Source organism: Cornus florida, unplaced genomic scaffold (genome assembly GCF_030987335.1).
Source record: "Cornus florida cultivar Cherokee Brave unplaced genomic scaffold, ASM3098733v1 CherokeeBrave_3.0.0_Hap2_Chr06, whole genome shotgun sequence".
NCBI lineage: Eukaryota > Viridiplantae > Streptophyta > Magnoliopsida > Cornales > Cornaceae > Cornus > Cornus florida.
In genome coordinates, this window is record NW_026775576.1 from 84,202,597 (window position 1) to 84,327,057 (window position 124,461).

The 124,461-nt window shown below is 33.9% G+C and overlaps 10 protein-coding genes across 11 annotated transcripts; 3 read left to right on the plus strand and 7 right to left on the minus strand.

The window, feature by feature from the left end:
- Positions 1–15,080: 15,080 nt before the first annotated feature.
- Positions 15,081–16,559, minus strand: LOC132314469 (putative cyclin-D6-1). The gene is made up of 6 exons (XM_059813334.1): positions 16,401–16,559; positions 16,217–16,303; positions 15,943–16,035; positions 15,613–15,796; positions 15,377–15,507; positions 15,081–15,221 (listed from the first exon to the last, which is right to left on the minus strand). The coding sequence occupies exons 1-6, from the start codon at positions 16,557–16,559 to the stop codon at positions 15,081–15,083; spliced, it is 795 nt and encodes a 264-aa protein (XP_059669317.1).
- Positions 16,560–17,946: 1,387 nt separating this feature from the next.
- Positions 17,947–21,685, minus strand: LOC132312458 (uncharacterized). Its single transcript, XM_059810835.1, has 6 exons — positions 21,498–21,685; positions 21,167–21,233; positions 19,679–19,786; positions 19,498–19,596; positions 18,447–18,572; positions 17,947–18,270 (listed from the first exon to the last, which is right to left on the minus strand). Exons 1-6 carry the CDS (start codon positions 21,525–21,527, stop codon positions 18,125–18,127), a joined length of 576 nt encoding a protein of 191 aa, XP_059666818.1. The 5' UTR covers positions 21,528–21,685; the 3' UTR covers positions 17,947–18,124.
- Positions 21,686–23,406: 1,721 nt separating this feature from the next.
- LOC132312459 (ribosome biogenesis protein NOP53-like) lies at positions 23,407–29,538 on the minus strand. The gene is made up of 12 exons (XM_059810836.1): positions 29,249–29,538; positions 28,209–28,381; positions 28,070–28,118; positions 27,950–27,975; positions 27,612–27,692; positions 27,426–27,536; positions 27,188–27,279; positions 25,079–25,198; positions 24,876–24,998; positions 24,495–24,561; positions 24,290–24,369; positions 23,407–23,673 (listed from the first exon to the last, which is right to left on the minus strand). The coding sequence occupies exons 1-12, from the start codon at positions 29,415–29,417 to the stop codon at positions 23,667–23,669; spliced, it is 1,098 nt and encodes a 365-aa protein (XP_059666819.1). The 5' UTR covers positions 29,418–29,538; the 3' UTR covers positions 23,407–23,666.
- A 15,238-nt stretch (positions 29,539–44,776) lies between these two features.
- LOC132314981 (uncharacterized) lies at positions 44,777–48,142 on the plus strand. The gene is made up of 4 exons (XM_059813741.1): positions 44,777–45,104; positions 45,661–46,042; positions 47,133–47,205; positions 47,711–48,142. Exons 1-4 carry the CDS (start codon positions 44,810–44,812, stop codon positions 47,855–47,857), a joined length of 897 nt encoding a protein of 298 aa, XP_059669724.1. The 5' UTR covers positions 44,777–44,809; the 3' UTR covers positions 47,858–48,142.
- Positions 48,143–55,752: 7,610 nt separating this feature from the next.
- Positions 55,753–61,404, plus strand: LOC132312460 (protein NRT1/ PTR FAMILY 5.1). The gene is made up of 4 exons (XM_059810837.1): positions 55,753–55,932; positions 56,355–56,572; positions 57,327–57,883; positions 60,430–61,404. The coding sequence occupies exons 1-4, from the start codon at positions 55,830–55,832 to the stop codon at positions 61,286–61,288; spliced, it is 1,737 nt and encodes a 578-aa protein (XP_059666820.1). The 5' UTR covers positions 55,753–55,829; the 3' UTR covers positions 61,289–61,404.
- Positions 61,405–65,493: 4,089 nt separating this feature from the next.
- On the minus strand, positions 65,494–66,036 carry LOC132314470 (uncharacterized). Its single transcript, XM_059813335.1, has one exon. It carries the CDS (start codon positions 66,034–66,036, stop codon positions 65,494–65,496), a length of 543 nt encoding a protein of 180 aa, XP_059669318.1.
- A 10,745-nt stretch (positions 66,037–76,781) lies between these two features.
- Positions 76,782–81,220, plus strand: LOC132312463 (CBL-interacting protein kinase 18-like). The gene is made up of 2 exons (XM_059810840.1): positions 76,782–76,936; positions 79,287–81,220. The coding sequence occupies exon 2, from the start codon at positions 79,623–79,625 to the stop codon at positions 80,964–80,966; it is 1,344 nt and encodes a 447-aa protein (XP_059666823.1). The 5' UTR covers positions 76,782–76,936; positions 79,287–79,622; the 3' UTR covers positions 80,967–81,220.
- A 1,599-nt stretch (positions 81,221–82,819) lies between these two features.
- On the minus strand, positions 82,820–90,131 carry LOC132312461 (mini-chromosome maintenance complex-binding protein-like). Of its 2 annotated transcripts, none has more exons than XM_059810839.1 (14): positions 88,805–90,131; positions 88,077–88,190; positions 87,872–87,979; positions 87,507–87,638; positions 87,115–87,159; positions 86,373–86,492; positions 86,108–86,266; positions 85,280–85,354; positions 85,040–85,153; positions 84,654–84,856; positions 84,400–84,535; positions 83,909–84,136; positions 83,224–83,298; positions 82,820–83,155 (listed from the first exon to the last, which is right to left on the minus strand). In XM_059810839.1, the coding sequence occupies exons 1-14, from the start codon at positions 88,970–88,972 to the stop codon at positions 83,114–83,116; spliced, it is 1,719 nt and encodes a 572-aa protein (XP_059666822.1). In that variant the 5' UTR covers positions 88,973–90,131; the 3' UTR covers positions 82,820–83,113. The 2 variants fall into 2 exon arrangements, with proteins under 2 accessions (XP_059666822.1, XP_059666821.1); XM_059810838.1 differs by having other exon boundaries at positions 82,821–83,155; positions 83,231–83,298.
- Positions 90,132–93,810: 3,679 nt separating this feature from the next.
- Positions 93,811–94,656, minus strand: LOC132312465 (uncharacterized). The gene is made up of 3 exons (XM_059810842.1): positions 94,312–94,656; positions 94,113–94,176; positions 93,811–94,008 (listed from the first exon to the last, which is right to left on the minus strand). Exons 1-3 carry the CDS (start codon positions 94,612–94,614, stop codon positions 93,839–93,841), a joined length of 537 nt encoding a protein of 178 aa, XP_059666825.1. The 5' UTR covers positions 94,615–94,656; the 3' UTR covers positions 93,811–93,838.
- A 658-nt stretch (positions 94,657–95,314) lies between these two features.
- LOC132312464 (potassium transporter 2-like) lies at positions 95,315–102,816 on the minus strand. The gene is made up of 9 exons (XM_059810841.1): positions 102,351–102,816; positions 101,735–101,969; positions 101,410–101,655; positions 101,266–101,319; positions 99,838–100,098; positions 98,605–98,657; positions 98,362–98,479; positions 97,006–97,260; positions 95,315–96,614 (listed from the first exon to the last, which is right to left on the minus strand). Exons 1-9 carry the CDS (start codon positions 102,387–102,389, stop codon positions 95,509–95,511), a joined length of 2,367 nt encoding a protein of 788 aa, XP_059666824.1. The 5' UTR covers positions 102,390–102,816; the 3' UTR covers positions 95,315–95,508.
- Between the last annotated feature and the right edge of the window lie 21,645 nt (positions 102,817–124,461).

The window sequence follows — 124,461 nt, forward strand, 5'->3', positions numbered from 1 at the left end:
GCCCGAATTCAGCCCGAGATTTTTCGGATTGGGTTTCTTTCACCAACAAATCGGGTTGGCTTTGGGTTAACACATTTCAAGTTGGGCTTATTTTCGGGTTGCTCTCGGGTTAGAACATGGTCAACTTGAGTCTAACCCGAAATCTTATTTTGTTTTTATAAGATTTTAATTGTAAATAATACACACGTGAAGAAATTCAAATAGAAAAATTGTCTATGTACATGTTTTTTTGCCTTTGCAATACTATTGTCAAAATTTTCTTCAAACTAAATTCAATCAAGTTTAAGGATATATATATATATATGTATATATATATATAATACCCTTTTAAAATCATGTGTGTTGATTAAAAAGGAACTTTATGGAGAAAAAAACTCAAAAATAAAATTTTCTTTGTGATACTAATTATATATAAAAAAAAAAAAAAAAAGTCATGCCTAGCATTACTCAATAATTATTTTCCTTTTTTCCCCCCTAAATTTGAACTTGGTGTCATAGTGTCAAGTGGTAATGACAACTAACATTCTCTCATGTGTGCGCTTCATGGAATGGATCATGGATCTCTGCTCCATATTAATTGTGCACGTCCAAAAATTTGACTCACTGCCACCTTATTGTTAAGTCATTTGAGGTTATTTTTAATCATATACTTTTTATATATTTATATACTATCTCTATATTATATTAGATGTTCACCTCGAAAACTCAAAATGAGTGAAAAATACACAACTAAACTAGAAATGAACAACAAACCAAAACATAAAGGAAGGGAGGGAGAGACTGGCAGATTTCCTGGCTGACTATACTATCACAGCTGATTGGGGAATTTCTGGAGGCCTCCTCAACTACATAACCAAGCATCAAAAAGATTGATGCTTCTCGGTATGACACTTCATGCATCATAAAAAAAATCATCAACATTCATGCATTAATGCAACTATCGTCAACATTTTAAACTTTGGTGTCGACAATAAGGTTAAGTTGTAGGGAAATTGGGATTACATAGACCACTGATCTGAAATTTCTTGTTCATATGAGAATAATCCATCAAACATTACTTCTCAAACAATGCAATACACATTGAAAACTATTGTATGGCCATAAATAAATAAAGAAAATAAAATAACATATTAAATAGTCATGCAACTTAAATCTTTATCAATATCAATATCAATATTAAATTTGCAACAGTGTATAAAACTCATAATGTTAATTAGCAATCATACATAGTGAAATCCACCACACTCCCTCCTAAAAATCCAATTTAATCGCAATATTTTAAGCAACCTAACTAAGAGTCACATTTAATTTCTAATTAAGATAAACAAGAAGAAGCCTTAATGAGCCCAAATCATCCATTTATGCATTACCCGAGAATAGTCCAAAATTGTACAGAGTACCGAGAATTTTCTAGCATTGTAGATCATTATTTGGAGTATTTTAGAACCCAGTTCTAATATTCCTTACCATAGACACTTTTACATATCTCAATCATTCTTTATAAGGCCATGGTCTATATAAAAAGATGGGAGTTGATTTGCCATCCATTCTAAGGCCTTGGACACTTATGGTTATTGATACAAATATGATATAATTTCATAGGAAGACTGCCAAAAGTAGGTCAGACACATTCACGTGTTCACAAATTCACCAAAATATGTTGGTTAGTCCAATTCCAACAAAAATTCAAAAATGTTCAACAAGAATATATAAAAGTCATGTTTCATACCTCAAATGCTTGCGATTTCTTGCTGCTCTCTTGGCTGTCCATGCCGAGCCCTCAAGTTTTGCAGCTGAAATTTGTCCAAAAACAACAAATAATTATAAACCAAAATAAAATAACGGACATTTAACTTACAATCTTCCAATGGGATGGATTTTTCAATCTGGATTCTCCTCTTACATTTTCTATCATCATCAACCACTCCAAGATGGAGATTTAAGTGCTTACAGTCAAGCAACTCAAACTTGTTGGAAATTTGGATTGCTTCGGCTGCTCAACCTCCAACCTTAGTAACATTTAGGCAAATAAATACAAAATATAAAAACATAAATAATATATAAATCATCAACAATCATATTATCAACATTATTAGTCGTAATCACTAAAGTCAACGTTGACATTAACATCCTCAAAACGTTGACATTAACATCATCATCTAGAATCGTCATTTAGAATCACGTAATCCTTTTGCATAGATATACATTTGATTAAGATAAATTGAAAAGAAATTTCATATCATAATTAGTAATTTTAAAACCAACATCTACTACAACGGTAAGGGAATTTATATAATTCAATTAACTAGGCAAAAAAAAAAAAAAAAAAAAACCTATTTTTCCCTGCTCCACCCATTCCCATCAACTCTCTTCGTTCAAAAAAGAGACCTACATTATTAGGACAAAAGAGAAAAAAAATTAAATGCGTTAATAAACTTGTAAAACATATATTTTGAAATTAAAAACTAAAATTCCAAGTCTTTAATTCCCATTAATAAATTGTTCGAGCATCATATCATAACAATATTATATATATGTATGTAGAAACAAAAACAAAAACAAAAAAATTAGTATGTAAAACGTGAATATATAAACGTAATCAATAGCTAAAAATGCCAATTAAAATTTTAGAAAAGTAAAGAGTTTGTTACCTGATGACTGAGGATACATGTTTGTTGAACCTTGTTCTTGCTAAATGTTAAGACCCGATGCTAACCCTAAAAATAAGAAACACTCAAGTTGTAAGGATAAGGTTTCACAATCTCACTCATAACAATTAAAACTCCACCATCTAAGTACTATCATGTATCAACCCAACCCAACCCAACTATGCTTTCAGTCAAAATGTTGGACACCTATCCGTAAAAAGAGGTGTGATTACAGATAAGTGTGATTAATCCAATAACAAAGTACAATGTGATTACAAATAAGTGTGATTAATCCAATAACAAAGTACAATGCATCAGTTTTGGAATAATTTTCAAAATTAACAAATCAATATATTGATATTCTACATTCTAATAACAAAATAAAATCAAAAACCAAAATTTGAAAATAAAAATTTGATAGAAATATTGAATATATCCTTCGTGCATTACACAGATTGTATTTCTATGTGAAACAAAACATCCAAGATTTTTCAATGGGGTGGGCTAAATCAAAATATATCAACCAAAATCAATTGTTGTTTAATTCAATTTTAGTTAACTAACAATGTTTCTTTAGACAATTGATTGATTAAGGCATAGAAAATCCTATTTGGGTAATTAATAAATAAAATTACCAATTTATTTCTAAACAATTCACCACTCAATACCCTGTCTCTTCTTTTGACCAATTTACTGATCCTATTTGAGAATCTACTAGTGGAAGCAGAGTGTGAGGTGGTTCATGGCAAGCCCCTTCCAACACTATGGAATTCACTCAAAAGCATGCTTTTTGTAAGTATTTTAATTTTCAAGACATAACTTTAGAGCTTTACCTACCCTATATTAAGTACTTTTGCTTGTCAGATTCTTTTGCTTTTTTTTTCATGCCCAGATTCAAATTTTCTTGTAGACATAATTGACCAAAAAAATATATATATAGAAATAGAAGTTATAGAAATAAAAATATATATATTTATTTTGCTGAAATAAAATGTAGATTATTGTGATTACCTCAAAATTCAATGCAAATTTTGCTACTTTATATTGTAATATATATATATATATATATATATATATATATATATATAATCATAAAAATTTCACCAAATAGGATTTAGTTTGCAAAACAAGAATTACAGACCTTGATTAATTCATTTAGAAAAAAAAATTTAAAAAAAACCCATATATACAAGTTAGCAGTTGCAGAGAGGGAGGGGGGCAAGCTTGAGAGTTGAGAGACAGCGGCTGAAGCTTGCAAACGGCGAACCCGAACTGGAACAGTGGGCGATGGAAACTGAAAGATATGGGTTTCGATTTTTTGAACAATCTGAAATGATATGCTGATACGGGTTTTGAACTTTTGATTCTTGCAGACAGATAGATAAACTGAAATATATGGGTTTTGAACTTCTAACTCTTGTAGATTTTGTAGTTTGCAGTTGCGGGGGCGAGGAAGGGGGGGCAAGTTCAGAGTTGAGAACGAGAGTAAAGATGGAGGCAATTGAAGAGGTTGAAATGATTTGCCCTAAAAGTAAGTCAGACGGTTGAAAATGGCTATCTGTGTGCTTTACAGGAACAACATCGAACGGTTAAAGATCTGTTTGGTTGTATTTTCTTAATTGGTGTGGACGGTTAGGATTGACTCTGGAGGTTATGAGTCGGATCGTGAGGCTTGAATGTTCAATTCTTATTGGTCCAAAATGTTACCACTGTTTATATGCCATTATGGTGCTTTTGCGAAGTTAAAACCATGATTGAGTAGGATTTGTTATTTCCTTAAAATGTCCTTTACTTAGCAATAAATTACAATAGACTGAATAACATTAAAGTGATTGGATTGTTGTACTCTGAGAGTACCTTATCATTTCTTCTCTAACCACTTATCTTTAAAATTCTTGTGTAAAAAATATATGTATATATATATACACATATTTGTGACCATGAAAAAGTAAATTAAAGGTACTAACGGGTTAGGGGTTCAAGTCTCGGAAGAGATAAATGCGTGTGAAAGTACCCACTAAAAAAATAATAATAAATTAATTAATTAAAAATTATTTTTTATATATTTCTTCTATTTTATTTTATTATTTTGGAAAATGAAAAAAAAAATTGTGAAACTAATACACTACTAAAAAGACGTTTATTTCTATTATTTGTAGGCATGTCAACAGGGATATACAGTTAAAGAAAAGGGGAATCACTCTATTTATGTTTGTCTTGATCTCGTGGTCACATTCAAGAGATGATTTTCTTTTCTTTTCTTTTTTAAATATAGAAAATCATAAATAGATTCATGACAATTGTTCTGGAAAAGAAATGCATACATAAAAATATAGAAGATCTAACAATTAATTTTATCCATAAGTTCACGTAACTATGTAATTTGAAATTTAAAATAACATGATAACTACTAAGGACTCTAATAGCATATGTTTCTATATTAAATTGTTACTGAATTTGGAACAAACAGTAGTTTTGGCTCTACAAATTCACCCTACTCGAATCCTTATTAATAAACTTGAATTGGTCTTCCAGATTCATTAAGACGGGTGAAATAATATTTCTAATTGTGATTTGCAAACTCAAATTAGTCTTTACTACTAACTAGAGGATCTAATAACACAAATAAAATCACATAACTAATTGCATGTTTCCACTAATTTGGATGCCAGGTGTGATTCATCTCGACAGTGCAACATAATATATCACAATGCAGTATGTTACATCATAAACGCAACATTCATGAATCGTTTACTCTTGAAGTATTTATTGAAAAATGGAGAATTAGTTTTTTTAGACGATAAGAGAATCGAGAACACTTCCCATGGTGCGTGAATTACTCTTTAACTTACTTAGAGTCGGCCTTAGCCCATAGCTATAGACCCAAGTTACCAACAACTTTTGAAGCCTTCAGAAGCAAAATTATGGTTTGGAAGAAACCCCAAAACCATAGAACAGATATACAACACATTTAGATTAAATATACAATGTATTTTATTTTGTTGTAACACCATTAAATCAATAATTTAAAGTTGTACATAAGCATTGTCTTGTCCATTTAAAATTACTACATTTACCTATTTTAATCTATTGCACTGTCAAGTGAGACAAGACCAAAATTGCAAAGAAATAAAATGACAGGTATACAAAAGTCGGGAGAGTTTGAGAGTTGATAATTTTTTTTTCGTTGAACGACTACTAGGTCCACGTGATGGATGGCTATTTTTGACATTTCGACAGCCTAAGGCGGTCAATATTGATGCAAATAGTAATGCTATACTTCCAAGAAAACTGAAATAGTGGAAAGAAGTCGAAAATACCAACAACATACACTAGTTGACTGTATTGTAAACCAATTTAAGATGGAATATATATATATATATATATATATATATATATATATATTTCGGCATGCAATATGTTGATTAGCAAGTCAACTAATAGATTGGTTTTTCAATATTTCTATGAATTGTAAAAGAGAAAAGATAAATTACATATTAATCTTTCATGGTCATAGCTTGGGCGGTCCTGGCCTAAGGCAACCAAGGCGGTCGTCTAGAGCCTCAACATTTAGAGAGCCTCAAATTTTTAAGCCCATGAGTGATAGGCCCAAAAAAAAAAACACATAGGCCCTTCCCATGAGTGATAGGCCCCAAAAAAAAAAAAAAAAAACCTTAGGTCCTTCCCATGAGTGATAGGCCCAAAAAAAAAAAAAAATTAGGTTCCTTCGATTAAACGAATTTACACTCTTGTTAGCCTATTCAAAATTGGGGCCCTTAAAAACTTGGTGATTAAATTCGATTTTTTTTTTTTTTCGTGATTAAATTTGAAATTGAATATGATCCTTTACTACTTTATGTGTATATTAGTGTGTATTTTAGTAATTAACTATTAAATTAAAAACGGTTCTTTACTAATTTTATGTGTTAATATCTATGTACCTCAGTAATTATTTGAAATTGAATATAATCCTTTATTATTGGGGGTAGATAATATATTTTTGATATAAATTTGAATAAATATAAATCAGTTCTATATTACTTATATAATTGATTTGATATAAAGGGAAAATGCTTGTGTTTAAGTTTGAAGTCATTTGAAGTTGATAAGAACTCCGTCAAGACAAAATTTTACATTTTTTCTTAGAAATTTAAAATGGGTTTGAAAGTTCTAAACATGATCCATTCAAAAACTTGAAAATCTTTATAAAGTTTAAATTAACGTAATATCATTTTAACTCTTTAGCTCATTTATCGCATAGGGAGTGAACTAAGCATTTGTTAAGAAAATATATATTTTTTACTTTATTATGAAGGATGACAGATGTAAGATTTGAGAGAAACTAATAGATGGTATTTTGTTTTTGTGTTTTCAACATTAATATATTTTATGTGATTATCTTCTCATTTTAATAAAAATTTCTCACTCTTTTAAATTTTTTAAGTGTGTGAATGCTTGTGTGTAAAGGGTCTTATATTTAAATATGCCTAGGACCTCTCAAGATTTTGTCAGTCTTAGAGTCGGCCCTGATCATAGATATAAGACTTCTTCTTCTTCTTCTTCTTTTTCTTCTTCTTTTTTTTTTTTTTTTATCAAATAATTATACCAACTTTTTAGTCGCACATTATTTGTTTTATGAGATTTTTCATAACTTACCTTAATCATTCCATTTCTTCTCATTGTTGATCCTAAATTATAATATTTATACATATAGTTTTATAAACAATTTTCAATTGTCTCAAAGGTTAAAAAAAAAATTTGCCAAAATGATTAGGACACACACTCCCTGCACACACTTTTGTCTTATTTCAAAAAAATTCTTTTTATTAATTGTTCATTTTCTAAAAGCCCTTATCCTTCTTCTTTTACCACACACTCCCTATATATAAATATATATCTATATATATAGAGAGAGAGAGTAGTGTTCAATTACTTTGGTGAGCAGAGAATAGTATGCTCACTTTTAATTGTATATTTAATGGTAATAAAAGATTTAAGAGTACAACTTTATTGAAGGAAATAAAATCCATCTATAGTACTAGTTAGTATGCCCTCTTTCATTTTTTCCCCTCGCGTCTATGATGTTCAGAGTCTAAATCAAGAAGAACAATTTGGGGACTGATTTTTCTTAGACCGACTTAATGCATATTGCTTTCTTATATTCTCCTTTCGGTTTTAATAGATTGTGGAATCAGTAGTTATGTGCATCTATGCAGAAATTTTGATCCTTATTCTGGATGTTTGTAAGCATGGTTTTATGTAATGATTTAAATAAATAAAAAAATTTGTGGAATCAGTAGAAGAGCTTGCTCAGATTATGAAGGACCCATCAACCCGATTGACCACTTTCTAGGATTTCCTTAAGGATTGAATGTGACTAATTGAATTTATGGCTCCAAACAAGGCACTATTGTTGACACAATAGACTACATCATTTATAAGGTGCATCATCAGTTGAGGAGGGTTTAAAATACCTGTAAAAGGTCTTTCTACACTTTCTTTCTCTTTCCCTTCCTAGGAGCTTCCCGTTTTTATCTTTGGATCACAAAACATAATTAATCATAGCTGGTCGAAAAATCAGAGTTGATCAAAAATATAAAATTTAAGAAAAATAATCATATATGTGAGGGAAAGAAAATTAATAAAAATGTGGCAGACTAACTAATAATAAAAAGAGCTTTAAGCCATGAATATCTAATTATTTTGTTGAAAGGATGAACCAGTGGCTTCCCATCAATTTTGATTTTCTTAAATTTTATATTTTCAATTAATTACGATTTTTCCAATCAACTGTGATCATGATCAATCGTGTTTTGTGGGGGCAAAGCTCTTTTATGATGAGGAACCTTGATTTTTTTTTATTTTCTAAGGTTTCCTTTCCTTCAATAAAGTTGTTCCCTTTTGTCTTTTCATTCCAATTATATTTAATGATAATAAAAAGATTCAATAGTGTCCTAAATTATTACAAATAAAGTATATTCGTCCGATTAAATCCAACAGTTACAATTAATCACCAGAGAGCAATTAAACATTACTCTGTGTATATATATATACACACACACAAAAGCCAAATATAAAGCTTAGAGATCTAGTGCTCTAGTTGATACCTGATCAAAGAGCTGCGAGAGAGATCTAGAGAGAAGAAGGTAACTTCAAGGTGAGAATATCAAGCCCAATATGCTTTAAAAAAAATATATACTAAAAAATACAACTGCAGTAAAATATATTTAGAAATTGAATAAATTACACTGACACCCCTGAAATTTCAGCCAATACCACTTAGCGGATGGTGAATGGATTTTTTTACATTGACACCCCTGAAGTTTCAACAATGTGCATTGACACCCTTCCAAATTTATAAAATCATATAAAATTATATTTTTACCCTTTGACTTGTCAACAACTCCATTTAAATTATAAAATTACAAATTTAATCTCTTAACTAAATTTAAAGGACCAAACTAACCTCTTCATCTATTCTACACATAGATATAGTTTATATATAACAATACTTATACCACCATAACATAAAAAGAAAAAAGAAAAATAATTTTTTTTTTTTTTTTAAATAGCGAGATAGCTGTACACCACCATAACCACCACCACCACCATACCCAAACACCACAGAAGAGAAAAAAATTGAAAACAACCATGGCCAACCCATACTTTTGCATCCCAAACACCACCTCTATCTCCACCACACCAAGACAACAACACTGTCATCACACCAAGATAACATCACCAACATACCCAGATACTATCATAACCACCACCACCAATGCAATAGAAAAAAAAAAAAATTTGAAACACCCTGATAACTTAGACATCACAATAACCACTACAATCATACCTAAACAACACCACAACAACCACCACCAAAGTAGAAAAAAAAAAAAAAAAAAAAAAAAAAAAAAAAAAAAAAAAAAAAACCCAGCCATGTTTAAGATCGGAAAAGAGAGAGGGAGTGTCAATGGTTAGGTACTAAAATGAAAAGAAAAAAAAAAAAGGGTTAGAGATTAGGGTAGAGAAATAGGTTCAGTGATTAGGTAGTTTCGTCAATTAACAAGGGTGGCATTTTATAAATTAAATAATCAAAAGCAAATATGACATTTGAAACCATAAGGGTGTCGTTTAAAAAATTGTTGACTCGTATTTAAGTGACATTGACTGAAACTTCAGGGGGTGTCAATGCAATTTACCCTTAGAAATTTAAAAAGTAATCGAATTCCACAATTAAGGTGACGCTATCAACGGTTCCACTCTTCTTTGCAGTATCATCATAAAACCAAGTTGGCATATTTTGGTGCCCCATAAAATGTGACAAACGGCTTGTTTCAGTAAATTCTAATTTTCTCAGTATGGTTTCACCCCAATCCACTTGATGACACGACGAGTATTCTAATCTGAAATACTTAAACAGCATCCGTCACCATCTTAAAATCATGTACCCTTTCCATTTTTCCTAACCTTGATCACTTTGGCACCAGTTTCCGCGGTGACAAGGGCAGGGTCCAAAGTTCCCTTTTGGAACGTGTAGGGCTTGACACTATTTTGTTACCAACTCTTAACTTGATCTTTATTAGCGGGGATTGATTAGAACAATGTCATATCGGAGATTGACAATGAAAATGATGAGAAAAATGGTCATCATAACAGCCTCAATGGCGGAGATTGTCATTTTTCCGGCCATTATATATTTTGTTTTGGGCTATGGTGAGTACTCTCTATTTTTCTTTTTTAATATGAATCTCTAAAATGAATGGAGGATCTATACATACATATGAGAAAATGAGTGTTCATAGACCATTTAGGTACTTTTTCGGTAGCAACAACTACGTTTTAATATAAAATGCCCTCCATGAAGGCATAAACAACAAAATTGCCATTCCTCCAAGCCTAAAAGAGTAATGGGCCATGCATGGTTCTAATAATGATGTTGCATAAGTTAATGTTCGAGTGTGGGGTTAGTCTTTGAGGCTTGGGTTACTAGATTCTAGTTCGTTTTGGCCGAACGCCCTTCATGTATTCTTCTCCTTTTTATACAATTTGGTTTATCTTTCGAAAATAATAATAATAATAAAAACTCTAAATTAATTAAAACAATGGGTTTACCAGAGATTAATGGCTCAAGGATTACTGAATTGAGCTTAAAGTACAACTCGATCACTACAAATAATACTTCCAAGTGTGTGTATGTTGGAATGTCAAACTCGACTTGATTAAAAAAAATTATTTATTGAATTAGATATTTAGATACATGAATCTAGAGATCTCTATTCTTAAATTTAGAAAGAGACTAGTGGAAGATTCTAGAATGGTAAAATCTAGATTAATAAAAAAAATAAATGTATAAAAAATTATGTAAATTAAAGTCATAATATAAAAGATATTTTAGATGAATCTTCTAAAGAAATGACCTTAGTCATAGATTGAAATGAATCCTAGTCCTTCAATGTCAAGAAGATGCCTATATAAAGGGGCCGAGTCATAGATGCCAATATGAAGGGTCCGAGTCATAGATTGAAGTAGGTTAATGAAGAAGTAAAAAGAAATGAGTAAACATAGAAAAGGACCCCAATACGAAAATACAATGGGGTTTGAGTCGACACTCATGTAGCAATACAAATAACCATTTTGCTTGCCTAGCACGAAGGATTAAGTGATGCATTATTCAACTAAAAATAAAAAAATAAGTGATGCAACTCACGTGACAACGAGAGTGCTCAGCGAAAAGACATGCGAATAAAAGTGTTGAAATTGATCGACACGTCTCACGTGGCGGCAGATCCGTACATACAGTTGCCAAAATCAACTGTTGTTCAACGACTAATATATAAGAATATCTAAAATATAGTAGTGTTTTTTTTTTTTCTAAAGATTAAACAACTGATATATATGAGAAGAAAATTTTGCTTCTGAAAAAAATATATATATATAGATGAGAAGAAAATATATTTTGGGCCTTAGGCCATTACATGCCCAAGAAGAGGGACAACAAGAGGGAGCAAGAGAGAAGCCCAATCTAGAAGAGAAACTCATAACCGCAATTAACAGCTTAATTGGCCGTTAATGGTGGGTATTAGTGAATACATCCGGTTTTGAGCCCTAACCAATTGAAGTCCGACACTTCAATGATCATCAATCCGGTGGTCTTGGTGAATCAAGTGTATCTATTCTTATCAGTTTAATAATTTTTTTTTTTTAATAAACCAAAAGTATTTCATTTTCATGCAAAATACATCAAATCATATCTTATGTCTAGTAAAGTATGATGTAAGAGTGTATATAAATAAGGGAAAATTATATATAAATGGAGTCAAAGTTTCATATTTATTTAGAGGCTGAGTCAAAGTTCCATATTTCTCTAAAATGGATTGCTGAGGTGGCACATGGTTTTTTACTGTTTAGAAATTGTGGTGCCTAAAATACCCTTCCGCGGAGGTACTACTTTTTCTTCGAAGATACTACTTTTTTGAACTGAAGGTACTACTTTTTGGCGTCCAGGTACCATGTTTTTTAAACACCCGTGAAGGTACTACTTTTTCTCCGAAGGTACTACTTTTTTGAACGGAAGGTATTACTTTTTTGTTAGGAAATGGCATTTTAGGCACCACAATTTTCTAAACAGTAAAAAATCATGTGTCACCTCAGCAATCCAATTTAGAGAAATATGAAATTTTGACTCAGTCTCTAAGTAAATATGGAACTTTGACTCCATTTATATATAATTTTCCCTATAAATAACGCCAAAAAAAATTTGTTCGTAAAAAAGATAATACAAAAATTGAATGAATCTTTTCATGTAGTATATATTAAAGTTGATACAAAATTTTTTACTGTATAATTCTCATACTATCCTTTTTTAAACATTAAGTGTGTGTATTGATATTGTGCTTGAATACATATGATCGATTATAAAGAGCATGAAAAATGGAGTGTACCTCATTGAAACTTTTTGATACAACAAAAAATTCTACAGTGAAACATTGGCCAAAAGAGTTCATACTTCCTTTTTCCAACTTGGAGGAACTGTGCATACCTTCTCTGTACGCCAAATGCGCATTTGAGGGTTCATTCGAAGATTGTACTTTCTGCATCGCTTAAACACTTGTCGGAGGTCGTTGACATGGCTGATTGGCTGTTTAGACTTGACAACCAAATCATCGACGTAGTCTTCTAGATTATGATACAGCATGTCATGGAAGATGGCGGTCATCGGTCTTTGGTAGGTGGCTGTTGCATTTTTCTAGTCGAAAGGCATCACAGTGTAATGGAAATTACCAAGAGGGCTGCGAAATGCCATCTTTTCTGCGTCAGTGTCAGCCATGCGTATCTGATTGTAGCCACTGTAGCCGTTCATAAAGGAAAACATCTTGTGACTGGCCTTGCCATCGACCAATGTGTCAATGATAGGCAAGGGGAAGTCATCTTTGGAGCATGCCTTGTTGAGGTCGCAAAAATCGATACACATTCTTATTTGGCCATTCTTTTTCTTGACTGGGACAATGTTGGCCAACCAAGTAAAAGTTGATCTTGTGTTCTATGTTTTGATGATTGTGTAAAAATGTTGATGAACTCAAAATGCTGCTCTCTAGTACTGTGTATATGAGCTTCTAATTTCCCTATTCGTTCGTTCTTTTATTTTTCTAGATTAGCTGCTCAAAATGTTCCTTCCTCAGTATTGGAAGAAACATTTCAAGAAGAGATAATTAGAGAATTTACTCTTTAAAAGAAACGACTGCTTCGTTGAAGTCATGAAGGTCAAATTTTCGTCTTTGCATCCCCTTGGTGTTAAAATTATGAGCCTGAGGGTTGGAAATGCAATTGTGCTCCTTCCTTTTGTAGACCGTAAGCAACATTACCATTTTACAGAGCGTTCACATTACAGATTAAGAATGTTGCTCTCATTTATTTCCCTTCAATCTATGTTGGACACTACTTTGAGAAATTAACAAAAACCCATTGTTCCATCAGTAATAAGTTTTATGTTCAACATGTTTGTTTTGATGACAAATGTTGCTTTCTGTCACTAATTTTTACTTTTGGTGAGTACGTACTTGTGTTTCTTTTTTTTTTTTTTTTTCTCTCCTTTTCCTTCCATTTGACACACATGTTCAATAGGGACTTCCTAACTTGATAACTCAAACTACTTGACTTATTCTTGAAGTAGATATGAACAATTTAACGTGACAGGTTGAGTCTGAAAATTTTATAACCAAACAAAAATCTCCATCTAACTTGAGTATATAGTTTGATCTTTTTCTTCCTTTTTTATTATTTTTGTTTGTTAATTTGTTATATATATATATATATATATATATATATATATATATATATATCGTTTTCGGTAACACTATATATATATTAATATATACTCCCTTGGTCTCGAATTAAATGTCTTGCATTTTTCAATAGATAGATCAGCATATTTTAGCTTTCGCTTTCTAAAAACATTAATATTTTAATATTTTTAAAATTTTTAATAAATTTTATTTTTTAACTTTTTGGCTATATCATAAAAAAAAATTTAAACAATACAATACGAATTTAAAAATAAATATATATATAATTATTTTTTAAAAAAATTTATGTTTTTTTTGCCAATATAACTGTTAAGACACTTTTTGGGTCAACCAAACACTATAATGTTAATATGAATATTTTAAAAACATAAAGTTTTTTTTAAAAAAAAGCACTTTTCTCTTCTTTTTTTTTTTTTTGGCATTTTTTTGTCCAAAAATGCCTTTAAGGCACTGCTTTTTAAGGCATTGTTTTTTAGACCAAAAGAAAAAAAAAAAAAAAAGACCAAAAGAAACCAAAAATATGTTTTTTTAGCTTTTTTTCAGGCAAGAATGTCCTTAGGAACAATATTATGAACTAAAACACTGTTCTAGACTAGAATTAAAACAAAACATATGTGAGCCCGCATGACTGGCCCACTGCTCGCTAAAAGGGTCGCATGGCTGGACTGGAGCTGCTCTTAATGAATGACAAATTAGTAGGTAAAAACCCTCCCCGTTCATAAAGGGAGTGTGGGACCCCCACAAGTTGGGTGAGACAGAGAAGCTAGTACAGAGACTACCATCATCACCAAATACTTTTACCATTTCATTCCTCAGATGTGGATTCTTAAAGTCCCATTAATTTTGCATTTCTTATTCATGACCACCTTAATTAATTCAATGTTGAAACATGAACATATTAAACAGATGTGCAAAATTTCACTTCTTAAGGTATCAAAACATATCTCAAGGATTTTATGTATGAATTATGAATCACTTAAGAAGGTGGAATTACAAAACTTTCAAATAAGTTGCAAAAAATTATCCACTTACTAACATTTTTGCCATCTAAGACCAGCATATATTGTTCTGAGTCGTCCATTAGAGCTATATATATATGCTGATTCAATCAGTGTCACAAATATTACATTCATTTTCTGTCCTTTCGAATTTCAGCTTCAATCTTCTTCCTAACTTTCTGTACTCCCACCTCTATTGCTGCTGACCTCCAAGGACCAAGAGGTTGCAGCAATTCTAGCATTATCGTGTCGATGCAGTGTCTCACTTCATCCTAAAACCACATTAACCAAGAAAAAAGGGAAATAAGTACAAATAATTTTCTCACAACCCAAAAATGATAAGCATTAGCATAAATACATAAATAAATTTTAAATTTAAAAAAAAAATGAAATGATAAATATTTTCTATTACATATTGATTAATTACCTTGTCAACAAATGGAGAATTTGCAACAGCCTCCTTGAACTCCTCATACCTTGCTGGAAACATCTCCTTGGAAGCAACCACAAGAGCTGCTGCTGCAACCACTGATGCCAAGTACTCCGAAACCCTAATTTCTGTTAAATTATACATTTAGAGAAACGAATTAATTAAGCTAATTGTATGAACATTCACAACTCAGTGAATATCAAGACAAAAGTACTACTAATTAATTTAATTACCCCTTTGGGAAATCATTATGATCCGAATGGCTGCAACTTTGAGATCAAGATTCATTTGTGCATTATTCAAGTTGAAGTTCAGAACAAAGAATTCCAGGAAGCATAACGCTGTTATTGGTCGCGTTTTCCCTTCTAACACACCCATAATTTGATCTTCTACATTCTTCACAATTTTGTTCTTGGACTGTTTAATCATCAAATGAAATTCTTTCAAAAAAAAATTGCATAATGTAGCTCACACACACACACACAAACACACACACACACACAAACACACACACAGACACACACACACAAACACACACATAGAGAAAGAATGAGAGTTATTACTGGAAGTGCATTTGTGGAAGAGCAAGAGCTTGTCATCTTGACAGCAAGTTTGAAGCAGCTTCTAGCAGATAGGTCTATGTCAAGACCTTTCAACTGCAAAGTCAAGATTAATGTGTCAAATATGTACATGAACTTGATTAGTGTTCTTGTCACCGAATTAATTAAGTTTAATACAACTTAAACATTAAATTAAGCCAAATATCAAATACGAGTATCTAAATTGATGAAGAAAAGAAACAGAACTAAAAAAATAAATTCTGATCATGAAGTTTACGTTCAATGGCGGTTGCCTTGAAATGTATCGATCAAAGTGATTCATCGCGATGAAGGACACGAACGGATCATCAATTTTACGCGAATTCTGTAAACAATTGAATACAACAAAGATTGGAAATTTATAATTTTGACATGAAAAAACAGAGAATTTGATGACTGAAAAGGGAATTTTGATCTCTTACACTGATGATGTTATCGTATACTTGTTTTCTTTCTGTGGTGTTGAATCTTTTGGAGTAACCCTTAGCTGGCATGTAGTCTGGTTGATCTAGGAAGAGCGTTACATAGTCGTCGTAGTATTCTTCACTAGTTCCGAGTGGATTCATAGGATCAAACTCCATTTTCTTCTTCGATCTGCTTGAAGGGAAATTGATACTACTGTATGTTTGGGGAGAGAGAAAGTGAAAAGAAAACGAAGAGACTGCTCTGCATGGGCTCTGCTTTCAAGGGAACGATTTGGGTTCCAGAGTCTCTTAGGCGGTTGGATTCTGTTAGTTAGTACGGGTTATAATGAACAATGAAGCGAGGCCAAGGTAGGATCGAGTGCGATGGTGCCTATCATACGGCTAAATCGAAAGTCTTTTCTTGAATTCTCTGGTTCCCATGAATTCACAAGGAAAAAAAAAGAATTTGCAGATAAATTTGATAATATAAATTAGAAAATATATTCATCTGTTGTACAAGTATTTATAAATAAAAACTCTAACAACGTGAAAGAAACCCGCAAAGAAATGGCCCAAAAACAAACTTTCTCTAAAAATAAAGAATACATAATTACTAAAAACAGCTAAATACCAAAAAGAAAAGTAATTCAAACCCGTTTAGTCTTCTGACGAAAATTCCAAAATATTCAAAATTGGAAAAATACAATTCCCGACCCTAATTATTTGAATTCGGCCAAAGGGTGCCCCACCTCGGATTCGTTTTGGATAAAACCAGGGGCGGAGCCGGTGTATATTTCTTCTCTTTTTTACTCTTTAAATTTGTTTAATTTAAAAAAAAGTCAAATTTTCCTTTTTGAATCAAACTCCAATTTTTTTTTCCTTTCAAAATTCTCTCATTTTTCTTTCCTTTTTAAATTTTTTGTTAGCTATTTATCTTTCTTAAATAACTCATTGATTGACATATTATTTTGAGTAATTGTTCTTCTTTGTCTCTCGATTTATAGAATCTATATTTATTGTAGTGATTATTTATTTATTTATTTATTTTTACAGAATTTAATTTCTGACTCTCCCCTGTATAAAACTGAGTTCTTTCCGAGTCAAAAATAGATTAATCATCCGAAATAAACTGATCACGTTGGCTTTTTCATTTCATTTTCATGTTTTAAAAATTGGATTCCGCGAGTGTTGTGTGTTCAAGCCATGCCATGAAAAAAAAAAAAAAAAAACAAAAAACAAAAAGAAAATTTGAATTCCAATTTCTAAAAAATTTTGTGGATTTTAATCTACCATTTTATCTCCCGTTGTTTTGAAATTCTTGATCAATTTCAATGATGTTAAAAGTTTTGATTGTTTGGAAAATTAATAAATAAAAATTAATTGACTCCGACACTCATAAATAAAAAATGCAGTGTAGATAGTGTTTTTTTTTTTTTTTTTTTTTTTTTTTTTTTTGGGGTCAATAGTTCCTTTGAGAAAAGGGAATCCGAAGGTAATTCGTCCTTTGTTACCATGAAGTGTGTCAATATCATACAATTTTTTATTTTTTATTTTGCGCTTGGAATTAAAACCTCAAACATGCATTTGATTAGTTCAGATACTTCAATAATTATTTCATTCATGAGAAAAGCATATGACATTGATAGAACGCCAAAAGGCGCACAAGTTAAACAACCCGCAGCCCTTTCCATAACAAGTGTATCTCAATTTTCAACCCCCGCGGTTTCCATCTGACTGACATATTAAGATGGAATATCGTATCTTAGATCTTGGAATCTCTTAATCAAGCTCAGTTTATATTTCTCAACTTCTGTGTCCCCCGACGAATCTGGGGTAGATTGGATAACTGAGATTGCTCCGGCATGATGCAGAGCTCCCACAGCTTCATCTGTACCAACGGCGAGCAACAAACATCATAACCATCACACTAATGAAATAAGCTAGAGAATATAAATATATATAATTATATATATTAGCACCACATTTGGTGTTTGGCAGCACCAAATAGGCGCCTGTCTTGGATTTGAAATTGGAAAAAATTTAGCACAATTTTTGAATACTGACCAGAGGGCGACAAGGCAGCAAGAGCTTTCAAAGCTTCCCTCCGCGTGCGGTCATCCTTAGCAGCCCCCAGCATATTTAGAAGTTCTTGAGCCCCACCTATCTCCACTATCTTCATTCTTCTTTCATCTATCAATCAAAAGGAAAGCAAAACTACCCTGTCAGATGTAGAAAGTGTAGTCCACAAACTTCATCTCTGCATGGTGCCTATTAGTTTCTTTGGTGCTAGCAATTAGCAGCTTAAGACCGGTAACCTAGAGGCTCAAACATCAAAAGAAAAGAAAACTATATATTATATTACCCAGAAAGCTTTACTCAAAAATCCACCCATGTTTAGTGCCCATTAATTTCTTTGGCTGCGATTCAATAGCTTAAGATTTGTAACCTAGAGGTTCGACAATTTGAAACATTAACCAGTGGTGTGAAGATCAAATAGTATCTTGCTTATCGTATACTCCATCTCATAAATAAAATACATCCATCCCAGCAGTAAAAGGGCAAAGGCCTGGGAGAAACGAAAATCGTCATAGTTGCATTAAAGAACAATAAAATCTTGCAATGTTTTGTGGCTCAGTTAAACACAAAGTTAGCATTAATTTTTAAACATTATAGTTCAATAGACAGAACACGCAGTAACTAATTTACACACTCAATTCAGGTATGATCAAAGAGAGAATGGAGAATCTCATCTGAAACCAACCGATTGTGGTACTTTAGTCTTCAATTCACTAAATCGACACATTACAGACACATCATCCACGAGTGAATATAGATTGCAGTAGCATGTGCATGACTCTATTTTCTGAGGTTCTATCATAACACTCAATCTTACATAACCAAAAAATAATAATTTTAATAGGAAAGTCCAATTGGCTAACATAAGCATATAGACAAACATCTTTCATTTCCAAGTATTTTGCCACACACGCATTAGACTGACATCATTGCATTAGCAAGTGTTTTGACAAACATTAATGGAAGTAAAGAGCTTGTTCAGTTAAGTGTGATGAAAAATAGTTCTCAAGTTTGAAGAAGAATTATAGATTGAAGTTACCGTCTCTTGCAAAACGCGCTAATCTAGATGCTCCCATCCTTTTAAACAAGGGATCCTTGACTTGAAGAAGTGACACTGACTGTTGCAACAAATTGTCACCTGGAAATATCAATTATCCAAATCTCGTCAACCTCGAAGCTGTGCTTTCAAACAACACAAAGTAGTAGATTGATAGGCATACCCATGTATGGAAAGAACTGGTAAGCAACAACTGATGCAGTCCCAGCAAACAATAGTTTCAGTAGCCATCCTATTTTTCTTTCAGCCTCCTTTTCCATGGCAAGCTCATCTAGAAACCAGTAAGTTTTACATGAATAAATTGTCAGCAGCAGCAGCAAATAAAGACAATTATCTTCCCAGAAAAATGTCTAAAGAAAAAAGTACAAAATTGATTATCCTTTTTTCTTTTGGGAGGGGGGTGGGGTGGGGAAAACCATTAACACTTTGCCAAAATATTCAGTGGCCATGCCAAAATATTCAGTGGCTAGTTCATAACAATCTACGTTGAGCATTCTAACGTTAAAATTAACACCACATGCGAAGACATGCCAACTGAACATGTAGCTGCTGAACTAAATAGCAAAAAGGATGCTAGAGAATACAACAATTAAAAAATTAAGTCAAGTAATGCAACTGATGATAACATACACATGTCATGCTGGACCAAAACACTACCCACATTGAATCCAACGTAAATTAAAGAGCAGACTCGTCTTTACTTCGTGCTATCCAGGATTAAAAGAAAATAAGGACAAGATATCATTTATACCTGTAAGAGGAGTTCAAACACATTGTTCTTCTTAAGAAATTGAACTTGAGATTCAGCAAAAAAAAAAATTGAAATGAGAACAACAAAATAGACAACTCAAAACTAAAGAGAGAAACCCTTGCCGGGGGAAAAAAAATCTTGAGAAAATCTTGAGAAAGAGAAACATTTTTTTAGTCTATGTTAGTAGCAGTATGAAGCTGCAACTTGCTTGTCCTAAAAAATGAAATCCAAAGCTCAAGGAGAGGTTCAAAGACATTTATATATATTTGAGGTGACCCTAAAAACCTCAAGAAGAGGTTTGATAAAACAAAGGGACCTCAAACTGACAATTCAATTATTGGAACAAATTGTTCCCTACTAATACCTCAGTTCATGTGTTTAAGTTCCTGCATCTCCTCTTTGTTTTGACATGGAAATTGCTAGATGGCACTTAAAAGTGCTGAAGGTTGTACACCGAACCTTCTAAAAAAAAATCTCTCTCTCCCCCCTCTGAAACTTCCCTCCATTTCCCTATCGCCAACCGGACTGTCAGGTGTGAGAATGCAGATTGAGAGCAATCATTTTTTTGTGAAATTAGTGCCAATTGTCAGATTTATCCAATTTTACCCCTGATAGCACCCTTGATAAAAGGAAATCACATTAGATAATGACCTTATGCCACTTATAGTTAACAAAGATTTTCATTGTTGTGGAAATTCATACATTTCATTAACACACAAGTAAAACAACAAATTTCTGATATTTTATAATCCTTCTTCCCCTAAGAGGAAGGTGTAACCCAAAAATGGTTCAAAGTTCAAGCTCTAATGAAGACGCCCAAACATGAATTTCCAAGGGGTGATGACTAAAATTAGAGAAAAATAAACTAAATTAGCAATTAATAAGGGAAAATGGGTTGACCTCTTCCAGAGTATGATGAACAGAAATTGCGAGATCGCACATTCCCTGGTTTGCTTTTTAACAAATACTGCAATTAGAACACCATAAACACAACTAAGCAAAGATCAACCTCACTCAAATCATACAACGAATAACTTAAAAATAAAATGAAAAGAGGAACAAATCAAAGAAACATCTAAATCGAAGCAACTCGAATTATCACAACACACACATGAACCCCCAAATGTACACAGATAGATGTGTGTGTAGAAATTCGAAGAAAATTAGGGTTTAAAGAACTCGATTAAAGAACTATGACTGAGGAAATTGACGGCGGCGAAGGAGAGCTTACAGTACTGAGTTGCGCTGCTAACGTACGCATGGCGAGAATGGAGAGCTTTGAAATGATGCTATGCTGTTATCGATCGAATTCGACCAGAGACCTCATCGTACTCAGAGACAAATAACGGGCTGACGGGTATCCGGGTGGGGAGGCGAAGAGACAAATATGGGTAATAGGGTCCGGATTCTCTCCGCTAATGGGTGTACGGGCAAACGATAATATTTTAATAGAAAATAAGAGAGGAAGAAGACAAAAAAAAATAATAATGAAATTATCAAAGATTAATTTTAAAAAATTAAATATAATAGACAGGGCGAAGAGAGCCGGGCAAACAAAAGATAAATCACCTTGAATGGCCTCAAGAGACCAATGCAGGTCGCCACATTTATAGGACAATGCCCATTGACTAATTTTATGGGAAACACCATTACAGTGGCGAGGGATCTAACTTAAGGAACAGCAAAAATGCGAAGAGCAGATAAGCCGGATTTCATCCATGACCATAGCTGATATGTGGGAAGAAGGGGAATTGCGCATCACATTCAAACAATCACCCTCAACAATGCAAAAATCATATTCCCAAAAGGATAAAAAATGGAAGCTTTCTTTAACAACCAAAGCTTCTGCTACTTCCGGAGATGAAACCCCTGTAATGAAAAAGATGCCACACCTATCGGCCGACCTCCATCATCTCTGAGAATGAGACCACCCCCAACCTCTTTAGAGCTGCTACAAAAGGCCGTAGCAAAATTAAGTTTAATCTTTCCAGTAAGGGGGAGCACACCAACTTTGAGATCTAGAAATAGAAACCATTGATGGTTGAAGACGCCCATCAAATCATTCCTGCCCTTCCAAATTTGCCAACAAATAAAAACACTAGGCTGAAATGCTTGCCTGAATGAGGAAGAGACTTCCAGCTTGCAGACAATGAGTACCAAAGATGATTCCATGATTTTAAATTTGAATTAAAAAAATCCAATCTGAGAGGGCTAAGCTTCCAGACAATTTGGGAAGATGGGCACAGAAAGATGAGATGTGAACAGCTAATGAAATATTTGTCATTTATGTAAATGAACATTTAGACATTCTACGTGAACTGAAGTCTTTCCTCGGTATATACCGTCTAATTTTTTACTCATTATTTATAAAAGTGTTGATGGAATGGCCATATAATGTTTTTAATAAATTTTCAAAATCTTGAGATACTTCTGCATGCATACATTGAAGAATTCTAGTACAATTTGGCATATTGTACATTTCTTTAGAAACAAACAGACTTCTCTGCTCTCCCTCTTTGCTTTCCTAGGAGGGTTTAATATTAAGAATCTTACGCATGTAATAAATAAAAATCTTCTTTTAAATATATACTACAACATTGGACTTCGCCAAAATCCATTTTTTGTTAAAATATTTTTTGGAATCAATATCGATTATCCTTTAACACAACTTTGATTGCACATTTAATTTCACTGGTAAGAACGTCAGAAGATATATCTTAATATTCCTTTGTTTGGCCGGGGAAAAAAAATGCATTTGCATTTTTACAATAAATTTCTTTTAGATTTGTTAGTTGGAGATTTAGAGAGTAGTTCATGTCTTTAAGATGTAACATAGTTTTTTTATTTTATTAAAAGATTAGAATTTCATCCATTACTTTTTATCTGATGTATTTTGTGATAACAATCAAATTTATAAAATTGAGTGTCATTTTATCTTCCAACAAAAATTTCTAAATATATGTCAATAAAGAGTGTCATGACGTAAATTTTTTTACAAACATCAATAATGCAACAGCTTCAACCATCCATTCACGACTGCTTAACTACAAAACTTCGAAGACATAACATACTATTTACTGAAACCTAATACTATATCCAAGAAGATATCAACCAAAACTGCTTCAGAAATCAGTAATACATGAGCTAAAGACATGTTACTGTTATATAAATAAAACTCATGGCAACAAAATTTATCCATTCGTCTCTCACTTACATCAGGCAAAATTGCATTCAAGAAAACGGAAATTATACATCAATTAATTATCACGAACAACCGGTAAATCCTTAGCACCGGCAGGAACTCTACATTCAACCTGTACCTAGTTCATTGCTGTCCTGTAAAAGCAACCCCAAACTCTCCCACTCACTGAAAACTAGGCATAACGGATGCAAGCATTCCCTATTTCCTGTATAATCCATAACCCATTAGAATTGGTAAATCCATGCAACACAAGATGCAGTTACAAACATGTAAATAAAGGAAAAGGCTTCTCTCTCTTTTTTTATGATTCCTACAAAATCTTCTATCACTCCATTGATTGACACATCCGATGTAGAAAATCGAAACAGATTAGTTACTATATGCCATATTCATTCATTGCATAAGCATGGTTCAATAAGCCAGTGGATAACAACCCACACCACACAACAATGTTTTGTCAGAAGTGAGATTGCCTTCACTGCTTCAAATACTATAGAGAGATAACAGCGCAGTTTCTTCTTAAATGGGTCTACTATGTGAGACATCATAAGAGACGAAGTGTACTTTGAAAATGGTATTTAATTATTTTTATTTTCTTTTTCTTTAAAAAAAAAAAAAAAAAGAAAGAAAACAAAAGAGATTGCAGATCTAGGACAGTATGCGGTCATTAACATTCCATGGAATGAAATCCTTTGAATCCATGGCATTTTTTAGACTATAGTGTTCTAAATTGCAACAACTCATAAAATAACATTTAACATTTTACAGTAGTATACAGGTGGGCAACAAAGAGACGAAGAGAAAAAAGTGTTTATACAGACCTGCCACTCTTAGCCGTTGGGACAATTAATCCTCTCTTCTCTAGGCTCTTGTATCGATCTCTTGCAAGAGTGCAACAACCCTTCATGCAATAAGATATATTAATTTAATAAAAAATATATATTCAAATTCTTCAGTTCAAAATATAAATTGTAAACCATACGTAATTGTTGATTCAAGAAAAAATGAGATGGCAAAAAGGCAAACCTTCAGCTTACGAAGGGAACCAGTAATCTCTTCAGATAATAGGACTTGACGAGGAGCAGGCTCGAATCTGAAATGATCATTACAAGTCATTTCTGTTGTGCTAAATGTTTTTAAACATAGTAGTTTTTTTATTTAAAAAAATTCATCGATTTTGGTCCAAATAATATGAGATCATCAAAAGTTCCAATGTAAAGTTTGGAACTGACATTTTAAATCTGAAAGTGGTTTTTCTTTTTCTTTCTTTTATAATGTCAATATGTAGAGTTCCATTCACTAATTAAATTCCACGATGAAGCTACCCATACCCAATCCACAATAAATTATAGAAAATGAATAAATAAGTTTAAAATATTGTATCTTTATCAAATAGAACCGCCATACTTGTGCTTCCCCAAGCGTGGTGGACGAGATTTTAATCCCTCTTGTTTAGCAACAATGCGACGGAGATGTTTTCTCTGCTTCTCCTCATCCTCTCTGGCAATTTCTTGGATTATATCTGGTAAGCTGCGGCAAAGGGATTAACATCAGCGATACAAATTATGTAACTACAAGGAACATTGATTGAAGCATTTACATCAGCTTACCAGTCAATTTCTTTTGAAAGTTCTTCCACTTGTTTTGCCTCTGCTTCTGTTCTGATCTGTTCCTTGCGTCTAGCCCTCTTGTTCTGCTTGACTCGTGTAACCCTTTTAGTTGTATAGGTCCTGCAAATTATCATTTAGTGTTGAAAATCATGAGAAAAGTGTTGAGCAAAATTGCATATCATCAATTGCATCAACAGACTAATGTATTACACATCATAGTAGCATTCATTAGATAGAGAACTGAAATGGGTTTATGAAGTCATTAAACCTCACAAATATTAAATTTTCGTAATACCAGGTTCCAAAAACTATTTATCGTAATTAATATTTAGGAGAAGATCTAGCGCAAATAATATTATTGATAATAACGACAATACCAGGTACTATATTTTACAATAATAACCACAGACTGGGACCAGTTCCACTTCTGGTAATGTTATTGGTAATAATAACAACTAAAATTTCATAGTTTCAGAAAATAACCAGACTGGAATGACACCTGAAATTAGAGACTACATTGAACTGAGATGGCCGACCCCAAGTCACACAATCCGCTCAAATTATTGGATGCTCCATCGCTCCACAGGCGGACCAAAGTCTTTGAGAGCAGAAGTGCCTTGATTCATGCGCTCACTCTTTTGAATTCATGAAATGATATTTTGTAATCTGCAATTAAATACTGGTACTTTACAAGCTTCCACGTGTATGTGTAACATGTAAACTGCAAGCTGCTACATGCTACTCTGCCCACATGTACGAGAATATTCACAGCTTTGCGAACTAACACCACCAGAACTCATGACCACTTTAAAGTACCAACAACACTCTGACCAGTGTGCCATTCACACCTTTGTAGATGATGCACTAAATTTTTTATTTAACAAACATTTGATTACATTTAAGCACAGTGTTTATTTGGGCATACATTACGTATATATGCTCTTCACTGATTGCAAATAAATTGATCATATACTTAATTGAATAACCGTGTGCACCCAGGGATAGTAGGATTTTTCGGTAATTTCAGTGGGGGAAATTCTAAAATTTTAGGAGCATATATTACTAAAAATGAAAAATCAATGGGATACAATAAGAAGAGGAAAAATTCAGTGGGGGCAATTGCCCCCACTTAGGTGTGAATAGATACGTCCCTGCGTGCACCTACAACATCACAACATCAGATGCTCCCGCCCTAAGAAAAAATCAGAACTTGATCCTATACTGCTCTCGCCCAGCTCTGTGTTGCTTAGGGCTGGGCTGAACCAGACCTCCAGCAAAATATAGCCCAAGCTCAGCACAAAGAAACAATTAAAACCTAGCCCAGCCTGGCCTAGCCATCTGCAAGCCATGTAAACTAAAGAATGCAACTAAATGACCACCAAAAAACCCATTTGCTGGGTGCTTCTTTTTGACTTCTTGTTTCAGGTGTTATATTTTAAAACCTCAGAACAAAAGGAGACAGCTTTTTTATTTTAGAACCTTTAACTTTTTCTTAACATTTCACCATCAGAAGTTCTTGTGCAACATAGTGCACTCAACCCTGGTACTCCTATAATTTTGATATATATATATCCATGTAGAAGGAATGAATAAGATGACATACAGCTTGAGCCCTTCTCCACCTCGAAAACCTACATGAAGAATAGAACCATAAGAGAATAGATGGCCTTACCTGCAGGCCAACACGACTATTCCCATGTTAGACATGCAGTAGATAAGAATAAATATCCAGCCAAAGATTTGGAACTCCCCTCAAATAGAACATTCTAAAAGTATCATTAGTAGCAACGTACTTGAACCCTCAAGTGTTAGTAAAATGGTAACATAACTGAATTTTTAATAAATTACAACTGGCATTAGTTTAAAATCAACATTTTGTAACTAAATTAATAAAAATAAACTGAGAAAAACAACACACACAACTGTCCCGTCATGATGCACACATTCCACACATCAAAACAGTACCCCAATCAAGAAAACTTCTCCAGTTAGCAAGAGAGATAATGCATGTTCAAAGCTTAGATCTTTAGGATCAAAAATCAAGTAGGAGAATAAGAAAAAGCAAAGTCATTCAATTGCAGTGCTAGTAGCCAATGAAATGAAGCAGACCTCTTCTCAGATTCAGTATCTCCATTCTCTTCCAGTTTTTCCACATGTGGATCATCATTATCACTCCCACCATCCGCTTCAAGGAAATACATCTGCAAAAAAATAGTTGCTTGTTATTGTAAAATTATTATTGATGTACTCCGTATATAATTTGGGCTGAAGAAAAGCATCAATACATATATATAGGGTGCATTTCCCAGAAAAATGATAGAAGAATGAAAAAAAAAAGGGTACTCACATCTTCTTCATCAATAACTTCTCCAGGGACAGTTAATGGAACTGGCTGAGGTCCCAATTCATTTCGATAGATTTTCTGCATTTCATCTGCAACAGCACATGCCAACGAATCCTGGATTGACAGAATAGATTAAATAGTGGATTTTACATATATAGGCAAAAATCGAAATATAAATATCAAGCTAACCTGATGACTCTCGAACGACGGATTGAATGAACATCCAGGAGGCTCAACTTCTACAGCAGGAATAATTGATGGCTTGAATTTCTATCAATATCATCAACAATAAATCACAGTTGGTAAAAAGATATCAGCATAATCTGTAAACTGCATCAAACAGATTGGTTCCATGTTCGCAAAAGAGAAAAATCAGGTCCAATATGCATCAAATTTTGAAAATTTTGATGTTCATGAATGGACTATAGCTGCATACTGTGGCATCATTCTTCAGCACTGTTGCAACAGAATACATGACATAGGATAGTCAAGAAGCAATAAGATTTGAACTTAAATAACGGCCATACCTTTTTTATTTTATCATTGTCTTCACCTGCAAGAATATAAAGGAATGCTTATGTAATGCGTGATAGATTACATAAAACTAAAAATATATATATCGTGAGTGTAATGAACATGGAAGAAACCTTTGTCATCCCATATGTCAGCCATGCCAGAATCCAAGACACCATCATCCTGAGGTATTCCAAAGGGGGAAACAAATCAGAACCACTACATTGGTGATTCAATATTTTAATTGCAAATTTTTAAAAGTACGTTACCAACCTCGGAACAATCTTGAACAGCATCTTTTGCTTTCTGAACTTCTTTACGTTTTTTATGGGATTTCCTCTGCGACGAAGATGGGACTGCTTCAACAAAGGAGTTCCTTTGCAGCACACTGTCACAACGTAGTATTTTTTCTCTGTGTTTTTCAATCTTTCGCTTCACCGAAAGATCTGAATAGGCAAAAATAAATAAGTTACAGTCAACTCACCAAGAGAGAAGTCTAGAAACACAACTGAGTTGAGAGATAGAGAAAAATAGTAACAATTAACTCTATAGCCACAACACAATTAGTCTATAAGAGGAACAGAAATTAGCACATGCTTGAAAGCAGAAGGAAGGTTGCTGACGTCCACAAAGCTTATTGAAACAGATTCTTCTAATTAAAACAGTGGCAGATCATCTCTTCCAAAAGGCTACAAAGTCCTCTCATCCTAAAGGAAGAGTACCACTAAAGCTCAATTTTCAGTTTGAAATCCATTTTGCCCCAAACAAATATCAAACTTGAAGTACTCAATGACAAAATTCAGTGTTTGTAACCACAGTCTGCCACCAATATGCAAAAAAGTGCAATTTTATCAGATACCTCTCATCAAGGTACTTCAAAGATATAAACTTGCAAACCCAAACCAGCTATATCACAATTCAAAACCTTAACAATCAGTTTAATAAACGAAAATAACTCAATAATTGTTATTTCTAATAAAAAATTAAAAAATAATAATAATCGAAAATTAGAGAGAAGGTTGTATGTCTTTATTCCTTTTTACTTGTTTTTCCAACATTTTCTAAGTAAACAAATGCAAGCATGTATTATTAAACTTGCTAACCCAAACCAGCTACATCACAATTCAAAACCTTATCAATCTGGTTCATAAGCGAAAAGAATAATTCTTATGTTTAACAAGAACTGATCGAAAATTAGAGAGAGGGTTGTTGTCTTTGTTCCTTTTTACATGTTTTTCCGACATTATTTCTGAGCAACCAAACGCGAGCATGTATAATTAAATAGTTGCAGAAAGTAAGAAAGAGGAAATTACCTCTGGATTTGTCGAGGTAGAAGAGGTCGTCACTGGGAAGGTGAGTGAGTGAACCGCCGGAGAGTGCGTCTTTGGTTGACTTCTCGAAGTAGTCATCAATGTCTTCTGTGCTTATATTCGCCCTCCAAGCCTTCTTTCCCTTCCTTGAGCTCTTCGCCTTTTTTCCCATGTCTCTCTAATCCCTCTCTCTCTCTCTATATGTATATATAGATATAGATATCTTTGCTTTGTTCAACGACACCACTGTCCTCTTCTTTCTGTTTCTGGGTCGACTGTTGCTAATCGGGAAAGAGCAGTGAACCCTAAATCGGCACGTGCGTACTTAATTCGTGACCGTGAGTCGGTGAATGGATCGAATCCTGATTCCCAAAGTCCGATAGTCCGGATCCGACCGTGATGAAATTATTCAGGGTGGTAAATCAAGTTTTTTTTTTTTTCTTTTAAAATAATAATAAAATTGTAATGAATATATGTATATGTGCATGTATATGTATATATATATATATATATATATATATATATATAGTAATATTATGAGACAACTGAAAATGCAAAGTTTTTAGAAAGAGAGAGAGAGAGATAGACGGAAAGTGAATGAGTATAACAGATAGAAAAAGAGACCTTTTTCTTTTTCACTATCTCATTTCACTATACATGAAGCCTATTTATAGGCATATACTGAGGCTTCTCACGTAAGCCAACAAAAACAATCTTACTCCGTATGCCAACAGGAAAGTCTGATGCCTTTAGGAATTCGTGGATCCCACTTATTGATATACATAACACTCCCCCTTGGGGTCCACAAAATTACACTAAGAATATGCCTCGTCAAAACCTTACTAAGGAAAACCCAGTGAAATAAAACCTTAGCGAAGGGAAAAGAGTACAGTATTATTGTGTATCTAAAAATAGTATTGCATAGATTAAAAAACTGCCTCATTAAAACCTTGCCAGGAAAACCCAGTGGGACAAAACCTGGACGAAGGAAAAAGAGTAGAGTATGCCAATACCTTCTCAATCAATTGCTTCCCCTTATTAGATCAACCCTGAAGATCCTTTAGTTGACGCATTCCAATGTTGTGCACCAGCTTCTGGAATGTTGTAGTTGGAAGCATTTTAGTGAATAGATCTGCTAGATTTTCACATGAACGAATCTTTTGAATATCAATATCACCCTTTTTTCTGGAACTCATGTGCATAAAAGAATTTTGGAGAGATGTGCTTGGTCCTGTCATTTTTAATATACCCTTCTTTCATCTGTGCAATGCATGCCGCATTATCTTCATATAATACTGTTAGGCTATCTTTTATTGATGAGAAAACACATGTTGTTCGAATATGTTAAATCATTGATCTCAACCAAATGCATTCCCTGTTTGCCTCATGAATTGCGAGTATCTTAGAATGATTTAAAGAAGTTGCAATCATTGTCTGCTTCATTGATCGCCATGATGTAGCAATGCCGCCACAGGTAAACACATATCCTGTTTGTGCATAAGCTTTATGTGGGTCAAAGAGATAGGCGGCATTTGCATATCCAATTAATGGAGAATTTAGTGCCTTCGAATAAAACAAGCCCATATCAGTTGTACCACGAAGATATCGCAATATGTGTTTGATTCCATTCCAATGTCTGCGAGTTAGTGCAGAACAGTATCGTGCTAATAAATTGACTTAAAAAATTATATCAGGTCTTGTGCAATTTGTAAGATACAAAAGAGCACCAATCGTACTAAAATAGGGCACTTCAGGATCAAGGAGTTCTTCATCATCCTCTCGAGGACGAAAAGGATCTTTCTTGATGTCAAGTGATCGGACAACCATTGGAGAGCTCAATGGATAGGCTTTATCCATATGAAAACGTTTCAGAATCTTTTCTGTATATGTTGATTGATGGATTAGAATACCGCTCGAAAAATATTCAACCTGCAGCCCAAGGCAGAATTTTGTATTTCCGAGATCCTTCATTTCGAATTCTTTCTTTAAATAAGTGGTCGTCTTTTCGATCTCGTCCAATGTTCCCACAAGATTCAGATCATCAACATATACTGCAACAATAACAAAACCAGATTCTGATTTGTTAATAAAAATACATGGACAAATATGACTGTTCACATACCCTTCTTTGAGCAAGTAATCGCTAAATCCATACAATCCAGATTGTTTCAATCCATACAAGGATCGTTGTAATTTTATCGAGTACATATTATATGGTTTTGTTTCAGGCATTTTAAATCCTCCTGGAATTTTCATATAAATATCACTATCTAGTGATCCATATAAATATGTTGTAACCACGTTCATTAGATGCATATGCAATCTTTCTGTGACTGCTAAATGTATTATGAATCTAAAAGTAGGTGCATCAATCACAGGAGAGTATATTTCCTCATAATCAATACCAGGTCTCTGTGAGAAACCTTGAGCTATTAGTCGAGCTTTGTATCTCACAATTTCATTTTTCTCATTACGTTTTCGCACAAACACCCATTTGTACCCAACATGATTAACACCCTCAGATGTCTGGACTACTGGTCCAAATATTTCACGTTTAGCTAACGAATTTAGCTCTGCTCGTATTGCTTCTTTCCATTTTGGCCAATCATTTCTTCGTCGATGTTCTTCAACGTTTTGAGGTTCTGGATCCTTATTATCAATATCAAGAGCAACAAGATATGAGAATATGTTGTCGACAACAATTTCATTTCCATTCCATGTCGTTTCATAATTTAGTGAAATCTCATCATTTTCAAGTACCTTTACCTTATCAAGGGCATGCGACTCATCAAGGGCCATATCATCATCTGTTGCCTTTGCTTCATCAATATTTATTATTTCATCATGTTTAGGTACCTGAGACTCATCAAGAGCCTCTGCCTTATCAAAGGTTATTGTTTCAGATTGATCAATAATATCTGTTGCTCCTTTTATGGCCTCTTCAGGAGTGCCCGCTTTTCTTTGTGATTTCTTCTTACGAGGAGTGATATCTTTTGCGTCAACTGGTCTGCCACGCTTCAGGCACGTTTTAGATGCATTTGCTGCATTACTGACAGAAGGTCCCTCAGGGACAGTAATTCGTGCTGGCACATTTGCAGCTGGTATATGTGATTTTATCAATTTCTTTGTATCAGTAAATGTATCAGGTAATTGATTTGCAACACTTTGCAAGTGAATGATCCTCCGAACTTCTCGTTCACATTGGTTTGTTCGAGGATTAAAATGAGACAATTCCAGGGCATTCCAAGTAAGATCACGTTGCTGCTGTGCCTTTTCTCCCCCTAATGGTGGAAAAACAGTCTCATCAAAATGACAGTCAGCAAATCGTGCTTTAAAGACATCACTTGTCAGAGGTTTAAGATATCTAATAATAGAAGGAAAATCAAAACCAACATAAATTCCAAGTTTACGTTGAGGACCCATTTTAGTGCGTTGGGGTGGTGCAATTGGAACATATACAGCACAACCTAAAACTCGTATGTGGGAGATATTTGGTTGTTGACCAAAAACAAGTTCCAATGATGAGTACTTATGATAAGCAGTTGGTCGTATACAAACTAATGATGCATGCAATATGGCATGACCCCAGGCAGAAACAGGTAATTTTGTTTGCATAAGCAAATGATGACCAATTAACTGAAGTCTTTTAATAAAAGACTCAGCCATACCATTTTAAGTATGAGTGTGTGCAACAGGGTGTTCAACATTAATTCCAACTGACATGCAATAATCATCAAAAGCTTGAAAAGAAAATTCAGCGGCATTATCAAGACGGATTGTCTTAATTGGGTAATCAGGAAAGTGTGCCCGTAATTTGATGATTTGAGTAAGGAGTCTAGCAAATGCAACATTACGAGTAGAAAGCAGACAAACATGTGACCATCTTGTTGAGACATCAATTAAGACTATAAAATAGCGAAATAGTCCACAGGGTGAATGAATTGGCCCACATATATCCTCGTGAATTCATTGTAAAAATGGGGGAGACTCAACAATGACTTTTGAAGGGGATGGTCTGATAATCAACTTACCTTGTGAGCAGGCGGTGTATAGATGATTATTTGGTAAGATGATTTTTTGATCTTTTAGTGGGTGTCTATGTGAATTTTCAATAATTCGACACATCATTGTACTCCCTAGGTGACCAAGTCGATCATGCCAAAGCATAAAAAGTTTTGGGTCACAAGAATTTTTATGGATCACAGCATTTAACTCAATTGTTCTAATGCTTGTATAGTATAACCCAAAAGAGAAAAAAGGGAGTTTTTAAAATATCAGCTTCTTGCCTAAGGTAATGGAAGTAATGTAGAGATATTCCACATTTCTTTCATTTGTGGTCTCAATATGATACCCATTACGATGCAAGTCTTTAAAACTCAACAGATTTATCCGAGATCTTGTAGAATATAAGGCATCATTGATTTGTAATCTTGTTCCAAGTGGTAAAATGATGTTGGCTCGTCTAGAGTCTTCAATCAAGTGGGTGGGACCTGATATGGTACTAACACTGGCGTCTGACAGAATTAAGTGGGAAAAATATTTTTGATCTCGAAGGATTGTATGTGTTGTTCCACTATCTGCAAGACATATGTCTTCTCCATTTATATTGGAACTAGTCAGATCCATTCCTATTCATGCAAATTTTTTTATCAGAAAAGAAACTTTTATAACAAAATAAACTTTAATACAAACTAGAGGATAAAAACTTTAATACAAGGAAAATAAAAACATAGTAGACAGAATATGAAAAGAAAATAAGATTAATTGGTGTAAACATTTCCATCACCAATCAGGAAGTTTATCCTTTCATCACGGTCCTCAAAAAAAAATCTGATACATCCAGATTTGTGATGTTAACTGGCTCATCATGATTAATGAAATTCATTTCCAGATTTGTGGTGTCAACTGACTCATCATAATCAAGGAAATTAATTTCCTTTTGTTTTCCCTTTTCTTTCATTGAGGCTTGGTAAAGTTCAGCCAGATGCTTAGGTGTACGACAAATACTTTGCCAATGCCCTATTATGCCACACCGATAACAAGTATTATCGTGTGCCTTGGAAGGTTGAGCCACATCCTTCCCTTTTTCCTGTTTCATTTCATGATGATTTCTCCTTTGAGGATATGGTGTGGATCTCTGATTGCGAAAATGTGAGGATTGATATCCTTCACGATAATAAGAATGATTTCTACCACGACCATATTCATTATTGTGGTAGTTATTTTTACCACGACCATATTCATTTCTACCACCACGACCACGTTCGCGTCCACGTCCACGACTACGGGATGAGGCAACATATGTTTCAGGGATCGGTGTCGATCCAGTTGGACGAGACTGGTGGTTTCTCAACAAAAGCTCATTATTTTGCTCTGCTACAAGCAAACATGATATCAGCTCTGAATATTTTTTAAATCTACGCTCGCGATATTGTTGTTGCCAGAGTACATTCGAGGCGTGAAATGTGGTGAATGTTTTTTCTAGCAAAAGTTTATCAGTAACAGTATCACCACATAATTTCAATATAGAGCTGATTTTGAATAGAGCAGAGTTATATTCAGCCACAGTTTTAAATTATTGCAACCTCAGTTGCAGCCAATCAGCCCTGGCCTTTGGGAGGTTGACTGTTTTTTGATGATCATATCTTTCTTTTAAATTATTCCACAAACAAAGTGGATCTCTTTCAATGAGGTATTCAGTTTTTAGTTCCTCACTAATATGGCGCCGGAGGAAAATCATGGACTTTGTTTTATCTTGCAATGATGCATCATTATTTTCTTTAATTGTGTCTCCAAGGCTTATGGCATCCAAATGGATCTGAGCATCCAGAATCCATAATAAATAAATTTTGCCAGAAATATCCAGAGCCACGAATTCCAGCTTTGTCAGATTTGACATTTTCAAAATAACTAGATGTGACAACAATATAAAAATATAATTTAGCATAATATATAAATAAAATGGCATTGAATGAAATAATAACATAATATAAATTATTTAAATAACAAAGATGGTAAATCCAGCCATAGTAAATAAATTATGAAACAATAAAGGCGGTAAAACCAGCCATAAAACATTAAATAATAAAGGTGGTAAGACCGACCATAATTAGTGGATCAGTAAATAATAAAGGTTGTAGAACTGACCATAGTGTAAGCACATATATTATTTAAGTGAACAAATTTATTTTATGAACAATAATCTATAATTACAATTTTCTTACCCTTTGGAATCAGAAATACTATTTTCTTTAATAAAGCAAACCAACCCAACAATCTATCAGAACTAATATCACAAAATAGATATATAGTTGGGATAAAAAGAGGGAGAGAAAGCTTTTTCTTCAAATCTGAGATGGATGGAGCTCGTGCTGATAACGTGTAATGAATATATGTGTATGTGTATGTATATATATATATATATAGTAATATTATGAGACAACTGAAAATGCAAAGTTTTCACAGAGAGAGAGAGAGACGGAAAGACAGAGAGAGAATGAGTATCACAGCTAGAGAGAGAGAGACCATTTTCTTTTTCACTATCTCATTTCACTATACATGAAGCCTATTTATAGGCATATACTGATGCTTCTCATGTAAGCCAATAAAAACAATCTTACTCCATACGCCAACAGGAAAGTCTGATGCCTTTAGGAATTCATGGACCCCACTTATTGATATACATAACAAAAATTGAGAAGTACTGAAGTTGAAACCAGTGTTAGTAATTCACTAATTTGAGAGTTGGAAGTCTTGAAGTGGTTTATTTAACCGTAAGGTCCAGGTCTATTTAACTGTAAGGTCCATAACATTTGTGTAGGTAATGTTAATTGTAACTTTGCGGCTGGACCAACTCGTTTACTCGGTGAATAACTCTAATGTTGAATTAAACACTAAGTGAGAGTCTAATTATAATACTAATTACAATACTAAGTATAATATGTGCTCAAAAACTTAGGTTATTGGATAATAATCATTGTATTACATACACATCCATATATACTCCATTCTTTTTATTGGGATTCGCTCTGAGATGAGCCCCTCTAATACTAAACAATTACATTTCTTGTTCAATTTTTATGATATGAACTCTATGACACTAAACCACTTCATTCCTTGTTTGCCTCTGTTTAAAATAAAATTTTATTTTTTATTGGGCCACGTGGCTATTTGCATTATATGTTAATATTCAATTGAATAATGCTACAACGGGAGCGTTTTCATAGCAGTACCTACGAGCTCTCCTCTTACAGTCATAGGATAAGGATTTTATTAAGATTCGCAAAATGCCAACAAACTTCGTTTACGCACAACTCTCTCTTATTCTGCGCTCACTATTCCTCTCTTCCTCTACTCACAATCCTTCCTTCTCCCACCTTCTTCGTCCTTTCAATTCTCATCTTGTCGAAACAGTTTCTTCCCGGCTTTGACCTCTCCAACTCCACGGGACCCTCTGCATTCTCTCCGACCAGAACTTCAATATCTCCTCCATCATCACCGTCCCTATTAAAGTCCTACGAGAGTATCAAATTTCACACTATGAACGCCGGCGAGAAGAACTTATCATCAGTGGAAAGAAATCCCAAATGCCTCTCCTCTCTCTTCCTCCGATGAGACCAACCCCAGCACTCAGTTAGCCTACCTTATTAGGGACTTGTGCAGGTGCCAAATTCGTACCAAATTAGTCTGAGAAGGAATAACTTTGGTGTTGAAGAACAATTAAGACAAGATAGAGTTAAGCAGCCTTGGTTTTTCCAATCTTTTCAGTCTGAACATGGCTTAAGAAAATCATTGGATTTGGTTTGTGTGGATTTTTCTTCTTCTTTGTTTGTGTGAGGATTGGTTTATTACTCTGGTTCTTAAAATCCATTACAATCTATTAAGGTGAATATTTCACTGAACTTCTGAGTCAATCATATCGGTATGGCAACATGCTTGTGGGTGATTTCCTTGTTGTCTTTGATAGGTTTTAGAGAGAGTTTAATGGATAGAGGGAGAAATAATGGTAGACGTTGGCTTTTGGATCTGGGTATGTGAGCAGAGGAAGAGGGATAGTGAGCGCAGAGGAAGATAGAGAGTTGTGCACAAACGGCGTTTGTTTGCCTTTTGCGAATCTCAATAAAAACCTTATCTTACGGCTGTAAGAGGAGAGCTCGTGGGTACTGCTCTGAGAGCGCAATTACTCTATTCAATTTATGACTATATGACCGAAGCTAAGAAGGCTCATAATGCAATAAGAATTGTAGCGATATTTTAATAAGTAATGATTGATCATGTAGATAATAATTTATTGGTTTATGCAACACTTATCTTTGGAACACATGGTAATGAAATAAGAATTATGGTGGTAGTTTAGTAAATAATGATTGATCATGTAGATAATAATTTACTGGTATATGCAAGACTTATCTTTGGAACACATGGTATAAGCTGATTGGAGAGATATAATATATTTATTATATATTCTTCAAAAGAGGAGTTGCAGTTGAGTTTTTCCTACGTAGAGACAAAACTTTGGATAAATTTCAGACAAGTTTGAATTCAAACAAAGAGTTTGAATTCAAAAGGGATGTAACTGTTTTCAACCGCTGATGGACTCTTCTATAAATAACGTTGGATGGCTCTGTGCAAAAGATCCCCGACCATAACAAGATTTCATTCTCTGCAATTTAGTTAGTCATTTCATACTTAGTCTTTCATTTACATTATACTTCCTTTCTTAGGAGTAGTTTTGTTATAATCCAATTCTTGTACTTGTATCACTTGTGTAAGAATTTCACTTATGAAATAAAATGGACGCTAGTACTAAAATGTTCCCTCCATTGTTATTTTATAAGTTTATTTGGTATTGATGAACACTTGTGCAGTTATTGTTGCTCCTTTCATCCAATTCCAACCCTTGTTTTATTTTATTTTGTCAAAAGTCCTCTTAATTGAGGCGTTGAATAACCTGAAGGAAGGGGTCATCCTTGCCTTCCAACAATCGCCTAATTTACTAAGAACCGATTTCATATTCGGTCAACACTAATGATAATTTGGCTATCCAACCCCTTGAGTCAAATGACTCTGGCACGCCCCTAAAAAAAACAGCTGAACAATTTGGCACGCTCGGTGAGACACCAGAAGTGTCTATATTCAACGTTTATCTATGGCATTTACTCGGTCTCAGTCGCATAATTTTCCTGAGAAACAACCCCAACAGTCTCAACATCAGGAACAAGAAGCTGAAATCAAAGTGAATCAACAGCCAAGTAATCAGGTGTTGGCTGAGAATGTTAGCAACTTAATGCAACGGATAAAAATTACTAGCAGTACCTTTCATGGAGCACTAAATTACATTGGCTAATTTGAATGAATCTTTGACCGTCCTATCAATAAAGTTTGATTAACATCTTATGGTACGGTCGAATACTATATATACTTTGTTGCATGCACAACAACAAGTTCCAGCACTTGTTGGGGTTCAACAGAATTACTACTTACAATAGCGGCAAAGGTTTCAATCCTCTCTGCAGCCGTTGCATGGACAGTATCAACCCCAGGCTCATCAACCGCAGGCTAATCAGCTTCAACATTAGATACCAGTGGAGTATCAACCAATCGGAGGGGCCAATCAGAATGTGAATTGGCGACCACTTAATTCGATTTATCAACACCAATCGTAGGTATGTCAGCCCAAGGGGCGAGATAATTTAAATGGTGGTTTTTATTTTCTAGCGCCTCAGCCTCAGGTGCCGAACATGCCCTAGCTTCAGGCACCTTATATGCATCAGCCTCAAGTACAACAGTCAAATCATCAACCCCTTAAAGTTGATAGAGATCAATTGGCTAATTTTATTTAAGAAACTTATAGACCAGCCCTAAGAAGAGTTGGTCGCCTTACATATAGGAAGCTATAAAGTTCTCGATTTCGTTACCTTTTCGGGAGAAGAACTCCACTTCGACCATAGAACATATTGGTCGGTTTATCATTCAATGTAGTGAGGCTGGAACAAATGAATTCTTAAAATTAAGGCTATTTACTAATTCCCTTATAGGGATCGCATTTTCTTAGTATATAAGTTTACCGGCAAATTTGGTATATACTTGGCAACAATTAGAAGAAATGTTTCATACCCAATTTTATAAGACCGAACCAGATGTGTCGATGGCTGACTTATCTAGGCTGTCCCAAATGCCTGGAGAGATGGCTGAAGCCTTTATTGGTAGGTTTAAAAGGGCGAGACATAAATGCCAAGTAGCCCTTCCAAAAACTGAATATGTGAGTCTAGCCTTGAATGGTTTAGACTTTGAATTACGAAAGAAATTTGAGGGAATGCAATTTTGAGGCTTATTTCAACTAGCCTTTAGTGCTGCAATATATGAAAAGGTCCTAAAAGAAGAACAAGATAGAAGGACTGCCTCTAGGGGTACCTATTATAGAGACCCAAACTATGAAATTCATATGACAGAGGCGTCGAATAATAATTATGTCAAAGATCCTACTTATGAGATTCATTTGATAAAGGTTGAAATTGGCACTGAAGTTGACACTGCAGAATTGATAAGTATCAAGCTTTACATATGTCAAGCGTTGAAAAAGCCTCTGGAAAGGGTTAATGGTCTTCAGGTGTCGAATTCAATAACCAAAAGAATACCAAAAGAGGCTGAAAAATAATATAATTTTGAACCAAGACTTACTTGGCCTTGGGGGGCAACTCGTTCAGCCTAAGAAGTCCCAAGAGGCTTAAAGAATTTTCGTTCGATCCTGGAGGACAAATTGGAATTTCCACCACTTGGGGTACCAAAGAATAATCGATTAGTTAGATCGATTAAAATTACGGGTTGTGGATTGATAGCCAAATGTGTAAGTTTTGGCTGAAATTGTCAATTATGTAGTGCTAGAATTGGATATTAACTAGACGCTGAAAACAATTAAGCTTACACAATTAAGTTTTGCATATAAACCACTTATTTGTTGCTTTGGTGGTGATGTGTTATCAGCCCCTTAATCGGTTAAGTGCTCAAAATGATCTTATGATGAATATGTCGTAGCCAGAAAGTGGATGGAAGAATGCCAACAAACAAAGTAGAGAAAAGCTGATGGCACCAAGGTGCTGATCGAAAAAAACGGTCGAAGGACTGTCAAAAGATAAGGGGTTGATTAGCATCGTGAAGAGCCGAATAAAGAGCAATTGATCACTATTTAAATTGTGATCCATCATATTAGCTCTTTAAAATTTTGGTCTACCCTCATTTCAAAGAACTGGGGGGGCATTGTTTGCACCCTAAAATAAAATTTTATTCTTTATTAGGCCACTATGTGACAGAAACTAAGAAGCCTCATAATGCAATAAAAATTATGGTGGTAATTTAGTAAATAATGATTGATCATGTGAACAATAATTTATTGGTATATGCAAGATTTATCTTTAGAACACATGGTATAAGCTAATTGGAGAGATATAATTTATTTATTATATATTCTTCAAAAGAGGAGTTGCAGTTGAGTTTTTCCACGTAGAGACAAAACTTTGGATAAGTTTTAGACAAGTTTGAATTCAAACAAAGAGTTTAAATTCAAAAGGGGTGCAACTGTTTTCAACCATTGATGGACTCTTCTATAATTAACGCTGGATGGCTCTGTGCAAAAGGTCCCCGACCACAACAAGATTTCATTCTTTGCAATTTAGTTAGTCATTTAATACTTAGTCTTTCATTTACATTGTACTTCTTTTTTTAGGAGTAGTTATGTTATAATCCAATTATTGTACTTGTATCACTTGTGTAAGAATTTCACTTATGAAATAAGATGGATGCTAGTACTTAAGTGTTCCATCCATTGTTATTTTATAAGTTTATTTGGGACTGATGACCACTTGTGTAGTTAGCGTTACTCCCTTCATCTAATTCCAACACATATTTTAATTTATTTTGTCAAAAGTCGTCTTAATTGAGGCGTTGAAGAACTTGAAGGAAGGAGTTATCATTGCCTTTCAACAATCGCCTGATTCACTAAGGGCTTACAAGAAGTCCTTATTTGCACAATTTTAAAACTATAAGGGTGGCTTGTGTTTTTAAAAAATATAGAAGAACCACTTTTGGCCACCAACATACAATTTGAGAAAGAAAAAAAAAAAAAAAAAAAAAAATTGCTTTTACATGCATTTAGGCACAAATTTGTTGTAGTTATACAAATACATATATATATCTATATATACACACACACACATGTACACTATTTAGGCATATACTTTTTAAATGAATTTATCAAAAAAGATACCTCTAAACATGTCCAGATCAATCTTATAACATGAATTCCTTTGTTTCTCTCTTTTTCTTAGTTTGCTGGCAGAATACACGCGTAAAACCCAATTATTATATCAAAATTCATTTTTTATATTAAAATCATATTCAATATATCCGCTACAAGGAGAGAGTATATTTTAATGAAAAAACTTACAGTCGGATCAATCTCATGAGTTCCTGATTTTATATTAATATTTACAACTTTTGAGATTGTTCAAAATTGGGTGATTAATAAGGAGATTGTTGAGAAAGGCACTTAGTAGCATTACCATTTTCTAATTTTATTTTAGTGCTATTTAAGTCTCTATTTTATTCTTATCTTATTTTTAATTTCAGTTTTATTAAATTAAGTTTAATATGAATTAAGAAAAAATAAATGCCAGTAAAAACAAAGTTTGAATATGTGTGATTTTTGAATTGATAACAAAAAAAATTCGTTGAAATACTTTTAAAAATAAAAAATTTATTATCAAAATTACAATCACCTAAATTAATCATAAATCAAAAATTTATTATCAAAATCACAATCACCTAAATTAATCATCCATTTATTGACGGAATTAACAAAGAAAGAGCTAAGCTCTTAACGGAATTAAGAGCAAAAGTAAAGAAAGAGATATATGTTCTGTTCTGCTCATTTTGAACTATAACTGTTTCAAATAGACGTCATATAATATCTAAGTGATGTAATTTTTCGTTATTAATAATATATGAACCGAAAAAGAAAAAAATGTAGAAAATATTCAAAAAGAAAAACATTATTTTGATGGGCTACTTTCGCAATACACTTCATAGACATTCGAGTTGATACCCTTGAATTGATTCCAAATGAAATCACCAATGGCTATTTATAGCAGTGGTTCATGCCAAATCTTGTCCCAGTATATTTTTTTACACAAATTCAAAATCTTTTAGATAATACTTCTTCTACATACATTGAAAAATTGTGGTACAATTTGGCATATTCTACAATTCTTTAAAAAAAGACTTTCAAAACAAAAAGTTAGGGGTGTAATATTAAGAATCTCATTGAATATACATGATTATATTATCAAATCCACTGTTTATTTGTTAGTGTATTTTCTTATTTGACCTCCAAATTATATTATTAATGTTTTCGTGAATAAAGGCAATTGTCATAAAAGGATGATAAAATGATTTTTTTGATCCAGAAGGAAGTTCCATTGAAATTTGTACCATTTAATACAACATCGGTAGTGATTAGTGACTAAAACCACATGTAACAGAGAGTCTCAACTCTCAAGTGGATATTTGGTACATACACCCCAGAGAGAGAGGGAAAAAAAAAAAACACTTAATTAACTCCTAATAAAAATTAGGTTGGTAATACAACCATTAAATATCAAGGTACATATATGTAGAGACAGAGCTCTCATTGTTTAGCCATGGTTGTGGTGTTTGGACTCGCAGCATTCTCTCCTTGCTTCTCATAGTAGTTATACACTGCGGCGCCAGACAACACTGCCAGTGTCAAGGCTTGTGCATGCATCCTTTCAACAAAAAAAAGTTTCACACATTCATAATGTCATAGACTTATATATATATATATATATATATATATGTATGTATGTATGTATGTAAATTCACACACAGTTACACAAGTATAGATATGAAGTCTAACCTAGCATGTATGAGTCTAAGACTTGGCTTAAGGGGAGATTTTGCGCGCGAATAGGCCAGTGATGCTCCAATTGCCGATGCCCAAAGTGTTCCTGCAAATACCCATCATATAATTAACACACACACACACACACACACACACACAAAAAGAGAATGTGAAGACTGACCAATGCTTGTGAGCTTGTGTTCTGAAACCCAAGATTGCAATGCCTCCATATTTCCGTTTTCCTTCTTCTCTCAAATATATATATATATATATATATATATATATATATGTAGCCAGAAAAACTAGACTTGATTGTAAGGATTGAATGAAGTGGTGGTTGAAGTGGAAAGCAAGATCAGGTATTGGTATATATAGAGTTCCAATTTAGTACTATAGATGCTTGGATAGCCCATTGGTTTGTTTCACTTTTTGCTGAACCCACCAAAATATAAGTGATGAAACCACTGGCTTCACTTGCCCAGTTTAGTGCACCAATTGAAAGGTAGTCCACGTTATTTGTGCTAGCTGTTGGTTTTGATCTTTGACAGTTACAGAGACATTTAGAGTGTCTCTAATTATTATATCACATGCATGTACAACATGTGGAATCCTTTAAATAACAGTGATCGTAACACATTATTTATGCTAATTAGGATTTAGGACACTCTTTTCTATGCCTTAGATTAGTGGTTTACTACCCCCCTTTTTTTTTTTTTTAAGTGACAAGATACCCTTTAAATATGTTTTTAATACTAACTTTTGGGAAACAATGATAAAGTGATATATAATAGTTAATTTCATCTTAACTTTTGGGAAATAATGATAAAGTAATATATAATAGTTAATTTCATCTGAAAATTTGGGATTGAATCTTTACACATTAAAACACTAATTATGATTTTAAAGGAAATTTGAATAAGTTTAATTAAAAATTTTCATTTTCTTTCAAAAATTTAATCTTTATACATTAAAACGAAAAAGTATTTATAACATAATTATTAATTGCTTCAAGTTTCATTGATCGTAAATTTGTGCTTCTAAGTTTGTAAATCATTTGAGATTTCAAAACGATGAGTGGGTTAGAAAGCACTAATACTTCAATTATAGGTGTTGTAAAAATATCAGACATGCAGACACATGTAACGTGTTGTACATGACGAGAAGTGTTCTAAAATTTATTTTATTTTTCTTTCTTAAACACAACTACAACTAGGACACGTGGCTTAGGCATGAACACTTTTAAAACATGGTAGGGGTGGTTTTGTAATTATCATTTTAGAAGAATGAAATTCAATACATAAATTAATTAAAAAATAATATAAATTTTTAGAAACAAAATAGTAAGGATCTACCTCTAACCTTTAAATTCGTGATTTCATTCAATATTGTGTTTGTGTCGTGTTGTACTCTGTCAAGCCAATGTGAGTAAAGAGTAGGTTGATTCTTCATGGGCCAGGTTTGGGTTGGGCTTTGGGCCTCGTGAATAATCCACAGTCTAGTCCAGATCCTCCGTCTGTTCTCGGATTCCAAATTCACCGATTTCCCGCCAAACCAGGACCTAGCTTCTTCCACATTCCCGCCCTCTATCTCTACAATTTCTGTACTTTCTATCTCTCTCTTGGATTCGGAGTCCTCTGAAATGGAAAGCAATGGAAGCTGAGAGAAGCAGAGCAGTGAAGAGAAAACCCTTATCAGATCGAACCAATCTCAATCCCACCACCTTTCGCGACCACTCGTCTTCCCTCTTTGTCAAACCCCCAAAATCAAATCCAATTACGAAGTCAAAACCGAAAAATAAACCAAATCCGAAACCCTACAATCCATCAACCAATGGACCTGACAACAGTTCCTCCAAATCCTTCACGAGCGGCGGATCATCCAACAACGACAGAAACAATACAGCCAACCCTAGAACCATCCGAAAACCCCACTCTTCAGTCCCTGGTAAACTTTCTCTCTCTAAATATATATGTGTGTGTGTGTTTTTGTGGTTTGCTTCAACTGTTTCGGACAATTTAAGAAATAGATCCATTGACTTGATTTTGAATTTGGAAACACTAGGGTTTGTGGTTTTGTTCTGTTTATTGAACATCAATGGCTATCATTTTGGTAATTGTCTTTGAAAATGTCACTTGTTATCAAGAGTTACTGCTTTTTTCCGTAATTAGTTTTGAATTGTATGATTTTTCATCCCCTCGGATTTGTTCATACTGTTCTATTGTTTCTAGTTGGTTGTCATCTTTATCTATTTGTTGTTCATGGTTCAATTCGGAATTAATGAAGAAGCTATGTTAAATTGTAGTATATGAATTTGAATTGTTAAATTTGTGAGATTAAAGGTTATGTGATTTTCAATTGATTTGTGATGTATGATTCTTTTTTGAGTCCTATTGTACACTGTTTTTGGGACTAACACACCCACCCACACACACACATGTATATATGTTATTTTTCGTTTTGGAAGGTTATAAGAACAGTGAGATGTTTGAGTCTCTTGTAGTTTGCAGTGAAAGAGAGACAGCAAAGAAAACGAAGAATAAAGGAAAGGCGATTGCAGTCTCTTCTAATTGCCATCTTGAAAGATCGAAGGATAAAGGAAAGGCGGTTGCTGTGCCTTTTGGTTGCACTACTTTGGAGAGAACAAATGATAAAAAGAAAGAAGTTGCTGTTACTTGTGCTTGTCCACCTCTGGAGAAGACAGAGGATATAGGAAAGGCAATTGCTATGCATTCTAGTTGCTCTCCTCTGGAGAAATCAAAAGATAAAGGGAAGGCAGTTGCTATGTCCTTTGTCTGCCTTAATATAGAAAACATGGGGAATGAAGGGAAATCAATCGATGCACGCTTTAGTTGCCCTCCTTTGCAGACAACCAGGAACATTAGGTAACACTCTCTCTCTCATTCACACACACATGCACATTTTTCATTTGGTACATATTAGTATTGGCCCTTGGTAGATTTGTTTCAGTAGATATGTGTTTCTGCTTGTTCCTGTTTCTGTACAATTAATAGTGTGATATTTATGTATATCCAACTTGTTACAATGATACGCTTAAGTGTTAAAATTCAAATCTTAAATTGTGATGAAAGTTGGATCAAATAAAAGAAAAAGGAGAAGAAGAAAGAAGTGGCAGAAATCTATGTCTGAATTAAACTGATTTTCTCACATTTCTTTTATGTTCACCTAAATGGAACACATTGAAGTTACACATAATAACTTTATCTTTACCATATAATATTTGAACTGATCTATGTCTGAATTGAACTGATTTCACCTAAATGGAACACATTGAAGTGACATATAATAACTTGATTTTACTGTAGGATACATTGATCCATTGTGCTTTTGTTACCCTGCAGTTGAGCTCTCTCTCTCATTTGTGATGGTGCTATCCTTCTGTTATTGGGGCATGCTATTGATATGTATGATGAGGGTTTTCGGAAAAGTGTCCTATGACTATATATATTCATAAATATGTAATCAGTGTCTAATGGGATGTTGAATTTTCACAGAAAATAGATGGTCAGCTTTGACTAATGGAATTGTGGCAGATGAAGTCTTTTTTGAACTCTGTTAGCATGTTTGGCTAATGAGTAGCCAGTTAAAAGCTTGAAACCTTGTGAGAATTTTATTTATCTGAATTGTATATATAAAATGTTCATACCTAATAATATTATTTTGTGAATAATTTGATTTTTAATTGCTGGAAATGATGCGGAAGGTCTCTAAATTTATCAGTAGTACAGCATGTAATACTTGAACAATAAGTTTTTTTTGTTTATTCAGGATTTATGGTTTTATATACTATCATTGTACTCGTGTCTTCTGTACACATTATTGATATATTGACAGGTTTCTTACATATAATTAGTAGTTCAGGTCTAAAAGTGACTATTATTGTAATGCGTTGTTCTTTTAACATGTTTACCACTTTTACTGATAATGTCTTGTGTTTCCCTGGTCTTCCCATAGGGAGGAATTAAACAAATCTGATGATATTGGTCTATACAAATCATTCACAGTTCCTCGTCCAAAGCATAAAAAGGTTTGTTAAGCAGTTATCTGGTCCTGCATTGTTATTTTGGACATGCATTCAAAATTTACTTTTCTCTTGGACTTTGGAACTCTTAATTATGATTGCCTACTATACTTGCACTCTCTTCAAATTCTGTTGTGGAGGTATCTTGTGCAGTTTGTATATTACTATTTCTTGACCCATGTGATTCCCTGCTCATATCTGAACTGCAACGAGTGAAAGTTATATATTATTGCATGAAACAGATTAGCTGTGTGCAAGAGGCAGGGTGCTATGTTTGTCAAATAAAAGGCGGTTTTCCACAAGCGTCTGTGATTTATTGTCTGATTGAGAATTATATTTAATGATTAAGATGGTGCTTTCTTATTGTATAGACAATGTTACAGCGTTGTTTGCCCATGGTATATGCCATATACTTGTTCAACCCTTATATGCATTCTCTGTGATCCAGAATGCATTGCTTTTATATTCCATCGTTGGTGGTTTAGTTAGTTTTTTAAATCGGTTTTTGCAGAAGAGGTATTGCTTATTGCCAGAGCAAGATATTTCAGAACATGCCGCTCCACAAGATTTTATTGAGCAGCAGAGAGCTTACTTTAAAGAGATTGATGAATTTGAGCTGCCGGAGGAAGAGGTATCATGTGACGAGTTGGACAAGTAGTGTTGCATGTAGGATATAGAGGACACTTAACTGTATACTTAGAATGAAATACTTCACGAAATCTTGTGTTACTAGTATTTCCACCACATATGTGCCAATTTGAGTCCTTGGTAATCCTTTCCCAAGTATGTTCCACTTTGGTGCAATAATATCCATGTTGGATTGTCTTCTTGAAATAACAAAGAATAGAAATGATCTGTTGTGGAGATCATGGTATTGACTGCATTTTCAGACTCTGGATTGATGTCAATGTCAAATGGATAATCTGATATTCTAATTTAGTTTCACGCATTAATTCATTATTGAATGTGCCGAGTCTACTGTACCCTTTTACTCAATTTGCTTGCTACTGATAACTTGCTTTTGCTCCTGCTGTTTAACTAAATGACAACCGTATTATATATTGTCTTAATTTTTCATTCAGTTGTGGCAGATTCTGCTTATTGCTTGGGACTTAATGGAGCGGATGACTCTGTTTGCTCAGTAGTCTAAGTTAATGCCATAAAAACTTGCTTTCCTCCCAGAATTTTGAAATAAGACGGCGACACTCTTTGGAACTCAACCTTATATATTATATATAATGATGCAATTTTCCAATTTCTAATAATTAATAACTTTTTTATTGAAAAAAAAAAAAAAAAAAAACCTATAAATCTCTCTTTCAGTCGCTTCCTGCAAGAAAACTATAAATCTCTCCGAGTCGGTTCCTTGAAAGGTACTTGGCCTGAATGAAGAAGACACTTTTCAATTGAAAACATCTCAAAACATGATTGTGAAAGTATGTTTAGAGGTTCAGTGAATACTATTAGAGAGCATTTAGTATGTGTTAATTCAATGCTGAACCAACCTAGGTGGCAACTTTTCTGGATCACAATCATAGTGGGAATGCTTTGTGAAATAGCATATGAATGAATGGTCTTTTCTGAATGAACACGGCCCCATTTTGAACCACAACTTTTTGTCACCAATAGAAGGAGACAAACCAAAACGGTATAGTATCAAGCTTGGAACAACCACCATATTGTGGCCTCAAAGCTGGCAACTTGAAATTTGAATCATATATGCGAAGCCATTGGTGCACTTGTCGTGCTACTGCAGCCACGTACTCTCGGTTGACTCCTTCATTAACTCCATTTTCGTCTAGGCATGCAAGTTGTAGACTCCATTATCGAGCATGCAGCTCTTAGGCTACATCAACTGTGCCGTTGGTTTGACTACAGCAAACGTCTGTGCCCTTTCATGGTGTGGTGGGGATGGCATTGTCTCCAGACGTTGGCGTGACAGCTCCATGTTTAGGTTTATATAGGGTTTGGATCATTTTCGTTAGATTTTTAAGCCAAGTTACGTCTCTACCCACGTAAACCATCTCCATTAGTCAAACGTCAAATTTTCTTCTGCAAACTATCCAATGCTACAAAAAGATGCTTTTTCTTCACCGATGACACACACATGCATTCTTAAAAACAAAAAGATAAGAAAACAAAAAGTTCCACCCTATTTTCTTCTTGCTCTGGTCCCCCATTTGCAATGGCCAACCAACTTGGGCAACTATTATATCACACTCGGCTTCTGCAACTATTACAGATAATTCTTCAACTATTATACAAATGGGGACAAAAGCAAGAGCAATGAACCACCACTAAAATATACAGAGCCATGTGTTAATTGAAAAGTTTTACCATCTCTAATTCAAATGAAACTATTAGCCTCTTTTTCCTCTTCTTTTGGGTACAAAATAATCATAATTCCCATATTGAAAATCATGATTAATTCCCTTTCCCATACACATTTAGTCAACCAGCATTGCTGTAAAATTGACAGATAATGAAAATATGAAGATAAGTTAAACCCATAGTGTGATTTTCTCATTGGAAAATATCATCACCAAAACTATTAAGATGGCTTTTGAAGACTTGCAAGTTGCAAGTGGACATGTTGAATTCTCTGTTCATATGGCGAAAGTCCCCTCCCGTTGTCTGGACGATAGTGGTGCCGACCTTCTAACACGTACAGCCTCCATGCACCGGACAATTATGGGGAAAAAAATTTCTGACGCAGAAACGTGTATCTAGAGAAAGGAATATTCCATGGGGCCTTTCCATAATGGAATTAATAGCTTTTAATGTACCTGATAGCTTAGCAATCAATTTGTTGGTTGTTATTTCTTTGGGGACTATCCATCTTTAATGAGTATTTAGAGAACTTCCAAGGGCAAGTGGAGGCCTTCGTAATAACTAGTAGCTTTCAATCTCTCTCTACATTTGCACAATTTAGAAGGCAGAAATTATACCTAGGTTCCGGGCCTAGTCTATTGTGTGGTAAGTTGGGTTGCTGTTGCTGACACCATTGCCCTCCATGGCATGCAACACAGTTCAGCATTCAGAATTCATTTATGAGATATATTCACAAGGGAAAGATGATTCTCTCATGTGCGGAGCGGTATCTTTGAGTGTCCTGTTCATCAAAACAGAAGCTTATAGGTATGAATTCTGACACAGGAGAAGATTCGGATCCATGTTTATAGGTATGAATTCCGACAAAGGAGAAGATCGGGATCCATTCACATGGATATAGGATTGTTGAGAATCAAAAAGTCCCCTTCGCATCAAAATTTAGAGCGATTTTCTAGTTCATCTGTTTTTAATTTAAACTTCCTCTTTTCTTTAAGAAAAATTTGAAGTTTTGAGGTAGGTTTAGATTTCCACATTCTATTTGATATTATTAATAAAATAAACTATTCACACACATTATCCTCAAACTTGCGACCTCATTTGTATATATCATATGAGGTGGGCCAAGCGGGGGGTGTCCGCCCCCACCAAACTTTTTTTATTTATACTACAAACTATATATATTTTTAAATTTTAAAAATGGCCCCACTAAACTTTTTTTATTTACACTATGAACTTTATTTTTTATTAAAATTAAAAAAATGCCCCCCCCCTCTATTTTTGAAAATATCCCACTATATATTTTTGCTCCTATTGATATTTTTAAATCTTAAAGAAAGTAAAGTAGCAGTCTTTCACTCTCTCTTTTTGTCCCTCCCTACTGTCCCATGCACATTCACTGTAATCGTCTATCTCGTATTCTCTCTGACATCTGTCACTCACCAAGGATATTTTTTACTATGAACATTATAAACAATCGATAATGGACTAATGGCCAAGTGGTATAAGCTTCTTACTTCTCAAAAAGAGGTCAGGGTTCAAGTCTTGAAGAGACAAGTTTGTATAAGTACCAACTAGGAAAAAAGAAATTAAAAAAAATCGATTGTTTTGAACTTTTTTTTATTTATACTACAAACTATATATATATTTTTAATTTTAAAAAATGGCCCCACTAAACTTTTTTTATTTACACTATGAACTTTTTTTTTTTTTTTTTGTTAAAATTAAAAAAATGCCCCCACTCTATTTTTGAAAATATCCCACTATATATTTTTGCCCCCTCCCCTTGAGTAAATTTTTTTGATTCCGTCACTGCAAGTCACTGCAAACGTATGTATGGATTGAAGTATATTTTCAATCTTGTGTCATGTTGGACAGGCAAGCAAAGATCTTAGAGCATGGCCAATAGCGATTAGTGACAAATAGTTTTGGGCGTTAGTTGAAAATAATGAGCTTCGAATGGTTTCTATCATGAGTTAGGACAAAATTTCCCAATCGACACAGTTTCACAGTGGGGGTGTATTATGGTGACATTGGCATTTGGTTGACCTAATTGAATTCTTTCTTCTTGTGAAATTGAAAAAAGATGAGCATCTACCGTTAAATGGATGCTGATTCGACCATATCTTAGCTAGCCCTAGCCTTCCACAACTAATTTGCCCAATAGGGACCTTTGGTCCATTGTGTGGCTAATAATTCAAGATACTTTGGGTTGTTTTATAGTGCACGAACTCTTTCAAAACCTGGTGATATTGATATAGATGTATTAGACAAGTTAATTATTACTATTATTTAATAATAATACAGACTCTTATAATCTCTTACATTATTTTCTTTCTATTACATTAGTGCTTGAAAACAATTAAAATTTCACATTAAATGCGTCTCACGATGTTGGAAGCTAATAAATACGGACACCGACATTGGTCGGATACACTAACTCGACTAATATAAATATTAATTTTTATTTATATATTTATAATAATTATAAAAAATAATAATTTTTTTCAAATAAATAAAATTATAAACACGACTATTAAATACCGAATACATGTCATGTTCAGAGTGTTCACACTTTATCCGATTCAGACATGGCACGGTCGTTGAGATTCCCATATTTAAAGAGTACCCTACAAAGTTAAAAAATAAAAAATAAAAAAGAAAAAAAAAAGGAGGAATATTGGTAGTTGATAAAAATTCAACACTTAGAGAAAGTTGCAAATAGAGGGTACACGTGTCAAGTGCATGTTTAAGTTTTGTTTGTGCACGTGAGCGGAAGCATGCCTTTTAGTCAAATTACTATGAAGGACAGTAGAGACGTTCTGGAAACCTTTCACAAATGGGGAGAATCAATACCCCTTGCTCTAATTGGTCCTATATCAACTTTTTGGGACAACGGTCAAACTCGAACACCCTCGCCCACGTTGGTCACATGCAAAGGCTCAAATGTGCCTCATTTGTGCCAACCCAATTGACCCACCAAACAGTAAAGATTTGGGTCCCTAGAGTTCAGTTCAGCCCATCAGCTTGACGTGGGATTACTCTATTGCCCCTCCCATTAATTAGCTTATCAAAGTTTTACAATACCTCCACTTCCTTGTATAATAAACGATTGGATGCATCCCTTACATTGTGCAATCCTTTGTGTGAGGAGTAGGGTAAATACTAGTTGTGATCGTGTGGGAAGAAGTTGCTAGGTGAAAAGGTCTTACTTGACTTGTAACTTTGAGAACAATTGAAAATATAAAATTGTACAAAAAAATTCTGTTTAGTTCAGTTTTCTGGAAATTGTTTTATGAAAACTCAGTTATAAAAAAGTTTGTTTTTAGAGTTAAAAACTAAGCAAGTCCAAAATATCTTATTAGATGATCAGAACCAAAATTTGAAAATATAGAGGAGGTGTACAAGTTCTCCTTTCTTTGCAGTTGTCTGACTATTAAGGATGTTTATTTGACTTGTGAATCTGATCCAATCTGTATAGATTGAAATGATTTTTTATCCCATTGGATTAGTGGCAAATTCATAAAAAAGAAATCCCTAAGGATTAAATCGATTTATGAATAATGTTATCAATATCTCCGATGTGATCTAATATGTTAATAATATATACAAATATTATATATATAATATGTTTTAGGGTTAACTGCAAAAAATCCTCCTAAATTATTATCCTTTTGCAAATAATCCCCCTGAACTAAAAACCGCCCCCCTGAACTATTGATTCGTTGCAATTAAGGACAAATCCATCACAAAAGACTATTTTACCCTTTTTCATTAAAAATTTCACTTCTTATTAGATTATTTTTATTAGTTTTCCCTTATATAAATATTAATTATTCTATTTACCTTAATTTTATTTTTAGTATCAATTTAACATAAAAATGAAAATAAATAAATAAATAGATTTGTATCTACCATTTTCTAAATTGATTAACTTATTATTAAAACTTTATTATTTATAATAAAACATATCACAACCAATTTAAACATTTTTATGATAAAAAAATATCATCTTTTTCATACAATATATTGATGAAAAATTAATAAAATACTTTTGAAAAAAATACCTTATTTTCATGTAATATATTCATTAAAAATTAAAATTTTAATTAATTTTTTAAAAAATATTTCTACTAAATTTTTTATTTAAATAAATAATTAAAAAATTAAAGGTCAATTTAATGGAAAATATCTCATCAAATTATATGATTTTTTTTTTCATAATTTATTTAGATAAGAAAAATATATTGAATGTAATTCAATAAGAAGAGACATTATAGTCATTTAATGAAATATAGTATAGTCTTTGAAGTATGTTGTAACAAAATAAGATAATTTAGGAAGTTTTATGCACAAAATATAGTTGAAGGGGGTTATTTGTAAATTCAAATATAATTTAGGAGGTTTTTTTGCACTTTACCTTATATTTTATAACCCTATTTCTAAGCCCCCACCCCATTTAATATATACAAATATAATAAGTTTTTTATTCAATTTTATATTTATATTAAATTAATTATAAATTATAATGAGGTATGACTTAAGTCAAATAAAAGTGAGAGCCAAAATAGCAAAATTTAAGCCACACAACGAGAACAGAGTAGCATAGAGAAGAGAAGAATCATGTAATTTAACTTTTGACCATTGTCTTGGTTAATGCATGACAACTCATCTCTTCCGCAGTGGTTAAGAGAAAAAAATATTTATTGGATGGTAGAGAAAAAGCCCAAATTGTAGAACCAATCAGATGGACTTAGATTAAAGCTTCTCAGGAATTGGATGGGATTCAATTTTCATAGGGATTGGATTGGTTTAAGATCCGGTCACCATTCCGATACGACCTAGATATCATGACGAGCATAATAACCTTTACCTGCATAAACATTGCTGTCCAATGTCCATTCCTGCATTCCCACACAGACCCTACTTTTGGCAAACAATTATTGCCCACATTTTTCACAATTGTGAAAAAAATGCCTTTCACATTATTAATAAGGCCATATTTCTTTTTAAATTTCTTGGATAAGCTTAACACTCTGCTCTCTATGGAGGAGAGTCAGTGCAATGTTAGGTACATCATGAGCTCATGGACTAATTCTAAACACAACACAAAGTTTCTCTTCTACCCTGTATATATATGGCTGTATGTATGGTCAGTAATTTTTCTTCACTAATTTTTTCTGCTCCCTTGACTATTGTTCCCTTACCAGTTACCACCTGATTGGTTGCTCGGAAAATTAATAGAAAAGATTAAAAAAAGAAGTGAATTTTCTGTTTCATGTTCTATTTAGTTATATGCTATTTTTCTTGAATGTGAGATTATTTATAGCAAACTTTTGTTCTAATACTAACACAACATTGATCATATTGGGTACTCACTGTTTCTAAAGTGCTAATAAGGTGCTTGATATGGTGCCAGACTGAAACTCAACACTGTGGTTGCTTGCTCATCTAGATACATTACACCATTGATGGTTCCCTCTGTTATATTTACAAAATGGTATATATATATATATATATATATATATATATTTATATATTGGTCGTAGAAGAATTGGGTACTCGCTATTACTTGTGATTTGCCTTTTTAAAGTGCTAATAAGGTGCTTGATATGGTGCCAGACTGAAACTCAATATAGTGCTTGCTTGCTAATAAGCTTTCTTGCTCATTTCACGCACTAGTAAATCATTTGGATACTTGTTTTTTCTCTATTTATTTAGTAGTTGTTGTTAAAGCAATAGGGATTCCCTTTGCCATGTGACATGGTGAATTATATCATTCAATCTATGTCATGCCTATGTACCAGGGTACTGCTGGCAGGGGAAGACCGAAAACTTACCTAAACTATTTATTTATTTATTTATTTTTTTAATACGGAGTATTATTTTACACAAGTGACTACTTTCACACTCGAAGCTGTGACCCTATGTTTGTCAATCCGAGTTTTTATGGAAAAGTGTACATTAGGTGTGGGAAGTGTGTATTTAGGTGTGAAAATCACTAATCCTTCCATAGGCACATTAGGGAAGTCATGACTTTAAGCTTGACTTAACCTGCCACTACTCATGAATTTTATGCGGCAAGGTTAAGTGGTGTTGCTTTACTGCGTGTTTATACCAATTAAAGGTTTCTAAATTTTGGATGTGGACTCTAATTACAACTTGTACCGGCTGTTCCGGTAAGCCAGTGACTGCATTGCCCACTTATATATACTTAAGGTTGCAGCCTTTCCTCCAATGAGCTACCTTCTTCTTTTATCCTCATCTCTCTCTAAACCATCAACCTCTCAGTATTTTCTATAATGGAGGCCAAAGATTACACCCAAGATGGCACTGTCGATCTTCATGGACAACCCGTCCTCTCCTCCAAAACCGGCACATGGAAGGCTTGCGCTTTTCTTGTTGGTATGCATATATCTTTCCTAGCTATCAACTTTGTTCTTTGGTTCTCACTCATCACAAAATAACAAAGAGTTTCAGACTTCAATCTAAAGTTCATAATTGAGTTTAATATATAATTTTTTCCTTTCTTGAATTCCTCAGGCTTTGAAAAATTCATGGTTTTTTGCCTTGTGAGCTTTTCAAAGTAAACACTATTCAAAGAAGAATGAATTATATATATACTTGGAGATTGAAACTCATGGATAAATTTATCAAGAAGACACATATAGCAAGTCTTTGAGAGGGTTCTGTAGGAAGAAGTATCATTATAGAAAAAGGTTTCCTAACATGTTTCACATCAATCTTTTATGAAGTTGATAATAGTATTTTACAAAATGTACTAACATGAAATGGCTTTATCTTTTCTTTGTTTTACAAATTTGCAGGCTATGAGGCGTTTGAGAGGATGGCCTTCTATGGAGTAGCTTCCAATTTAGTGGTTTACTTGACAACACAGCTTCATGAAGACACTGTTTCATCGGTGAGGAATGTGAATAACTGGTCAGGATCCGTGTGGTTAACGCCAATTCTTGGTGCCTTTATAGCAGATTCTTACGTGGGTCGATTCTGGACATTCACAGTATCATCTCTCATTTATGTGATGGTAAGTTGCAATATCTCCATTTAAATTTATTTGTTTCATCTGTATGATAATCATGTTTTACTAGTGACATCAAAGTGAACGTTTCATATGGTTAGGTCTAAGTAATATTATAACCTCTACTCCCAAACAAACTACACCACCTGGTTGGCCTATATTTCAGCTCACCTACTATAAAAGGCCAATAAATCTTATTATTTTGCTTCGTGGGACCAATGAATGACCAGTTTCACTGCATGCAAATGATCTGTAACGAGGTTATCCACATGCTTATGAGTTGTGTTGGCGTTGGAGTAATTTTGATTTTTTTCAAATTTAAATATGCAGACGGTTCTCTCTTTTAATGCTGAAATTGATTGAAAATGAGATTCGTTTGATTGAAAATGACTTGTTTTGTACTCATCAATGCAAACATCAATTAAGTAGACAGTACTATTGAATCCAAGATAGATGAAACATGGATATTATTGATGATAAAAGGTTGGTTTATTTCTGCTGGTGAATTTTTTTATTGGACAAAATTTTTCTTGGGAAAATATTTTCCAAGAGAACTTTCTAAGAAAAACAAATTTTAGGTAATAACATATCTTTCCAAAGATTGACATAGTTACATTTTTTTCTTCATGTGAGTGTAGGGTCACCAATTTTCCTTGTTATTCCAATAATATGACTGAAATATGTAGTACCGACCGGCCCTAGCTAAATTTTCTTTCAATGATTTTCTAAGAAACCAATTCATTTAAAATCATCTCAACAGGGAATGGTGCTGCTGACAATGGCAGTTTCAATTAAATTCTTGAAGCCATCTTGTTCAAATGGAATCTGTAGCAAGGCCTCTACTTCACAAGTTGCATTCTTCTATTCATCTCTATACATCATAGCAGTTGGGGCTGGTGGGACAAAGCCCAACATTTCCACTTTTGGTGCAGACCAATTTGATGATTTCAACCCACATGAGAAAAAGCTAAAGGTCTCTTTCTTCAATTGGTGGATGTTCAGCTCCTTCATAGGAGCATTGGTCGCCACGCTTGGCCTTGTCTACATCCAAGAGAACTTGGGTTGGGGACTAGGGTATGGTATACCTACAGCTGGTATTCTACTCTCCCTAATCATCTTCTATATTGGTACCCCAATGTACAGGCACAAAGTTAGAAAATCCAAAAGCCCTGCTGGGGACCTTCTTCGAGTTCCTATCGCTGCATTCGCCAATAGAAGGCTCGAGCTCCCTAGCCACCCATCTGAGCTTCAAGAGTTTGAGGCACAACATTACACTAACAGCGGAAAACGCCAGGTCCATCACACCCCTGTTTTTAGGTAAGCTTCACTGCCATTACTACTTTTACATCCAGGTTTTTGTTTAATTTGTTCTTTTTCATATTTGTTTTTTCAAAATAAAGTAGGGTTACCAATTAAATTGATCTAAGCTCCAACTATTGAAATAGCAGGAGTTTGGATTCAGCTGACAGTTCACAAAACCACTTGTGTGAGCTTGTGTATCAACTTAATGCAAAATCCAGTACTATATCTAACATAATCAACACACACACACACACACACACACACACACACACGTGTATATCTAATTAATTTGGAGTCATGGACCTTATGGTCATAGGAGCATTGAAAGATTCCCATGTCCTTTAATTCAAATACCTTGGTGCAAAAGCAAATTGTGAGGTAGGAAACCTCCCAATTCATATGCATACATAAGTAAGAATCTGCATCATCAATCTCAAGGACACAATCCAAAGAAAGATTCCATTGTCCTTGATTTTAAATGTCTTGGTGCAAAGCAGGTGGCCTGGTAGGGGACCTCACAATTCATGAGCATAACTAGGAAATCTCCTGTGCCATGGCCAAGTTAGTGCCTTCTATTATTTTCGTTAGCCTTTCGTTTATTAATTATCTGCCATGTGCACTGCTCAAAGTGCTCCCTTTTAATCTTCTTCAATGAATTGTCAGTCCAAGTTGCTTGAATTATATCACAATGGAATGGTGTGCCCCACCACACTCTCATGACCAAACCTACCTACATGCAACACACATTGTGGCTTGAATTATATCAAGGTACAAAATCAACCATTAATAAGAGGGTCCCCCTCGGAAATTAGAGCGATAACAATAATTAATAGTACTACCATAAAGGATCAGTCTAGGAATCCACCCATTGGTTTCCATTTAGTTTCATTGGTTAATTGATAACTAAGCAACAGATGCATCCAATTTGCCCCATTGGACATTTGCAAAGGTGGCCTTTTAAGTGTGCCAGCTAGGACAAGCGGCATAGTCCACGTTGAGGGTAATACTAAGGGGAGAGAAAGACCACAATTAACGTGAGTAGAGTTAGTAAGGAAAGATATGATAGCATGTGGATTGACTGAGGCCATGGGCTTAAATAGAGCGGAATGAAAACATAGAATTCATGTAGCCAACTCCAAATAGTTGGGAAAAAGGCTTGGTTGCCTCACTTAGGGGCTTGAAGCCTTGTCCTTCCCTTTGTGGAGGTGGAGGTCATACTTCCTAGGCCAAAGGGCCTGGGGCCTGGTAGTGGTAGAGAGAATTCTCCTGTCGGTTTAATTTGAACACTTTGCCAGTTTAGTGATACAACTACTTAAGTTAATCTCTATATAACTTTTCCAATAGCACTCTGCCTTAAATCTTAAGCCTGATAAAAGAGGGTTTAATCCTAAAGTTGGTCACATAAGCTGATTTGAACACTGAAGTTACAAAGTTATTACTAATAGTAATATATATGCTCAAGTTATAACTTCAACACTGTCTAATATTAATATATATGCTCAAGTTATAAAGTCTTTAGTAGCACTCTCTGTAACTACTTTAACCACAATGGAGGTTTCAATCCTATGTCTCACAAATATTAATTTTAGTGCTTTACCTTCTTTTATTATCAACACGCAAGTTACATAGTCTCTAGTAGCTTGAGTTACAATCCATCCAATGGCACTTTCACCAAAAATGAGAAAAGGTTTTAATTCTAAAGTCCATCATTAATATAAATTTCAAAAACTTAATTTTTTGATGATGTGAATATTTTAGTTATACACTCTCTAATTGTAGCTAGCCTTAACTAGGGGGGAAAAAAAATGTAGCTAACCTTTTAAAGTAGTCAGGGTGTTCATATGAATTAGTTGGTCCGTTTTATCCATCACCCTGAATTTATTTTACTGCAGTGGGTAATCTCAGCGAATCCGACGTTCTGAACTTCTAGTGTCATCCACAGTCCATATGTTGCACTGAGGATGGAAATGGTAGAAATGTAATTAGAAGCAGAAACAATCTTTTAACCAATATTTGGTCCCCATGTAGATGGATTATAAATGGACCACTTCTAGCTCAATCGTTACGCCTCAGCACATGCAAACAACATTCTGATTCAATAGAAGATATCGTTCTCTATCTGTCCCCATCTTCTTGAATTCGCCCACGGAGATCTGAATCATCTGATTGATTAGTTTGTTAGAGGTGGAACCCACAAATTTTACATTTATGTATGTTTAATGGTCCATTGAAAATGGTTGGAACATGGACCCCCTTCTGATTGCAACATACGGGATCTTACACATGCAAACTATATTTGGCATTTGCATGAATAGATATATACGACTTTCAATTGGGAATTCTTCAGTAGACTTATTGATTAAGAGAAATGCAAGTGAAACTCATCCCATCCAACGGTTGACAAATAATCAAATCCTACTACGTCGGTAGCATTTCTTGGCTCATTAAACCAGCTCACTACAATATGAATAGTTGGATTCAGTATATCCTTTGGTAGAAAAATGTGAGGGTATTTCAGTCGTAGAAAGTGAATGATCGAATTACATTAATTCTTTCCACAGGTTCTTGGACAAGGCTGCAATCAAAGAAGCCTCAAGGTCAAGGCCTCCCTGCACAGTGACTCAAGTGGAAGGAGCCAAGCTTGTTTTGGGGATGCTTACAATATGGATGGTGACTTTAATCCCTAGCACCATTTGGGCTCAAATCAACACTTTATTTGTCAAACAAGGCACCACCTTGGATAGACACATGGGTTCCAACTTCCAAATCCCGGCAGCATCCCTAGGAAGCTTTGTAACCCTCTCCATGCTACTCTCTGTGCCAATGTATGACCGCTACTTCGTGCCACTCATGCGTCAGAGGACCGGAAACCCTAGGGGGATCACACTGCTTCAGAGGCTTGGCATTGGATTTGTGATCCAAATCATAGCCATTGCAATTGCTTATGCTGTGGAAGTTAGGAGGATGCATGTCATAAGAGTGCACCACATAGTAGGACCTAAACAAGTTGTCCCCATGAATATATTTTGGCTATTGCCTCAGTATGTTCTACTAGGGGTGGCTGATGTGTTCAATGCCATTGGATTGCTGGAGTTCTTCTATGACCAGTCCCCAGAAGACATGCAAAGCCTTGGGACGACGTTTTTCACCAGCGGGATCGGTGTTGGCAACTTCTTGAATAGCTTTCTAGTGACAATGGTGGATAAACTTACAGCAAGGAATGATGGGAAGAGTTGGATTGGGAACAACTTGAATGACTCTCACTTGGATTACTACTATGGGTTCCTTTTGGCCATATCTACTCTCAACCTAGGGGCCTTTTGGTGGGCATCAAGTAAATATATGTACAAGAGGGAGTCCACTGAAGTGAAGGAGGTTTGTGTTCAAATGGAGGCCAAAACCTTGGATCATCTCCTTTAGGGTTACAAGTATGAAAACTATGAAGGGTTGTAGACCATATTATGTAAGCAAATCATGTAATATTGACTTAAGACTTTTGATGTTTTTAGCTGCAAGTTTGGTCGGTTTAGGGTGCATATTAACTCTCTCTAGTAAGTATATGTTACTATGTGTTAAAATTATATGTTAATGTTCGTTGTTGCGGTTAAAAAAAAAAAAAAAACAGGTCAAGGGCTCTTTAGGTGGAATTGAGGGATTATTAGATTACTAATTTTAAAAGAGACATTACTCGGTTTTGGTCCCGTTACACCAGAACCGGATCAGAATTAATTGAACTCTTTTTTAAACCTACAAAATTAAAAAATTAAACCATCTTTAACTACTATTGTTTTTGCAGTCAAGCTAGCTTGGAATTAAGCTGACATACTACAAGTCAGAGGTTCAAATCACCCTAAACACACCTGGCCTCTGAATAGATATATATATGTGTGTGTGTGTGTGTTTGCGCGCGCGCTAATTAATGAGATAATTGTCATATCAGGAAAATATTACATCTTGTTCTCATCATCATATGGATTGAAATGGGCCCACAAGTTGAGTAGACACTGTATGCTAATTAATGAGATATTGTCATATCTCACCAGAAAATAAAAACTCGGATCTTGAGCATTCTCATCATATGGGCTTGAAATGGGTCCACAAGTTCATATTTGTCCATTCAAATGTCCCATCCGGCTATTTCTATTTTGTAGTAATTTCTTCTAGGGGTGGCAATTCGTATTGACGTGTCATGTTTGTGTCGACACAATTACGACACTGATACGATTAGGGTTGACACGAATACGACACGATTATTAATCGTATCTAAGACCCTTGACACGAACACGACACAATTATTATACGTGTAACACGACACGACACGCATAACCTGTTTAATAAATGAGTCAAGACTTAACACGACACGAAAAGACACATTTAAGTCATTTTCGACACGAATACTACATATTTTGCCAAATAGCTCATTTTTGACACGAACACGACACGTTTATCTGACACGTTTAGTTAATCGGGTTAATCGTATCATAATCGTGTTTATAGGGTCAAACACGAACACGACACGTTTAGTTAGTGGGTCAATCCGTATCGACACGATTATGACACGAACACGATTAGCCCAAATCCTAACCCGCTTATCTCGTATCGTGTTCGTGTCGTGTTAGTGTGTCGTGTCAAATATTATCACTCCTAATTTCTTCTATCCAGTAGGACACAAAATTTAAAGATAGATGGGCTTTTATTCTCTCTCACTGGAGACTGAAGTGTACAGTAGTTTATCACATTGGAGATAAATTTTACTACAACCCACTAACATATTGCAAACCAAACTATTTTCGGTCCAAAATACCCTCTTCTTCGCCAATAAGCCAAAAAATGCTACTCATTTACTCAAAAGCTTAAGTTGTTGAGTAGTGCGGCATATTCATCCATTTTCGATGTGGGACAAATGACCCTTGTTACATTCTCCCCTACCCAAGCTTGCAACGCCCTCGTTGTGGCTCAGGCCACCCTTCCTACCAGGATTGCAAACCCAGACACCCTCCGGGCAGGGCACTTGGCGTGACACCAGATCAAGGATTGAGTTTGGCTCTGATACTAATTATAACAGGTGGGCACTTACCTATTTACTCAAAATATTAAATTATTGGGTAGTGCTGCATACCCACCCATTTATACCCAATCACTTTTCCATTCGGATCTGATGTGGGACAAATGACATTTGTTACAGATTCTTATGTTGGTGCTAAGAGGGTGTAAATACCTGTTTCTCGTCAATCCAGGAATAGTCAAAAGAGGTCTGGGAATATATCATTAAGTAATTATGAGGAATGCAAAAAGGTGGAAGAAGGGAAAGAAAACCAGTCTAGTGAGAGAATTGGAGCAATGGTAGGGAAGAAGCTGCCGTCAGTTCTTACCCGCCTTTTTCGTCACTGCCTCCTTTTTATAACCCTAGGTCATTCAGGTGGTACATTGTTAGGCCTCCGTCTTGAGAACGGATCAGGGTCATGCCCTTTTTGGGTCATGTTGCCCTAATTCTTATATTTCTGGATCAAATGCCAAGTGTACCTTTCCTGTTGAATGATCCAAAAATGGCAGGCTGTAAAGGCAATTGTACTATTCCAGCTATCTTTTGCTCTTATCCTCAAACTGGGCCTTACCTTAGTGGGCAAGACATCGCTGATTTTCCATCCTCCATTCCAAAATCCCTTCTACATCCTAATGTCGCTTGAAGAGCCCTACCATAACTCTTTGTTGCTCGAATCGAGGTTCAAAGCCCATCAATCGATGGTTTGTGGCTATATCGGATCGAGGTTCAAGGCTCGTCGATCGACAATTTGTGAAGAGGTCGAATGGAGGTTCGAGGCCCGTCAATCGACAAATTGTGAAGATGTCGGATCGAGGTTCAAGGCCCGTCGATTGACAATTTGTGAAGAGATCGGATCAAGGTTCAGGGCCCATCGATCGACAGTTTGTGAAGAGGTCGGATCGAGGTTCAAGGCCTGTCGATTGACAGTTGTGTGGGGGTCGGCTCGAGGTTCAAGGCCCATCGATTGACAATTTATAAAAAGATCGAATCGAGGTTACAAGGCTCGTCGACCGTCTGTGGAGAGGTCGGATAAGGGTTCAAGGCCCATCGACCGACTGTGAAGAGGTCGGCTCGTGGTTTAAGGCCCAAGGCCCAAGGACCATCGACCAAATGTTAGGCCAAAGTTTTGAGACCCGATGGTCGACTATCACTTGCCTTGCTGAGGTGGACTTTGTCAAAGTGTTGACTGTTTGACTTGACCCTTGGTGTCGTGGCTGAACCACATCTACAGAGGGTTCAGCTTTGTACTTAAATTTGTGTTCGTGATGGTCAATTCACTGTCGATGGTTAGTCGGCAGAGCTTACTACGATGGATTTCTTGGCTACACGAGCCAACATCTTAGGCCTAATAGGAGGCTAATGGATTTATATCCCTTGATGCATTGAATAAGATCAGTTTATTAGGTCCGAATAGTATTGTCCTTAAAAAATAATATGCCTTGGACAATCATTCACACCTAATATGTATGTGAGAATGGTTATAGTGTGAATCTTTCATCCAATGATGGAAGGTCCCCACACAACCCATCGGCATGTCTCCTCCTTAACATTTCTTCTTCTTCTTCTTCTTCTTCTTCTTCTTCTTTTTTCTTTTTTTTTTTCTTTTATTTTTTCTTTCCGGGAAGTCTCCTCCATAACATTTCACTGAAAAGATCGTGCCCAAAAAAAAAAAACTGGGTATGTAAGTTTGGTGAATGAAATAACTAGGGCAACAGGTAATGGAGAAATTGAAGATGGTGTCTGGTCATATTCATTTCTGCCACAATAAATTGAATAACATTCCTTATTGGACATTATTCCCTTTTTCTGTATTTTTTTCCTTGCTTGTCATATGGCCTCATGAATTTGATCCATTTCACTCAATTCATGGTTAAGTACAGCTAATACTTCTTGTCTAAGTGGGCATGTGAAATTGCAGTTGTCATCTCAAGATTAGGTTTCTATTAGCTACACATCCAATCTGCAATCAAATTTATAATAAGTTATCTATACTCGTATCATACATTCATCTTACCATGCACATGAATATTGATATATATATATATATATATAATTGTGATATTGACTCCAAATGGACCACAAATATTACAAAAGTAGATATCATGGATTTGATTCCAACTAGCTAGCATGGGTTGTTAGCATACATTATATGCATGTTCCTTGGTTTTGGCAGCCCACTGCCAATACAAAGCATATTCACAATCACACCCTCAAAACTAGAATTTAATATGCTTATGCTATGTTTGGTCATATGGTGAATTAAAATTGGAAATAATTTAATTTAATTTAATTTTAAAAGTAAAATTGGAGAAAAATTAGTTTAAACTTAAACTAAATTTTAATTCAATTTTCTCAAATTCTAATTTCAATACATCAATTCTATGCAACCTAAAATAACATTAAAAATATATATACACATTATCGAGAGGAAATAAAAATCTTTAAGCTCAGCCCATCAATAACAAATTAGGATTTTATATTATTATCATTTTATGGCAAATATTCACTCATAGCATACGATATATCTATGGCAATGTGTTCTTCACATTTACTGGTGGCCTCCAAGCTTTCTGGAAATTAGTTAAATTCCGTGTCTAGAACCAAAGCACAAAGTTAAAGTAGACGATCCAGTGGCCTCCTGATCATCATCATTGCCATCTATCCCGAATTGGATGGTTGATCTTGAACGCGATAAAAAGCTGCAGCTGCGACGTCTGTTATGTTCGTCATATGAATTCGTCAGAGTAGATGGTGAGTAACATGATGACGAGGACACGGAAGTCGACGACATGAGTAGTGGTGGCAACACTAGATGTTTTTTCTTGGGAAAAATCTTGGGAAAGATGGTGCGAAGAAAATTGGACTTTGAAGGACACTTCTTGATCAGCTTGGAAGCGAAGTGATAGGAAGGTGGAGGAGGGAGAGGAGGGAGAGAAGTGGAATAATCAGAATTTAGTGTAGGGTGTTTAGGGGTACCTGGCTGTGACTCCCACTTGAATGGTACTGAACTAGGGTTTCCTCCATAGTATAGCACTCTGAAAGATGACTCTGCCTTGTTGGACCTTTCCTTCTTCTTGATCTGGAGGAACTTTGGTGGAAGCTCATGGCCATGACCATTGTGCATTTTGTGGTGGCTAGCTAGCTATGGAGCTTCTTGAGTGTGTGTCTGTGTGTGTGTTAATTTATGGTTCTATTATGTGCACGTTGAAGGCTTCAAATATATAGTACATTAATAAATGGTTTCAGGATACGATCAAGATAGTACTAACCTCCAAATTTTGCATCCATATTAATTTAAAGATTTACTTGTCAAAACATAAATAAAAAATATGATTAAAAGTTCATCTGGGATTGCTTTTCAACAACTTAAAAGAGTTTTTAATTTTGAAAAATTGTATTTAGATAAGTTTGGTGATGAAAAAAAAAAAAAAAACACATGTTTATTATGGGTAATATAGTCAAAATAGTAATATATAAAATGTTTTTACTATAAAAAGGATTTTTTAAAATGAATCACCAAATGGCTAACATACTTTTTACTTATACAATTTTATAACAACTTTATTGATAAAAACACTTTATCATTACAACAACAATACCAAACGGGCACTAAGTACCATGTTTACTTATGAATTTTTTGTATGAATCTAGACCGTTGATGGCTAAATTAATTTCATAGATTTCTTATAGGGTAATTCATGCTATTAGAGCATCTGTAGCAGTATGTTAAAAGACCATTTTGTATTAATATTTTTTATCTTCAATAGTATGTTAAGATACATTGACACTTCAGTAATGTATAAAATTGTTGTGTATTTTCTACAGCACTTTAACACGGTCACATGAGCATATTTTCTCTCTCCGTGGTCTTGGGCATGACACGTGATTAGTTGTTATTGACACATATATTTTTACACAAAAAATATAAAATAATGGTTGGAGTTAAAATAATTAGTCCAATTTTTTTTCGTACAAATCTACTATGATACATCAGATTTATACAAAAAAAAATAATAAATAATAAATAAATAGACAACTATTGGAGATGCTATGAGAGGTTGCCCTCTTGATAATAATCATAAATTTTCATTATTAGCCATTCATATAGAGAGACATTGAGATCGAAAGTTTATGATGATTAAATAATGCAAATTTAAACTAAATATTTAGTATTTACCAACAGGCTAGTGGCTTAGTTATATCAGTCTCTTACTTTCTAAAAGAAAGTCAGGGGTCTTCAAGTCTCAAAAGAAATAAGTGTGTGTGAGTACCAACTAGGAAAAAAAAAATTATTTAGTATTTTTACGTAGAGTTCACATGATATATCGCATTAATCTCATTTTGGTTAAGTATTTTAAATTTTTTTAAAAAAATAAATAATAATAATAATAATAAAATAAAATTTTATTATAACTTTTCTTAATCAATCTTGCAACTAATAAAGAAAATTCACATCCCTTGCCAAGTAAATCAGATCTCTTGATACCATATATATTACTCTTTTTTTAGAACTTTTGATAAAGAAAAACAATTGAGAAAATAAAGGAAAGTGGTCAGCGGTGAGCATATATGTAAATAATGGAATATTAATTAAATTAAATCAATGAGAAAGGGTTGTGGTCCCGTGTCTCATTGAAAAGCTGTTTCCCTACAGTGTCTAAAAAATGATGACATTTCCATTTCTAGACCATCATTTTACCTCGTCAAAATATAGGATCATAAATTCCACCAATTATCACCATCATTATGTACACCAACCAATATATATATATATATATTTTTTAAACTGCTTTGACTTGATAACCAATAATCTTTTTATTAATTATTATTTTTCCTTATAATCTATTTTTATGCAATTTTATTGTTACATTTCTAGTGACTTAAAATTTTAGATTAATTCCTTAATATTATACTTGTATCAAAATATATATAGTCATGCAATAATTATAATTGTTGCAAGTATTTGGCCAATCAAATGATGGGAGTCTATCAAATTAAATAAAGATATACTAGTAAGTAATTAAATTATACTCTGTCATTATTTGATTGTGTGAACATTAAATTTGGTACCTCTTTTTGAAAAGGACCTACCATCTTGGAATTTATTGGTGAACTTTGTGATTAAATGAGGAGGGAATCAACTGTCCTTCCAACCACCCCACCAATTCCTATGCTCTAATAAATAATGAGAGGTCCACAAATTTATACCCTCTAAATCAATTAATAGTATTATTTACAAAATTACTTCAAACAAAAGGTTTCATCCTTCATAGATAAGAAAATTGCTTGACATCAATGTAGTGATAATATTAGGGGGAGGAGAAATGGACTCATGCCTATTGATTTTTTGACTTTATACCATTGTTTGGTTAGCTTATAATGTAACGATTTCATGAATTAAAATAGTTGTAGAATTTTCAATTTGAACCAAGAATCGAACAATTCATAAGAAACCAATGTATTTGAATTTGGCTTCTCGTTTGGAGAGAATTCTGTACTTTACCGTGGTAAGGATGGATGATCCAAATTTATATTAAATTGTAACGTCCACATCAAATCTAATCAGATGTATTACTTACCCTAAGCTTTAGGGCATGCCAGCTAACCTAATGTTCAAATACTATGAAATTAATGCATTGGTTCGAATAGTTTTATCAAATGATTTGATTGTAAACATTCGGAACTAAGAGTATAAGAATACATATTCAAACATAGACCACATATCCATTGTGTGGTAATAGTGGCGGTACATGACTGCTCATTAAATTCCCTATGGAATATTAGAAGACTACATTTATTAAGAGCAATTTGTACTTTATATAACACTGAGATGATAATAGGACTATTTGATGCTTCCCCTAGTAATTAGAATATTTTAAATCTTATGTGGCTCTATATCAACAAATTTGGTTTGGTTTTTGTTAAAAAAAATATACAACTTTTGTTTTCTAGATAGCAACAAACCTAAAATTATGGCTGTGACGACTGAAGACCTGTTGGCGCAGAGTATTAGTCACGATTTGGGCACTTAAGACACCTTAAAGACTGTATTTTACTTGCACGAAAATAGAAAGCAAATAAAATAAAATAAAAAATCACAAAATTTATTTCATGTTTAAATAAACTTAAAACTAAAATTTCTCAAATATAATCAAAAAATTAAAAAAACAAAAAAACATATTTTCTTTTCTCCCTTTATCCTCCATGGTGATGAGATTTTTTTTCGTAATTGATACTTACACAGTCACTGGTCACATCCCCCACCTCACGAAAATTGTTTACCCAAATATTTGAATGTGAGACCTGCTGCTTCACGAAACCATATTGACATATTATAATGAATGGGAAATGATAACATATGTTGTATATGATATTGATGTCTTTAGCTGTATAACATTATGCATTGTTATCGCGAATTCGAGATTGAATGAATATTAGGTCTAGCTCACAAAGAGGGTTAAGATTTTTGGGCTATCAGGTTGCACAAAGCAGTATTCCAGGGCTCATCAGCCAGCTGACAAGGCATGTTAGATGGCTGACCAACCATTTTGTGGCATTCCAGTGAGCTGAGGCCTAAGAAAGCTTGTTTCGGCCAACCGAACCTCTTCATCAGCCGACCGACCCTCCTTCATCAGCCGGCTGAACCTCAACATCAGTCAGCTGATGAGCCACTGTAGCAAAGTCCCAAGAGCTTGCAACTTTGAGGATCGTTTCGGCTGACTAACCATCTCAGTCAGTCGGCCGACCAAGGGCCATCAGCCGATTGACCCTCTCTCTTTGACCAGTGTTTTGACTCTCTCCTCTTGGGCTGTGATTTTGAAATGTTTTAAGCCCTGTAATAAATTGAATACCACACATGAGCATGGGAAACGATCATTGTACCCTCATTGATTTCAGGTTCGGGTAGAGACTCGGTCAATGATTTGGACCCATGGGTTCGGGTTGTTACAATTAGGGGGAGGAGAAATGGACTCATGCCTATTGATTTTTTGACTTTATACCATTGTTTGGTTAGCTTATAATGTAATGATTTCATGAATTAAAATAATTGTAGAATTTTCGATTTGGACCAAGAATCGAACAATTCATAAGAAACCAATGTATTTGGATTTGGTTTCTCGTTTGGAAAGAATTCTGTACTTTACTGTAATAAAGATGGATGATCCAAATTTATATTACGTCTACATCTAATCTAATCAGATGTATTACTTACCCTAAGCTTTAGGGCATGCCAGCTAACCTAATGCTCAAATACTATGAAATTAATGCATTGGTTCGAATAGTTTTATCAAATGATTTGATTGTAATAGTATAAGAATACATATTCAAACAGAGACCACATATCCATTGTGTGGTAATTGTGGTGGTACATGACTGCTCATTAAATTCCCTATGGTAATTGAGTTGGCAAGCGATTACGGTGTGAGTATCCAAAGAAAATAGTTTAAAAAGTTATTATTAACAACTCATTTACAAGACTACATTTATTAAGAGCAATATGTACTTTATATAGCTCTGAGATGATAATAGGACCATTTGATGCCTCCCCTAGTAATTAGAATATTTTAAATCTTATGTGGCTCAATATCAACAACTTTGGTTTGGTTTTTGTTAAAAAAAATATACAACTTTGGTTTTCTAGATAGCAACAAACCTAAAATTATGGCTGTGAAGACTGAAGTCCTGTTGGCGCAGAGTATTAGTCACGATTGGGGCATTTAAGACACCTTAAAGACTCTATTTTACTTGCACGAAAATGGAAATAAAATAAAATAAAATAAAAAATCACAAAATTTATTTCATGTTTAAATAAACTTAAAACTAAAATTTCTCAAATATAATAAAAAAATTAAAAAAACAGAAAACATATTTTCTTTTCTCCCTTTATCCTCCATGGTGATGAGATTTTTTTTTCGCAGTTGATGCTCACACGGTCACTGGTCACTGGTCACACTCTCACCTCACGGAAATTATTTACCCAAATATTTGAATGTGAGACCTGATTCTTTGTGAAGTCATAACGATATTTTAAAAGGTTGAAATGCAGGTCTAGGGCACACCATTTAGATTTGGGCCAAAGCCCACTTTCTTTGAATGGGAGAGACCAACAAATAGCATGTCAATAAGGCCCAAGATTTTTAGAGCCTATGATCAATATTGTGCGACCCAACAACGATACTAACTAAACTATTATAAGTTTTCACACACAGAAATTAGTTTTTTCCGTGGGAGTTGAGATTAGAAGAAGTTGCCACACCTAAAATAGAAATAAAATTAGAAGAATATTTATTTATTTTTACATGTGTCTTTTTGGAAATTTTATTTTATTTGTATTTTTTATACTCCAATTTTGGAATTTATAAACATGCCTCCACACAACTCTTAAAAATATTTAAAAAGACCTTAAGAAAAACTTCTAAAATTAAAAAAGCCTCTTGTTTTCTAACTCAAATTTTTTAGAATCAAAATTCAAAAAGCCTCTTTTACCATATTATTATAATGGTGGCCCTCTCTCAATTAAATTCTTGGCCCTGCTATTACTTCAAAACCGCTGAATTATGTGACATTTCACACCTTCTTGAGAAAAAAAAGTTCTCTATCTTTGTAAAAAGATATATCCAATGCCGTTGTTTTTTTTAAAAACCACAAATTTTTAGTTTTTACAGGTCTGGAACTATTTCAGTCAATTACAACTTGACACGTAAGTAAATGTGTTAACTTTATTTAAATTTTTAATTACATATTATGTTGTGATTGACTGAAATCATATAATAATTTTTCAATTTTATAACCCAAAAAGAATAATTTATTTACAATATATATATATATATAGTGTGTTTATACAAAATATTCTGCCCAATGCGCAACCATAATTTTTGTTTTACAATTACACATTTCCGTGTCTGAACTCTGAAGGCAAACATGCACCTTACATGCATGCAGACAGCGACTTCAGAGTTCAGAACACATTGTACCATCTTTTATTCCTTTCACACACTTGCACAAACACACTTTGACCACACATTTTATAATTGCAATTTTTTTATTTCTTTTTTCTTTTCATTTGTGGGTGGACTGATCCCAGGACCCCCCAGCGGTCCCCCAATGTCGTGTGTTTGTTTCTATTCATTTTTTTTTTTTTTTAGTTGGTGTTGGAGCTCACCTGGGTGGGACCCACCTCAACTTATAAATCAAAAATATTATCGACGGTTCTACACCTCAGTAACAATTTCAATCAAGATTTATAATGGCGATGAACAAGTTTGAACCTGAGACATGAACGCTCTCAAATCGTTACTTTATCAATTTGTTCAAGCCCTCTGGGGCTTTCCATTCTCTCTTTTTCCTTCTTTTCCTCCCTTTTTTTATTGTATAGTTTTGGACGTTACATATGTGTGGGAATGATGATGAATATTAATGTGCTACTATTTCAAATACAAACTTAAATAAATAATAAAATTTCTGATAGTCCTCGTATTTTTCGACCCTCTAAATAATGTTGGTCTTATATATTAATTAACCTTTTGAGTAAGATCCTTCCGATCTAACAACAATATCAAAGTCATATATTCCCATGAACTCGAGGATCCCCTAGCCGGCTGAAAGGTCGTTGGCGCTTTATTAGCTGAAGAGCCATTGTTGAGTGCCAAGTTGAGTGTTAGATCTCTTGTTAATTAATTTACAACTTTGCCATATATTTAAAGGAGTTCTCTACCGGACAAAATGCAGCATTGATGTGATGGGGTTTATATGTCTCAACTTTCTTACTTTATTGGTTTTGATTTGTTTTTTTGTAGATGGTGTTGTTCACCAACCGTTTTTTTAAAATTTTGGTGGGCATGTTTGTCTCCATTATGTTATTTTATACTACTCTGAAATTATTTAAATGTTTTGGTAAACGATCACCAACTATTTTATTGATCAAATAAGTAATTAATAGCCGTTACAAAGGGGTCATGAAAACCCCAAATACACACTGTCTGCAAAAAGACACCAAAAACAAATACAATGAATCCAAAACTAAAAACAAATACTACTATACTAGTATATTATTTCTTCTGGTGGACGATTGATTCAAAAATGGGTGGCCTCTCTAAAATGGTTTTATTTTAGCGTATTGTACATGGGCAAAGATAAACCGAGTGTACAATCAGATTTTTGTCATTACGGGTTATGGGTTAAATGCAAAGATTTATGTCAAATTTATAAACTCCAAATCATATAAAGTAAGTTTACGATTGTGTCAGGACCAAGACCAAAGAGAAAGCTCACAAAGGGACTTGGATTACCTCCCGTTGTGGAGGCCATGTAGTCTTACCATATGCTTTAAAACTACAATTTTTTGTAACATAATCTAAGTCACACAATTTTTCGTGCATTCTTTCTCAAATTAATTTTGCCACTCTCACTCTCTCGCTCTTAAATTCGCGAGCATAATAACTCATCTTTATTATAACCTTCTAAAAAATAATAAACTTATCATTAATATATTTATTTTCTTTCTCCTCTTGATCTCTCCTTCCACATCTATCACCTCTTACACCTCCACCCTCTAACCATGGCCATCACTTCTCCATTCTCAATCACCCACCATCACCCCCCTCTCCACCAACCACTATATTTATAAATGTGTATACCTTGATAAGACTGTGCATCTAAACCCATATGTATAAATTTAATTTGAACAAAAACCAATATATCCACGCAAATACACTCTTGAATCAAAACATATATATATATATATATATATATATATATATATATATATATATCACGTTGTTATTCTTTGTTGAATTTTTTTAAATTTTTTTCAATTAGTTTTCATCATGTACGTTGACTTATTTTGAGGGTTGATTAATATTCCAAAAAAGAAAAGAAAAAAAGAAAAAAAAAAAAAAAAAGGTGTCAAGAATTTCAAATCATCATTAAAAATAAATACTCCATCTGTCCCATATTAGATGTCCATGATTAAAAATTGAAGTTTTTAGGGGGACATGCAATTAATGCATTATCCCTTTTTGCAAATTATCAACTTGTCCTTTTTTGTTTAAATATGTATAGTTATTAAGTTTGAAATTTTTTGAAAATATAAATGATAATGATGGAAAAATAAGATTTATTTGCTTTGACTTTTCAAAGTAAACAACTAATTTGTAGGGATGGCAATTTTCTTTGACCCAACGAGTTTTTGCCACTCCCCCACCCCTAATGGGGTAGATTTAATGGCCCTTAAATGGGTTTGGGACGAATATGGTAAAATAATTGAAAATCCGAAACGGTTTGGGACGGGGGCGGATTTAGTGATGACCCCGCCCCGACCCAACCCTGCCCCGATTATAAATGTATATTTTAAAATTTATATATATATAAAATATATATTTTATATTTTTAGGACTCTCGTTACTTTACTGAAATGTTTGTTAATATATTAATATTTTATACTTAGTAATTTAAAAGTTGTGTCAGCCTATATATCAGCCTAATTTGAGCATATTGGGCTAATATATTTTTTTTATTATATAATAAAAGTGACATAACTCGGCCAACCCCGTCACACCCCGCAATTAAATGGAGTACATGGAGCGGGGTCGGTATTTTGTCTATTGGAGTAGGGGTAGAGATGGTATAACAATTACAAAAGCCAAACTCACCCCAACTCCACTCCGTTGCCATTATTTGGGATATCTAAAAATGAGATAGTGGACGGACTAATAATAATAAAATAAATTACCACTTAACAGTTATCCATTAAAATAAATCATATTATACTCTTACAAGTTACAGATTAAAATAAATCCTATTATGACATCGTTAAAAATAAATAAATAATAAAATAAATTATCAATTAGAAGTTACCAATTAAAATAAATCATATTATACTCGGAATTCTTCGTAGCTAAAACAACTTACCAACTAAAATAAAATAGGTAATTGTTTAGCTTGATTCGGTAAGTTATATAAGAATGATTTTTTTTTATCGTAAATAAATCTTATTATACTCGAAATTCTTCATGACTAAAAATTACTAAAAGTACGTAATTATTTAGCTTGATCCGATAAGTTAGATAGGATTATGATTTTTTTTCTTTTGTTGTTGTTGTTGTTTTTTTTTTTTTTTTTATTTTTTTATTGTGTATTTTTATTTTGGTTGGTAACAACAATGATTGATTTTGTAAATTTAGTTTGCATTGTGATTTATATTTTATTATTTCAAAAGTATCATGAAAGCATTTTATTTATTTTTTATTATGTATTTTACCTCTACTATATCTGTTCATTTTCTCTTTGTAATTGGTGTTCAGATTTTTCTCTCAAAAGGAGGCAATCGTGTTTCATCTTGTAAGTTCATTAGGATTATGTTTTTCTTATTTAGTTTTTATCTTTATTTTATCAAAAGCACCATGAAAGTATTTTATTTTTTAATTCTTTGTTTAATGTTTGATTGGTGACCACAATGGTTGATCTTGAAAATTTAGTTTGGATTGTGATTTATTTTTTATTTTATCACAAGTATGATGAAAGTATTTTATATTTTTAAGTAACTTGAATTCTTGAATTTTTAGAGTTGCTATTGTTTTGCTTCTAGCTAGGGTTTGTAACTGAAGAAGAATCAAGAGAAAGAAGAACATCAAGAAAAAGAAGAATAATGGGAGAGAAGAATAAAAGTGCAAAATTATGATTTTTAATTAGGTTTCTGTTACCTTTTCTATTCCATACAAAGTTGGAATTTTTTTTATTAAAAAAAAAAAAAATCATACTTTTCTCAGTTACAAAAAATTACAATTCTTTTTATCTGTTTTGAATTTTTTTTAATAATTGATTAGCAATATTTTCTCTATTATGAGATTTTTTCAATATTATGATTATATGACAACAAATTAAAAAAAATTAGTAAATTGAATTTTTTCTTTAAAGTTTTAATTTCTTATATCTTTTAAACCTGGTTTCGCTAATTGATTAGCAACTGGTTTTTGTTGTGCAAGTACAATTAATTTTGTCAACATATATAAAATCTATTTTATTTATGCTTGATTATTGTGTTGTTTAGTTTAGTTTTGAATCATTATTAATTTTATCAACACATATAGAAGCTATATTATTTCTGATTGATTATTGTGTTGTTTAGTTTAGTTTTGAATCATTATTAATTTTATCAACACATATAGAACCTATATTATTTCTGATTGATTATGATTATTGTGTTGTTTAGTTTTGGCTTACAGCTATTTTTTTTTCATTGTTTTTTTACCATATGTGCCTTCTGAATCTAACTCCGTCCCCGATTAAAACTGTGACTTACAAATATATGAAAATAAGACTTATTAAAACTTAGAGATATGTAATTGCTTCTTAAAGAAAGTTAAAGTCTTTCTTATATACAAATGAAAAACAAATGACAATATTTTCTTCCAGATTCAATTAAACATAGATATCAAAAAGATTGTCTTTCACTTCAAATTCATACTTTCCTAATACTGCACCATTTGAATTTAACTTTGAATGTATGTATATTTAATAAAAACCTATGGGCCATGATGTCATTACATTGCTTTCAATAAAACATTAAAAAAAAAAAAATGCCCTTTGTACAACTTCGTTCATGTGGTCTATAACACAACCACTATATACTCATATAATATTCGGTCGGTTAAGATAAAAAAAAAAAAAAAAAAAAAATTTACGAGAGGAGAGAGAGAGAGAGAGCTTGTCGGCTCGCTTGCTATTTCAAACAATATAGTATTGAGAATGAAAAGTATAGGATTCAAAATAATTAATTGTGTTACAAAACTGCAATGTAAAATACAAAAATGTCCCTTCAATCATAGCCGTACATCAAGAATTGTCAACATTATGTTTGTGACAGCTAAGCTAGCGCTCGGCCGAAACAAGCTTACAACCACACCGTTAGGAAAGCAGACACAATTGCTTTCCACTGTTTTTTCTCTATTTCTTCCCCATTTTTCGATTCTCTCTCTGTCTTCAAAGTTTCGGATCTGTCTGAAGCTACTACTCTCTCTCCACAGGTTATTCTTCTTTGTTTTCCTGAATATATATGTATGTATATTATATGCATATAAATTTCTATAAATTTTTGTTGGGTTGTTTCTTTATTTCTATTTTTAAGCTTAATTCATTCGAGTTGAATTGTATTGGTGTTGGAACGTTCTTAAAATCACGAGTTTAAGGCCAAATCTGGTATATTTTTTCGATTTTGTGTTGTAGCTGTCATTTCTCTTGTATTGATTATTTTATTTAGGTTTGAATTATGTTGAGATATTGCTGCGTCTATGAACAATTGATGTCATTTTTATTTGCAATTTTTAGAGCTATACTGACATACACACACACACACACACACATATATATATAGATGCATATATATAGAGGGTATAGTCTGCTATTCTGATCCGTATATACATATATATTTAGATGTGTGTGTGTATATATATATATATGGGGGTTGCGGTGTGCTGTTCTGATCTGTATATCTTAATTTTGTGAATCGGGTGGAGTTGAAAGATTGGTCTTTTTATTTTAAAAAATGCGTGAATCTGGTAATTCTCAATTTGATCTGAGTTGTGTTCCTCTGTTTGTTTGCTCTCCTCTTTTACTTTTACTTTTATTTTTATTTTTATTTTTATTTTTATTTTTATTTGTTGGTTTGTCAAGAAAACTGTGTTTTCTAATCACCATTTACGATTTCAGGTTTGAAAGTCTTTATTTTTAACTATAATGTGGTGATTATTTGAAAGTCTAGCTTGATGTTTAAAATAGATATTTTGTGTTGTAGCAGTCATTTCACGTGTATTGATCATTTGATGTAGGTTTGAATTATGTTGAGATAGTGTTGCATCATTGATCAATGTTATTTCTATTTGCAATTTTTTAGAACACGCTATATATATAGGGGTACAGTCTGCTATTCTAATCTGTTTATACATGTATATTTAGATGCATATATATAGGGAATGCTGTCTGTTGTTCTGATCTGTTTATTTTTATTTTGTGAATCTGGTGGATTTGAACAATTGGTGTTTTTATTATTTTTTTCTTTTTAAAAATGGTGAATCTGCTAATTCTCAATTTTATCTGACGTATTGTGTTCCTCTGTTTGCTCTCCTCACTCCTTTTACTATATATATATATATATATATATATATATATTTTTTTTTTTTCTTGGGTTGTGAAGGAAACTGTGTTTTCTAATTACTATATAAGATTTGATGTTTGGAAGTCTTTACTTTTAACTATAATGTGGTGATTATTTTCCTAACTGGTTTGGTATGTTGGGTTCTGTGCATTTGAACTGGGATGAACCGGTTACCATAAAAAGGTTTGGTGTCTGATCAATAACTTAAAAATCTGCTTCAACCACCTTAGCTTGATGTTAAAAGTAGACTAACATTCTAAAAGCAAAGCTTGAACCAAGGAAAATGAAAATCTAAATTGATAAAGAATATGAATAATATTGTAAATAGATTTTAAAATGAACAGGCCCCTTTATTTAGATTCCGGGTTGTTGCTGTGTTCGGCACTTCTTGCCTACGCAAATTTTGTATCCCTTTTTTTAGATTGTGGGTTGTTGCCATGTTTGGCACCTCGTATTTTCCATATCTTTATGTACAGAATATTAGTTAATCTGATATATAATAAATGTAGACTCAAGGAGATAGTCTAATGGTAAGGCTCCACCTCACATCTTGGAGGTTGGGAATTCAAATCTCTTTGGAGCCACTCTAATAAGGGAATTTTTGGTAATTGTCTGGTGCATATGGAGGGAGGGAAAGTGCCTGGAGGTGTACTATGTGTGCTCTAAGAGGGCCGACAAAAAGTCGAATATATACAATACAACCGGGAAAAAAGTTATCCATAGGATACATGCTATAATATATATGTATATATATCTCTATATTTTGGTTTCAAGAAGCAAATGTAGGATGCAATTTTCTGTAGTCCAAAAGTATCTTATTCTTCTTTCCCCAAGTATTTTTTCTTTCTATAGTTATTGAAGATGTGGAGGATTTTTTTACTCCGAGCAGGCACTTTTTTTTCTTTCCTCATGGTACAGTTAGCTTTTGGCTTTGTCTGGTTGCAAATGTTACTGTCATATTTTCTAGTACTAACTGGATATTTATCATTGCTTCAATTTTAATTTTTTTTGGTTCTGTAAAGGATACATTGAGCTACCTGCCAAAATGCCTTTTTTCTAGCATGATCATTTGTTCATTTATTTGTTCAGATTTGTCAGCTGTTTTTGCTCATTTATTTGTTCAGATTTGTCAGCTGTTTTTGCTGGTGAACTGAATTCTTTCCCTGTATGTATTTTCAAATGCACGGAGATGTTTAACATTTTCTCTTAATTATTACTTTCAGAGTTATCTTACATATCATTGAAAACCAAACACTTGGGAATGCGGAAAGATGTGCTTGATTGCTGATAGTTGCTTCTCTGAAACCTTTGAGATTTTCCCACCATTTGGACTTCCAGTATTCATCCTTGAAAATGTGGGTTACACGAGTGACAGCACATTTAAGCTTTGTTCCGAGATGCACAATGAAGCCTCAGCTTACAGATTTCCTCTCGGGTTGAGGAATGACCTTGTTGAAGACGGTTGAGGTCTTCAAATTTTAGGACTCCTGCTCCTGTAAATAGTATATATTAGCAGGAGAACATAATTTATTGTTGTGTATTAGGGTTTTTGATTTGGAATGGAGAATAAGAATAAAGTGTTGATGCAAAAATATGATATTGGGAGACTATTAGGGCAAGGAAACTTCGCAAAGGTTTATCATGGGAGGGACCTTAAATCTGGTCAAAGTGTGGCTGTTAAGGTAATTGACAAAGAGAAGGTTTTGAAGGTTGGGCTGATTGATCAGACCAAGCGAGAGATATCTGCAATGGGACTGGTAAAACACGCAAATATAGTGCAGCTTTATGAGGTCATGGCCAGCAAAACCAAGATCTACTTTATCATGGAATATGCCAAAGGTGGTGAGCTCTTTAACAAGATAGCCAAAGGAAGGCTCAGGGAAGATGTTGCAAGGAAGTACTTTCAAGAGTTGATCAGTGCTGTTGATTTTTGCCATAGAAGAGGTGTTTATCACCGGGATTTGAAACCAGAAAACTTGCTTCTAGATGAGTATGGAAATCTGAAGGTGACAGATTTTGGTTTGAGCGCCCTTGCTGAATCTAAGCGTCAGGATGGATTACTCTACACGACCTGTGGAACCCCAGCCTATGTTGCTCCGGAAATTATCAATGGAAAAGGCTATGATGGGGCCAAAGCTGACATTTGGTCTTGTGGAGTGATTTTATTTGTTCTACTAGCTGGTTATCTCCCATTCCATGATTCAAATCTTATGGAGATGTATAGGAAGATAAGCAAGGCAGAGTATAAATTCCCTAATTGGTTTTCGCCAGAAGTGTGCAAACTGCTGTCCAAAATCCTCGACCCGAATGCATATACTAGGATTTCCATTTCCAAAATTATGGAAAATCCTTGGTTCAGAAAAGGGATCAACTCCAAATCCAAAAGAAATAAAGTAGAACACAGTGAAATGGTTAAAGTGGATACTGGTGCAGTTTGTACTCCTTGTGGGATGAACAGTGCTGCTGCTGAGGCAAAGCAAGAGTTGGCCAAGCTCACTAATTTGAATGCATTTGATATTATATCTCTTTCGTCGGGCTTTAACTTGTCTGGTTTGTTTGTGGAAAATGACCGAAAGGAAGAAGTACAATTTACATCCACAAAGCCTGCCCATGTTATCATATCCAAACTGGAGGAAATTTCCAAGCTTCTGAAGCTGCAAGTAAAGAAGAAAGATGGAGGATTGTTGAAACTGGAGAGATCAAATGAAGGAAGAAAAGTTGCATTGTCCATTGATGTAGAAATATTTGAATTTGCTCCATCCTTTCACTTGGTGGAGATGAAGACGTCTAGCAGCGGTACACTGGAATTTCAGAGGCTACTGAAACGAGATATAAAACCAGCTCTGAACAACATTGTTTGGGCTTGGCAAGGTGAACAGCAGCAGCATCAAGAAGCAGCATAATTACAACGGTGGCTGCAGTCTTCCCAAGTATGCTTACTCTGTAGATTGTTTTATATTCTTATACAAGTACTTTATGACTCTGTAACTTCATTTGTGTGCTTATCCTTGTGAGAATAATAGTATAATCTTTCTGTGAGCTTTGTTGGGGCATGTGTGCTTGAGGGCCATGTAAGGTTCCTCAAATCAATGCCTCTTATTTTGTAGGTTGCGTGACAAACTTCATCTATGTTTTATATATTTATTTTTCGCTTCCAGTGTGAATGCTCTTGGCAAAAAAGGCAGAGCTTCCGTTGTGGAAGCTGCAACACTTTTACTTAACTAATTACTGCTTCAAATGACTTGCAGGTGACAATCACACATATTATTTAATGTGACTGTTAACATACATGTTGGTTATAGACATGACTGATGTTCTTCGTTTCAGTTATCTGAATCAAACCGGCCTTAAATTCTTGGCTGGTACCGGAGTGTATAGTTCGATATAGTGTTCATGTGTCTTCTTAAATTATCATTCCTGCACCTTTTATACATACAATCAAAGTTAACTTCGACAACTTCCCTATAACTAATTATATGCCATGGCTGCTTGCTCTGTGTCATGATGAAGTCAATCGCCTCCTTCGCCCAATGCCTACCCTTATCAAAATCTTAAACTGAACCAGGACAATGCAAAATTTGAGCTTCAAATTTTCTTTTGTCCCTTTTCAACACATTCTCGGAAAGCAAATATAGAATCAGGTTTGAGGAATCAGGAACTGAACATCAAAGAACAGATAGTATACCTGAACCCGCTTATGATTTCTTTGTGAAATGTAGTATTGAATTGACCGGGGAGGAAAAACAAGATTGGATTTGTTCACCGGCTTCATCATTTTGGGGTTGGAGGGTCCGGACTTCATCATTTTGGGGTTGGAGGGTCCGGACTCAAAATAGACGGCAAGACAAGCAAGTCTTAACTTAATCCTTGTATTATTTTTATTCTAATAAATTCCCTTTCTAGTTTATGGGAATTCTAAAGAATGCTTCTCCTCTACCCAACTTTTCTCTCGCCTCTCTCTATCCTAGCCGCCGCTCCTCGCCTTCCTCTCTCTACTTCCTCCCCACTCCCTCCCATGGGAGTGGAGAGGTATCGATTCCTGCCACCCACTGATTAATAATCTCGGTGTGTTGTACATAGTCTGTTCAGTGCGTGGATTCACGCCGTTTTTTGTTGCTTCTCCTCGCTGTCGTCAAGGTTTTGCTGTGAGCAGCGTCTCACGTTTCATCGCGAGTTTATGTTCCCGATCTCCTGATCTACGCTGTTTTCGGGGTAGATGGTTGCTAGGTAGCCGGAGTTGGGTTTGTTTGTCTGCTCCTTTATGGAGCTTTTTGGTGTTTTGCGCTGAGAGTGGATCTGATGCATTTGCGTCCTTTGCCGACGTCCGACGTCTCTAGTGCCTACGCTGGTGTGTTTGGTCCTCTCGCCGGTGGTTTCACCACTGACATAATGGGGTCTTTATCTAGCAATGTTTTTTTCTTTTGTTGTGGTAGTTTTCCTTCTATAGCTAGCACCTTTTCTTTGGCTTGTCAAGACTGTTGATCTTGACTATAAGAGGTGTGTGTTAGTTTTGGAATGGTGTTTACTGTGTTTGTATGGCGTATAGCTTGTGTACCATACACATTTATTTAGGAGGTTTGGACCTATTATGTATATAAGAAAAGAAAGGCGAGTCGGAGCTGTTAGAGGAGATGAAAATCACTGCACTCCCATCACCCAACCATATTGGATGTTGCACCATCCTTAACATAGCCTACTTTGCAAGCATTTGAACATCTATGGCAGCTGATTTTTCCACAATTTGTTTGCAGTGAACTGGTATAATCAAATTCGAAGTCTAAATCAAACAAATGGATCCAACTCAAGAAGAGACCATTCTGACACCCATTGTATTTCTTGGGAATTTTTTTTTTCTTCATTGCAGCAACTCCCATTGCATACAAAATGATTCAACTAACTGAATCTAGTCCATACCATGAATTTATAATTTACATCAACTAACACCCTATTTCCTTCCAAACAAATTGGTTAAAAACTACACCGGAGCCTCTCCCCTCTGAGCCTCTCAAGTTCCTTGACCATTTGCCAGTGTTCCAGTGATAGGGAGGTTTCACCAAAGCTCAGGGACATTAAACGGCTCATTGTCAGCCATCTGCAAGCAAAAAAGATTAGACAGTGCAAAAATGACGAAATGGAAAACAGATGAAGATTTGCACATACAAATAACCTGCTAAAATCCCGGCTGCATAAGCTCCGATCTGCTTGCCTTGCTGCAACCAAATCATCTTCTACCACCTGCAAATTAGCAGTACATGATAATATAATCCTGTCATTAATGTAGCAAGAAAATTTTCATACAGCCAAGGATAAATCCCAGATTCCAACCATGCATGGAGCATATAGAGGAAATAGAATGATAATGGCACATTTATTGGTGGAGGAAATAGAATGATAATCGCACATTTATTGGTCATTGAAAGAACAGAATCCTAATCCAACCCCAACTGAACATGCTTATAAAGTGAATTGAAATCTAATGCACTTCCAACATAATGTTTCATGTATATTGAATGGAAAAGAAACCAGTCTTGCACAACTAATCAACTTATCCCATTAATTCAACAAAGTTTAGTTTTCGTGCAAGCTTTAGTATCAATTATTTGGGTAAACATTTCACATAACAACTTCTGCTTAGGTGGTCTAACCTATAACACAATGCTCATATTGGCTCAAACTCTCATCAGCATGGTGCAAGGTTTCTGTCAAGTTCCAAGTGTCAACATGTTTCAAGAGTAGGAAAACTTCAGGAAACCCTATTTCCTGGTAATAGAGGAATGAATATTTCTCCTCTCCCTAATCCTAATCCTAATCTTCTGCAAGAACAATGGAGTGAGTCAACTCATACCTTGAGCATTTCTGATTCAATAGAATGTGGCAGGGATCCAAGAGTAGCCAAGTACCATCTCCAAGCTTTCACAGCTTCTGCATCCTCAATTTCAGAGGAACCCACCGAAGATGGACGGAAAGGAAGAACTAGATCTGCTGGTAGGATGTTTGATTTCCCCTCCGACAAAATTAGTAATCGGACATCTGCTGCCATCTCCATTTTATAATACTGAAAATCATACTCCACCTGACCAAGAAAAAAAAGAAAAACAAAAAAGATAGTAACTACTTAGAAAATTGGCTGTAGAATCAATCTATTAGGCTATTAGCCACTCCAAGGAGCATAGGCACTGCATAAACTCTGGAATGTGTTTACTGTAGTAGATAAAAGAAATAAACTACTCCAATTCTCGAGTGTAAATAACAATTTTCATGAACCTTGGCTGAAAGATAACTATACATACAGACATATACAAGCATGTATACTACAGGAAATAAGTTGGAAATTACTTTTTGGGACTCCATTAGGCTTTTCAACAATCTCACATTTTCAACCCCAATAGAGTTGAGAGTCCCTGCTTGTAACTGCGTCTCATCAATTGTCAAGTGTGAACCCTCAGCTAGCTGCAGAACTCCAGATACCAGTCTGCAGATTGAGCATATGAAGTTGAAAAAAACAATGAAGATATTGATGGTCATAGATTGAAATATTGCTAGACACAGAATTCCTTCCCTAGTAGCACAAAGTAAAAAACTTCAATTACCTGTTCGTCTGGTAATCCTTTCTTGGGGCAAGTGAAGCAGTGTTGAGATAATCCACTGTTAGGGGTATACATTGAGTGAAAGGTAGAAGATTCTTGATAGCAAGGTTAACACTATTCCCAAAAACAGACACACTTTTCTCGCTAAAACCAGTAAGATTAAGTGAGAGCTTCCCCACCGCAAGTGTATCTACCCTAGCATGCACCTGCAACAATTAAACTGTTTATTATTCCATATAAGAAATTTGATGTAAAATGTTTTGGTACAAGAATGGCATAGTGAGACATGCAGAACTGAAAGAAGTTAGCGAGAAACCCGTGATATAAGAATTCCACATCACTTGTGACATAAAAATTGAGAACCATGTTCATGAGAAAACATCATATACCCTGGACAAAAGATGCAACAACATGAAATGAGCTGCCACCCCATCATTTCCAAGAACAGAAGTGAGATGCTTCAGCAAAGCAGTCCTCGACTCTTTCACCAAATGGGTTTTTGGCTGTAGGAACAAAATATACAAACTTAGTCAAAAAAATAAGGGGAACACAGCTTCAGAGAAAACGAAAAACAACATTAGGGAGACAAACAATATTTTACAGAGATAAGGTCAGTATAATCCAATTACCTCCATCACAGGGGAACTAGAAAGAAAGTCATGAGCTGCAAGCTTCCGATGTACAAGACAATGTAGCTGTGGTACCTACAACGATGACCAGATACACCATATGTTAGAACACCAGTTGACCCAATAGCTTAAACTGTTAAGAAATGGACTCAACAATGTATATCAAACTCCCACATGCCCCCTCAAGTGTGACCCCATCTTGCGCATGGAGAGATAAATCAACAGGTAGACAAAATATATTGCAAAACAGGGGAACAAAGCAGACAGAGAGACTTAAATTCAGAAACTCCCAGAACCAAAGCTATATACCATATTTACGAATCAGAGAAAATTCATTATTCTGAATGGTAAAGAATACTGTAGTCAAATTTTAAGCCTTCAAATTTTCGGAGCATTATTGAGTTGTCATAAAAAAAAAAACTAAGTTGAATCTTGGGATCCATGATTCAATACTCGATTTGATTTAACATCTCCAGTTTAATGATTTTGGCATTCACTACCACTTCAACTTTGTAAAACAAAAACTCATCAGCTGTATTAGTTAGATTTTTTTATTTATTTTAAAAGTGAGATATTTCTTTCAGACTTGAGTAGAGAAGGGAAATAGAAAGGGTGTATGGCTACATTTGCCATCACTTTTGATTATGAGAAATTTATAAAAGCCTTAAAATGAGTTGCCGCTTTTGAAAAATATTGGCGCTTCAACCTTATAAGTGATAAAATAACATTTTTAATGAGCTTATTTTTACTTTATACAAAATTAAAACAGAAAAAACTGTGATAGTATGTCCAATACAAAGTATTAGCAACTGAATATGGAGTCAAAACCTTGCTAGGAGGCAAATGCGACAATTCATCGTCACAGAAACTATTTTCTAAATTCTCAGTATCATCCTTGTCCACTGTAAGCTCCAGATCAAACGTTAGAACACCAACAAACTCAAAAACATCATTCAGCTTCAAGTCAGACTCGGGAGACTCATATATCTGCACAAAACATTCAACATATAGGGTGGGAACAAACATTAGTGGAGCGTGATTCATTGAGGTGACACTGCAACTTGGGGAGGGGGGAAAAGAGAACCATATTTACCTTCACCAGACAAGGAAGAAAGTTTCTGTCAAAATCGGGAGCCATACATATACTAGGAGAAAAGCCCTCGATTGTGGACTCCTGTTGAAGAGAAGACTGGGAATGGGGTTCACACCCTCGCTAAGAAAAAACCAAAAAAGGAAAAGGAAAAAAAAGTCAATGACAACTGAAATAAAAGTTCACCTGAAACTTAAAATTTGGGTTGATCTAAAAGGTGTGGTAATTCATCTATCATGTCAGGAATTATATTTGTAGAATAATGGTTACAACCTCAAAATTAGTCAAGCTCCAGGGCACGTCTGCTAAAAATGTATACGAAAAGTTCTTAAAATACGTCTCATTTGACCTTTCAAAAGTTGGTTTTAATTCCATTAAAATTCACTCATTTATGCGTCTTAAGAATCGTATGACAACTGCTAATTTGATGGGAATCCACACCTCTTTCATTTAGATTAGGACGTGCAAAGAAAAGCAAGAGCACATCAATGACATAATGATCTAACGTTTTAACAAAAATAATGATGATGAGTTGGGACATGATTACACTCCATAAAGTACTATATTTATCATCTTATATATGCAGACTTCTGGAACTTTCATCTTACAACCATGGAAGTTTCTCAGTCCTCATCCAAGTAGAAACTTAGATTATTACTCAAAACAAGCTAACCCAAATAAATATAAATAAATAAATAAATAAAAAAACACACACACACACAATGTACGGATCGTTTCTGCTTACCATCTTTTTAGTACATGGAGTACCCTGCAACTCATTATCTGAGACCTGTCCAAATATAGACAGGAAAAGGCAATGCAACCTCAATATGATAGAGGTTAATATATAAGCAGTTAACTAACATCAATAACCATTACACTTGTTATAAAAAGAATTTCTTGTGCTAGTCCAAACAATTAGAAATAATCCAAAAAGTACTTTATATGCGCACGCACAACACATGAACAAAAGCAATCTAGATTATTGAAACAGGACAAAAGGATTATCCTGCTCCTTTGCAAAGATTCCACGATCATGAAAAACATTTGTGTCAACTGTCAACCTATCTAAATGATTTGCTTAAGGAAATGACTGAAATATGATAGATGGATATATTATGAGCATATGGGAACTACTTGCAGATCCATGTCATCAGTAGCTGCCCCATCCTCCCTCTGCCGCTTATCCCTATTTGGGGATGTCCAGTTTGTACATTGGTTTAGCAGAACTTCAGAAGAACATTCAGTCCATTTATTCTGCCCGGGTACCTGAGAAGAAGACGAGTCAGCAAACCAAAAGGTCTATCATCAATGGGTTAACCCATGGAAGTTCCTACAGTTTAGCAGTCATCCAATACTAATACACTAACAACAATCGTTATGAATTAATACCCATTTCTAAAAGATTAAAATTAGCGTATGCATGTGTTCCATAAGTAGATCAAAAGGAAAAAATATATATAAGAGCGCATAAAGGAGGTTTTTAAAATATTAGAACTTACAGGAACACAATATAGCAGACGGCGTTCCCAGATCCTCATATCAGATGATGAACAAATGGGAACTTGAGGAACATCACTAAACTTGTTGGTTCTCCACATTGCCCCATCCTTTAAGGGACAAAACCAACCATTTTAGTCTTTAGAAGCTCAGAATTTATTGACAAATAGAAGGTGATAGTTCACAAGGAGGTAACGAGTCAGATACCTTATAGGCACCAACATATAACTCATTACCCAGCATGTCTTGTATCATTCCCCGAAATCGAACTAGAGTGTTGGGTTGAACCCATTTGAGATTTGCAGGATTAACTATCGGTACCTACATTATCTCAGCACCAAACGCAATAATTCAACTATATTGATTAAAATAAAATAAAAAAATTCCAAAAGCACAAACCCAGTTATGAAAAATAAATAAATAAAAAAAAAAATAATAATAATAATAATAATAATTTGAGAGATAAACTGAGGCACAATAATGAATAATTTTAATCATCTTAAACCAATTAAACAATACAAATCACTCTCAAATTGACAGTTTATTTGGCTACAAATTGTACCAAACTGTAAAACCCTATAATTAAGAAAACCCCTAACAGCAAATATAAAATTGATTTCAAAAAAGAAAAAGAAAAAAAAGAAGGGAAGTAACTGAAATGTAAACCCTAGTTTAATTCCATATTCGATAATGCAATCGATTTAATGAAAAATTCTGATGAGATGAAGATGAAGATGAAGTGGAGGTTATAGTCCAAAAGAAATATACTATGAATGAATCGGAAAATGAACACTTCAGTCTTCCAATTTATCAAAATTAAGCATAAACCTTAGATTCAATAAAAATTGTTACTACACATGGCAATCTGATCAATATACATAAATAAACAGCGAAAGGACAGGATCTCGATGTAGTGAGAGAAAAATGAGATGTACCTGAGAGAGGCCGCCGCTATCAAAAAGGAAGTCGCGGAAGAGATCGGTGGCACCCCAGTCTCCGCCATTGAAAGTGGCCGGATCTGAGCCTGAGGCCACCGCCTTCTCGAATGTCAATCGTACGGCTCCGAGAGGGTTCACCAGGCAATCGTACGGTACTCCAACCATCTCTCTCCGTTTCTCTCTCTCCCTGAAATTGTTTTGCCTGCCTTCCCGCCCTAATAGGAAACTAGGTATATTTTCCCGCCAAGTCTCGGGGACATGGATTCCCGCCAATTTGGGGCTATGATACTATAAAATGGGTTTCAGGGCAATTTACATTAAGACTCAGCTTAATTAATTTTTTTATTATTATAGTGACACCACTAGAACACACTTGTAACAGTATTGATAAGATTACGGAGTCATAAACAATTGTAACAGTAGTGTGTGAAAGCCTTCCTAGAAATAAAAAGGGGATCTATTCATTCATTTTTCGAATAATAGTATAATTTATGTGATATGATAATAATAGTTGTGCATGTCAATAAGTTACACGATAAGAGAAAATTTTAAATAAGTTCATTGTAGCGATGATATGATATTATCTAACTTATTAAATATTGCCAGGTAGACATGTAGTGATATAATTTACTAAAATAAGACATTTTTACTTATTTGAAATTATACAATTAGTTAATAGCATTGATAACGAAGTATTAAATGTGAAAGAAAAATTTTCTCCTACGTTACAAATAAAGGGATTACTATTTTATATTGAAATGGGAAGAACACGTGACAAGGCCATCATTTTTTTACTTATCACTGACCAAATAAGATTTCCTACACTTGCTCTGTTGTTTAGGAAATGAATAAATGTGGCTCTGTCAAAGTTATGTGTGTTCTTTGTGTTTAATCAATTTCAGGCAAGGTCCAACCTTATTACTGAGGATCAAAATCATCTCCAGTCATGATTTTTCCGCTCCCGCGGTTTCCTGCTATGAGAATTTTATTATTATGAATGAAGAATTTCGTTATTATAATAGTGAAATTTCAATCGTTTGTTACTATTTGGGAATTGGTGAAATTTTACCATTGCAGAATCGAAGAAATTCATCTTTGATAGTGATGAAACTCACCCACCCCTTAGAACCACGGGAGAAAACGTGACGTGAGAGGATTTTGATCCTAGTACTCTGGCCTCAGTTTTAATAAGCTACCTTCTTGTTCCCACCATTGCACCTAGCCATGTGTTCTCTTTGAATATTGCAAACAAATAACAAGTGTCTTAACTATCTTCAAATTGTACACTTGCTGCATATTTCATGCTAGTAACTTGCCTACTCCAAAGCTGTAATACCCCGATAATTTAAAGGATTTATTAATTGGAATTAATGAATTTTATTTTATTTCTAAATGATTTATTTTATTTAATTGAATGTTTAGATTAATTGTCTCATTTTAGTTAGATTTTATTTTGTGATTATACATTTATTGAATTGATATGATGATTGATGTGTGTGTATTTAATTGTTGATTGAATTGTGGCGTATTGAGATGATGTGACTTAGTTGTAAATTCTTATTTGTTTATGTGTTTTATGTAATTAGTATTTTAGTTTAAGTATTTATTTAATTATTTTATTTATTTAGATTAATTGGTTTGGGCTTAAGGAATGTTGGACCAAAGGATATGGTCTTGGGCTTGGATGAAGCCTTGATGGGTTAATTAATAAAGGCCAATGGGTATTTGATTATTTAAATAATCATTTTTATTGATTTAATTATATATAAATATAATTAATTGATAAGGGTTACAGAAGGATATATGTTTATGGATATATATATATAGGAGTTAGGATTTAATTAACCGATGGTTAATTATGGGAGATATATATATGCATAAGTAATATAATATATGTTTATATATATATATTATATTATTTAAATAATATTAGTTTATTATTTTATTTTGTAATCCTACTAGGAATAGGATTTAGGGTTTAATGTGTATAAATATACACATAAGGTTTAGGGTTAAGAAGTTTTCACGTTAGAAAAATAAAAGAGACAAAGAGGGAAGAAGAAGAGAGAACGGAAAAGGAATAGGCTGGATCTGAGAAAGCGGATACCGAAATTGGAAGAGACAATCAAAGGTTAAAGCTTCGATTTCGTTTCGAAATCTTCAGGCAAGTTGTCTCTAACTCTCCTCTTAGGACCCATAAATTTATCACCTTGGGTGCCAAAATTTAGTTTAAAATCATTAATTAAATCATGTTAGATCGAAAAAATATATATATATAAATTATTATATTTAATTTGTGTATTCATTGGATTTTAATTATGTATATAGGTGTGGTATATATGTTTTTAAAATCAATGTATAGGTAAATTTGTGACCCAAAAGGGTTAATTATTTTTCTGGAATTTTTCTAGAATTTTCGGAATTTTTTTCTATATTTTTCTGGATTTGTTTTATATTTTTATGATATTTTTAGAATTATTTATGTGTATAAAAAAAAATAATATATATGCATACTGGGTACACGAATTAGAGGTCTCTGTGCATAAAAACGATTCTGATTCGGTGCGGTCAGGTACATTACACTACGGTGCGCCTCAAATCAAGACCATGGGATGGTCCTGATGACCAGCGAAGGTTCTGGTGTGATACGGTGCATAGGAATTTGGTACACAAGCTGATCTTGGCCATTGGATTATTTAAAGTTAACTAGATTGATTCAGTGTAATGCGGGTGCATGGAGGTTCAATGTACCATAAATTTGAACCTTAGATGTGGCTGATTGAAAGGAGAGTTGATGTGATGTGGTGCTAGTGCATGGAGGTGTATAGAGATGCGGTGAACTAATCCTATGTGACACGCGCATAAGGACCAGTTTACATCCAGCAAATGAGAGAGCGCCACGTCAGCCAGAGGAAGAATCAGGTGCATGGGCGGCGCATGAGAGCGCGTGGGGGCGCGTGAAGCCACGTGGCTTCTTGTGGAGGCGCGTTCCAGAGTTTTAGGCGCGTTTGGCGGCGCGTGGGGGCGCGTGAGGAGGTGTTCGGAGTCCCGGAAAGGTCCTGTGGGGTCCGATGAATTTTTAGAATTGATTTTAAGCCTGTGAGGGTTGAAAATAACCACTTGAGGAGGTGTTCTTGGTATTCTAAGAACCATAGAGTGTTACTACGAGGATTAGTAGTAATTGTTTGGAGTAAATATAATAGTATATTATATTGTTATGGAGGGTGGTGTATATATATTTATATATATGTATATATGTGTACACATGGAGTTTTGATTTAATTATGATTAGTATGGAAGAGAGTATTTATATATATATATATATATATATATATATATATATATATATATAAATGGAAGGTATTATACATATATATTATATAATATATGTGTATAGGTATATATTATTTAAGATAATTAATATTAGTTATTCTTATATATTTGGATAGACTGATTATTAAATGGTAATATGCTTATAATGTGCATGAGATGTTTATGTATGAATTAGACATGGTTTAATTATCAAGGGTATAAATAAATATACTTAGAGGGGCATGGTTGATTTGCCAAAGCTATACATGAATATACTTAAAGGAGGCATGGTTGAGTTGCCAGTATATAAATAAATATATTTATAAGGGCATGGTTGATTTGCCAAAGTGTATTATTGTTATGTGTTAGATGATTAAAGTATATCATCTATAAGTATTGCATGTATAGGTTGGATTAGGATTAATTAGATATTCTTAAATTAGAATAGTCTAATACTTTCAGGATAGTGTATTACTTTATACATATTAACAAAATAATACTAGTGGTGACATGGATGATTTGTCAAAGCCTAACGGTGTGATGTAAATACTTATAATCATTATTGGTTTTGGAAAATAAATATAAATGATGGATTTGGTCTAGGTATGATTGATAATTAATCGTTGGTGATTGGTTTCAACAAATTTAGTGAACCTATTAATGGATAGGATTATTGTATTTATATATAATTATTTATATAAATTTGTATCATCTTATATTAAAGGTTAAAATTTTAATTAGGATGATTTTGGTTAGAGATGCTTTATTTATTGGTTTTCAGAGGCTTGGTAGAGGGAACTTGCTCGTGGGTCTAACCCACGATTTATTTTTCAGGTTATTAGAAGTTCCAGTCTCGAGGTTGAGGATCCGCAGCTGGGAGACTGTCATTCATCTACTCATCTTGTTTACCTTTAATTAGTATAGTTAATTATTGTTAAATGTTTTGTATAAACTGGTGGTTTATGAGATTTTGGTTTAGGGGTCCTTAACTTATGGGATTCCCGAGTTGTATAATATTTTCAGAATTTGAAACTCATGGAAATATTTTTGTAAAAGAGATTTAATTTTATTAATAGAATTCCATTCAGCGATTTAATCATTTTTTTATATTCTGTGTTCGTTTAAGTACTATATTGTTTTGATATTCCCATGTTTTCGGGTGTGGGCCTGGCCAGCCTACATGTGGAAATGTGGGGGTATTACAAAAGCTGATCAAGGACCATCCTGGTTCTGGCACCATAATTGGTACTTGGGGTGCCCTTTGCTTTTTCTCTAGCTACTTGTGAAATGCGGCAAAATTGTAGCATCAAACAAGTATGTTGCACTAGGCATCAAAATTCAACTAATGCCTATTCAACTTGCTTGATTTGTGAAAGTTGAAGTTAAAAGTCCTGTTACATTTTCCTTCACTCAGAATGAATGAATTCAGTCTGAATCCAAAGATATAGAGAGCCCAGCCCCTCATGCGGGTGTTTCCGTGTTTGAGTCCTCCCCCTCCCCATCCCCCTAATTTGCCAAGATTAACAAAAGAAAAAAGATACATACATACAGTACAATAACATAAACAGCATGTCTGACCTGCTGTGTTTCATTGCAATCTGAACAACAAACAATGGATTCCTTGGTGCACAGTAATGACATCTAAAGGTCATTTTCCCTCCATGTTGAACATACTACTAATGCTTTCTAAATTTGAAAAAAAAAAAAAAAAAGGTAGTGTTACAATGAGAAGAGTCTGGTAAAAAAGTTTCCAGATTTGGATTTCTCCAAACATTCTACATGAACATATCTTCCAAACTTGTCCACTTGCCTTGCTTCACCCTTGGTATCTTTCTTGCAGACTTTGCAAGTTTTGTCCACCCAACCTTCTTCAACATATTGCCCATCCACTATTTTCAAGTAAATTTTTTTTAAAAAAATTAGGTTAAGAAAAAGTTCTTAAATGGGTGATGTAAATATATTTAAAAGATGACTAAAGTTGAAGTATAATCACCATCAACGTAGGATTTGAAGAAGTCTTTGTATGTCCCTCCAATTTTCCTTCTAAGAGCTCCATACTGCATCAATCAAATAAATCAATGTACAGGTAAGCACATGCAGCCTTGTGTGCCAAAGGTGTTTCTCGGTTCCAAAAAATAAATAAATAAAATAGTAAAAAAAATTGTTTGTTGCTAAAGACTTGGTTGATTTACCTGTTCCTTGCTCATTTTACCTCCAGATTTGGTGGCTTCTCTAGCATCATCAAGAAGCATGGCATCTTCTTCTGACCTAACCTGAGAAAAATCCAATGCTTCTGTTACACTCTCAAACAGATTCTGCTTCCTCTTTTTGGGCTCTTCTTCCTTGTTACCCTTCTCTACTTTGGCTGAAACTACACTGAATCTGGAGGTCCTATCAAGACTCTGAACTCTCTGCTTAGACCAGTTCTGTGAAACACCCAACTTAGGGAGGAACCCATTATGTGAAGGTGACAAAGGAAGAGCCTTAAGACCCATGTTTTCCTCCTCCAATGGCACTAAAGATTCAGGACTTTTTGCACCTTATATGTTGTTGTGGGAGAATCTGAGAAGAAATGGGTAATATCTGTGTGGGTGTGCCTTTTTTTAGTTCAACCACTAGATTGCTGCCACGTGTTAGTTTGAATGACATGGCTGCCACTCAGAGAAATTGGTGGTGGATGACAGACACTACGTGGTCATTTGCCTGACTCTTGAATTTGAGATCAATATTGGGTTTCAATAACTTTGGTCACACTAGCAAGAATTTTTAAATGAGCAAACTTGACTTGTAGCAAAGAAAATATCTTGTTCAGAATCAATGGTTGAAGTTCATAAGGCACCCAAAAAAAAAACACAGAAATAACCACAAATTTTCATTCCAACTTTTATTTTCTGGAAACGAATACTTTTCATTTTTTTTCATTTTAAAAAATTATAGTGCAGAGAATGATTATAATATTATACAACGGAGAAATGAAAATCTTCATTGGACACCTGAATGCTCCTCTTGAAAGGAAATAAGCTACAAAGTGGACAGTTTCTTCAAATTATCAGAAATTCCTCTCCAATGTTTTTATTTCCTTTTCAGATGGCAAGAAAAAGAAATAAGCTACAAAGTGGACAGTTTCCGCACCATATAATCAAGAACATAGCATATACCACACACACACACGCGCACACGCACACACAAAAAAAATCAGTAACAAAGAGATTTGCTATTCACTTTTTCATTCTTATGATGCCAAGTACATCAACATTGGAAAGAGTGTACTTTCTCTAATCCATGACACTGGTCCTTGTTTATCTGCACAAAAAACCTTCCTAGCACATCTCTTTCATTATGCATTATATAATGATGTGATCTAACAAAACACAACTTACATTTGTAGTTTACACAACATAAACCATGCCAACCTCAAGGAGAGACGCTGGAGGCACCTTGAGCGATACATCTGGCCCCCGGCAATTCCTGCTCAGGAAATTATACCCAAAATTGACTGCCAGCCTCTTGAAAAGGGAAGATCCTTGCTTTGCTCTCACATGTGAATGCCCAATAATGAATGCAGTCCCAGCTTGTTGAGCCGCATTCAGCTCCTGTAGCTCTTCGCGCATTTGCACATCTATTTCAGGCTCTGCATCGGGTTCAGACTCGTCAATTGCAAACCTCACTCGCCTTTCCACTACACCAACCGGTTCCATCTCAATGACATCTGTTATACTCTCCACTGTTGAGAACTCAACAGAGACACTTGCTGGCTGCACATTTTCATCAATCTCAAAGTGCGCCACTGTTCCTATCACCGCCAATCTAGCATCACTGGATGATTCAACATACTGAAGTTCATCATCCTCATTATAAGAATTATTGATCCCTTGTGTATGACTCCAGTCATAGCGGATAAAATCAGCCAGCTTGTCAACAAGTTCAGATTCAAAAGAATCGATATCTTGATGAACGTCACGGTATCCATAACGGACAATACACCTGTAGGACCGATGAGCTGCAGGACCCACCCTGCCCACAAGATACCGTTCAGCTGGAGGCACAAAAGGGACGGGTACTGATTTTACACACACAAAGACGAGGACATGATGGAAGGCAGGGAGGTTGGTGACAAAGCGAGAGAAGTTTGCAGGGATGCCAGAGGTGAGATTGGTGAACACTAGGCCAATGCCAGGGACTCGAGCTATGCCCAAGCTCGGGCCCAAGGCTAACAGCCATTCCAATGAAACCTTGTTGTGGAGGTCATATTCATATTTCTTTATGGTGGCGTAGTGCCAAACAAACATGATTGTCACAAGAAAGAGGGCTAGGAGGATGGGCAGCCAGGCACCTTCACGAAACTTGACTAGGGAAGCTGAGAAGTATAGTAATTCAATAGAGCCAAAGAAGAGTAGGAAGCAAAGAGCTACAATAGGGGGTTTGTGCCAACAAAGGATGATCACTAAGGAAGTTAGGCATGTGGTCACTAGCATTACCGCCATCACTGCTAACCCTGAAATGGATTAAAATTAAGATTGTGATAATTGAAGCAAAAGAGCTCCCTTAATTAACATGGTAAAAAACCAATATTGCAGTTGCTAACTAAATGCCAGTTGAACAAACCTTCTACCCAAGGTAAATAACCAATGTATTTATCTTAGAAGCCAGGGGAAAAAATTACCCTTATGCTAGACAATACATAAGATCTAACAATGAACTATTTGTTGTTTTTATCATGAGCATGGTTTAAGTATTATCCTCAAGTGAAATTGGAAGTTTTTCCAGTTGTCTTTTGGTTAGTCGAAGGATTGAGTGTGTGTGTGCATCTTTTTCAAGATTTATTGAAGAGTGAAGACTTGAAATTGAAACAGATTAGCATCAATTTGATTGTAAGCATAATGTACCTGATGCATTCCCCATGTGTTTTGTGTCTCTGAATCCGATGGTCACAGCAACACAGAGAATCATAAGTATCCAGTTGATCTCAGGAATGTAAATCTGACCATGTATCTTATCAGAAGTGTGAACAACCTTGACTCTTGGAAAACAACCGAGTGATTGACTCTGGTTGATGATGGAGAACGTTCCACTAATGATCGCTTGGCTTCCAACAACAGAAGCAAGGATTGCTATTATAAGCACTGGCCACCTCACAGTATCTGTATGCAAGAGTTGCAACCATTAATAGCAGGCAAATATACTAGTACCTTACGCAACCACAGACTCTGTAAATACATGTGTCATATCAGATTAAGATATTGCAAGTCATTTGTAGCCAAGTCAAATTGGATATGACCCAGATGAAATGGCAATATCTGATTAAACATCAGTAGGTCATTTTCCAGTTCCTTCCACACCAACCAATCAACATTATGGAAAATGGGTGTTTTGAGGATTGAGGCAATAAAATATGAAGCTACAGTTAAGAATCTGACACTATCTCGAGACTCTGAAGCGATAACCAAGTGTTACGAGACAATAAAATTAATCAGTTGTTTTGCTAGCGAATTAGCACGTTCTTCCATGTGCACCTAATGCTCAATGCTCACAAATTCTGATTAAAAACTCAACTCAACTCAACAAAACATTTTACCAATTATTTGGGGTCAACAACATGAATCCCATTTTGCCATCCTGCTCTATCCAAGGTCAAAACCTCAATCAAACCACATGTTCAAATTTTTACTAACTATCTCAGCCAAAAAAATAAGGAAATAAAATAAAATAAGTTCGTACTCATGGGGGCATGAAGGAAGATAGTAAGATGAGTCTGGGGCAATTCAGACTAGACCAGTGATTATCCTTAGGGCATAATTTGTGCTTGGCTATAATAAAAATTCCAAGCTCAAACTTTGCACCTCACATTTTCAGCGCAAATACTTCAGGTAAACCTGAGGTTACAGCACTAGATGTCTCGGACAATTCCATTATAAAGGAAGAAAAACAGTCTCCATAATGCCTACTATCTTCCTAAAGTGATTGTTAGCTAAACTTCCTTAATCTTAGGAAGAGATATGATAATAGGTAAGCGCTACTCAGCTGGGCCAAAACAAAATTCCTGTTTGATCTTTTGTACTAGAAATAACAAAAAACCAATTCCAAAATGACTTATGAAGAAAGTATAAATTTATGGTGTAGATTAGAACTCATAAGACAAAATATTTCCAGCTATTTGAGATGGGTAGTGTTTGATAACATATTGCAGTCGAATGACATTGTTGTTAAAAAATGACATTGTTCAAAAATGGCAGGACGTATACCTGGAACGGAGACATAAAAACCTATATGGTATTTGGTGGGATGATTCTTTGATAAGTAAGCAGCTTGACCCATATATGCCAAAATAAGTGCTGGATAAACCAGAAAGCTGAAAGCAATCTGCAATTGAACAGCGTCTCGTCAATTTTTTGATATATGCAAGGAAGAGACCTTTCCATGTGTTGAAAGAATGTAGTAGGCCACAACATTTTCATGGTGAAATTAAATTTTCCGACTAGAGCTACCTGAATTGCAGCGTATGAGAAGTGGCCAAGATCAGCAAACATTGCCTCCGAGCCTGCAAATACAGTCAGAAAAAGTGTTGGCAATTCTTGGTACTTAAGCTACTTTTACTTTCAAACTACTCTAGAGTTCTGCATCATTCAAAATTATCCAAAAACCTTTGATTTTAAAAGTAAATTGGACTATGGACACATAAATGAGAGTGCTGATAGTTGGTGCCAACTAGAAGACACATAAATGACACAGATTTGACATTCTTGTTAACAAAATTTACTTTGGATGGTGTTAGGGTGTCAAACCAGACACATTCCCAATGAAGACCAGTCCAATGACAGAACAGACCACCTTGAATATGCACCACACAAGAGTAAAGTTTCAAACATCACTTATGTCAAGCCAATTACGTATGACAGATAAATCCTGATTATCTGGAACTTCGCAGTTCTGACTGCTTAGACCAGTCCAATGATAGAACAGACCACCTTGAACATGCACCACACAAGAGTAAAGTTTCAAACATCACTTATGTCAAGCCAATTACGTATGACAGATAAATCCTGATTATCTGGAACTTCACAGTTCTGACTTCTTTGATCATTGGCAAAAAACAAAATTTACCAACTTTTTAGTATTAAGTTATTGAATGGAGGCCAAAAAGACAAATGATTGGGCCTTAGTAGGTAGTGGGATTCCCCAATCCCCAACTGGTCCACCAATTCTTAGGAAGCCTAGTTTTTTTTTTTTTTTTTTGGGTGGCCTTGCTTATATATTTTTATAGCTTTTAGGCTGCTGGGTTTACTTTTTGCCCCATTGGGATTGGCAATGTTTGGTTTTCACTGAGTGTCTTTGTTATATACACACTCACTCACTCACCAGAAAAAAGATAAATATACAAACAATATTTGTTTCAATTTCTGTTAATTACAGTAACTGTTCTCTCAAACTCCTGCAGGCAAAAGATAAACTATATCTGTAGTTATTTAAACATTCTGCCACATGAAACAATAGCTATTTTGGACATTTTTGTCGTGTGTGGACTTGTGCATCACATGCTGATAAAATAGCATTTTGGATATTATGGAGGTTGCCTGCCAGATGTGTCAAATCTCTATTGAACACTGACACCAATGGAATATCTTGTAACATCGGCATCACACAGAACTCATCACACTTGCTGGACTAATGAAATGGAAAAGATGAGCGAATTAACCTCAGGCAAGTGTTTTCTATTTTACCTGTTATGCACAACAAAATTCCACCCAAAGACATCCATCCTCCCTTTCTTGTCTTCTTCAAGAACTTGAACATGTAATACGGGGAAAGAGCTTCATAGACAAGTGGGTTCCAGTGGAATATATTGTACAAGCCAAGGGCACTTATGCATAGCAACCAAATTAAGATAACCGGTGCAAAGAAGATACCAAGCCGATGTGTGCCATAATGTTGTAGTGCAAATAGACACACCAATATGAAACAAGTAATTGGAGTCACCGCATCTGCAAATGGAGACATAAAAATAGATGTAAAAGGAAGGAATGGACAAAGAAAAACCTCAAACAAAAAATATATATACATGTTCATAGCAAGACGGAACATTTTATGCCTGAAAATCTCAGAACAAAAATTTAAAATCATGAAGTACCTGGTGAAGGTAAATCCCATATAAACATTTTCTAAGTTGGGCATCTATTCTTAATAAGGGTGTGTCTGATTTTAAAATATGATCCCTCAAACAAAAACTTAATTAGGTCGAAGTAAAATTCAATCCCCGTATTCCTAAAGTATTACATCTCTCTTCATTTTTCTGTTAGACACGCGTACAAGCACAATATAGAAAAGATCATAAAAAGATGCAGCCAGTATTGAAGTACAACTTCTGAGATAAATTCAGAAGATAAACACAACTCGAATGTATTTGAACTTTACAGATTAGAATCGCTCCAATAAAGTAGAAAAAAATGCATATGTAGCTTCAACAACGATAAAAGTTATGTCCTGGACAATTTAGATGTCCCCTGCACTGTAGTGTAGGCCTATAACTTTTCACTTGCTGAATCAGAGTGACCAAGGGATCTCCTATCCAATAATCAGTTCTAATTTTAGAAATCATATAACACATGACTTTTCTATGTAAAATAAATAATTTTGTCAAATTTAGCCAGTTCACTCTAAATTAGAACTACAATTACAACAAAAGAAAATCTTAGAATTAAACAAGACACAGTTTTAGCCTCACCCAGACACCTGCTCAGCAGAAGGTGGGTGATCCCAAAAATGGTATGATAAATAAAAATTAAGTAGCATATGAGAAAAGCATAAATATAAACAGGGTAAGCACTGACGAACAGACAAAATTACTGATTGAAATTAATAAAAAAAAGATAATATTTCTTTCTGCATCACCAGATAAAGAAAAAAAAAATGTGGACAACAGCACTTCTTTCTCCTTCATTTTTAAAGATATGATGGTTTTGTGTTATTTCTTATTGTTAAAAAAAAAATAAAGTAGAGCTATTTGAAAATGAACTTGAAGAAAACCATGAGCTAATCAAGATGCTAGTTGTATTTTCTGCTTCAATAGTTCATATAAATTTTCTTGATCTTAATAACTGCATAAAGTTTCAATTTCGGCTTAACTACAGGCACTAAGAACAAAAACTTACAATGGTGGTGTTCTTTAGACATGGAAAATTCGAGACCAGACACGGCCGAAAAAACTGCACAGAGAAACATATTGTTAATCAGCAAATTAAGAGACAGTTGCACAAACAATTAAACAAAAAATGCTTAACAGGAAAAAGAAGTACCAGAAATTGCTGGAGTAAGCAGTCCATCTCCAATTACCATACAAGTGCCAAGAAGAACCAAAATTAGCAAAGCAGTGTGTAAAAATTTGTGCTTCTCAAGCAACAACTTTAACCTTGAGTTGTTCCCCTTCTCCGGAGGGTGCTCCAATTTATACGTCGAGAGTTCTTCGTCCGCGACTTGCCGATTGGGTAAAAGGCTCACTTTAGCATGCCTGCATATCAAGGAATAGAGGGCAAAAGTACCACCTGCACAATCACCATAAAGGATTTCAACCTCATGACCAAAATTAGAATATCCCAAAAATTTCTGGTACACCCTACTTACCCTCCCCATTGTCATCAGCTCTAAGGACTACGAAAACGTATTTGAATAAAGTAACTAGGGTTAGAGTCCAGAAAACAAACGAAAGAACACCAAAAATCTCTTCGTTTGTCTCCGAGTGATGAATGTCTTCTGCAAATGTACTCTTGTAGACATAGAGAGGTGAAATGCTCAAGTCCCCATAGACTACACCAAGACTCTGATATGCTAAGAGCAGTGTTGTCTTCCAAGAATCCTTCTGAAAATGCAATTTAGCAAACAATTTTCTAAGAACATTTCACTTACAGAGTGCATAGTAAAAATCTTATGATAAACACTCGCACACATACAGATATTCAGCAATTTTAAGAACTGAAATCTTATCTATAAAAAGAATGCAATTTGGCTAAACATTTTTCTAAGAACATTTCACTCAAGAGTGCATAGTAAAAATCTTATGATAAACACACAAAAAGACACACACATACAGAGATATTCACCAATTTTAAGAAATGAAATCTTATCTATAAAAAGAGCAAAATACCCAGATACCCATAAAGGGATTTGGGCTTATAATCATTGGAAAGAGCAGATTTCTGTTAATTGAAAAAAAAAAAAAAAAAAAGGTGAATGGGCAAACCTTTGAACTTCTCCAACACTTGCCATAGTCAAGATCCATGTTTTGCAGGCTTCAAGCTTCGCTCTGAACCTTTTTTGTCAGAGACAGCTAAAATTAGGTGCAGATCCTCACTGAAGCAGTGAAAATGTAGATGGTATATACCCAGAAAAGAGAAATTTCAAACAGAAAATGAAGAATATATTGAAGAGGAAAGAGACACCCAAGAACACCAACCCATATCACTACTTTACTCCAGCACCAGAAAGAGATAAAAATAGATAAATAATGAGGCACATTCACACTATACAAGAAACCCACATGGGAAACAGAACTTTATCAAGATCAATGTTTTTAGGCAGAAGAATGACATTCGTGTAACGTCAGGAACGCAGTGAGAAAACGGAAAGCAAAGTGACCCAATTGAGGCATGAAATGTGCAGGGCCAAAGGGCATTGAGGCTGAAATAGTGGTTGATGAGAAAGGACAAAAAAAAGGTAGGAGAGAACTCAAAAAAAAATTTACTTTTGCCAATAAATAGACAGACATTTCGACACTTCAGTCTCCAGAGTTAGAGAGAGACAAGAGCACGTTGTGTGGTGACAAGGAGAGGGCAAGATCACATGATTCAACGACAGTTGAATAATCAAATCAATCACATCAGACGAGCCCACGGTAATTCTGGCGATTTTAAGGAGCTCTGATCCATTCTGTGTACTGAAGGATTTTTCGATTAAATCTCTATATTCTCAAGCCGTTAAAAACTACTTATTTCATTCGGTCAGATTTGATGGGTTAAAAGACAAAACTTAAAAACAATTAAATGTGTTAAATAGTATAAATATATGTGTTTAAAAATAATTAAATCTATTTATTTCAGTCATATTTTAACTTACAAAATTCTTTTTAAGTGGGTAGCGGTCTCACGTTTCACACATACTTGTGCGATACCTTCTCGCTCTTACTTTAATTTCTACTCTATGAGATTTAAATTTTATCACTTTCACTTTAAAATTGACTCTCTCAGGAGCTACAACTGTCACACACTTCGCACGCTCACACTTTAGCTCCCACTATGTCAGGCTTAGATTTGTGGCTTTCTAATTCTTAAAATTACTCTCGTTCCCACTTTGTGTACTTCAGACCAATTTGACAATTAAAATAATCAAAAATAGCATAAATGTGTTAAGAAATAAAATTAAATATATTAAAATATAGAATTAATGCACCCCTGGTGACTTTTTAAGGACCATGAACTCCACCCGGCTCTCACTCTCACTGTAAGCTACGTTTAGATATGATAGATTTGGAAGGATAATTAGAAAAAATAAAATAAATGATAATGAGTGTCTGTTTGGTTGGTTAAAATATATATATGTGTGTGTGTGAGAAAGAGGAGATAGGGTGAGATAACTCTATAAAGATTATTGTTTTTTTTTTTTTCTCATAATTAATATTATTATTTTTTTTATTTTCTCTTATATGTATCCAAATAAGGTCTAAGAAAGAAAATAATTGAAAGGCGTCTTTAAGTTTTATGGAATCTAAATAAAGTGGATCTGAAAGTAAATGCCTTCTCTATCTGTGTCTTATTGAATTCGCAGTTGCTTTATACACCAGGCTTGGAAAAGAGGAAGGATAGCATTTAGGCGAGAGAGTAAATAAATGTTTGAAACTATTTTTATTTTTTATTTTTTTGGATGGTATGGAATTGAAGTTTTGAAATTATAATTTGTGAAATTTGATAAAAATAATTAAGAAAATTGAATTAATTTTTTTTAAAAATTATAATTCCAATATTTCAATTTCACGCTGAACACACCCTTACTATAATTGAAACAAACTAAAATCAAATCAAATAAATTTAGAATTAAAATTGAAGAAAATTTGGTCATTCTAAATACTACACAGCCAAGGCAGAAGAAAGGGGAAAAACTATAACGGAGATAAAATAAAATAAATAAAACTTGATTGTTTTATTCTATGCATGGTAATTTGTCAATCACAAAATAAAATCAATATTAAAGAAATAAAGAGAAAACAGAAAAGCAATGAAGTCTCCTATTAGATTATTAGCTTCTGTTTGCTAGTCTGCGTCCTTGGGCGTCTATGCTTGTATGTCTCCCTTTCATAGGGGACAAGGTGGGGATACTTGTATGGCAGCTTCTAAATTGGTAACTGATATTACTATGTTTTTGTTCACTTCTCTCTTTCTACATTGGTGGAAATGGGAATGCAGTGACCTTCTTCCTAGACTTGACAAAGGACTTGAGCTTTCTATTAGAGAGAGAGAGAGATGAGAGAGAGAGAGAGAGAGAATTGACATTTGACAGGCTACTTCCGTGATCTGAAGATTGAGGTTGTGCACTGTCGTAATATAAAAAGTGCAGCGAGTGCACAATCTCAACCGTTCATATTACGAAATCTCTTATCAAATCTTAGGGCCCTTTCCAGTATTTTTTCCGGCTCACCGCAATTAGGAATAAAGAATCTATATAAGAGAACGATCTAACTGTTGGAACAATGATATACATTGCTATTTGATACATTACGGTCACTAACATCGGTAAATTAAGTGAAGGTGCGAAAAGAGAGGGATTCGAACCCTCGGTAAACAAAAGCCTACACAGTAGTTCCAATGCTACGTCTTGAACCACTCGGCCATTTCTCCTCCATAATAATTATGACCCCAAAACCGAGTGAATAGAACCGAGTGAATAGCGAGTTATTCATATTAGATTAGTGGATTAGGTACGACCGACCAATTCTAACTAAAAAAATAGAAAAAATTTCGTCAAAGAAAAATCTTTCCTTCGAGACTCTAGAGATAAAGATAAAAAAAAAATTTCTTGTGAAAAACTGTTAAAAACAATTCTATTGAGCCCACAATTATCGCGAGCAAACATATTAATGACGAGGAACGCATTTTTGTTATGCTACCAATACTTGTACTTGCTCTGCTATTTTGCCCAAGCCGAGAAAGAGTTATTCGGAGTCGTGTTCGTGTCGTATCGATGTAAGAGTATTATACTAAATAGATAAACCTAAACCCAACCCATTTAATAATCATACTAAAAATTTCAACACTAACCCAATCCGTTTATTAAACAGGTAAACGTGTTAACCCGTTTAATGACCTGTTTATTAAAACGAGACATTTAATATTTAATCAAATACTAAATAATAGAAAAAATTGTCATAATTAACCCAAATATTCAAAATTAAAAGAAAAATCATAAGACATAAACAAAGTTTATATTGAAATGACTTAACTATTCATAATAATTGAGTTTAAACATGTAACATGTTACATAAGTCATAATCACAATTATAACATGTTGAGTTAAATGGGTTATAAGCGGGTTATACAGGTTGAATTCCTCAACCCTAACCGGACACGGTTAAGTAAACGAATTAATCATGTCGACCATTTTATGACCTAAATCCGCTTATGCCAAACTCAAACCCTTTTAACTCGTATCGGGTTCGTATCGTGTCGTAATTTGCCACCCTTATCAAATCTACATGATACAAGCATTGATTTTGTGACATTAGTAACTGTATTCAATCATCTTTTAATTATTTTAAAAACCTTCCATTTTTTCAAGATAATAGTCAAAGCAATATTAAATAGTAAACTTTTCCTTCCTTTTCTCTTCTTACCCTTTTGAGTACACAACCTCAATCTTCTCCCTTGCGAAATTCCATGATTCAAGAGTTAATTTTGGGACATTTATAATTGTGCTTGGCCTGCTCTTAATCTTTTCAAAACCTTCCATTTTTCAAAATAATAGTCAATACAATATCAAATAGTAAACTCAATAGTAAACTTCTCTTCTTACCCTTTTATTAACAATAAGATAAGCTCCTTCCTCTCTTTTTTTCTTGTAATATGGTAGAATAATTTTTTTCCTTCCAAATCAAATTTTATAAGATACATCTTTATCTTCCAAAATGAAGTTTGAGGATTGAGGGTTGAGAACAAGGGAGTATAGAAGTTGTTTCTTTGAAAAGGTATAAAAAATATCTATTATTTACTTTTGTATTTTTCTAAATTTTTTCAAATGCATTAAAAGAAAGTCTAAATAACCATTATCATACTAATATTTCATTCCTAAATGCCAAGGACTAACCAAACCAAAATTTCTCCCGCACAAACCAGGAAAACACCGAGTATTTTCAATGGTTGTCTATTTTTTTTTTTTTTAATGTAAATATTGTGTGTCATAGATTTACACAAAAAATTTTAACTAATTATTTTTAACTCCAGCCATTATGTGTTATCTAGACCTTTACAAACCTGCTTAACATAACTTTTACAATAGAGTTGATCTGTATAATAAAATGAGAAAGAGAAAAGAGAAAAAATTCTATGTAAAAGAGTCATGCAAAATACACAACAATTTCGATCACTATCTACCTCAAATAAAGTGATTATAATTTGTGGAAACATAGAGGAGATTAGATTTCTGCTGACCATGGGCGGTTTGGAATTGAAATATATATATATAATTTTAAATTAAATTTTTCTTCAATTTTACCATTTTCAATTCCAATAATATAATTCCATGCTGCAGTAATTTTCTAAAGACATAACATTTGAACTGTATACCCTTCACCAACCACGCGTTTTATTTTGTGAACAGTGTCTGGAGTTGATGCCTCCAATCATTAGATTAAGAAAACGTTACATAAAAGTCTTGTTTTTGATAATTAAAAACGCAATGTTATGTCTCATAGTCATAGGTGTGTGTAGTGGATGATCTTGATTCTTGTTGAAGTTTAGTAATTCCGTGACACTCTAGTGTCACTAGTTTTTGAGTGCGAAATTGCACCTAAACTCACACACGGTTGTTAGTTTAGACTCACCGATATTAAATTACTAAATTGTCCAAAAGTTACAATAAATGACGTTGAATTGTCACCTTTCATAAGGTGGAGTGAGTCTACACCACTACTACTCACACCATACTCAATGGACATAGTCCGAATTCAAAAAATATATATTTTTATTTTTACAATTTTTACTTCATATAAAATTCCTAACATATTCCATTAATTAGTATACGCGTGTATGTATATATTATTTACATATATTTAAATGTACGATCAAAACTTTTCAACAAAGCTTCAATTCAGCCACTAATTTCAAAATCTTTTCACTGAAGAAAGTAATCACTTCCACCATTGATTTCTTATGTCAATCTCCATTTGTGTGTGTCTTTGATTTTTTCATTTGTGTCAATTGTTCGACTTTTCATTATTGTCATAGTCTTCAAATTTACCTTAACTTTTTAATTACATATAATTTTTAACATGTATATATTTTATGACGCGACAAATTTAAATCCTCTTTTTCACTGAAGAGATTCGGTTAATTGTGCACCGAAACTCTCCAATACCGAAGACAACACAAGTATGAGAACCCATGCATGGGACAATGACTTCACACTACTTCTTTTATTGACGTCAGGCTTGCGTTGCATTATGTATAGCAGCCTAACAAGATAGGTCTAATCTTATCTCTTTTCAGACACAATGCTTTGTGGGGACAAATTTTTAAATTTATGTTGAATTGAAAATAGTGTGTTTTTGACTTTTTAAAAATATAGCTAGAATTCGAATATCAATGCCATTGATTCAATGGGCCTTGTAGCTAGACTGTTGATTTTTTATAGAAAAAAGTTTTGTGTCAATCCCAATACAATGAATGGGCCGAAACTCTTTGTTTAAAGTAAGCAAGGCCCACTAAGACGTTAGAAATGGCATCGAAGCCCCAAAAGGCCCATCTAAATGTCAAGAAGACCCCTCTGTGAAGGCCCTTATTTGGAGACACTAAAAGAGGTTTTCAATTTATGGTGTTGGAAGAAGAGAAATTAATATACAGTAACTGACATGGAAGTAATTTTGTGTCGACTTTATTCAGCTTTTTACTTATGTGTCGGGATCAATGATTCTAGAACTATACAAAAAAAAAAAAAGAGCTTAGGTTTTCTGATAAACCCATATATACTTTGGCAAAACACAAAAGTTGTATATAAAACACTATTGTATGTGAAGTTACATATATATAAACACACATATACATATAACACATACAATAGGTATGTGCTCCTTCATTAATGTTTCTGAAATAACAAGAGCACCAATTAAACCACCATATAAGTAGATGCAGAGAAGAAACTCAAAAAAGAGAGGGAAAAACAAATAAAATTTGTATACGAAAAATAAAAAACAAAGTGACCTTAATAGGATATATATAGCAGCACTCCAAGACTGATCACTTCAGTGACCAACACCAGGGCTGGGAACATCTTCATGCTTTCTATAGAAATCATAATCATAGTCTTCTTCTTCTTCTTCATGCACAACATCGTGGTTAACCTCGTCTTCCTCCAAATTCTCCACCAAATTCAGAGGCTTCCTTGCCCATGTTTCTCCCGGAAGGAAGGTCCGAGCTGAACTCACAAACGAGACGTCGCGTTTTGCGCACGAGACATTCCAGTGAAGCATCAAAGACAAAAGAACCACTGCATTTACCAGAAGAATCGCCTTCATTTGATCTCTTCTAGCCATTAAATTAATTTCATGAACTGAAGAAATTTTTGTATTGCAAAATGTTGGTTTCTTGAGATATGATTTATATGGACACCTCGCAGTGCTCATTGCTCATCATATTAAGATAAAATATTGGTATTAGATTCATGATGACAGTAATGCATGCCTTGCCACCCTATTTTGAAATAATAATTAAAAAAAAAAATGGATAAAGAACTATTATAATATTTGTTGATAAATTAAAATATAACTTCCTTTTTTTTTTTTTAATTTTCTTTTGCTTATTGGATTTTCTGCCTTTCATTATAAGTATTACATACACTCATTAGTTTTGGGGTGAGCAATACGCTCACTAAAAAGGTACCTTAAATTGTTGGTTAAACGAATAACTTGTTAACAATACTTATCTTTATAGATTTCGTCTTAAATAAAAATAATGACAAATTTAGTATTAATAAAATTTCATTAAAAATGTTAAATTTTTCTTTCATTTGATCGTGTCATTTTTGAAAAGATCGATAACTAAACCAACTCATTAAATTGTAATGGATCTCCATTTTCTCTCATTTCTTTCCAACCAAACCAAACCTTAATCCTCGGAACAAGAATAGATGGAAGTCTGACTACTAAGACCAGCAAAGTAGATGATCGAGCAAAATCTAGAAGGAGATAAAATTACAAAACAAAATACACACACACACACACACACACACACACACACACATATATAAACAGAATCATGAAAGAGAATTCTTAATCCTTGGAAATGAATCATCAAAGAGAATTCTAAATCCTTGGAAATGAAGAAACCAACCTTTGAGAAACATTGCAACGCTTAATGGATAAGAAAAAAGGACATGAGGGGCCAAATTGGGGTAAAGGGAGGGTCACCATGTTTATTTGTCCCCTCCCTCCAGACTTTGCTTCTCTTACCTGCCTTTCTAAAGATTTCATGTTTGTGTCCTTTTCTTTTTCTTTTTCTTTTTTTTACACTTTAGTGATGTGGGCCAAAATTTGTACCCCTAATAAATAATTCATTGACTTTGTTCTCTGCCATATTTAATGACTTAGTTGATGAAATTGCTTGGCTCTTCTTCTCCTTCTTCTTCAAGGAGAGTACAAAAGAACAGAAAAAGAAAAAATATATATTATGTGTCAGAAGAGAAAATAGAGACATAACATTACTCTAGGTGTGTGTATTTTCATGCATAAAATGTCTTTATATAAAATAGAGACATAACATTACTCTAGGTGGGTGTATTTTGATGCATAAAATGTAAAGAGTTTTCTATGAATTACACACACACACAAACAAAGATAAAATGTAAAGATATTATATATATATATATATATATTGGAAGATATAGAGCTAAATATTTGACCACACACTTAAACCGTCGCACTTTTTTTTTTTTATACTTTATTTTATGTTTTTTAAAATTCACCGACACTCTCCATGTGTTTTAGGAATCACAACCGGCTACCTTGACATTAATATTGACTGTGTTGGTACGTGTGATAGTTGGATGTGACGTCATAGGTTGATACTATTTCATCTACAAATTGAAATTTAATATTGACTGGATGTGACGTCACAGGTTGATACTATTACATCTACAAATTGAACTTTTTATTTTCAGTTTCATGGGTTAAACTTTTGTTTACCAAATTGGGCGATCAACGCACTCGTGACGTCAACACGGTTCGATCGTCTTGTGTTTTGGATCAAAAGATGCGGAGACTTGTTAATTAAGGGCCGGTGGGATCATTTTATCACTCATTTATCTTCTTCCTCTTCAACTATTTATATATATATACATTCATCTACACATATATAGGAGTGTAGGTGAATATTTAAAAAATTATTTCCAACATTTACCCAATGCGGAACTGTTGAAGTAAATTCACAAACGAATGAGTAAGAAGTGATGCGGATTTGATAGATAAGTCTATATAGAAAGTGGACGATCATGATAATCCATTTATTTATGTCCAAATTTACAATACAGGCTTTTGTTATTATCCCTTAATATATTTCATTCGTCCCAAAATAAATATATATATATATATATATATATATATATTTGAAATCTGACAAGGTTTTTTAAAAACTTCAATGCAAAATTGTTAAATTGATATTAATTCAAACAAAGTAATAATAATAATTTGAGAAATATTTTATTTCGAGACAGCTAAAAATAAAAATATAGATATTTATTTTGGTACGTATGTAGTATTTTATAAAAAAAAAAATTGTACGCTCAACGGAAAAAAAAAAATACAAAATTATATATCACATAGGCTTGGGCCTACCAAATTTAGATTGGGACCAGCCCAATGGACCATTGGTGTACATTGTACGCTCCGACTCAGGCCACACCGACGCGTACTCGCGTTTTACAAAAATACCTAAATAAAGCACGGAAAGTTCCTAATTGGTTTTCTTACCCCCCCCACCGCTAGATTTCACGCGCTTCATGTAGTGAATCCCCCTATTCAATTTAAAGCGCGTCGAAACATATTTTAGTTTTTTGTTTTCGTTTTTTCACACTGAACAAACAATAAAAGATAAAACAAGGAGACAAATATTTATATTTTTTTGTTCCACAGTTGTAACGGTCATCCACTGTAACTGTATTGGTGCTCAAAAAATTTAATACAACATTGCAATATTTAGTGCATTCTATTTGGACCATCATTAAGCTGTAGTTATTGTGGCATTTAATTGTCTTTTTCTTTTACCAATTAATATTCTAACAAACTCGCCAAATCACATGCATATATTGTTAGGTTATTTAATATATTATATAGTTATTATATACATATATCTGTTAGGATAATAATACGTAATAAGTTGGACTAATCAAATTAGTTATTATGAATAAATGATAATGTCATAATAATGTCATTAATAATATTATTCTCTACTCATGTAAGTAAGGTCAAATGTGTCTAATTATTCAACATTGTATTACTTCTTATTATCTATTTTTTTACCTTTATCCCATGTGAATAAAGTTGGTCACATAAATTCTCTCGTCCATTCTATCCTATTATATATTATGTCCTCTTTTACATATACCAATAATATATATATATTTATAAAAGCTATAGCTTGTAGTTAAAAGATTGGAGATTTTCACGATTCAAATATGGTTTTAATGTAAGGAATATGATTTTTGCACTACCCTTGAGCTCTCATAGTACCTTACATGTTACTCCTTTTAAATAAATAATTTTGTCATTTAAAAAATTAAAATTAAATTGATTTTTAAGACTATTTTTGTATACTCCTGTCCAAAGCACTCCTTTAAAACAGCTTAAATAATGCTCTAAATCTCTTTGCTCAAGTATTAAGAGGAAAGTTGTAAACACTTCAATTAAAATTGCAACTAAATAATAACATGCAATTTAAAAAAAAAAATAAAAAGAAAAAAAAAAAACTTTATTTCGTATCAATCTAGTTGTACCAACTCACACCATATTTCATAGGAAGCCACCAACGAAAGAAAAGAAAAAAACATATACTCAAAGAAAAGAAAAAAACATATACTCCATATATATATATGTGTGTTTTTTTCTTTTCTTTCGTTGGTGACTTCCTATGAAATATGGTGTGAGTTGGTACAACTAGATTGATACGAAATAAAGTTTTTTTTTTTATTTTTAAATGGCATGTTATTATTTAGTATATATATATATATATATATATATATATCCACAAACCTACTCAACCAGTCAACCATCCTCATTAGCCCCTTATAATTGGAGAGTGTAAAAGCGCGTGGGTCTTCCATTAGCCTATGACTTTGAGCCGCTGACCTTTTCAAACACCTCTGCACACAAACGGTTTCAGCTTCTTCCCCTTCACACTCATCCACCCCATATACATCTCCCCTATATATACACACACACATACACACATAAATTATACATATAACTCACTAAACCACACCTTTTATACACAACCAACCCTAATTCCATCTATTTCATCTCAAATTCTCAACCTTTCCAATTGTTCTGTCCAATACCATCAAAAAATTAAGCTCAATTTCCATCTCTCAAATGGCCAAACCAAACAAGCCCTTCTATCACTTCATAGCAATTCTTCTCTGTTTCTCTACTATTATGTGCCAGTTTTCATCAGCCAGACCATTGAATGGCTTCAATCCAAACAGCGTCTCGGCCGCGGCCGCGCCAAAGAGCTCCGATCAGCAAGTTCTGCCGTGTCACATGGACTCGGAGAAGAGTGTTGATATGAAAATTACGGCGCCAAAGAGTGTTGAAGGCAAATATGGACCCCTGTTTCTGCATATTCTTCCGAAAGGGACTGTGCCGCCTTCTGGACCAAGCAAAGGAACCAACAACATCAACAACTAGAAGCAGAGTGATCAACTTCTTTTGATCTCTATCTCTCTTTATATTTGTTAATTCTTTCTTCTTTCATTTTTTTTTTTTTTTTTACTTTTTATTTGTCAGTTAGTTTTGATCTTTATAACTTGTAAATACCATAGAGGTCTAGCAAGTAGTTTGAATTATAATTGGTACTATCAAATTATCAATTCATTACTTGTTATATTTTCCCAATTTATTCTTTACATTTTATTCATTTGATTGATAATATTGTTAGGAATTATGTCTCAAATTTTTATTATTATTCGTTTCTATTTTAGAATGTATTTTTATGATAATTTATTATGGAGACGTGAATTGGATTCTAAGAAACTGTAATCCTTGTCCACAAAGAAATTGGGTATGTGACTCTATAAATAGACATTTAGGCTATTGTTGAGAGTTATGAGTTCTGAGAGATGTAGCCTTAGGAAGGAGTACATTGATGATAGGGGTAAGTTACGGGTTTGGTTGAGTGAACACTAATGACGAGAGGGAGTCTCGTGAAGTACACGGAGAACTCGGTTAAGAGTTTGTGTGCATTGTCCGGTGTTGAAATTCTTTACTATTGTAATATTTTTACATATATAGTGAATCTCTTCTCATCCGTGAATGTAACCCTGATTTTGGGTGAACCACGTATATATCTTGTGTTGTGGTTTGAATTGTTGTTTTCTTTTGCTTCCGCTGTGTCCCAACAACTGGTTTCAGAGCCAAAGGTGAAGGAGATCCAGAAAACACAAGAAGTCTCAACATGTGCTACAACGGGCTTCAGTTGTAAGTGGAGTCAATCGGTTTGGTTACATGGCATGGAGCCTAAGTAGTCAAGGTGGACTGATTGAGCAACGTATAGTGAGGGGATAATCCAAGTTCTGCAATAAGATCGAGAAGATTGAAGTTGTAGAGAATTGTCCAGATTCAATTGCCATAAGAGGCGATGATTGACTTAATGGAATTTGAGCCAAGGTGGAGATTGTTAGGAATTTTGTCTCAAATTCCCATTATTATTAGTTTCTATTTTAGAGTGTATTTTTATGGTAATTTTTTATAGAGACGTGAATTGGACTATAAGAAATGGTAATCCTTGTCCACAAAGGAATTAGGTATGTGACTCTATAAATAGACATTTAGGTTATTACTGAGAGTTATGAGTTAAGAGAGATGTAGCTTCATGAGAGAGTACCTTGATGGGGTTTGGTAGAGTGAACACTGATAGCGAGAGGGAGTCTCATGGAGTACACGGAGAACTCGGTCAAGAGTTTGTGTGCATTGTTTGGTGTTGAAATTCTCTACTATTCTAATATCTCTACATATATAGTGAATATCTTCTCATCCATGGTTGTAACCTTGATTTTGGATGAATAACGTATATATCTTGTGTTATGATTTAAATTGTTATTTTTTTTCACTATTTTTTTTCACTCTTTTGTTTCCACTGTGTCCAACAAATATCATGTAAGATTCAATAGAATTTGAACCCATCTGGGAGAATTTATATTCATTTTTCCTATAAAAGCACACAGACTTGCTATAATATTTCTGACAAAGCTTAAATTTTTTAACCTTTTATTTGGAGAGAAAGTATTGTACCATCTACGTTAACGTGCATTAATTCCAGTTTCGAAGGATACTATAGGTTCCAATAGCACCGCATTTAAAATATATACACACGTATTAGTTTCACAGTACTTCTCGCATTGGTCCAAGACAAAGTATCAAAAGATGTATGCCAATTACATTTTTCTTTCGCTGTAGATACATAATTATACAAGTCTCTATGTGTTTAGTACAATGAATATTGGAATCCAACCAACTATGCTCTCAATTCATCTCATGAAATTTGTATCTACAGACTACAGAGATCACAACATTATGCTAAATTTTTTGTCCAATTATTTGAAGTAGGTGGTGTTTGACCCAATGGTTTAAAATTGAATCAATCGAATCAATCATAATAATAAAGATTGGACTAAAATAGTATATATGTCTTTGAAGTCGGAAGTTGGTAAAGGTCAACTAAATAGTGGTTTTTTCATGCTTAGATTTGATCATTTTCTCCTTAATTAGATCTTATGCGGGATTTTATGTGTCGGAGTGCCTTGTGGTTGTAGTTTTGGAGCGGTTACCATGCTGATGGCCAGACCTTTCGGTCTCTCCAGTTTGCTACTTTCTTCTGTAGTGGTTCCGTTTACAGAGTGTTGGGCTCTGTTCTCCACAAATCTGGAACCTGTTATTCATTTATTTGCTTTGCTTCAAGATTTGTATGCCTTTTCTGGCTTGGTTTTATGTCAATGTACTGCCATCTTGGCTTTAGACCTTTACACCTTTGAATGACACAAAAAAAAAGAAAAAAAAAAAGAAGAAGAAGAAGAAGAAGAATAGTGGGACTACTATGAGAGCATAGGATACCACCGTCCAAACAAGCTATCATACCTGCTCTACCTAATTGCATGTATAATTGTATTTGGACTTGTGTATGGAAAATAAAGACTTTTTTATTTTATTTTTATTATTGTTTTTTTCAGCTGGTTTGAAAATAAGAAAATGGTCATGGGTGCCTGACTTGACCAAAACATTGAAGGTGACCAACAGAAGCCCTAGGTCCAGTTAGGTGAATGATCTTAATCAAGTCTAATGGCTCCAAAGTGTGATCGATCTCATCATGCTATTTTATCTCCATTTTTGAAAGGTTATTACGTTCCACGGATGGAGACTAAATTTGTGTCTTATTTGAACAAAACGATTCCTTAATTTTATGCTTGAAGCAATCTTTGGCTTACCTAAAGAAATAGAGTAATTTAACATTGCACTAAATGACCCCTATCTCCATCATATTTCTTGTTGCATATTAAATATCAGGTGTTACAATTGTATGATGGTAGATATAGTCTATTGATTGTGGTGGAAATTTGCCATGAATTGGTCAAAACTCTTATACATAAGACTATTTATTGTGTTGTGTAGAGCTCTTCTACAATTTTTTTCACCTTTTTTTTAATTTTTTTTTTTTTTTTTCAAGGAAAAGGTAAACAAAGTTCATTTCAAAATACCAACTAGTCTGTTTGTGGTGATTTTACTTAATGAAAAATTATTTTTTAGCGGAGTCGGCATAAGTCATTCTCTCTCACCAGAGATGTGAGTGGAACCCACTATTTGAGAGAGCGTGGTGAAAATTATTTACTTAGGCCTTGTTTGGTTCGAGTTTTGTATTTGGCGTTTCGTTTTAATTTAAAATAAAATAAGTGTTTTATTATAGATTGTAATACCCCTAATTTTAAAAGGATAGTCTCGGTATTTATTTATTTATTTTTATTATATTTTTTTTAATTGTTTAATTGATTATTTGACTAATTGTTTATGTGTTTAATTGAATTAAGTGTTACTTGATTAATTGGCTACTTATCTATGTGTTATTTGTATTTTGTCTAGGTGTTATTTGTATTATTTGTTTAATTAGATTGTGTGCTTAAATGATGTATTTGATTAATGTTAATTAATTGTAAATTAAATGTTTTCATTTCTTTTATTATTTTATTTTATTTTTCTTTTATGGTTATGGTTAGTGGTAATTGGCCAACCAATTGGATCGCATGGACTGCTTGGATAGGAGGTTGGATGGGTATGGATAATTATCCATGGATAGTTGTATATGTATATATATAGATATATATGTATATACATATATATAAAAAGGAAAGTAATTTATTAATATTATAGTAACTTTAGTATTAATAAATAATCTGATGTATATATTTTATATATTTATATAATAAGGATATACATATATTTTATACGTAACATGTTTTAAGTTACCTTTTTAATATTATGGTAACTTTAGTATAAATAAATAATCTGATGTATATATTTTATTTATTTAATGAGAATACAGATAGATTATATACTTAACATGTTTTAAGTTACCTTTTAATATTATGGTAACTTTAGTATTACTAAATAATCTAATGTATATATTTTATTTAATTAATAAGGATATACATAGATTATATACGTAACATATTTTAAGTTACCTTTTTAATATTTTCATTTTTATTTTATTTTATTAAGTTGACTTGGATTGGGAAAAGGAATAGGGTTATTATTTAGCCTATAAATACACAACTATAGGTTGAAAAAGGAGTGAAAATATATCACGCAATATATTCTAGAGAGAGAGTTAGAGAGAGAAGGAGAAAGAGGGAGGAAGGAGGAGAAAACCCTTTAGAGAGAAGATCAAGGAAGAAGAAGTTTAACTTTCAATCCGAAAGTTTAAGGCAAGTTCTTCTTCTATCTCTTTCCCTTTGATTCATGTTTCTGTACATGCCTAGGAAATTCCAGGATTTACTAAACACATAAAATTAAATAATTATGCATGTTTAATTGGATTAACGTATAGGTTTTTGTGAAATTGGGTCATATCTGTTCTTGTGTTATAAATTAAAAAATGCATGATTTTGATTTGATTTCTGGTGTGAATTTTTATATGTTTGAATTATGTATTTTTCATATATGTGGAATGATGGAACGTAGAAACATGCCTAGGATTCCTGAACATTAAATAGGGATTAGGTTTGGGTTTAAATAAATTTAAATACACTCAATCATAACGATGCTTGCTATTTAAATGTTTACACAAACGAATGGATTTAATCTTTTAAAATGCTTTAGCAATTGAGAATAAATGTGTAGGATGAATTGGATATGGAGAATACTTATTTGACGATATAATAAAATATCATCATGTATAAGATTCAGTTTGTGTAGGACATATGATATATGAGCTTAAATAAATAATAAGTCATTCATATTCTGTGATAACTTGATATCATATTATCATAGTTATTTCTGGAATGTTTGATGTATTTCTTTAATTATTACATCAATTGTTGGATTGTGTGGTTTAATGCACCGGTATGGGACGGTGGCATTCTAGGGACGGATTAACTTATCAGTTAAGTCCTACCTATTTTATATAAGGGAATGGATTAACTAAAATGTTAAGTCCTACTTATATTCAAGTCAGGTCAGCTGAACAAGTTGAATGACTTATAGAGGATTAATTTATTATATAAGGGAATGGATTAACTAAAATATTAAGTCCTACTTATATTCAAGTCAGGTCAGCTGAACAAGTTGAATGACTTATGGAGGATTAATTTATACTGGATAGGATGGTCACTAGATTTTATATATATAAGTATGGTGCCATGATATGAGCTTGAGTCTCAGGATCAGTGGTTAGGGTGCGTATATCGCCAGGGATGTGTAGCTAGATATAGTGTAGTTGTGTACCCTGGTAGGTCTAGGTACTCATGCCCACTATATGTGCGTTTTGCATGTTGCCTACTATTCAGGTTGAGACAACCCTATAGTCTAGTGAGGTTCCTTTAGTGTGTATATATATATATACGGACTACTAGTTACTGTTGGATTGACTAGGATGTATACGTGTATCGGATCTCTGCTTGGACTGTAGTAAAGTAGAACTTGTTTGTGGGCCTGACCCACCATTGTTTTTCAGGTGTTCGTCACGAGTAGAGGTTGTTCGTGCTGAGCGGGGATCAATCTACTTCATTCTTCCGATGTTACATAGGAGTTCCTTTATGATTCAGTTTCCTGTTTTAGAATACTGTCATTTGTTTAGTTTGGATTTTCTAGGGGTCCACACAGTATGGATTCCCGAGTTGTATTTTGGAGGATCAGTTTTATCAGAAGACTTTATTAATTAATGGAAATATATTATGAGGTTTATTATTAGATTATCATTTTAGTTTCTTGTCAGCATTTTATTTATTCTTCTTTATTCTTTTGTACTCTGTGTTCGTTTATTATCAATTTGTTTTGATATCCTCGGGTATTCGGGCGTGGGCCTGGCCAACCCACATTCGGAAATTCGGGGGTATCACAGTTGGTATCAGAGCACTCCAGGTTCAAGTGTCCTTAGGAGTGTCTTTCGTTATGTGACTTCCGCGTTGCGTCTCTTAAAACTTAGAGCTCATATTAGGATTCGTTGTACTCTATTTACGGTTCGTTAGGAGGAGCTGATGTCAATTAGATTCTGTAGTTACAGAATGGTTGGCATTAGGAGGAGGATTGGGTTCAAGGCGAAAGCAATAAAAACCCAAAGAAGTAAAGGAGTAAGTTATCGATTTCATTGCCCGAAAGCAGAGTTAAGGATTGACGGTTTAGGTTCGTTTGGCGTTACTTTAAAAGTATAAGCCAAGGAATGATTTAGGTGTACGTGATAGGTCACCGCATATCGGAACCAACACGACTTCAGTTGATCTCAAAAAGGAGACAAGCGAAGAGTAGGAGCCGAAGAGGATCCTAATGGAGGAGATTTATGTGCATTCAGTAGAGAGGGTACTAAATCTTGAAGATGGATGATCGCACGAGATGATCTGAATTACTAATAGTATAGCGAATGTTATTAGTAGAATTAGGGTTGATCAATCTACAAATAATTAAGCTTTCTTATCATCTCTAAAAGAGGTATATAAGAAGTATTGTTCAGGAGTTTGGGGATCGGATGTGTTCTTATCAGAACGAAATACATAATTTTTAAATCACATACAAAAAGGCATATGGATTATGTTGTGACGTTCTAATTCACTTTATAAAGCCAAGTTAGATAGTTTACATTCCGTGTATAGGGAGGATGAGGGTTAAGCCCTTAGTATTTGCTTAGACTAACAAATGTTGCTTTTAAGCTATGTTTTAAAGGATATGTTTCGAGGTTGAATGATTATTTACAAAACTATAAAAGGAAATTTTGAAACAATCTAGTAAGGTTGATTTCAAAGGAGACTTTCTTTTCTAGAAAGAACGATGTCCTAAGTAGGAGTATATTTTGTTCTGTTGTGTTTATCATACGTGCTTTATGTTATTTTTTTTTTTTTTTTTTTTTTTGTTAATTACTCGGGATTTGGTATGTGGTTTAGTTGTGGACATAAGTGTGTGATCAATCAATTATTGTTTTAATAACATGGAGTCATAGCGCTATTTACGCTAAATTTGTGAGCATACGGTCATAGGATTTGGTAGATACACATAAATCTAACCAATCTATTGGACCTGGACATGTGTCATTATGGTGCGTTTTGGGATGGGATAATTAAACCATCACTACGAGTCAAACAATCTAGAACGATTAATTTGATATACTTTACGTTAGGTGTGGATTCGTATCATATTACAACGCCATGATATTGGTGATTGTTAATGTTTCGGTATGCGTGAGGTAGTGGTAAATAAAGATCACTAAAACGCCATGATGATATATCAGAGGTGCTGGATTTGCTGAACATCTTCTTGAAAATTTTAGAAGTTGTTACCAAGTCGGAAGGAGGATTTAGTACTGGATTAAGTACTTATTGGAATGACACCGAGTGAGGATAGGAGACTGAATAAATATTCAGCACTAAATTCTTAATCAAGAATTTATTCAAGAGGGTGTGTCATTAGGAGGAATTTACCGGTGTTGCACATGGAAGAGGAAGCTAAGTATTTTTATTTCCATAAATAATATGGACTTATTTTTTTAGTCACAATTTGCAACAAATAGTTGTTGCAAGGAAATTGATGACTTATGTGGAGGATGGAAAGATTTCATATTCTTTTGAAGTTAGACAAAGAAGTTGGATTGACACTAACTTGTTTTAAAGAAGCAGGGTGTGTCAAAGATAAGATGGTAAGACCAAACACCTATATAAAGATGAGGTGCATGGTATATATGGAAAGGTCGTAGTTTGTTGACTTTTGTTGAGTTAAAGTCATAGTTGACTATTGATAAATGGAATTACCGATTGACTTTCAATATCGGTAAGTTTCTCACAGATCAGTAGTGGATAGATTTAGTTGCAGAATTCGCTTTTGAAGATGCTCCAATTTAAATAATGGGTACAGACGAAAACTGGTGGTACTGGATTAACAGTACTTTCTGCAGATAAATTGGATGGAGGATGCAAAGACTGAGTTTCACAACTCTTAGTACTTTATTCACCCTAGTAGAAACATGATGCTTCACAGTATGAAGCAGATGTTTGGAGGACAGGCAGGAAGAGGAATATAGTGTTTTTTCTCTAAGTCTAATATTTATTAAATAGTAGAGATGGACCATCAGAGATCACTGGATTCTTGCAGCTATTTTCTATACTGAAGTGGAAATGACAGAGCATTTTCACGGATTTAGTTAAGGGATTGCTGATTTGATGCAAGGGTCAGGATTCTAGATGGGATATTGGTTGACTGATAAAATTAAATCAGTTTCATTTTATCTATTTTGATCCAGCTGGTAAGATATCAGTTCATACGAATATAACGGATCACGAGATGGTTTAGATAGATAGAAGTGGTAATTCACACTTTATATCAAGTTCCGTCTGGTGGAAGCAATTATGGAAGTGGATGCTCTTAACAAATGATAGAATATTTAAATCTTTCGACTAGTTGTTGAGTTATTAGATGCATTTATAGCAGGTGTAATAATAACACTTGTTATTACTACGGTAGTTGAGGAGTTCAATTTTGAATATCGGAGCTAACCCTCGAGAAGGTGTTACCTTACTCAGATGGAGTTTAAGGTACTGGAGGAGGAGTTAGTAGTTTCTATAAATAGTGATATGACGGTCGAGCGACTGAGATGGAAATTTATAATTTTTTTTTGGTACACCCAGACGGTTAGAAGGTACATCACGACATCAAATATCGGTTTTGGTGAACAGGTACGGATAGGGACGTGTCTATAATTGCCCTAAGTGTAAAACCTGCTACAAAGGGGGAAAGTTGATCATTAGATATCATAGGAATCTTTAGCCACTTCCTATACCAAATATGGAAGTTGAACTAAACAGGAGTGATAGTCGGTGGGAATGATCGACATTGATTTGGAATTTCAATTTTCCATATGGAATCCGAGTGGTGGATTGAGAAAGATTGCTTGAGGACATAAATTTGAGTGATGCTTATTTTAGAACTTCATAGTAGTTTTATAGTTCAGTGATAGTGGTGTTATAGCATGTGGATGTCCATATTAGTGGATGCAAAGTGCTATTTCGAAGGAGCTTTATGAAGATTTTAGAGTAGCAGCTCTACTTCATAAATATAGACGGGGGAATTAATCGAGAGATTAAATTAGACCATAAAGGATATGTTTGAGGCGTATATCCTAGATTTGCATGGACTGTTGGAAGAATTTACTTCACTTGTCGGAATTTTGTCTGTGATATTGTGGCACAAGGAGGTTAGTGTGACAACTTTGGAGGTTTTGTATCTTTCTCAATGCATACCTCTCATTTGTTGGTTGGAAATGGAAGTAAGGGTTGTACAATTAGACCTTGACTTCATTTAAAAATATGTCGGAAATAGATACTGCCCTTTATATTGAACTGCGCGCGGTTGGGAAGCAATAGTAGGATGTTGTAAATAGTTGAACTCGTATACTAGAGTTTTTCTATCAGGGAGTAGTTTGCTCGTTCTGTTTTCTATGTAGGAAGAAAGACGATTTTTGGAGAAATGTCAATTTTACTTATTACATTGACTTTTACACGATTGTGTTTCGCAATTGAGGCAGTCACCTCTGAATTAGCGTTACCAAATTATTAGCGCTGGGTGCAAAGGAGTTTGTGCGTATATTCTATGGCACTTGGAGGTATGTAGATCATTCCCTTGTCGACATAGGAGGATTACGTTGTTATTTGATACGACCTACACATTGTATGATTATTGTGTTTCTTAAAATATAGGAACTCTGTATACCACTGGGTATATTAGAGTTAAGTGGAGCCCTTATAGTGAGGTTGCGTCTATTTGGGAATATGATGATGTTTTTCGCTCACAGTTTCCAAACATAATAGAAGAAAGTAAGGGCGAATTCCGAGGACGGAATTCCTTTTATTAGGGGGGAAGAATGTAATACCCCTAATTTTAAAAGGATAGTCTCGGTATTTATTTATTTATTTTTATTATATTTTTTTTAATTGTTTAATTGATTATTTGACTAATTGTTTATGTGTTTAATTGAATTAAGTGTTACTTGATTAATTGGCTACTTATCTATGTGTTATTTGTATTTTGTCTAGGTGTTATTTGTATTATTTGTTTAATTAGATTGTGTGCTTAAATGATGTATTTGATTAATGTTAATTAATTGTAAATTAAATGTTTTCATTTCTTTTATTATTTTATTTTATTTTTCTTTTATGGTTATGGTTAGTGGTAATTGGCCAACCAATTGGATCGCATGGACTGCTTGGATAGGAGGTTGGATGGGTATGGATAATTATCCATGGATAGTTGTATATGTATATATATAGATATATATGTATATACATATATATAAAAAGGAAAGTAATTTATTAATATTATAGTAACTTTAGTATTAATAAATAATCTGATGTATATATTTTATATATTTATATAATAAGGATATACATATATTTTATACGTAACATGTTTTAAGTTACCTTTTTAATATTATGGTAACTTTAGTATAAATAAATAATCTGATGTATATATTTTATTTATTTAATGAGAATGCAGATAGATTATATACTTAACATGTTTTAAGTTACCTTTTAATATTATGGTAACTTTAGTATTACTAAATAATCTAATGTATATATTTTATTTAATTAATAAGGATATACATAGATTATATACGTAACATATTTTAAGTTACCTTTTTAATATTTTCATTTTTATTTTATTTTATTAAGTTGACTTGGATTGGGAAAAGGAATAGGGTTATTATTTAGCCTATAAATACACAACTATAGGTTGAAAAAGGAGTGAAAATATATCACGCAATATATTCTAGAGAGAGAGTTAGAGAGAGAAGGAGAAAGAGGGAGGAAGGAGGAGAAAACCCTTTAGAGAGAAGATCAAGGAAGAAGAAGTTTAACTTTCAATCCGAAAGTTTAAGGCAAGTTCTTCTTCTATCTCTTTCCCTTTGATTCATGTTTCTGTACATGCCTAGGAAATTCCAGGATTTACTAAACACATAAAATTAAATAATTATGCATGTTTAATTGGATTAACGTATAGGTTTTTGTGAAATTGGGTCATATCTGTTCTTGTGTTATAAATTAAAAAATGCATGATTTTGATTTGATTTCTGGTGTGAATTTTTATATGTTTGAATTATGTATTTTTCATATATGTGGAATGATGGAACGTAGAAACATGCCTA

Bases quoted from the DNA above. Each gene is read 5' to 3' on its own strand.
- LOC132314469 (XM_059813334.1), bottom strand. From the start codon at position 16,559: ATGGAGTTTGATCCTATGAATCCACTCGGAACTAGTGAAGAATACTAC. The intron at 16,036-16,216 runs GTAAACTTCATG...TTGACTTTGCAG, and splicing joins CAAGGCAACCGCCATTGAAC to TTGAAAGGTCTTGACATAGA. The intron at 15,508-15,612 runs GTAATTAAATTA...ATAATTTAACAG, and splicing joins CATAATGATTTCCCAAAGGG to AAATTAGGGTTTCGGAGTAC.
- LOC132312458 (XM_059810835.1), bottom strand. From the start codon at position 21,527: ATGCGTACGTTAGCAGCGCAACTCAGTACT. The intron at 21,234-21,497 runs GTAAGCTCTCCT...TTCTAATTGCAG, and splicing joins TAGCAGCGCAACTCAGTACT to TATTTGTTAAAAAGCAAACC. The intron at 18,271-18,446 runs GTCAGTATTCAA...CCGTTGGTACAG, and splicing joins TGCTGCCTTGTCGCCCTCTG to ATGAAGCTGTGGGAGCTCTG.
- LOC132312459 (XM_059810836.1), bottom strand. From the start codon at position 29,417: ATGGGAAAAAAGGCGAAGAGCTCAAGGAAGGGAAAGAAGGCTTGGAGG. The intron at 27,280-27,425 runs GTGAGTACCCTT...ATTTTTTTGCAG, and splicing joins AAGTTATTGATGAAGAAGAT to ATGTATTTCCTTGAAGCGGA. The intron at 24,562-24,875 runs GTATGGCGGTTC...TGATCATTTCAG, and splicing joins CCACGCTTGGGGAAGCACAA to ATTCGAGCCTGCTCCTCGTC.
- LOC132314981 (XM_059813741.1), top strand. From the start codon at position 44,810: ATGGAAGCTGAGAGAAGCAGAGCAGTGAAGAGAAAACCCTTATCAGAT. The intron at 46,043-47,132 runs GTAACACTCTCT...GTCTTCCCATAG, and splicing joins CAGACAACCAGGAACATTAG to GGAGGAATTAAACAAATCTG. The intron at 47,206-47,710 runs GTTTGTTAAGCA...CGGTTTTTGCAG, and splicing joins CTCGTCCAAAGCATAAAAAG to AAGAGGTATTGCTTATTGCC.
- LOC132312460 (XM_059810837.1), top strand. From the start codon at position 55,830: ATGGAGGCCAAAGATTACACCCAAGATGGCACTGTCGATCTTCATGGA. The intron at 55,933-56,354 runs GTATGCATATAT...ACAAATTTGCAG, and splicing joins GGCTTGCGCTTTTCTTGTTG to GCTATGAGGCGTTTGAGAGG. The intron at 56,573-57,326 runs GTAAGTTGCAAT...TCATCTCAACAG, and splicing joins CATCTCTCATTTATGTGATG to GGAATGGTGCTGCTGACAAT.
- LOC132314470 (XM_059813335.1), bottom strand. From the start codon at position 66,036: ATGCACAATGGTCATGGCCATGAGCTTCCACCAAAGTTCCTCCAGATC.
- LOC132312463 (XM_059810840.1), top strand. From the start codon at position 79,623: ATGGAGAATAAGAATAAAGTGTTGATGCAAAAATATGATATTGGGAGA.
- LOC132312461 (XM_059810838.1), bottom strand. From the start codon at position 88,972: ATGGTTGGAGTACCGTACGATTGCCTGGTGAACCCTCTCGGAGCCGTA. The intron at 84,536-84,653 runs GTAATTGAAGTT...CTCAATCTGCAG, and splicing joins AAGGATTACCAGACGAACAG to ACTGGTATCTGGAGTTCTGC. The intron at 83,299-83,908 runs GTATGAGTTGAC...GCTAATTTGCAG, and splicing joins TTGAATCAGAAATGCTCAAG to GTGGTAGAAGATGATTTGGT.
- LOC132312465 (XM_059810842.1), bottom strand. From the start codon at position 94,614: ATGGGTCTTAAGGCTCTTCCTTTGTCACCTTCACATAATGGGTTCCTC. The intron at 94,177-94,311 runs GTAAATCAACCA...TGATTGATGCAG, and splicing joins GTAAAATGAGCAAGGAACAG to TATGGAGCTCTTAGAAGGAA. The intron at 94,009-94,112 runs GTGATTATACTT...ACTTGAAAATAG, and splicing joins CTTCAAATCCTACGTTGATG to TGGATGGGCAATATGTTGAA.
- LOC132312464 (XM_059810841.1), bottom strand. From the start codon at position 102,389: ATGGATCTTGACTATGGCAAGTGTTGGAGAAGTTCAAAG. The intron at 101,970-102,350 runs GTTTGCCCATTC...TTGCATTTTCAG, and splicing joins AGTGTTGGAGAAGTTCAAAG to AAGGATTCTTGGAAGACAAC. The intron at 98,658-99,837 runs GTAAAATAGAAA...CTGTATTTGCAG, and splicing joins AATTTTGTTGTGCATAACAG to GCTCGGAGGCAATGTTTGCT.